The sequence below is a fragment of the Salvia splendens genome, chromosome 11 (assembly GCF_004379255.2).
Source record: "Salvia splendens isolate huo1 chromosome 11, SspV2, whole genome shotgun sequence".
Lineage (NCBI taxonomy): Eukaryota > Viridiplantae > Streptophyta > Magnoliopsida > Lamiales > Lamiaceae > Salvia > Salvia splendens.
The window spans coordinates 30,975,383-31,092,353 of NC_056042.1; the positions used below are offsets into that span (position 1 = coordinate 30,975,383).

At 40.8% G+C, this 116,971-nt stretch overlaps 17 protein-coding genes, 1 long non-coding RNA gene and 1 pseudogene across 21 annotated transcripts; 13 read left to right on the forward strand and 6 right to left on the reverse strand.

Moving 5' to 3' along the window:
- Window positions 1-11,548: 11,548 nt before the first annotated feature.
- Window positions 11,549-15,081, forward strand: LOC121755501 (serine/threonine-protein kinase AFC2-like). 2 transcript variants are annotated; one of them, XM_042150797.1, is made up of 11 exons: window positions 11,549-11,742; window positions 12,391-12,580; window positions 12,900-12,926; window positions 13,009-13,162; window positions 13,255-13,303; window positions 13,397-13,511; window positions 13,680-13,771; window positions 13,891-14,050; window positions 14,159-14,223; window positions 14,299-14,396; window positions 14,479-15,081. In XM_042150797.1, exons 1-11 carry the CDS (start codon window positions 11,650-11,652, stop codon window positions 14,729-14,731), a joined length of 1,296 nt encoding a protein of 431 aa, XP_042006731.1. In that variant the 5' UTR covers window positions 11,549-11,649; the 3' UTR covers window positions 14,732-15,081. The 2 variants fall into 2 exon arrangements, with proteins under 2 accessions (XP_042006731.1, XP_042006732.1); XM_042150798.1 differs by having other exon boundaries at window positions 14,159-14,208.
- Window positions 15,082-17,101: 2,020 nt separating this feature from the next.
- Window positions 17,102-19,226, forward strand: LOC121754155 (manganese-dependent ADP-ribose/CDP-alcohol diphosphatase-like). Its single transcript, XM_042149504.1, has 2 exons — window positions 17,102-17,311; window positions 18,065-19,226. The coding sequence occupies exon 2, from the start codon at window positions 18,085-18,087 to the stop codon at window positions 19,045-19,047; it is 963 nt and encodes a 320-aa protein (XP_042005438.1). The 5' UTR covers window positions 17,102-17,311; window positions 18,065-18,084; the 3' UTR covers window positions 19,048-19,226.
- A 1,278-nt stretch (window positions 19,227-20,504) lies between these two features.
- Window positions 20,505-21,590, reverse strand: LOC121753777 (high-affinity nitrate transporter 3.1-like). Its single transcript, XM_042149028.1, has 2 exons — window positions 21,265-21,590; window positions 20,505-21,139 (listed from the first exon to the last, which is right to left on the reverse strand). The coding sequence occupies exons 1-2, from the start codon at window positions 21,389-21,391 to the stop codon at window positions 20,661-20,663; spliced, it is 606 nt and encodes a 201-aa protein (XP_042004962.1). The 5' UTR covers window positions 21,392-21,590; the 3' UTR covers window positions 20,505-20,660.
- A 6,226-nt stretch (window positions 21,591-27,816) lies between these two features.
- On the forward strand, window positions 27,817-28,387 carry LOC121755108. Its single transcript, XR_006040625.1, has 2 exons — window positions 27,817-27,953; window positions 28,147-28,387. It is a non-coding gene; the product is annotated as an uncharacterized LOC121755108 (long non-coding RNA).
- Window positions 28,388-32,485: 4,098 nt separating this feature from the next.
- On the reverse strand, window positions 32,486-35,599 carry LOC121755613 (putative late blight resistance protein homolog R1A-3). The gene is made up of 2 exons (XM_042150930.1): window positions 32,780-35,599; window positions 32,486-32,684 (listed from the first exon to the last, which is right to left on the reverse strand). Exon 1 carries the CDS (start codon window positions 35,427-35,429, stop codon window positions 32,790-32,792), a length of 2,640 nt encoding a protein of 879 aa, XP_042006864.1. The 5' UTR covers window positions 35,430-35,599; the 3' UTR covers window positions 32,486-32,684; window positions 32,780-32,789.
- A 4,610-nt stretch (window positions 35,600-40,209) lies between these two features.
- Window positions 40,210-41,244, reverse strand: LOC121754797. Its single transcript, XM_042150101.1, has 3 exons — window positions 40,902-41,244; window positions 40,486-40,631; window positions 40,210-40,398 (listed from the first exon to the last, which is right to left on the reverse strand). The coding sequence occupies exons 1-3, from the start codon at window positions 41,242-41,244 to the stop codon at window positions 40,210-40,212; spliced, it is 678 nt and encodes a 225-aa protein (XP_042006035.1).
- A 9,412-nt stretch (window positions 41,245-50,656) lies between these two features.
- Window positions 50,657-54,365, forward strand: LOC121755799 (putative late blight resistance protein homolog R1A-10). The gene is made up of 3 exons (XM_042151196.1): window positions 50,657-51,254; window positions 51,785-54,013; window positions 54,180-54,365. Exons 1-2 carry the CDS (start codon window positions 50,793-50,795, stop codon window positions 53,990-53,992), a joined length of 2,670 nt encoding a protein of 889 aa, XP_042007130.1. The 5' UTR covers window positions 50,657-50,792; the 3' UTR covers window positions 53,993-54,013; window positions 54,180-54,365.
- Window positions 54,366-68,500: 14,135 nt separating this feature from the next.
- On the forward strand, window positions 68,501-73,854 carry LOC121754907 (late blight resistance protein R1-A-like). 2 transcript variants are annotated; one of them, XM_042150196.1, is made up of 4 exons: window positions 68,501-68,750; window positions 69,478-69,751; window positions 69,901-73,502; window positions 73,579-73,854. In XM_042150196.1, the coding sequence occupies exons 3-4, from the start codon at window positions 72,548-72,550 to the stop codon at window positions 73,587-73,589; spliced, it is 966 nt and encodes a 321-aa protein (XP_042006130.1). In that variant the 5' UTR covers window positions 68,501-68,750; window positions 69,478-69,751; window positions 69,901-72,547; the 3' UTR covers window positions 73,590-73,854. The 2 variants fall into 2 exon arrangements, with proteins under 2 accessions (XP_042006130.1, XP_042006129.1); XM_042150195.1 differs by having other exon boundaries at window positions 69,901-73,854.
- Window positions 73,855-76,249: 2,395 nt separating this feature from the next.
- On the reverse strand, window positions 76,250-80,571 carry LOC121755452 (DEAD-box ATP-dependent RNA helicase 51-like). The gene is made up of 12 exons (XM_042150742.1): window positions 80,179-80,571; window positions 79,904-80,089; window positions 79,609-79,794; window positions 79,179-79,262; window positions 78,831-78,872; window positions 78,593-78,664; window positions 78,211-78,510; window positions 78,082-78,120; window positions 77,872-77,976; window positions 77,367-77,435; window positions 77,137-77,262; window positions 76,250-76,770 (listed from the first exon to the last, which is right to left on the reverse strand). Exons 1-12 carry the CDS (start codon window positions 80,569-80,571, stop codon window positions 76,591-76,593), a joined length of 1,782 nt encoding a protein of 593 aa, XP_042006676.1. The 3' UTR covers window positions 76,250-76,590.
- Window positions 80,572-81,337: 766 nt separating this feature from the next.
- Window positions 81,338-83,641, forward strand: LOC121755454 (FHA domain-containing protein At4g14490). Its single transcript, XM_042150745.1, has one exon. The coding sequence runs from the start codon at window positions 82,544-82,546 to the stop codon at window positions 83,639-83,641; it is 1,098 nt and encodes a 365-aa protein (XP_042006679.1). The 5' UTR covers window positions 81,338-82,543.
- On the forward strand, window positions 83,521-85,825 carry LOC121755453 (serine/threonine-protein kinase BLUS1-like). Of its 2 annotated transcripts, XM_042150744.1 has the most exons (3): window positions 83,521-83,654; window positions 83,899-85,491; window positions 85,741-85,825. In XM_042150744.1, the coding sequence occupies exons 1-2, from the start codon at window positions 83,599-83,601 to the stop codon at window positions 85,466-85,468; spliced, it is 1,626 nt and encodes a 541-aa protein (XP_042006678.1). In that variant the 5' UTR covers window positions 83,521-83,598; the 3' UTR covers window positions 85,469-85,491; window positions 85,741-85,825. The 2 variants fall into 2 exon arrangements, with proteins under 2 accessions (XP_042006678.1, XP_042006677.1); XM_042150743.1 differs by lacking the exon at window positions 85,741-85,825 and having other exon boundaries at window positions 83,899-85,590.
- A 703-nt stretch (window positions 85,826-86,528) lies between these two features.
- Window positions 86,529-88,784, reverse strand: LOC121754798 (putative late blight resistance protein homolog R1B-17). The gene has a single exon (XM_042150102.1). The coding sequence runs from the start codon at window positions 88,782-88,784 to the stop codon at window positions 86,529-86,531; it is 2,256 nt and encodes a 751-aa protein (XP_042006036.1).
- Window positions 88,785-91,078: 2,294 nt separating this feature from the next.
- On the forward strand, window positions 91,079-95,212 carry LOC121755186 (late blight resistance protein R1-A-like). The gene is made up of 2 exons (XM_042150475.1): window positions 91,079-92,526; window positions 92,758-95,212. The coding sequence occupies exons 1-2, from the start codon at window positions 91,345-91,347 to the stop codon at window positions 95,053-95,055; spliced, it is 3,480 nt and encodes a 1,159-aa protein (XP_042006409.1). The 5' UTR covers window positions 91,079-91,344; the 3' UTR covers window positions 95,056-95,212.
- A 219-nt stretch (window positions 95,213-95,431) lies between these two features.
- On the forward strand, window positions 95,432-97,037 carry LOC121754274 (CCG-binding protein 1-like). Its single transcript, XM_042149649.1, has 3 exons — window positions 95,432-95,854; window positions 96,195-96,268; window positions 96,583-97,037. The coding sequence occupies exons 1-3, from the start codon at window positions 95,623-95,625 to the stop codon at window positions 96,895-96,897; spliced, it is 621 nt and encodes a 206-aa protein (XP_042005583.1). The 5' UTR covers window positions 95,432-95,622; the 3' UTR covers window positions 96,898-97,037.
- Window positions 97,038-97,131: 94 nt separating this feature from the next.
- LOC121754273 (pollen-specific leucine-rich repeat extensin-like protein 3) lies at window positions 97,132-99,196 on the forward strand. The gene has a single exon (XM_042149648.1). The coding sequence runs from the start codon at window positions 97,252-97,254 to the stop codon at window positions 99,115-99,117; it is 1,866 nt and encodes a 621-aa protein (XP_042005582.1). The 5' UTR covers window positions 97,132-97,251; the 3' UTR covers window positions 99,118-99,196.
- A 4,326-nt stretch (window positions 99,197-103,522) lies between these two features.
- On the forward strand, window positions 103,523-107,995 carry LOC121755926. The gene is made up of 9 exons (XM_042151370.1): window positions 103,523-103,919; window positions 104,711-104,899; window positions 105,102-105,178; window positions 106,002-106,092; window positions 106,175-106,369; window positions 106,455-106,711; window positions 106,983-107,073; window positions 107,194-107,410; window positions 107,517-107,995. The coding sequence occupies exons 1-9, from the start codon at window positions 103,719-103,721 to the stop codon at window positions 107,723-107,725; spliced, it is 1,527 nt and encodes a 508-aa protein (XP_042007304.1). The 5' UTR covers window positions 103,523-103,718; the 3' UTR covers window positions 107,726-107,995.
- Window positions 107,996-108,554: 559 nt separating this feature from the next.
- On the reverse strand, window positions 108,555-112,701 carry LOC121756144. Its single transcript, XM_042151611.1, has 6 exons — window positions 112,565-112,701; window positions 111,445-111,716; window positions 110,674-111,325; window positions 110,368-110,567; window positions 109,672-109,916; window positions 108,555-109,595 (listed from the first exon to the last, which is right to left on the reverse strand). Exons 2-6 carry the CDS (start codon window positions 111,714-111,716, stop codon window positions 108,787-108,789), a joined length of 2,178 nt encoding a protein of 725 aa, XP_042007545.1. The 5' UTR covers window positions 112,565-112,701; the 3' UTR covers window positions 108,555-108,786.
- A 200-nt stretch (window positions 112,702-112,901) lies between these two features.
- On the forward strand, window positions 112,902-114,728 carry LOC121756145 (annotated as a pseudogene).
- Window positions 114,729-114,959: 231 nt separating this feature from the next.
- LOC121754156 (protein DMR6-LIKE OXYGENASE 1-like) lies at window positions 114,960-116,603 on the forward strand. Its single transcript, XM_042149505.1, has 3 exons — window positions 114,960-115,667; window positions 115,756-116,083; window positions 116,155-116,603. Exons 1-3 carry the CDS (start codon window positions 115,201-115,203, stop codon window positions 116,407-116,409), a joined length of 1,050 nt encoding a protein of 349 aa, XP_042005439.1. The 5' UTR covers window positions 114,960-115,200; the 3' UTR covers window positions 116,410-116,603.
- The last annotated feature ends 368 nt before the right edge of the window (window positions 116,604-116,971 follow it).

Genomic DNA, 116,971 nt, shown 5'->3' on the forward strand with positions numbered 1-116,971 from the left:
CAGGAAAATACAGATCACGACACAGAGAATTTTACGTGGTTCGATTTACTGAGGTAAATCTACGTCCACGGGGAGAAATGGGGGCAGGTTTGTATTGCTTGATCTGGAATTACAGCTTACAACACAGACTTGCTATATGGTATTTTTCTCTAGAGAGCTTCTCCCCTTTCTATCAGATCTAAGTTCTATTTATACATTGAACTAAGATCGTGGCTTACATCATCACTCTAGGTCGTGGAGGTCGTGTAGGTCATGGCCTAAGATCGTGGCCTGAGTTGACGCCACGTGGTAGTGGGTATGTTGGAAGTCGTGGAAATCCTGCATGGGTCCACTAACTCCTTGTTCGGTCGAAAACTGAGACCGAACTGCTTTGGTTGCCGATCTGAGAGTAGAGCTTGATGCCGACCTAAGAGCAGAGCTTGATTGGTTGGCTTTTGCCGAGCTGTAGGCTGAGGCCGAACTCTTACTGAGACCGAACTGCTTTGGTTGCCGATCTGAGAGCTTGGTGCCGACTTGAGAGCAGAGCTTGATTGGTTGGCTTTTACCGAGCTGTAGGCTGAGGCCGAACTCTTTGGTAATGCCGATCTGAGAGCTTGGTGCCGACTTGAGAGCAGAGCTTGATTGGTTGGCTTTTACCGAGCTGTAGGCTGAGGCCGAACTCTTTGGTAATGCCGAACTCATACTCTTCCTTGGGCTTTGGGCTGATGGGCCGTCACTGCTGTTGGGCTTGTTTAGTCCGTACCCCATCACTACCCCCCCCCGAAAGACGAAGTGAATCACTTCGGCGAAGCGAGTCACTTCGGCATTCTGGATAAAGGTACGGGGGAGGCTGACGTCAGGGGACGTGCCGTGCACGTGACTGCATTAAATGCGACAGTAAAATCCGGCCGTTGAATCCTGAAAAGGTGGGATTCGAAACGGTGTGACGATTTTGAAATCTTCGCCGAATCTGATAAATACCTCCCTTCTTCATCGTTTGAACACCTTTGCTATTGGCTTCTTCTGCACTCTCTATCTTTTGCGTGAAAGATTTTCTTCCGCTTTCAAAAATTTCCTCAGATTTTGCAAAGAGTAAGGACCATGTCTGCTTCTTCTTCGTCTGAGTCTGGTAGCGGTGGTGAAGGGGGTAAGGGGTCTTCTAGCCGGAAAGAATCCGGGGAGAAGACCGTAGAGTATTTTCACAGTATCTTGAGTAAGGATACTGTGATATCCCTTCACGAAAAATACTCTTTTCCTGGGGGGAAGGTTGCGATTCCTGACGACCTTTATAGGGCGGACTCGCCGCCGGAAGGTTACGCCACCGTCTACGAAGCCAGCTTAGAATGCGGGCTTCGTTTCCCCCTTCCCCTTGCCTTTGTAGAGTTGCTAGATTTTTTTCAACTCCCTTTAGGTCAGGTGACTCCGAACTCTTGGAGGCACTTATCGGCTTTTGCTGCCGAACTGCGTAGGCTAGATAAGGATCTGTCTCTGAGGGCAATCCTTAATTTTTTCCAGTTTAAAAGGAAGGGATCTTGGTTTTACTTGGTCCCTTTACAGCCTTTTAGGGCCTTTTGTAAAACCAAATGGCCGAAATGGCAAAATCGCTTCTTTTTTTATAATAGGACTGCGGCTCCTAGTTTTCCCTGGAGAGGGCCGAAGTCCGTTATCCGTCATCCTCGGCCTGAACCGTTGGACGAGCTCGATGGCGAGCTCAACAAGATTCCCATAGTTAGGAAACAATACACGGAGTCTGAGCTCGTCAAGGGCGACGTCGTGTTCGACATCTCGTCTTCGGACGAAGAGGCCGAGGGTGAGGATTTCTCTTTATCTTTATGCTCTACTGCTTTAACGAAGAAAACTAACCTTGCTTTCTTGCTTTTTGGCAGTGTACATGCTGAACAAGGCTACCCGAAAATCTTCGGAGTCCAAGGAGCCGGAGAGAGAGAAGGCTACCAGCTCGGCGCCTGATGCCGAGAAGAATCCGAAGAGGCAAAAGACTTCTTCGGGTCCAAAGAAGCCGGAGTCGACTTCGGCAAGTAGGAAGGGGAAGACCCAGAAACCCCCGAGAGCGCCAGAGAAAGACATGGTCTTGGCGCCTCCTTCGGAGCATATCTGTGAGCCATTTTTATGGCCCACGGACTTTGCCGAGGTGAATTGTCTTCTTGATTCTTTGGCTTTGCTTCTGTCCTGTATTTTTGGTGCCCTCTGTTGACTTTTTTCTTTATCCATTTTCAGAGGAACGACATGCTCTCCAAGCTCGTCGCCGTCGAACTCTCCAAAGCGTCCAACGACTATGCTGAGATGCAGAGGAAATTGGCGGCTGCTTGTCACCGGGCCGAGCAGGCTGAGGCAAACTTTGAGAAAGCCAGAGCTGCTAGGATTTCGGCCCAGGATGAAGCTCAGTTTGCCAAAAACCAGCTCGTCATCCAGCGAGAGCAGACGAAACGGAGTGGTGCTGCCGCCGTGGTTGCCCAGGGGGAGGCTCTCCGTGTTTACACGGAGAAACTCTTTTTGAGCAGCCAGTTCTCGGCTTTTGTCGGTAGTCTGGTAAGGCTAATTGCCGATAAGGGCGAGCAGGGGGCCGACGTCGTGCTGCCTCTGTACAGCCGAGAGATAGCAGCTCGGCTTCAGAATCTGCCGCTCCTTGAGGAGCTCGCTTCATCCTCGGTCCTGCTTTCTGCAGACCGAGTCCGGAGTTGTCGAGCTGATCGGGACGAGAACCTGGAGGCTATCTTTGCCTCCGTGGGACCCGTTTCACCCGCTTCGACTTACAACGGAGAGGGTGAGGCCGAGCCGCTGGAGCTGGAGGCCGGCGATGAGCAGGCCGATCAGGAGGCGCAGCAGATCGGCTACGGTGGCGCCGAACAGGCTGGGGAGAGCAAGGAGGCAGAGGCTGAAGCTGAAGCAGATAAGGAGAAGGAAGCTGAACCTCACCGAGAAGGCGGAGACGAGGCTAGCGAAGTATGATTTCGTCTCCCTTCTCTTAGTTTAGTTTCTTCCTTTATGTAAAATGGCCTTGAAGCCCTCCTTGTATAGAAAAATTTTTTTCTTATGAATGAAAAAATTCTTCTTTCTGCTCTTGTGTCTTCGTTTAGCCTTTCGTACTCTCTTACTCCTGTTGTGGTTTACTACCTGCTCGGTAAGCTGAAATGCCGAACTGACGTAGCTGCTTTGTACTCAAGGAGATGGAGATACTTCACTGGAAACGGCTGTACTCTTCGGCTTTAGACGAAGCTGAGAAAAGAGCTATAGCCGATCAGACGAAGAATGACGAGCTTCTGGCTCGTTTAGTGAAGCTGGAGGCCGATAATAAGGACTTAGAGTCCGATAAGAATGATCTGGAGGCCGAGCTGAACACGACCATTGCTGAGAGGACTGCGTACGAGGATTACATCCGTGTGCGCGGGGGAATGACCATATCAGATGTTCAGAGTCGAGTTGACGAACTGTGGGAGGAATATAATGTACTCCGGAGGAACAATGCGCTGGAGAGCTCGGCTTGCCAACAAGTCGTGACATCATTGCGGCGCTGGGCCTCTCGGTACGACATAGTTCTTGCCCGGCGTCCCTCAATTGAGAGATTCCTCCGGCATTTCCCGCCAACAGATGCTAGTACTCCAGCTCAAACCTCTGATTCACTTGCTCAAAACCCTACTCCAAGTCAGCAACGAACTCAGGGACAACCGGAGACGTCAAGTCAAGGACGGGCTGAAGTTCGCAGAAGAGCTGTGGTTATGAGTGAGCAAGATCGGCAAATGCTTCGTGAAGAGACTCTTCGCCGCCGAGGTGCTAGGGCTTCCCGGGCTCAGAGAAGAGGTGGCAGGTCGATTAGAGCATCTCGTCGACCTGCTTATTCTGCGGCTGCCTGGAACGCCCGAACTCAGCTTCACGAGGATTTTGTGAATAGATGGCTCAACTTTAGCAACCCTGGGCAGTAGAATAGTCCTTTGTAATAGCGTAACGCCATCTCGTAGGGTAGCGGAGTTGTGTGCCGAACAAGATTTGAAAAATGAAATTTTGTTTTCGCTTCTAACACTGTACGGACTTGGTCCTTGATCTGATGAAATAAACATCTTTGACCGGACTCGTCTTTGGTCTGATGAAATAAACATCTTTGACCGGACTCGTCTTGGGTCTGATGAAATAAACATCTTTGACCGGACTCGTCTTTGGTCTGATGAAATAAACATCTTTGACCGGACTCGTCTTTGGTCTGATGAAATAAACATCTTTGACCGGACTCGTCTTTGGTCTGATGAAATAAACATCTTTGACCGGACTCGTCTTTGGTCTGATGAAATAAACATCTTTGACCGGACTCGTCTTGGGTCTGATGAAATAAACATCTTTGACCGGACTCGTCTTTGGTCTGATGAAATAAACATCTTTGACCGGACTCGTCTTTGGTCTGATGAAATAAACATCTTTGACCGGACTCGTCTTTGGTCTGATGAAATAAACATCTTTGACCGGACTCGTCTTTGGTCTGATGACACAGACATCTTTGACCGGACTCGTCTTTGGTCTGATGAAATAAACATCTTTGACCGGACTCGTCTTTGGTCTGATGACATAAACATCTTTGACCGGACTTGGTTTGTGTTCTAATTTGGCGATTTTTGTCGCCGGGATCGAACTTTCCCTTGTCCTAATTCGGCGAGTTTTATCGCGTGGATCGGACTTTCCCAGTTAACCGAAGTGGTCTTATGCAGTAAACCTCTTTGACTAGACATGGTCGTCCTTGGTCTTATGAGGTAAACTTCTTTGACCGAACTTGGTCGTCCTAATTCGGCGAGGTTTATCGCGTGGATCGGACTTTCCCTTGTCCTAATTCAGGCAAGTTTTATCGCGAGAATCGGACTTTCGTTGCAGTTCGTTTCAGACGAAGTGCTTGATTTTTAAGCCGAATTGTGGTCTTGTATCCTCTTTAGAAGCTTGGACTTCACAATCGTTGGCTTATTGCAGCTCGTTTCAGACGAACTGCTTGTTTAAGCTGAATTGTGGTCTTGTATCTTCTTTAGAAGCTTTGACTCACAATCGTTGGCTTATATATGTTCTAAGAAGGGGATCAGCCTTCGAAGAACAAGATACCTCAGTAACATTTGTAAGAGACGACACGCACCGAAACAGACAAAACACACAGACAAAACGCACAGAGACAAATAAAGACCAAGCAAACCAAAGAAAGCACATTGACCGGACTGTCTCTTACAAATGGAACTTTTTGAGGTTGGAAACGTACCATGTTCGGGGTACTTGTGCTCTTGACACGTGAGTCAATTTGTAAGACCCTTTGCCGAGGACTTCTGACACCCGATATGGACCTTCCCATGTGGGTTCGAGTTCGCCCAGCTTTTCTGCTCGGCTTACTTCGTTGTTTCTCAAGACGAGATCTCCCACTTGAAATTGCAGCTTCTTCACCCTTTGGTTGTAATACCGGGCTACTTGCTCCTTGTACTTGGCTGCTTTTATGCAGGCCAATTCTCTTCTTTCTTCGGCAAGATCTAGTTCGGCTCTCAGTCCGTCACCATTCATTTCTGAGGAGAAATTGAGTTCGGGGACTGGGTATGCCAATCTAAACCGGAATCACAGCTTCAGTGCCGTACACCATTGAGTTCGGCTCCGGTGTGACTTCGGTCATTTCGCCTGCCTCTGACTCCGGCTGCTGTGATTGCTATGCTTGATGGTGCCGAACTGATTGCTCGGCACTTTTAAGCGCAATCTGCGAACACTTGCTCTTTTTCGATCACCTCGGATGACCGCTATCCCTCCTTTGGTGGGGAAGGTGTTCGGCGAGGAAGCCTCTGATCGCTATGATCGGGCGTCTTTTCGTCTCCTCTAGATGAGCTGTCTAAAGACCGTTTTCGACGGTCTGCCTCATCGGCTCGGGAGAACTGGTCCGCAATGTCCCACATCTCTTGAGCTGTTTGCGGACTGCATTCCACGAGCTTTCTGTAGAGAGCTCCGGGCAGGATTCCATTTTGGAATGCCGAAATGACAAGTAGATCATTGAGATTATCTACCTGTAGGCATTCCTTATGGAATCTCGTCAGGAAGTCGCTGATCTTTTCGTCGCGACCTTGACGTATAGAAAGCAGCTGAGCCGAAGTATTTCGGGCTTCCGCTTTCTGAAAGAACCTCCTGTGGAAAGCATCCATCAGATCTCGGTAGGATCTAATGCTGCCTTGAGGAAGGCTGTCGAACCACCTTCTGGCGTTCCCGATGAGCAGCTCGGGGAACAGCTTGCACATATGGACCTCATTGAGACCTTGGTTCGCCATATTATACTGATAGCGTCCCAGGAAGTCATGAGGATCCACGAGTCCGTCATAGGTTATCGACGGAGTTCGGTAGTTCTGTGGAAGGGGAGTTCGGGTGATATCATCCGAGAACGGAGTCTTCAATGCTCCGTACATGGCGAACCCGACATCTCTTCGGTATGGAGGAGATGGAGATCTCCTGTGATTCCGGTACCGAGGAGGAACAGGAATGTGTCGGGGTTGAGGATTCTTCTTCCTGGAAGACACGGCACTACTGCGGTAGTGACTTTCATGTCTGGATGAGGAAGGAGAATCCACCGTTTTCGTCTTCGGCTCTTGGCTCTTTTGCAGGAAGGCTAAGAACTCATCCTGCTTCTCAGCCAAGAACAGCTTGACAGCCTCATTCAAATCAGGCTGCTGGGAAGACTCAGTGGGACGATTTTTGGAGCGACTTGTTCCTTCGCCATGAGAACTGGTGGTGGATTTATCCCTAGGCTGTTTTCCAGACCTATGGGATGGATTGGCTTCCTCCTGGTTCTCACGGGCAGGAATACGGGTACTCTGCGATCTGGTATGCATTTTTTGGGTGGAAAAAATGGATCAAAAATTCGCTTTATCACAAATTTGGTTCTCTGCTTCCCACAGACGGCGCCAGTGATGAGTCCGCGAATTGTTGATGTTAGTAAATGCAGGAAAATACAGATCACGACACAGAGAATTTTACGTGGTTCGATTTACTGAGGTAAATCTACGTCCACGGGGAGAAATGGGGGCAGGTTTGTATTGCTTGATCTGGAATTACAGCTTACAACACAGACTTGCTATATGGTATTTTTCTCTAGAGAGCTTCTCCCCTTTCTATCAGATCTAAGTTCTATTTATACATTGAACTAAGATCGTGGCTTACATCATCACTCTAGGTCGTGGAGGTCGTGTAGGTCATGGCCTAAGATCGTGGCCTGAGTTGACGCCACGTGGTAGTGGGTATGTTGGAAGTCGTGGAAATCCTGCATGGGTCCACTAACTCCTTGTTCGGTCGAAAACTGAGACCGAACTGCTTTGGTTGCCGATCTGAGAGTAGAGCTTGATGCCGACCTAAGAGCAGAGCTTGATTGGTTGGCTTTTGCCGAGCTGTAGGCTGAGGCCGAACTCTTACTGAGACCGAACTGCTTTGGTTGCCGATCTGAGAGCTTGGTGCCGACTTGAGAGCAGAGCTTGATTGGTTGGCTTTTACCGAGCTGTAGGCTGAGGCCGAACTCTTTGGTAATGCCGATCTGAGAGCTTGGTGCCGACTTGAGAGCAGAGCTTGATTGGTTGGCTTTTACCGAGCTGTAGGCTGAGGCCGAACTCTTTGGTAATGCCGAACTCATACTCTTCCTTGGGCTTTGGGCTGATGGGCCGTCACTGCTGTTGGGCTTGTTTAGTCCGTACCCCATCACTAACGTTAGACATAATCTCCATACTTGACCGGCTTCCTTCGAATGCAAAGTAATAAAGAGAAGAAGGTTGTCAAATGTGTTAGCCGTTGAAATTAGGTAGCTGTCACTTACATTTTATTCCTGAAAATTTTAATATTTTTTATGAACCATATCTCTGTATATATAAATCATGTCATTAATTTCACTGCATACAAATATCAAACATATGTATTTTATAACAAGAAGCAATAAATTAATACTCCTTCCACCATTTATAGTGTCATTTTGACTCGTTTAACTTTGTGAAAAGAAATGGAGAAATGGATTAGTGAAAAGTGAACCCCACTTTTATATATTGATTTATAATATAATGTGAGTGTAATGAGTTAGGTGAATGGTGGATCCCCTTACCAGAAATGGAAAAGAGTAAATGAGACTTTAAATCACTGAATGAAAAGTAAAATGGGATATTATAATATCTATATCGGAGGAAATACTATTAAGTATTAAAAAAAGTTATTCCATATGCTACACCTCTGTGCTTTTTTTAGTATTCTATAACAAATCAAAAACTGGTATTTACCTAAGATTTTCATCTTTGGTCTAATCTGAATATCCCTATTTGCTTTTTATTATTTAACTCGCAAGTCTTTGTTTGTATACTCCGTATTTTTTTTTCTTTGGCGTGAAGGTCTCTCTTTACATTTTCTTTTGACTCAAAAGTTCTTTCTTTCAAATATAAACTCTCATCTCTCAATATTATACGAAACCTAGCTAGATTTATCCAGTAGATGTCCATTAAATTAAATACAAAGGATCAAGAATCATTAAATCAGCCAAATAAGCCAAGTATAAGAAAACATAAGAGATAAAACCATTAAAATATAGTAGTATGTATTTACACCATAAAATTCTATAAATAAGTTTAGCTACTTAATTATGGTCAAATGTAAAAGTATAAAAACAATGTAATTAAACCAATATCTTATAATTTTATCACGTATTTTATGTCTCTTGTGTAGTTCACACATAGTTAAAATAAAAGAGTGTTTATAATTCGACCTAGCTACCAAATTATTGACCTTACTGTGTATCCAAAACGCAATGAAAGAAATAATTGCATATCTCCTAAATCATAGTAATTCATAAGTGTGTTCATGAATAAAGAAAATACTAGTTAAATGAAAATTGAAAAGACAAAAATGGCCATGGATATTCCATATGAATATCCAAAAGCCTTTGTGTAGTAATGACGATGACCGAGTAAGTGGCCTTTATCAATGAACGCAAAATATTTTTATTTCTCGGGGACTGTTTGAGTTATTACTTATTTTATTTTAGAAATTTATAAATTTAAATAAATTATACTAGTAGTATTTTAAAAGTTTATAAGACGCCATGTTATATGAATTTATTAGTTGTTAAAAGTTTGGAATGACTAGAGTATTTAAAATAATAAAATATAGTAGTAGAAGTGTATTTACAAAATGATCATTGCGAAAAATAAGTCGAATATGATGAACTATTTCTTTTGGGAACTATGAATTGTTATATATAGTTTCCTCTTTGCATTTTATAAGCTACATGCTTCCTACTCCCTCTCTTCGTCCCAATTAAGTTGATATAAAACTTTTGGGTACAGAGATTAAGAAATTATGTTAAAAAATAAGAAAGATGAATAAAATAAGAAAAATATATAGGGAGTAAAATAGGTGATGGAAAAATAAGAGTGATTGAATGTTTTATTTTAGTTAAAAAAAGGAAATAACTTAACTTAATTGGGATATCCAAAAAAATAATACGACTCAACTTAGTTGGAACGAATGAATACTTATCGGCTTATAAGAGCTTCGTTAACTCGGATGGCCGGGCCGCAAATCGCGAGGCCCGGCGCGTCACAAGCGATGGAGGGCGTGAAGTTCCGGCCCAGGCCGGTCCCGGGGCCGCATTTGCGGCCCGGTGACGCTACCGGGGTCCGGCCTTGCGGGCGATGGAGCTTCGGTTTGAACAGGCCGGGCCGCTACTGTTCACGGATTTCTAAATTTTTGGAAGAGGAAGAAGAGGGAGGGGGGAGAGGAAGATGAAGGAGAAAGAGGAAGAAGATGGAGAGGGAGAGGGGCGAGATCCAATGTGCACTTTTTTTAATTTTTTTTATTTTTTTTTGCACTTTTTTTAATCTTTATATTTTTTTAATAATTTTTAGTTTATAATTTATTATTTTTGTATTAAAAATGAATTTCTCATGTTATAATTGCTCAACGTATTCTATTTTACGAGTAAAATAAGTTGGAGTTGTGAATAGTGTCATTTATTAGTTGCTGCCCGGGTTCGAGCCTGCAGGGTTAGAGCAGTTGTGGGTCGGGACTCAAATTTAGGGGAATGATGACGTGGAGGGGACTTGGGGCCCGAATCCGGGACGAGGTTAATGATGCCATAAGCCTAACCAAATAACTTTTCCATTCTACAATAAATATTGCTTACAATATCATTTTACCCATGTAAAAATGGTTTATGCTAATAGACTAATGCTATATCATCCCCCATTTAGTTGTGCAATCGGTCACCGTTTTTCCTTTTTTTTCAATTTCTTAAAATACAAATAAATACTTCTTCGTCCTCAAATATCATGCACTTTGGATTTAACACGAGTTTTAATGCAAAATTAGGAAGATAAGAGAGAGGTGGAAAGAAAAAGTAATTAAAGTATTATTAATGGAGAATGAGTCTCACCTCATTAGAAGAAAAGAGTTTCTAAAATTAGAAAAAACATATTCTTGTGGGACAGAGTAAAAAAGGAAAGAGTGCATATTCTTTTGAGATGGGGGGAGTATAATCTATACTTTTTTTATCTCTTATTACTTCATTATTTCTCTACTTAACTTACAAAACAACGGTACATAATATCATGTGCCAAAAATCAAATATTTCATATTTAATGAGACAAAAAGAGTATGTTTTATGACAAACACGACACGCTTCCCATTCCCCTCCATCACTCTCGCCATCTTCCTCTTACTCCGCCTCCACTTTTGCCTATCTGATTCCTCTAGTATTCTCACCATCCTCCTTCACACTTACCTCATTTTCTCCATGTCATGGATACTGCCACCATATAGAAGAGGTGCTTCCCGCCTCCACTGTTTTCTTCTCCCTACTCTTCCGATAGACCATGTCATTCCTTTTCTCTCTAGTCGGGTCAAACTCGCACCTGAATCTGGTTTGACACACATTATATGCGTGTACAGAAGCGCTTCTTGTCTATTGGTTAGTAATTTTATTTGTTTTTTAATTTCTCAAGGTATCCTTCCGGCCGACAGTTAAAGGACTAACTCTCGTCCCAAACCCGCATCGGGATCGGGTTTGACACACACCGTATGCGTGTGCACGGGCGTTCCTTTGGTACTTACTCCATTCCATAGTAGCATAATCATTTTTTCATTTCGGGACGTTCCATTTTAGTAGAGTTATTTCCCTATTTAGCAAAAGATAACACTTTTCCCTCACTTTATTCCCTCTCTTACTCTATTATCTCTACTTTTATCTATTTCCTATTTTATTATCTCCTCACTCAATATATTTAATATCTCTTTATTAATCTCCGTGTCGAAAAGAAGTAACTTTATTAATATGGAACGAAGGTAATATTATATTTTTATTAATGCAAGGTATTTTCCACATTAAATAATATAGCCTCAATGGGCCGTAAAAGCGAACTTAATTTTTCAATACAGCCCATAAGATGTGGCCCAGATTTTATTTTTTCTTTAAAGATAAGAGAGGAATCATCCGCAATAAAGCAGAAGCCGAGTGAGCGCCACGTGTACGGTTCGATTTCAATGAAATTGGCTCGGCACGCATTGTTAGGTCAATATTAGGTGGCATCTTCACGCATCTTTTTATTATCTGTCCAGTTTTCTCTCTCTTCAAACCCTAGACTTTTTTTCTCTCAAAAATTATTCTCTTTCTAGAATTTCGTCTTCTATTTTTTTGTGATGGAAACGGAACGCGTGACTGAACTGACCATGGATCGCCGACCGAGAAAGAGGCCACGTTTGGGCTGGGATGTTCTTCCTCAAGGTCCTCAGGTAATTATTTCGATCAGATCTTTGAATTCCTTTCCCTTTGGTCTCGTTATCTTGTTTATTTTTTTGTAGATCTGATGGAAAATTATGATTTGTATGGGATCGGGTATGAATTGATTGTTTTATCTATAATTCGTGGTTCCTGGATGCATATTATTGTATGTCTGTTAATTGGTTCATGAGTTTTGTGGTTTTTATGGGATCAGCTATGAATTGATTGTTTTATCTATAATTCGTCGTTCCTGGATGCATATTTTTGTATGTCTGTTAATTTTTTCATGAGTTTTGTGGTTTTTGTTATTTTTTAATTTCTATGATTTCGAGTGGTTTAATTGTGTAATTAGATTTTTTAATCCAGATGAATTGGTTTTCTTTGTCTGTTTTATGAGTTAGAGTTATAAATCGAACTGCTGTCGATTTTAATGGCTATGTATAAAAGTCTGCTGATTTCATTTTTCATTAAGTTTTTCATAGTCTTATTGAACTTTTAATTTTAAGATGAATAACTCTTACGAAATATATTTCCTTCTTTTAGTTCTTGGTTTTGTTGTGTGGGAGATTGTGTTGGTATGGTACTTGTGGTACGGAGGAGGTAAACAAAATAAGTTATTTTTTACGATGAGGAAAATGTGAATGGATGGCTGTGTGTAGGCTCAGCTAGGATTATTTCCTGAACAAGAGATTGGAAACGTGACGAGCTATGCACCTTCAAGAGCCATCTGGGACCAATCTAGTTCTCTGTTTGTTAAGGGCTTGGCTCAAAATGGTTCTCCCCCGTTGCGAGAAGATGACAAAGATGGGCATTATATGTTTGCTATTGGAGATAATCTAACTTCTCGCTGTAACTACCTTCACTACCATAAGAACATATTCCTCATGTCATTGCTTTTGTTGTTTTCTTGTGCCTGTGTGGATTAGTGATGTTTTCCTTAACTTCAGAGTTTGGATTGGGATTTTATTTTGAATAGATGTAATTCCATTTTAGATTACTGTTCCAATATAAGCATAATTTAGTCTCAAAAGATGGAAATGATTTCTTTGTATTGATGAAGTAAAAGATATTGTGGTTTTTTTCAATTTTTATATAGCTGATGCATCATGCACTTGTGTACATAATGTTATATCTTTGTGCTGATGTTTTTTCATATCAATTTTTGCAGATAAGATTCACAGTAAGATGGGTGAAGGTAAGTTACTACAATTCATATATTGATTTTCTACTCATGTTTTGTGTTACTTGCCTTTTCTAATTAAGAATGTTCAATTCAGGTACCTTTGGCCAGGTTTTGGAATGCTGGGATAGGGAGAAAAAGGAAATGGTAGCCGTTAAAATTGTTCGTGGAATCAAGAAGTACCGTGAAGCAGCAATGATTGAGATTGATGTGCTCCAACAACTTGGTAGACAGGACAAAGGTGGCAACCGGTGAGTTCTTATTTTGCACTTTATGATGACTTTGGCACTCTTTTGGCCTTTTGTGAATGATTGCAGAGGTTGAACAAGTTTATTCCTTGCAGTTGTGTTCAAATACGGAACTGGTTTGACTATCGTAACCATATCTGTATTGTAAGTATATAATTGATTTGGTGGATTCATTTCCCCAACCTAACAAATATTATGGGAGTTAAAGTTGTCCATGGGCTTAAATGGTTTCAACAGGTCTTTGAGAAGCTTGGACCAAGCTTATACGATTTCCTACGCAAAAACAATTATCGCTCATTTCCCATTGATCTTGTCCGTGAGATTGGAAGACAACTGTTGGATTGTGTAGCATGTGTGTAAATAGTTTCTCCCATTAGCAAAACTTTAGTCTTACATATTTTCTGCATGGATGAATCACCCTTCTGCATTAGTTATGATTTCTTTCACTTTACCTTGATAGGTATAAGCATTCTTATTTGGTGTTGTCCTTTTTTTGTTGAATCTTTTTCTATCACCTCAGTTATGCATGATTTGCACCTCATCCACACGGATCTGAAGCCTGAAAATATTCTTCTAGTCTCACCAGATTACATAAAGGTTCCTGATTACAAGGTAGCGTGTGTGATCTTTTATTGAGTATGCTTTGGGAAGTGGATATTTATTTGCACTATTTGCTTAGATTTTATTTCTTCAATGGTGTTTGTTTATTGTGTTCTTACTTCTGTAATCAGGGTCTTTCGAGGTCATCACCCAAGGATAGTTCATATTACAAGAGAATTCCAAAGTCTAGTGCTATCAAGGTAATAGATTTTGGTAGCACGACATATGACAGGCAGGACCAGTCATACATTGTTTCTACTCGACATTACCGAGCTCCTGAGGTTATCCTAGGTATTGTATTTAGTAAATAATCCCTGTATTTGGATTTCCTCATTTACTATAATATTTTTTCTTTTGCATGATTTTCTGAACTCTTTTATTTGATTTTTGTCTGTGTAGGTTTGGGATGGTCTTACCCTTGTGATGTATGGAGTGTAGGCTGCATCCTGGTGGAGCTCTGCTCAGTATGCTGTCATACCAGCTTATGTTCCTATTAATTTTATGCGACTTCTTAACCGTTACCCTGTAACTGCTTGTAGGGTGAAGCATTGTTCCAAACGCATGAAAATTTGGAGCACCTTGCAATGATGGAAAGGGTTCTTGGACCACTGCCCCAACATATGCTAAAGAAAGCAGAGTAAGCCCATGCATATCCTTCATGGTGGTGTAATTAATATGAAAGCAATTGCTAATATTTTGTTTGGTACGTTGTATTCCAGCCGACATGCTGAGAAGTATGTTAGGAGGGGTAGGTTAGATTGGCCAGAGGGAGCAGCATCCAGAGATAGTATCAAATCTGTATTGAAGTTGCCTAGGCTTCAAAATTTGATCATGCAACATGTAGATCACTCAGCTGGAGATCTAATTAGTCTATTACAAGGACTACTGAAGTACGAACCCTCTGAAAGATTGTCAGCTGAGGATGCCCTACGGCACCCTTTCTTTACAAGGGACCATCTGAGGAGATACTGAAATTGTTGCATGATATGGAGCTGGAGTGGTGGGGAGCTGATTGATGTGTGTCGGGCCAAGCCGTCAAGGTGCATGAATGGGATGCAGACGAGATATGGTGCTCTAATGATGACAGCACCCTTGTATATAGATCCACATTGGGGGAGTGGTTGAAGCCTTGAATCTCCCCTTCATCTCCCTTGGTCTTGTAATGGCCTTTTGGCTAGTTGTGATTTTTTATTAATCTGATTCGCATGAGGTGTTGAATTCTTATAACTATAGAGAGAGATTTTACTAACCGTCTGTGGCTTTGGTCTATCTGTATGATCTGTATCCAATAAAAGAAGTTTACAAATCACGGTTTCAGTTTATACAAGTGTTGTCTTGTATGTTTTTGTGTCATGAACATGAATTCCGCTACCCCAGGCGAATGATCGTTACCAATTGTGAGCCAGTGCAACAATGGTAATATAGAGGCTTATCTTTTGAGCAAGGAACAAATCCAGCGTAAACGAGTTGAATTTCGCTATCGTTTCATAGTATGTATTGATTTGTACTCACGTTATCCTCATTAGGGAATGAGTTTTAGTGAATCATAAATCTAACTTCTTCTACCAGTTCACAGAAGAATAAGGATTAGATTCTAATACATAATGACTAATTTGGTGGAGTATTAAAGACTTCGTAATTACTTTTATCATTCTGAGGTGGAATTCACTCATATGCACCTAAAGGTTTAACAACGTTGGATTTGGCTAGTGGTGAACATTCGGATTTTGGATTGAATTTTATGTAAAATGTATGCGATCCAATACGAATTGTCCAAAATACAAATCCAAAAATTTGAAATATGAAATCCAATCTGATCCGAAAAAATAAAAATCCAATATCAGAATTTGAAAATCTAATGTACCAAACACAAACTGTTCAACATTAAGATTTTATATTTATTAGGTTTATAATTATAATATATGGAAAAGATACTGTGATTTTGGATTTCAGATTATTCTTATATATGTAATAATATTATAAATACATTTCGGATTTCAGATTACTTCTCATTTTAAACTATCTATCTAGATCCGATCCGAACATCCAAAATTAATAGTAGTTAATTAGATTCCAATCCAAACTAAAATCTACAAAAACCGAATCGAATAGTCCCTTTGTTCCAAAAAAAACATTTGGGACGACACGTGAATAATTAGTAAAGTAGGAAAAATGAAGAAAAGTGTAGTTAAAATAGTGTTAGTAGATAGTGTGACCCGCATTAATATTGGTGTTAATGATAGACCCTATTGGTATATGTTATAAATAAACTATTGTACATGAGTAATGAGTTTGGAAGAACTTTCGATTAATGGAAATGATATATTTTTATGAGACGAACGAAAAAGGAAAATGTCGGATGGAGGAGGTAGTATTAAATTATGGTTTGGTTTGAATCAAATTTTCAGATTCGAATAATTTCCTCACCCCTAGATTTAACTATATTAAATAGGGTGGCAAATTGTGCTGATTTGGTCGTTATTGGGTTAATCTGATAACGACCCAACCCAATAAGGTCTAACCCGAACCCGACCTGTTAAGGAAACTGCAAATTAGAACACGAACCCGACCTGCTACCCTCAAATCTGAACACGACCTGAACCCGACACGAACCCGTTAACGATACGATATAATATGGGTAGACACGACACGATAACGACCTGAACCCAATATTACAAGATTAAAACATGGTATTACACGATTAAATCTAATTTTAAACATGACTTATATGATAAAAATCAATTTTTCAAGATTTAAACCCGATTTACAACAAATTAAATAACTAAACTAAAGCATTATTTTTTAAAAATAATATCATAAATAATAAAAATAATAATATTATTTCTTAATGGGTTATCCGTATCCAACCCAAACCCAACCTGAAATTTTCAGGTTCATAACGGGTCAACTCAATAAGGACACGAACCCATTAAGGTGTAACCAAAACCCATTATTTTTGTGTGTATTCGTGTTGGATAAAAAATTGTCAGTCATAATATTAAACCATTGTATGAAATGAATGGAAAAACGAAATAATCAATTAATGTTTTTTTCTAGATTTTCAATTTTATCTAGTAAACCCCTCAACATAAAGCAGTCTACCTTTATTCGGCTCATTAGCGTATAATTTAATTAAACTAGATTGGATATAGCTCAAGTGATGTTATTATATCCAGTAGACAATAGCACTTTAAAAAATAATAAATGCTGAAAGTAATACGCAAACAGAATAACTTTATATTTGCATAAACTCGTGATAGGCAATTTATTTTGTTGCTTAATAAATGAAACCATATTCACATTTAATTCAGCTACATTAGATCTAATAGGAGCTGGGCTCAACTCAAATTCATAAATATTGTTTACTAATAAATCTGTATATCATTCCATTGGAATCAAATTTAGGTAACCAACCACAGCACGCGGCATATATTGAGGGATCAACGTCGTTCGACGCCTTCACATATACATACATATATATTCCGACGCTGCCACCTTGTCTTCCCCCCTCTCTTCAATCTCAGCAGTTCCAGCTTTGATTTCTGGAGAAGGGTGCGTTTTTTCCCCTCCGATTTGATTTTCATGCATTCTTTTTCTCTCACCATATTCTTGCCTGTTTTGTGTTTGGGACAATGCTGCTTCTGAATTTTTTTCATGACGATTTCAAGCTTATTGGTGAAGAATTTGATGAATTGTACATTGAATTTTTATGTTGTTGAGGGGAGGAATTAATTATGTGATTTATTTGTTGGTTTATTAACAATTGTTTCTTTGTGTGTTTGTTTGTTTGTTTATATTATTCCCCCCTTTTGTGCCCTCATTTTCTAATCTCTGTTGAATTGAAAACTGCTGCAATCAACATTATGAACTCTAGAATCATATATTGAGGAAAATAATGATAATCAAATCAATATTAGCCAATTTTCTCTTCAAGCCTTACATTTTTGTTACATTGTTTCCATTTTTCTTTTCTATTTTAGAATGTGGATCCAATCATAGGCGGTTCTGTTCTGATGCAAAATAATCTGTAGTTATAGCAGTGGCCCCCTTTTGGTTGGAAATTCTTATTGAATTAATATCATAATTGACTACTTCAAATGCAGTCTATTTTCTAGTGTATCTGATGAAATCAAGAATAGTTTGTGCCGAAGGTGCAGGGATTCTGTAGAAATACACTCTGTAAAAATGTTCAAAATTTTGAGCATGTAATCTTTCTTCCATCTCTATATGTATTAGTTGTGAAGTTGAGTTTGTTGCAAATTTTCAAGATAACATCAACAATCACTATATGTTTCATTTTTCAAGGCACTCTTTTTTGCTGCTCAATGGGTTATGCAGAAGAGCTTATCACGTTAGAAGGAGAAGAGCCTCTGGCTTCCTTTGGGGTAATAACTGATGTTCAGTATGCTGACATCCCAGATGGCGTCTCGTTTCTTGGTGTCCCCCGCTACTACAGGCACAGCATCAACGTGCTGCAGAGAGCAGTCAAGAAATGGAACAAAGAGAAGGTGGACTTTGTGATCAATTTTGGGGACATGGTTGATGGATACTGCCCCAAAGATCAATCTCTAGCTGCTGTCAAGGATATTGTCAATGAATTCAGCCTCTTCAATGGCCCAGTATATCACTTGATAGGCAACCACTGTCTGTACAATCTCCCACGCGACACATTGCTACCTATGCTTAACATCCCTCCAAGTGATCTTCATGCCTATTACGACTTCTCCCCTGTTCCAGAGTACAGATTTGTGGTTCTTGATGGCTATGACATAAGTGCCATTGGTTGGCCTGAGGATCATCCAAATGCAGTGAAGGCAGTCAATTTTCTTTGGGAGAGAAATCCAAATTCAGACAAGAATAGCCCTAATGGACTTCTTGGAAGGGACAGGAGGTTCCTCATGTTCAACGGGGCAGTAGGGAAAGATCAGCTTGAGTGGCTGGATGGAGTCCTTCAAGATGCAACGAGCTTGAACCAGAAGGTGGTCATCTGCTCCCATCTGCCTTTGGATCCCAACGCTTCGTCTAATGAGGCGTTGCTGTGGAACTACAACGAGGTGATGGACTTGATACACCGGTATGATTGTGTGAAGGTTTGCCTTTCAGGGCATGATCACAAGGGGGGTTACTCGGTGGACTCCCATGGGGTCCACCACCGGATCCTTGAGGCCGCGTTGGAGTGCCCCCCGGGGACCAATGCTTTCGGGCACATTGATCTGTACCCCAATGGTTTGCTGCTGTCCGGTACTGATAGAATGGAGACTCAAGAGATAATTTACAGTCGCTGCTAGTCGATCACACCCTGATGTTTTTTATGTCTTATGTTGTGTTGTTTGAGGACTGATGATCTGTGATTGATCCATGTGAATATACATGATTCTTGATTTCTTCTTGAATAGTGCTGTTGATAATCTAGTCTTTACATAGGACCATTTCTAAATGCTCTCGTTGTGCACAGTTTGAAGCTTAACCTTTTCTCTGTTTTTGTGATACTATATTCTAATGGAAAGGGTAGAAGCTATTGATTTCATGTATTCGAGTGTTGATGAACTTGAATTTCATTGCTATTTTTGCCAATATTTGAGTTATTAAGAATACACTTGTTTCTGATGATTTGTGTATAGCTTTGTAAATGAAGGAAAGATTTCCAAGTAAAGTAAAAAACCATTCACAACATATTTTTATCTTATTGCGTGTAGTAGTACTGCATCTCCATCATCCTTAGTGCTATGCACTTGACTTTGCATATTCTATTTGACTTGTTTTATCATAATTATATCAACAACTGAATATTCTAATTCTCGATTCACATGATTCGTGATCACAAAGCTAGTTTGTTTAAAAAAACTAAATAAATTCATAAAGAAGAAATACTTTCTCGCAAATAACGCATGAGATTCACTTGAATGGTTGAATCCTCTTTGGCAATTTTACCTTTTCACAACTTTTTTCTTTAGTGGTTAAAATTAATGGTTGTAATCACTTTAGAAATATATTTTCAAATAAAATTTAGAAAAAATATTCTCAGGCTATCACTATTCCTTTTTTGTCAAATGTACCTGTCATAATAAATATTGCATCAAAAGTTATAGTAATCGAATTGGCATTCTCATCGTCATTGACTTACGGAAATAGCCACGTTCCTTCCTATATTCAATGGGTGTACGAAGAATATGTACATTAGTATATATATATGGCCCACTTAAAAAAGTACTATGTGCAATGAAATACTTTTAACAATTTCGTTGACAATTTTAGATAATCAAGATTGAATATTAGCTAAAATATCATGTTGTGTATACTACAATCCATCTCCACTCCTTTATACTCCCTCCGTCCCGCACTACTCGCACTTATTTCCTTTTTAGGCGTCCCAAGTTACTTGCACTCTTTCCATTTCTAGTAAAAAATTTCACCTACAGCCGTCATTTTTGACTTTCCTATACACTCATTCCTTAATCTCCGAGCCGAAAAGGAAATGAGCGAGTAGCCCGGGACGGAGGGAGTATTTGATATGAGATTTTATTCAAGAAAAGAATAAAACCTAAAACCTCAGAAACCATCGCCCAAATTTTTGGACCAAGCCTCGTTATAATCTTCACAACAAAGATGAAGCCAAAATAAAAACAACACTAATTAATTAAAAGAAAAATCAATCCCATCAAGTATCCACCACTCCCCATCAATAATCGAAGATAGTCCAAGACAAAATGCCATAGCATGGGATTGGAAAAGGCGTAAAAATAAATTAAAATTCAACATCACAAACCTCTTAAAATTCAACTTTTATGCATCACACAATGATTCTATCTCCCAAGAATCACTCTTACACTACACAAATCACTAAGCCACACCTCATTCTTCCCCCCACATTACACAAATTAAAAATAAAAGTTAAATAAAATCAGTTGGAGGCCTTAGCCTTCCTCTTCTCCATGAAGAAGAATCCAAAGAGCGACACAACCGAGAAGGCGGAGAAGCAAACCGAGGCGATGTCGAGCGACACGTGGCGGCCCGTGACAGCCTCGACGGAGAAGAGGTTGGCGGACTTCTCGGCGTTGGTGGTCTGGCCGTAGCCGACCTGCTCGCCGGCAGCGTTGTAGACGTAAGCCCTGATGAAGTAGGTGGCGGTGGGCACGTCCCTCTTGACGGTGTAGGTGACGGAGTTGTCGGAGGCGGAGTAGGGCCTCTCCACGATGGTGTGCTGGCACGTCTTGTCCTTCTTCAAGAGGTCCACCGTCTTCCTCCACCCACGGTCCTTCTGGCTCACCGGAGCGTAGCACAGCTGCACCTTCACCGTCTTGTAGCTCGACTCTGTCCCCGCGGGATAGGTCGTGTTCACTTTCCACGACACCGTTATCTTGCCTTCTCCCGCCTTCAGTACTGCATAATCATGGTAACATAATTGTTAAGATCATCGACTGGATATTAGTTTGATACTGTCCTCTTTAAGCCAAGTCTGCACGGATTTGTTTAGAAAAAGGACTCAGACTAATTAGGAGAGTTACCTTCGCCGGCTTTGACTGAAGCGTCGAGGTCAAGGGTTCTCTGGAGAGAAGAGAAGGTGATGGCGTAGCAAGAGGCGGCCAAGCACGAAAGCAAGACGGTTGCAACGATAGCTCTGTTGATCGCCATTTGAAGAAAGTGATGTTGCAGAGGAGGTTGGAGGCTGATTGTGAGGAGTTGAAGATGGGATGGAAGATAAAGAATGGATTGGTTTATATAGATGGGAACATATAAATATCTTTTCACATTCAAATCAAACTTAACCCTCAAAAAAGTCAAACACTATAATCCAACTTGAATATATGTGTTAGTGGTAGTGATTAACAAGAACTGATGAAGAAATATGGGTGATGATCGAAGTTTTTCATTTATTTTATTGTGAGGGTGGCCCGAAGGTATATTCAAGAGCTATATGCGTGTGACTGTTTTCCTATGTGTAGTTAACTTGGCTTATTAATACATTCTTGTTTTGGTTGTTTTATGAACTGGAGGTGTGTGGGATACTTGCTGTAAATAATCATGATACTCATTTTGTACTTTTTTTGTAGTTGATACTATCCAAATATTTTCCCCCCACATATGGAATTTGTATCCATGAGTCGGCCCATCATAATTAAATTACAAGAGGTTAGATGAACAAATTAGTTTATTTGAATAACTCAGATAAGCTTGCAAATGTTGAAGTTGGTTTATGTGTTGTTATTTGATGAATACTATATGAACATTTGCAAATAAAGAAAATTATTGTGCGAGATGTATTCACTGTCCAACTCTCTCGTATGTATCTCTAAAGCAAATAAATACTACTCCACTATTAATAATAAAAGAAAGAAGACACCCTCCTTAATTAGTTATAAATGAAATGAATAAATTTTAATTAATAATTACCTAAACCTGAAAATATAACCGTATACATCACACGTTCCTTTTCATGAAAAATAAAAGTCGTCTAATTAGACCATATAAAGCAAAAAACTGTAGGAAGTAATTCAACCGTAGGTTTAATTGATTAATGCCATGTGATAATATAGCTAGATTAATTGTTAGAGCATTTGCAATGGTGGCCGATCGCTTCTCATTTGCGCCCGTCGGCCTCCACTTCGGAGGGAGGGCCGATCTCCCTTCTCCAATGCATCCCCCCATGCCCGATCAATCGGCCCAGCCAATATCCCATTTTTCTTTTTCTTTTTTAATTTAATTCATTTTTAATCTAGTATATATACCTAGGGCAGGCAAAATATATCGTAATACCGAAATACCGCACTTATCGTACCGAAAAAATACCGAATTTGCGGTATACCGCAAGTTGCGGTACGGTATGATACCGTACCGATATCTATCGGTACGGTAAATGTATAGATTTTCCTATACCGCAATATACCGCATTTACGCTATTTGCCAAAAATTTGATTTATACGTTGTATTTAAAATTTATATAAAAAATAGTTAATATGTTAAAATCTCTAACCATACTTTCATATTTTAGTTCAACCGCCCCCAAGCCCAAACATACATATGCAAAGATGCAAATCAAGTCCACTGTATAGATTTGATTATGGTGTAGTTTTAATCTTTTGGAAATTATTTAAATAAGTGAAATTTTATTTTAAATATTTGGCTATAATAGAATTTTTTTGGAATGAAACACAAGTATTACGGTAGGTCATACCTTATTCTGGTATACCGTACTCGATATGCCATACCTTATTTCGGTATAATATAAAAGTACGGTATACAGCAATACGGTATGGTATACCGCATAGACGGTATGGTAACGGTATAAAAAATAATCATACCGAATTTTGCGGTATACCGCAATGAGGTATACCGAAAAATTCGGTAAGGTATAGGTATGATATTTTCTCATGCTGCAATTTGCGGTAGGTATGTGGTATGACATTTTGAGTGCGGTATACCGTACCGTGCCACCCCTATATATACCTTATTCCCCATCAATTCACATTCATCCCTTTCCAATCTCAATTTCAATTTTACTTCTCTCCACGGTGATATGAACTTCAGCAATTTTACATCAATTCACATTTTATCTATCTTAATGTTTTTTTTTTGTTTTTTTAATATAGGATGTTTTATTTTGTTTTTAATAAATTTTTTTTTGTATATTACGTTGTCTTTAATTTACACCAACAATTGAAAGTGAAATATATAAAAATAATGATGATTTGGAAATAAAATGGGCCCTGAGATAGACTCTGGGATGAGCTCTCATTGCATGGAGATAGGCTCTGAGATTAGTGACGAAGCCAAGATTTTTTACCTGGGGGGCCCAAAAAATGTTTATAATTGTGAGCTATTTTTTACATCGACATTAATATCCCCGTAAACAACTGCACCATAAGTGGAAGGAATAGTGAGGGATGGAGATGGTAATGAAATAAATACTAGTGATAGAAACTAGAGATATATACAACAACTTTAGTAAAAATCAATCCCGACATCAAAATTGCACAATGTCTTGAAAATGACCGTATTTGCATCTTATATACTATTAATAACATTTCTTATTAACGATTATAAATCGTAACATCAAATAAAGCATATAATATCATTTTTCACACATATTCATTATTCAAAAGCTTATAGTATCCTTTCGGTAGAGCTCTTCATGTTTTTCGATTAATTTATATTTCAAATTAACCAAATATTTGTGATTTAAAAAGTAGACTAACAATGTACTTATGTTTTAAAATAATTACTACATTTATTATTCATAAAATTTTTTAAAAATAGACTAGAATAATAACTAATTACTATAGTGAAAAAGTATTAAAAAAGTAGTCAGAATAAATAATAACTACTATAAATAAAGTGCTAAATTAAAAAATAGACTATAAACAAAGTCTAATATTTAATAAGTGATAAAGCTTTCAAAAGTCTATACAAATGGTATATATTAAGATTCAAGAGTAATTGAAATGAGCTGTTTTGAGGAAATAAAATACTACTACTAAAATAAAAAGGAACAAAAACTCTGTTGTTTCCAAGATTCAAACAACTAATTTCAGGAAAGAAAGGGGGAATATCAAACCAACTCGGCTACCAACATGTTTGTATATCTTAGGAATGTATACTCCATATATAGTAATAATTTCAATAGCTGGGGGCCCAGGCCCCAATGTGGCTTCGTCCCTGTCTGAGATGGGCTGCTGACGTGGCAGGAAAAATGGAGATATGTCACCATTGCTAATGCTCTTATATACTGTAAGAAAACTTTGAAAAGTAAGATGAAATATTAATAGCTACATAATATAGCTAGATTAATTGATTTTGTTTTGATATCACTATTTGAATTTAATTCTTGATAATTTGAAACTAAAGAAAACAAAGCCTAAGCTGTATTGTCAAAGCAAAAGGCAAGTGGGAAGTTGCAGCTCGGTGGCAGTTCAATACCCTTGTCCGTTCATATTTGTCAAAGCTCTAACCTTCTCTCTCATCAATGACGAGATTGAATGGGTCTAATTTAGCTAGATTAATTGTTATAGTATAGTGTTAAATGTTAATAATAATCAAATCACAGGTTGCTGGATTTCAAAGGCAGAAAGTGGAAAGTAATAAATGTCAAATTAATAAACAAACATCACCAGTAAACGAGGTCCGTCGATAATGTTCAGGGCATTTCCATCAGTAATTCAACAATTTTTTTCCGTCAATTTTTTCCGACAACATGATATCCGCGATAAGTTCATCTATGTTCTTCATATTTAATTGTCATAGACAACTACATAATCATATTTACACTTGATAATCATACTATCTCCTTGTAAAATATACCTTGAGCAATTATTTTTCCATTGTCAAGAGCTAATTTAGCACGCCAAAAGTCCATGCTAATAATGACGTGAATTATTCATATTCAACATGTAAAGGTTAAATACGACATTTTACCCTAGGTGATAAATTTGTAAGGCAATAAGAGAGTAGAAAATCAAGACATTTATGGAAGAAAAAATCTTTTGAGTAAACCGACAACAAAAATATCTCGCAAATGAAAAAAGAGTATGCAAAACTTTAAATTTGGTTCCGAACTTAGTCAACAAATTACTACAAAAGAAAAAGCAGCCCTAACTATGATAGTGAGTTAGTGACAAATGTAGACCTGCAATTGGATGTACGTGAAAACTGAAAAGGTTGAAATCGGAAATTACTGGTGTTCTATTATTAATTTTTGATATACCAGCTATTGACCGTATTTTTTCCTTTAATAAAGCAGTAAACGGTTGCTAGTTGGTCATCAATAATACTAATACTATATCCGTCCAAAAAAATAAATTTAATTTTACCATTTTAGACCATTAATCAAAATTAGACCAATTTCTAAATATGAAAAGTTTAACATAATTTAATACTCCTAATTAATGTGAATCTCACAATCAATTCCATTACTTCTTTTTACTCTCTCTGTCTTACTTTACAAATTACTAGTATGTATTAAAAATTAAAACTAATATTATTTACAACTTATTCTATTTAGTAGTCGGAATTTGTTAGTTCAAAAAAAAGGGTCCTCATTGTGAAAATTAGGATTATCGCTGGGCCATATTGATAGCCCATTGGGCCTTATCTAGTGTAGTCCGACTAAAATGGTGCCCAAGCTCCCTCTATAAAATGGTGCTTTTAACCTAAATCATCACGGCATCTACGTTTCCAATTCTTCCAGATCTCATACCTCTGCAAATAAATGTGGTGCATATTATCTCACTCAGTGGATTGGATGCGTCGGCAAGATTAATTTTTGCTACTTTTTGCAAATTGAAATCTCGCGATTTCAGTTTAAGTTAGTCTTACCGATGCCTCCCATACCCATGGTTGAGTTCATGTCTTCGATGATTCTGTTTTTCGGTACCGAATCTTGGATTTTAGCTCAATTTTGTTTCGTTGTTTTATAATTGGATTATTGGTTTAAGATCTCAGATTTGACCCACACTATCGTAATTGATTTATGTCACTGGATCTAAATTTGTATCACATCTAAAATTTAGTCTCTCATCTTTTTCTGGTATTCTGAAATTGGATTTTCTATTCCAATTCTAAGCTGTACGTCCAGAGTTGGAGACGAAATTCAGTGGACGTTTAATCAATACTGTACAATTATATATCTATCTACTTTTTGTTTATTTCTTAAACCTTCACTAATTAATTTCTAAGAAACTGTTTCTTAACTACTAATTCAATAATTCACCCATTACTTCACAAAATTTTGCAACCGGGGAATTCGTGGGGATCTTGGATGTTTATGTTTTTTTCTTATTTAAAAAAGTGTATTGTGAATTAATTATGTTAATAATTTCATATTGAAAATTAAATTTTTAATAAAATAGAATAAGAAAGTTAAAATACTAATTTTACGTCTAAAATGTTTAAATTCCAGTTAATTTAATGTCACTACTCTATAAATTTTAACACATTTCATTTTATACTTCCTTCGTCCCTCATTTATTGTCCACTTTTGCCATTTTCATTCATCTATCAATAATATTTCACTTTTTATCATAAATGGTAAATAAATCACATATTTCACTAATTCATTCCACTAACATTTTATTATAAAACTAATAAATACAAGTGGAATCTTTATTTCATTAACTTTTTTCAACGTACCTTTCTTTAAATTTCTTAAATTCCCATTCAGAAACGTAAGGCTGATAATTTTCAACACGACACAATAATCTGCCACGAATTTGCACGAAATTATTGGGTTGGGGTCAAGTTTTATTGGATCCGTGTCCTTATCGGGTTGACCCATTAAGAACCCGATAATTTCGGGTTGGGTTCGGGTCGGATACGAGTAACCCATTAAGAAATAATATTATTATTTTTATTATTATTTAAAAATATATATATTATTTTAATTTTTTAATTTCTTATAAATTAGGTTTAAATAGTATAAAATGAATTTTAATTGTGTTAATTAGGTTAAAAATTAAGGTTTAATCGTGTAATATTAGGTTTTAATCGTGTAATATTAGGTTCGGGTTGTTATCTTGTCGTGTCAACCCATATTATATCGTGTCGATAACGAGTTCGTGTCGGGTGCAGGTCGTGTTCGGATTTGAAGGTAGCAGGTCGGGTTCGTGTTCGTGTTCGGATTTACAGTTTCCTTAACAGGTCGGGTTCAGGTTAGGCCTTATTGGGTTTGGTCATTATCAGGTTGACCCGATAACGACCCAATCCGCACGATTTGCCAGTCCTACAGAAACGTGGACAATTATTGAGGGACGGGTTGGAGTAGTTTTTAATTTAGATTTGTACCATTGATAGTGTTGAGTACTTTTATAAAAGATATTTCGAATAACTATTTATACAAGATATTTTTGTGAATACAAGTTAATATAATTTTTTGAATTTCACATTTATTTTCAAAAACAAAACTTTGTTAATCTACATATCTAAATGTAACATACCACTTTCATAAAATTTGTAAGGTAAATAAGCATGGTGTCGACTCTCTCTTAAGTTGAATGTCGTTATGGAGTAGTAATATAAATTGGATAAAATAGATGCAAAGCCATAACACAAGAAGCCCGTTTCTTATCTTGGACTCATAATATCAAATTTAGCCCATTAACATCTCAAACCCTACTGCCTATATTATATTATATATAGTAATTATGCACCGCTGATTAGCAAAATCGTGCTTATGTTTTCCCAATTGTTGTGATGGGTGTTCTTGGTAAGACAGCTCTACTCCAAATAATTTAGTTTATCAAGATCTGAACCGTCTTACTCATTCCACCCATTTCTACCATCGGGAATGTTTGCCATTTAATTAGCTTGGTTGATGTTGGAGTTCTGAATTCTGTTAGATCTATGCACTGAGCTAGCTGTATTGTTGTAAATTTTTATTAACCTCTTCTTTTTTGCAGATCGAGTATTCAATGATTTGATGTTGCTGCTCTTTACAAATTTTAATTTGAAGTGAGCTGTTGTTAGTATTTCTCAAGCTGTTGGATGGAGTTTATGTCTATTGCTTTTGTTTGTGTTGGTTTGGATCGCTGTTGGAGAGGCTGCTTTGGTGTTAATAATTTATCTTGATTTAAATTAATTATATGTACAATAATTTAATATCGTCAAATTTTTAATTAATAATTCACTATCTTATTTTAACCATATCAATAATTAATCAAGCAACATAAATTCAAAATAATTAATAGCACTAATTTTATTTCTTTATAAATGTCTTTTCAATTGTTTACAAGTAATGTTTCATTTCCTTTATATTTTTTGACATTCTCGAGAGTGACGGATGGAGTTCCAGACGATAACGCCGAAAACATTCATTTTGTCGGAACAAATTGAAATTCGCTATATTTTCTTTTGTTCTCCCTTTCATAGAAATAGTCCATATCTATTGATCGTCCTTATTTACTTTATCATTTATGGGTTATATCATCCCTACATAATTTCAACTACTCTCGCATCTTTTCTCTTACTTATCAATTATATATTAAAACTCTTGTCTAACAGTAAATGACATATTTGTATGAGCATGGTGCTGAGTAGCAATAGTTTTAATGGAAGGTCAAGAAAAAATGATAAGTGGTTATCTGGATAGTGAGTGGTGTGCTTTGATTCATACACCGGAGAGAGAGAGTAGTGTGCTTTGATTTGACGTATCAAACTTTTCATTTATATTAAGGACATTAATGCAATACTACTATTGTATTTTTATTGTTATAGTCTGATGAATATACAGGAATCCAACTCCAATCAAAATTCCAATTTCTAGATTAATGTAATCATGTATAATGCAAATCCAGATGAATTATTAATACCCAATATAGGAGAACACAATTCTAAATGTAACTCATGAAGTAAAAAACAAAAGCCTGAATGTTAAATTGGGCCACTATGACAAAGAAGGGAAACTTTTTATTTAGCTGAAAACTACTCCTTAGAATCGTTTATAGAAACAAACATAATTGGTTTTGGGCTTTAATCTTTCGCCCATTTCACATGTCCAATTCAATTGGGCCTTCATTGATGCCTGATTTTGGAGTTTAATATTTCGCCCATTTCACATGTACAATTCAATTGGGCCTGATGCCTCTTGCTTAATTATTTAGATGTCAGAAGTTGACTGGGGAGACAAGTTGGTTGTTGGCTAAGTAATTAATTAGTACTATCATATGTATCCTGACCATATATCAATAAAAACTTAGTAGATGCCCGCCGGGTCGTAGCGCAGTTGACAACGAAGGGGCGTAGTTGCTTCCATCTCTCAGGCACAAGTGTGAGGCCTTGGGAGATGGGCTTCTGGCAGCCAGTGGGTTAAGGTCTCCCCCTTAACGGGCTACTGCATACCCTGATTAAACCCCCTCACATGATGTCGGGCTGAAGTGTGGGGCCCGCTTAGACGACAGAATCGCAATAAAAACTTAGTAGGTGGGCGCAATTTTCGCATAATTTTCCAAGTCACATGGTTGGAATATGTTTCTATAATAAATAAGGATGGGAGGCCCTTATTATAAGATCTATAATATCTCATCTCTCTTGTTGTTTTATACAAGTGGTAGAAGGAGACAGGCAGACAGCAAATGTGTGGAACCAATCAACCAGTGACTTTTGAGTCGTTGAAAAATACATTACATTGCCTTGATATTAACAAACTTATCGGGTGGCTCGGCCTCGGACATTATTGTCGCATACGCATGCGGCATGCATCTACTTGTTCCTAGTATTATTTAAGTATATTAAATAATTAGGCTTTGGTTTGTAATGAAAAATACAAAACTGATATAGTTGCACAAATAATAAATCCATTCTAAATTGACTTCTCAAAATTTAACAATTATTATTACGTTATTTGATAAGTTTCTGCTGGAGCACAGTACAAGGGGCCCGAGTCCCGATGATAAAATCTACTCCCTCCGTTTCTCCATAATTGAATCATTTTTCTATTTTCAGAAGTTTCCTCATAGTTGAATCATTTCCATATATAGTAACTTTTTTCTCTTTCTTACTTTAATTTCTTTTACTTTATTCACTTTCTACTTTATTCTCTCTTATTTTTTCCTTCTCTTACTTTTTTATCTATTTATTTAACACATTTAACATCCATTTCTTAAACTTCGTGCCGAAAAGTTTTACCTCAACTATAAAGAAACGGAGGAAGTAATATGTTTAAGAGAATTCACAGCGATGGGAGGATTCCCCAAAATATCTTGAGTTCATTTTTCTTATTTGGAGTACTTTTGTATGTATTTGTTCGTCAAAAAATTAAACATGCTTACTTTACTTTTTTATATAGGAAAAATGCCTGAATTAATAATCATGAATCAGACAAGATGGAGTAATATATAACATTTAAATAATTGTTTTTTAAAATATATTACAATTTAAATGATTCTGTTATGTACTTCTATAGTTGGCTTTTAGTGGGTACTTATATTATGAAAACAATTCAAAATTATTTTATTAAAAATAATTAAAACACTTCCCTTTTATTGCATAAAACTATTAGCAACAACCAAAATGTACAATAAATACAAATTTAAGAAATTGATGAAAGTTATGGGAAAAAAATCAAAAATGCTGAAAGTTCATGTATATATAAACAAATAAGTTTTCTAAAAAATAGTAATTTTTTTATAAAAAAAATAGTGAAATATGAATTTTATTTTTATGTTTAAGTTTTATAATACTATATGAGTGATACGATTTAGTAGAATCTATAATCTATTTATAAAAAAATAGTAAAAAAAATAGTGAAATATGAATTTTATTTTTCTGTTTAAGTTTTATAATACTATATGAGTGATACGATTTAGTAGAATCTATAATCTATTTATAAAAAAATAGTAAAAAATTAAACATTTAATAACGGACATAAAACAAAGTTATTATTGTTGATGAATCAATGTTAGTAAATTTTTAGATATTTATTGATTGTATAGATTGCAATAGATTTTCACATGTCAAACTTTTGGAAAAAGGCATATTACAGCAGCAAACTATCTATGTTTTCACTTCATAAATTTGTATAATGTGTTAGTGAAACACAACATAGTTGATAAGATGTCCGGCTTCAATCAATAGACTAAGGTTATATGAACTATAACATGCCTTTTTCTTTTATCAAAAGACATGTTACAATTCAGGAAACTACATATGAGAGCATCCCCATTCATGCTCAAGAGTATGGATGTGGGCTCGGATCCACATTTATTCATTTTTAATGGTAAGAGCATGGATGTGGACCCGAACCCACATTTATTTAGTTTTAATTTTCTGTTATTCCGCAAGAGCACAACACCCACATTCATGCTCTTCCGCTAGGTGAGTTTGTATGAAAAAATATGAGAGAAGTATGAGTGAGAGATATTTGATGTAAAAAATAGATGATGAATATGTGTATTTATAGATGATTTTGGCATAAAAACTTGAAAAAAAACTGTAGAAAAACGACTATATTTTTGGAGATTCGAAAATATACCTTTTTAATTTTCTAGATTATTTTTTATTTAATAAAAAATAGAAATTGCCAACGGCAATGGGGATGCGCCACGTCAGTGTGCTCTTCGGCCTGCCGGTGCTCGTTGGCAAGAGCACAACGGCGAGCACAGCGACTGCTTGTTGCAACTAGCACCGATGGGGTTACTATGAGGTTCGAATAACATGAAATATGTGTAAATTAGAACGCATGAGAGAACGAAAATAGTGATTTGAACTTTGAAGTAGTATTAGTTAACACTTGAAAATGAATACATAAAAGAGAGAGAAAAAGAAGAATAAAATTAGGAATGAGTGTGAAAGGATGGTGGACCTCCATATTACCAAAATGAACATTAATTTTATGTACGAATCAAATATTAAAAAACTATTGATTGTGCTACATATATCTACCCTTCAATTGTCGTAAAATATGTGTATAAGTTTGCTAGTAGTAGTAATTTTTTATTGGGTTGTTTAGATGGTATGGAAGTACGAAGCAAACAATGAGTTTATAAAATTTTCAAATAGTTTGAGTTTCGACTTTGTATAACCTCGCTTTTTGATAATAGAAGGGGCAAACTTAGAGCAACCTGAAAACCCGGGACACGATTGAAATTCTTTGAATATTGGATCTAATTTACAACCAAACATTGAAATTTAATCTGCAATTATACTCCAAAAAACCAATGGTATAACGTAGTACTATCATCTAAAAAAAGGACCGAGAAATTAAATTATTTCAATATAGAATAACATGAAAGAAGAGCAAGATATAGAAGTTGTTGGTAGTCCCAACATTTTATTCAATACTCAAAAGAAATAGGACAATAACACAATTATTCTCATACAAAAGGGAAACAGATCATTATCATCATCCACTTAATCTCACATCACCAACACCAAAGACAACAAAACACAAAGAAATGCAACACTGAATTTCCCAATCACCAAGTCTCTTCCTCTTAAGCATCTGCCATAACAAAAATAAAACAGAGAAGAATAAGTTAATTGCAATCCTGTAAATCAAAGATAGGTAATTATTAATTAGGTGGAGATGGTACGCACCTCTTAACTATTATTCCCATGAAGAAAAGACGCGACCTTCAAAGTTCATCTTGCAGTTTCCTTCCTCCTGCTGATCTATAATCTTATATGCACACTCCACAGCTTGAGGGCTGCAGTCCACAACCTCCATCGTGTCCAGGGGTCCAATGTATCCAATATCATCAGGAATATCCTCCAACTCATAGCAATGTCTCATAATCAGCTTTTGCAGGCTCGGGAAGTTGGAGTTTGTTGCATCCCATTTTTGGAAATTCAGGTATTCAATCAGCAGGTACTTGAGGTTCTCCATGTCATAGTTGGACCTGAGGAGCCACTCCGGCCCGTTGAATGCCAGCTCCTTGAGCTTCAGCACTTCAAGTCCTTTCAATTCCTTTCCCAAGAATTCCATGTGTGCCCATGGAAGTCCAGTGCCACTCAGAGTGATTCTCCTCAGCTTCTTCGGGAAGAAGCTCTCCGCCTCAACTTCGATCCCTTTCCCGGGGATCGGATTCAGCACTATGAACCTGAACTGCTCGAGCTTCTTTAGCTTCGAAACAGTGAAGTTGAGCTTCTCCGGAGACTCAATCCACATTGCCAATTTCCTCAAGTTAGGCATGTTGTCAATGACTTCTTCAGTAAAGTAGGCAGCATCCACACTCGCAAGCGTTTGGAGGTTGTAAAGCAGGATTTTGTTGGTTGGATTAACCGATGGAAGATTAGGGAAGTCCGTCTCCGTGAACCACAGATGCCTCAGCTTCGGCATGTTCCACACATCATCCGGCAGGAAAGATGCACCCACGAAGATGATCTTAGGCTCCCTGCGAACCATCAGAGTCTCGAGCTTCTTAAGTTCTGTCACCTTCGTTGGAAGCTTACCGTTGTAAGTGAATGAAAGGTAAGTCAAATGAACAAGCTCGAGAAACTCATCAGGGAACTGGATAAAATAGCAAGTAAAAGCATCCAACACTTTGAGAAGATCAAAGGTTAGAAAGAAGGGCATGGGATGGTGATGGTGTGAGCCGAGGTAGAGGAGACTGCGCGCATAAGTGATCGTTCGTGTTTTGTCGTAAACCTCTTCAAGGCACATCAGAATGTTTCTATGAACAGACACACGCCTCTTCAGCTTTGCTTCCTCTGGTAGATCCTGATTGTATTTCTTCCTAGCATGGAAGAAATTCTCAAATCCACATTGTTTCTCAGCCAGCTCCCGTAGGCTATCGTGCATACCGCAAGCCTTCATCCCACCATTAGTACTCTTCTTCCGAATAGACAACAGATTCCTCCCTATAAGATCCTCCACCGACCTCTGCGCGACTCTCTCCAATCCCGAGACGTCTTGCTCTGGCGCTGGCGCTGGCAAGAAGCCCTCAGCAACCCATAACTTGATGAGCTTTTGAATACGAATCTCGCAATCTTCAGGGAATCCGCCCATGTACAGAAAACACCCCTTGAGTTTACCAGGCAGGTAAAGGTAGCTGAGGGCTAAAATCTCCAAGTATGAATTCTCCCCCATTGCAGCAGCATCACCAGTATCTTCTTCAATACGTTTCCAGTAATCAATCTTATCCGTCTCCTGAATGAGAAGACCACCAACCACGACAAGTGACAGAGGAAGACCTTTACATTTCTCGGCGATGGACTTTCCAATTACGTTCAAGTGAGAAGGACAGAGCAATGTAACATCATCATTATCATTTTTCAGTTTATCACCGAAGGTACGATAACAGAGCAACTGCCAGCTGTGCTCCGGCCCGAGCGGCTGCATCTCATGAAGCAAATTAGCTTTTTCGGAGATTTTATCAGCGACCTCCCGAACCCTGGTGGTGAGGAGGATCCGGCTGCCGTTCTCCTTATCGGGCAAGGCGAGGGCGATCCGATCCCAAGCAGCTAAGTCCCAGACATCATCCACCACGATTAGGAACTTGAGATTGTAGAGCTCCTGATGGAGGCGCTGGAGCAAGGTCTGCTCGTCGCCCTGGGTGGCGTAGTGGCCTGCTTGGTAGTTCTTGCTCTCCATCGTGTTGAGGATCTTGGTGAACACCTCTTGGTAGTTGACATCTTGCGACACGGTGACCCAAGCGCGGATGTTGAACTGCTTCCTGACTTCTTTGTTGTCGTAGATGCTTCTCGCGAGGGTGGTTTTGCCGATCCCGGGAAGGCCGGTGATGGGAATCACGAGGCGCGATTTGTCGTCGGAGTCCAGCCACTCGGTGATCAGTTTGAAGTCTTTCTCCTGGCCGACGATCTTGTCCTTGCCGCTGAAATTGAAGGAGACCTGCTCAGGGTTGTCGGAGAAGAGATTCTGGGCTGTGGGGTCGTTGCGGATCTCCTCCTCCAGCACCAGCGCGTCTGCTTCGACGAGCTTGATGCCTTCTTCGAGCTTCTTCATGGTCTTTTCGTCGGATTTGTGGGGGGAGTCGTCTTTGATCCAGTATTCGACCTCGTCTTGGGCGGCGTAGATGGCTTCTCGGATGCTGTTTTGGAGATCCTTCATTTTGTCTCTTTTTAGTTTGGGGACGAAGGGGATTTTGTCGAGGGAGGATTGAAGGGAGGAGACTTTTTCGCGGAGGGATTCGATCTGAGGCTTGGGGACGTGAGGAGGGAACTGGGCGGAATCCAGCAGCTCCTCCAGAGTCTGCCGGAAAGAAGCGATGGCGGAATAGGCCGCCATCTGGTCGGAAAAGGAAAAGGAAAAGAAAAATTTCTGGTTTGAGTGACTAAGTCATACTGTGTCTGAGAAGGTGATTGAGGAATGATTTTTTAGGAAATGAGAGGGTTGACGACCGGTTGAGTTTTGGATAACTGATTAGCTGAAGGAGACGGTGTGCGTCTCTCACAGTGGATGAGATTATTTAAATTTTAAATCGTGCAACTTGCTTTAGTTAAATTAATTTAAACTGACATTATTGCTAAGTCATCTGTCATCCTATTGAGGCTCAGTCACCAACGATTTTGAGAAGCTTAGGGGCTTGGATCCCCTGCTGTGCTGCCCTCCACAGCAGGGGCTGCTGTTCCATACAGCATAATATTATATAATAAATAAAAATAATATTTTAATTTTATAATTCTTGAATTAAATATTATGCTGTATGGAACAGCAGCCCCTGCTGTGGAGGGCAGCACAGCAGGGGATCCAAGCCCGAAGCTTAGAGCATGAATAACGCTTGGGGCCGGGCCGCAAATCGCGAGTCCTGGCCCGGCCCGCGCGTTGGAGGAGGAGGCGGCACGGCCTGGGCCGGTCCCCGTACCGCGATCCCGGCCTGGTGCCCGCGCGTTGGAGGAGAAGGCGGCACGGCCTGGGCCGGTCCCCGTACCGCGGGGTACGGGCAGCCTCCGCGAGTCCCGGCCCAGCGTTACACGCTCTCGGGCCGGGCCGCAAGTCCAATTTATTTATTTAAATTTTTTTTTATTTTGTGTCTATAAATACGAGCATTCCATTTGTGCATCAATCTTACGTGCATTCCATTTCAATCTATATTATACCATTTATTTCGACGTAAATGGATTGGTTCAACAGCGATGAACGTGAGATGGAGGAGTTCGTTAACTCGGACAATTGGTACATACCGGGGTCGCAACGATCGCAGCCACAGCCTAGTCCGGGAGTCGGTAGCAACGTTGATGTAACATCGCCGGTCAACACCGATGAATTCGAGATCAGCGAGATAAAGCCCGCTCAAGAGCGTGGCAAGGAGAAGGTCGGCGAGGAGGATGGGCCGAAGAAGTACGGTCCGCAAGAGACAATGTGGTTTGCGAGGAACTACATCGACGTCGCCGAGGATCCTATCATCGGCAACCAGCAGACCAGCAAGGCTTTCTGGGAGCGGATTGCTCAGAAGTATAACGCTGGCCGTCCTAAAGGGTCGATCGAGCGTAGCTACGTGAAGCTGCGCAAGCATTGGGGCCGAGTCCAGGCGGATATGAGTAAGTGGAACGGAAAGTGGGCCAACGTAGTCCGGATGTGGCCTAGCGGGCACAGCGAGGCGGACCTCGTCGAGAAGGCGAAGGAGGCGTTCTTCGCTGATGGGAGGAAGGCCTTCAAGTACTTCGACGTTTGGAAGCTCGTCGAGAAGAGCCCGAAGTACACGAGCGGTGCCGAGCCGACGGCAACTGGGGCGGCGAAGAGAACCAAAGTTTCCACCTCCGGAAACTACTCTTCGAGAGATGGAGGTCCGACGATCGACCTCAACGTGACGGACGACGATGTCTTCGGCTTCTCTCCTAGCATTCAGAGCCGCCCGATGGGAACAAAGGCGGCAAAGATGAAAGCAAAGGGGAAGGCAACTGCGAGCAACTCCGCCATGGTGCCACCGCCAATCAATCCGTCTCTGGATAAGATGTCCGACACTTTGTCGGAGATGAATATTACATGGCGGATGAGCCAGCTGACGGAGTTGACAGCAAGGGATACGTCGAAGATGTCGGGCGACGAGCTCGAGTTGCACCGTGAGATGATCGCATACCTTCGCGCCCAAATGAAGAAGTAGTAGTCGTGGCCCGGGTTTGTAGTATTTTAAATTTGCTTCGTCTAGTAATGTAATGTTAATTTTCTAATGAACAATGCATTTTCCCAGTTTCAATTATTGAACGAATTGCGTTTACGAGTTAAATATGTTGGAGTTGTGAATAGTGTCATTTATTAGTTGCGGCCCAAGTTGCGGCCTGCAGGGTTAGAGGAGTTGGGGCCTGGGCCGCAACTGTAGAGGAATGATGACGTGGAGGGGACTTGAGGCCGAAAATGGGGACGGGGTTATTCATGCCCTTAGAGCATCCACAATACCCCAGAATAGCTCAGTCATAGCCTAGCCACAAACTCCTCCTGCCACATCATCAGCCCTAAAAATCCTCCTGCCACATCATCAAGACAATCAAATAGCACAGCCATAGCCTAGCGACATCACTCAAAATTATATAAAATAAATAATTAACATTCACACAACATACAGAATTAAATTTACGACACAGATACGGGAAAATGACGTGCAAAATGCGTATATATAGTGTTTCGAAAATTAAAAAAAAATGAAATCCGCTGGGCAATGCGCTCGGCGATCCAGACCCTGCAATGGAGCCGAGCGGATCACCGAGCGCCCGTATATCGCCTAGCGCTAGGCGATTTTTTTTTCGGAAAACCGCTAGGCGGTTGCAATGGTTCGCCGAGCGCACCGCCTAGCGCCGGGGCTCGGCTAGGCAGTGCGCTAGGTGCCATTGTGGATGCTCTCAGGTACAATCATGGCCCGGATTCAGGCCTCAAGTTTCTTCCACGTCATTATTCCCTTAGGGCACCCGCAATGGGGCGCCTGATGGCGTCCATCGTCCTCGGGCGCGGACGATGCCCACATTGTGGGTGCCCGCCATTGTCTGCGCTTCTACATCCGCGCATGATGCATCGTCCGCGTCCTAGGTCGCGGACGATGGCCTATCGTCCACGCCATCGTCCGCGCCATTGTGGGCTCGGCGGACGATGGCGCGGACGATAGGCCATCGTCCGCGACGTAGGGCGCCCCATTGCGGGATCGGCGGACGATGGTCGCGGACGATGACACACGTTTTTTATGGCTATTTAAACCTCGTTTCTCATTCACTTGTTCGTACGAACATCTCACCTCTCTCATTTTGCTCATCTCTTACATTTATACCTCTCTCAAATACCAAAATGAACCACGACGATGACGCCACTAGTTCTAGCTCCTCGGAGTCGGGTAGTTCGACCTCGGCCACCTCAGAAGCCTTAGATGCAGCCGTTGAAGAGGCCATGGCGGAATGCTTAGCCCAAATGCAGCGCGAGGAGGCTGTGGCGGCGGCGGAGCAGATCCACAGGCCTATTCGACGTCGGAGGTCTGTCCGACGCGACCACGCGGCAGCTCACGAACGTCTGGTTGCAGACTATTTTGCCGATCAACCACGGTGGGGACAGACTGTTTTCCGCCGACGGTTTAGAATGCCGCGTTACCTTTTTCTCAGCATTGTCCGGACGTTGTCATCACGTGATGAATACTTCATGTATCGGGAAGACGGCGTCGGCAGACCCGGCCTTACACCGTTGCAAAAGTGCACGGCTGCACTCCGTCAGTTAGCCTACGGCACCACGACAGATATTTTCGACGAGTACCTCCACGTCGGGGAGACAACAGGCCGCGAGTGCCTGAAGAGATTTTGTAGGGGAGTTGTGGAGGCCTACATCGACACATATTTGCGCAAGCCGACTGCCGCTGATTGCCAGGGCCTGATGAAGATGCACGAGACGGCGCACGGCTTTCCTGGGATGCTAGGGACCATCGACTGTATGCATTGGCGGTGGAAGAATTGTTCGACGGCGTGGAGAGGCTAATTCACTAGTGGATACAAGGGCAGCAACCCGACGATGATCCTCGAAGCCGTCGCTGACCATCGGCTCTGGATCTGGCATTCTTACTTCGGCGTAGCCGGGTCGAACAATGACATTAACGTCCTCAACTCATCCACCCTCTTCACCGAGCAATGCAATGGCAACGGCCCGGCCATCGAGTTCACTGCCAACAGGCGCCAATACCACATGGGGTACTACTTGGCCGATGACATATACCCACGGTGGCCTGTTTTTGTGAAGACGATCAGCTGCCCAATTGGTGAGAAGAGGGCTTTATTTGCGCAAAAGCAGGAGTCGGCGTGGAAGGATGTCGAGCGGGCATTTGGTGTGCTCTAAGCACGGTGGGCAATTGTGAAAGGGCCGGCTCGTCACTGGTTCAAGGAAGTCATCGCCGATGTCATGTATGCGTGCATAATCATGCACAACATGATAGTCGAGCATGAGGGTGGGAGCATCACCGACTGGAACGATGATGACGGTGCATCTAGCTCGTCCAGCACGGCGACCGAGCCCCCCGCTAGAGGATTACCGCCGGGCTTCAATGAGGTTCTAGCTAGACATGCCTCAATGCGCAACCAACATGACCATGTTCAGCTCATGAAAGACATGATTGAAGAAGTGTGGGCTCGTAACCGCCGTCGCTGAGTTCGCGTATTTTTTTTAATTCGTATTGTAATGTATTAATTTCTATAAATGAAATGAAGTTTTTCCCCAATTTTTGTAGTTATTTAAATATTCAAATAAAATGAAAATGCATAGGGCGCGCCTTAGGGCGCCACATTGCAGGTGGGGGTAGGAGGATAAAACTGATGACGAGGCGCGCCATAGGGCGCGCCTTAGGGCGTCCCATTGCTTATGGCCTTAAATTTGAGTCTCAGGCCATAACTCGTCTAACCCTGCATGCCTCATCACAGGCCAAAACTATTAAATTGCACTATTCACAATTCACAACTTATTTTACGCATGAAATAAAAAACGCCGAACAATATCAAACACGGAAAGTTGTTCTTCATTCAAAAATTGAAAAATACAAAATAGAAATTTAAAAATACAAAAAATACATTAAAACATAACGTCAATGATGGAAAACGTTGGTGTGTGTTTAAATTTCTTCAATTAGATCCGCTTGGAGGCGAGTGTGTGCTTCATCTTGGCGCATCGCAGCTGAACGAGCCATGACATTGCGCATGTCGGGAGGAACACCCTGCACGGGCGGGGCGGTGACCGTGTAGTTACTGGTGGTGCTGGCGAGCGGATCGTCGCTCCACAAAGTGACATTTTCTCGCTCGTCCTCAACGATCATGTTATGCATTATGATACATGCATACATGATGTCGGCAATTAGTGGACGGTGCCAACCATGAGCCGCACCCTTCACCATAGCCCACCGTGCTTGGAGGACTCCGAATGCAAGCTCCACATCTTTCTGAGTCGCCTCTTGCTTTTGGGCGAACAATGACCTCTTTGGCTTTGTCGGACATGTGATAGTCTTCACGAACACGGGCCATCGAGGGTAGATCTCATCTGCAAGATAGTACCTCATATTGTACCAACGGTGGTTGGCCGTGAACTCTACGTTCGGTGCTCGCCCGGCACACAAGTTGTTGAATAATGGAGACTCGTTCAACACATTGAGGTCGTTGTTCGACCCAGCGACACCAAAGTAGGCATGCCAGATCCACAATCGTTGGTCCGCAACAGCCTCCCAAATTATCGTTGGATGTGAGCTCTTGTGCCCGCTAGTGTATTGTCCTCTCCAAGCCGTTGGACAATTCTTCCACTACCAGTGCATACAGTCGATACTGCCCGGCATCCCCGGGAAGCCGTGGGCCTGCTCGTGAATGTGGACCAACATGCGAACGTCATCGGTCGTTGGCTTTCTCAAGTATGTATCCTTGAATTCTTCGATCACTGCCCGACAGAATCTTGCTAGGCACTCGCGTCCAGTTTGCTCGCTCACATGGAGATACTCATCAAACATATCTGCAGTAGTTCCGTAAGCAAGTTGGCGTAGAGCGGATGTGCATTTCTGCAAAGTCGATATACTTTGCTGCCCAACAACATCGGTGGTTTGCATGAAATACGAGTCACGAGCTACAACTGCGTTGACGATGCGCAAGAACAAAGGCCTCCGCATCCGGAACCGACGACGGAACATCTGATCACTCCATCGAGGATCTCTAGAGAAATAATCTGTGAAAAGCCGCAAACCAGCTTCTTCACGCTCTCGGTGGATATATATCCGAGCACGTGGTACCTGGATGTATTGTTCATTCCACGCTTGAACAACAACTTAGTAGCGTTCCACCTCGTTGTTGATTTCTTCTTGGATTGCGGGCATTGCCGCCTCTAACATTCGGGCCATTTGAGCTTCGATTGCTCTTCGACCTTCATGGCGAGGAGACATTTTTTCGAATTGTATAGTATGAGAGGGTGAGAAATGAAGTTGAATAGATATGAAAATGGATGGAGTGGTATTGTGCTTCCATTTAATTACGCAAGTGCTACTCTTATTACACATTGTTATACACTTATACAGTTATACTTGTTCCCGTAGTTCTATAAGTTGTCTTTCTTTCTCAATTACTAAAACAAAAAAAAATATATTATTCCATATTTCTACATTTCTACATACCATTCCAATATGTCTTCATCCCGAGAAGGTCGTGTTGATAAGGGAAAGGGAAAGGCCAAGAGGCCATCTCGGAGATCCGTTATTGATGAAATTTCTCAAATGAACATGGATGAGTGGCAGGTTAATATCTATTATCTACTAATTTCATTAATTTTGAATTACATTTCATTATTGTTCATAATTTTATTTTGTATTTACAATACAAATATTATTTTGTAGGCTCGAGAAGAGCAAGATGTGGCACATGCTATTGCTCTCTCTCGCTCTCAATACCAAGGCGATGCTTATGTTGGTACCGGTAGTGGTGCTCCCGGTCGCGGTGCCTATTCCCAACAAAGTCCAACCCCTGTGAATGTTGATGAAGACGATGATGATGATGACGACGAGGAGGAGGGGGAGGAGGTAGAAGAGGTTCAAGAAATGCCACCCCCACCACCACCAAGGAGTCGGCGTGGTCGTGGTCGTGGACGTGGACAACCTCCTCAACCTCCTAGACCAGCTGAAAGGTCTTTAACCTCAAACATCTTCGTGAAACATTTCAAGAGGGTACAAGATAGTAACGATCCAAACACTTATAATGTGTATTGCAACTATTGCGAAAACGTATACACATTCCGAAAGGGTGGAGGGTACGGTACATTTACCCGTCACCTGGAGAAAGCGCATCCGGTCGAGTTTGGTATCGCTCCAACCCAAACTCAACTCAACTTTCAACATGGAGTCGGAAGTGGGACGACGGGTTCATCCCAAACATCAGGTATGTGTAGCAATACTCTTTTGAAATATGATCACAAAAATGCTCTTAATGTGATGTCTAGATTTGCCGTTATGAAACATTTTCCATTCAATGCTTTTGATAACGATGCTTTTGAGTCGAGTATGCGGCAAGTATATAATGCCGCTGCAAGAAAATTGAGTCGAACTTCAATGACGCGAGCCGTTGTTCGACAATGCATGGAAAAGAAGGCGCAATTAGGTACGTTTATTATTAACTTAGGGCATAAAGTTTCTATTTGTTCTGATGTGTGGACTGATTGTTTTTGTAAAAATTCGTATATGGGCATCACGGTGCATTTCGTTGATCACAGTTGGACTTTAAACAAACGTTTGATTGCATTTCGGGAATTTCCCGCACCACACACTGCACAAGCAATTGCTCAAATAATTGATCAATAAAATTTTTTCTATTGGTTTTGACAATGCTAGCGCTAACACTGCTAGCATAGATGATTTAATCAGTGCATGTTCTCCTGTTATTGATGGTAAATATTTCCATGTGCGATGTATTGCCCATATTTTGAATTTGTGTGTTCAAGATGCCATCGATTTGTGGCAAAAGTATGTTGATCCTATTAGAACTGCTGTGAAGTTGATTCATAACAAAGCTCCTATTGGTAGAGCTTGGAAGAGATATTGTCATGGTAAGCAATGCAGGTACACCAACTTTCGTTTGGATGTTTCAACTCGGTGGAACTCGACATATGATATGTTGGAGTCGACTTTGAACCACATTGAGTATTTATGTGATTTTTTTAGAAGTTGTCCTCATGTTCCTTCTGATTTGATTTTGATACCCGCTTGTTGGGACCACAGCATGGATTTATTTCGATTATTCCGCGCTTTCAAAAATGCCACTGTTGAGTTATCCGGTGTTTATTATCCTACTTCTGTGCGCGTTTTGGAGCATTGCATGTATGTGGCAATTGGTTTTAAAACTTGTGTGAAAAATACTCAATTCGTTGAGTTGAAGGCTATTTTGTTTTACATGGTTGAAAAATGGTTAAAATATTTTTCACGTATTCCAAATGTGTTTTTGATTGCAAAATGCTTGGATCCAAAGTGGAAGTTGCATGGTGTTTATAAAATTTTAGACATGTACTATGGTTGTTTGCACGCTTTGGATTTTTCTCAACTCCGCGAAATGGGCTTGACAAGAGGAGAATGCTTCGAACTAAGTATTCCGGATGTTGATGAAATCAAAAATAGGTTAGATAGTGCACTTCGTTCTCTCTACGCGGAATATGAAATGCGGTATAACACCGCTCACCAGGTACGTGCTCCTCCTAGTCCTTCTACATTTGATTTTGGTGGAGGGGATTTTTCCAATGTCATGATCGATCCCGACGTAGTATCACAATTGCAAGATCTATACGGTACTACAACCAATAGGACTAGAGCGACTAGTGAATTAGATATATATTTGGAATCGCGCTCTATTTTTCAAGATGCAGGTCCTCCTACTCAACAAATTGACGTCCTTAATTGGTGGGGAACACATGACAAAGAGTTTCCGATACTCTCCATCATGGCTAAGGAGATATTCGCCGTTCCCGCTTCCACCGTCGCCGTTGAACAAGCTTTTAGTGTCGGCGGTTGTGTCCTAGACGACAAAAGGAGCAATCTCTCCGCCAAGAACATGGAAGCCACTATGTTACTTGACGATTGGGCAAAGGCGAACATGAGAGCACAAGAGCCGGATTTCAACTTCCGTGTAGAGAGTGATGGGGAAGAATTTTCTTCCGATGGCGATGACGAGGTCAGAAGCGATAGCACTCAACATTAGCAATGAGTCGACGGGGGCGGTGAACGGCGAGCACTGCCGACCAAAAAGGTAAGCAAGGTAAGAGAACTACGTGGGCTTTGATTCCTCAATAAAATTGTGGATACGTAGGCACCTCAACTTAAATTTGAAAAGTTTAACTTCGAAAGTTTAAGTTGAGCTCATGCCCTTTTCAAATTTTTTTTCCCCCCTATTTCATAGATCATTCAGGATGCGGCTAAGTTGTACTTGAAGATCATTAAAATATATTCCGCATTTGATAAATATCAAATGGGGAATCTATTTTATTGATCTTCAAGTACAACTTAGCCGCATCCTGAATGATCTATGAAATTTTTTCTCGGAATCAACCTTTTTTTCTTGCAAAATGTTGCCCATTTTCTAAGCAAACACATATCAGCACGCTATATACACTGATACACATTGCTGCATTTCTAATAGGGGCAATTTGATCTTCCAAAGCAATCAATGCATCTCGAACACACATAGTCAGAACATTATTCAAGCATCTAGCATGGAAAAAATCAGAACAAACTATCTATTAGTACTAATTTTTTCCATGCTAGATGCTTGAATAATATTCTGACTATGTGTGTTCGAGATGCATTGATTGCTTTGGAAGATCAAATTGCCCCTATTAGAAATGCAGCAATGTGTATCAGTGTATATAGCGTGCTGATATGTGTTTGCTTAGAAAATGGGCAACATTTTGCAAGAAAAAACGGTTGATCCCAAGGTAAGAGAACTACGTGGGCTTTGATTCCTCAATAAAATTGTGGATACGTAGGCAACTCAATTTAAATTTGAAAAGTTTAACTTTGAAAGTTTAAGTTGATCTCAAGCCCTTTTCAATTTTTCCTTTTTCCCCCCCATTTCATTTTTTTTTAATTTACCTTCCGAGTCCGACGAGGCGACGAGCCGACGACACTTGTAAATTATATTACATTGTTGTATGTTGTTGTATTGTATACTTATGTATTGTAAATTGTAATGTATCGTTGTCCGTTACAACTCAAAATCAATAAAATTTATTTCATTTTCTCCTTATTCGTCTTATTTGTGCTTGAATTATGCATTGTCTTGTTCCGATTTGTTGTATAAAGCCAAATTTCAAATTAAAAAAAATAATAATAATAATTGAACCGGCGAAACCGCCGGTTCAAAAACCGGAACCGCCAAAACCGCCGGAAAATCGGCGGTTCCGAACCGGAACCGGAACCGCCCGGTTTTCGAACCGGATTCGGAACCGTGAAATAGCCTCACGGTCCGGTTCCGGTTCCGCTTCCGCCAAAACCGGAACCGGCGGTTCCGAACCGGAACCGCCGGTTTTCGAACCGTGGGCAAGTCTATGTTAGGCAGCATAGATTGTATGCATTGGGAGTGGAAGGACTGTCCCGCTGCCTGGAAGGGATTCTACACGACCGGCTACAAGGGAAAGAATCCCACGATGATCCTCGAGGCCGTAGCTGATTACCGGCTGTGGATTTGGCTTGCGTATTTTGGGATAGCCGGTTCGAACAACGACCTAAACGTCCTCAACTCGTCGCCCCTTTTCAACGAGCAGAGTGCCAGGGCGTCGGTTCGGCCATCAGTTTTGTCGCCGACGACAACCAGCATGATATGGGCTACTACTTGGCGGATGGGATATACCCTAGGTGGCCCGTCTTTGTGAAGACGATCCGGTGCGCATCAGATGCGAAGAAGGCCTACTTTGCGATGCGGCAGGAGTCGGCGCGAAAGGACGTGGAGTGCGCATTTGGTGTGCTTCAGGCGCGATGGGCTGCAGTTAAGGGACCAACGCGTTTGGGGCATGTCGACTGCATTGCTGATATAATGTACGCCTGTATTATCATGCACAACATGATTGTCGAAGATGAAGGTGTACAACTGACTGATTGGGCCAATGACGATGATGAAGCCGGTCCAAGCCACGGCGTCGCCGCCGCCAACGTACGAGGTGGGGTACCTCACGATGAAGAAGCCCTCCTCCAAGCACATGCCGACATGCATCAGACGGAGGCTCATATTCGACTCCAAAAGGATTTAATTGAAGAGTTGTGGGCGCGGAGGATTGGAAGGCATTAGTTTTTATTTAAATTTATGTAATTTTTTAAATGTGTTTTTTTTAAATTATTGTACTTTTTGAAATTTTAATAGTATTATTCAATTTTCCTGTATTTATCTAGTAAATTAAATTCCGTATGTTGCTACAATTGTAAATTAAATTTATATAATTATTATTAGTGATGTGGATAGGCTATGTGAGGGCTATTTGATGTCCAGTTGCATGTCCAGATGATGTGGCAGGATGATTTTAGTGCTGGATGATGTGGCAGTGAGAATGCTATGTAAGGGCTATGAGAGGTCATAGACCATTGTGGATGCTCTTACCTTCATTTCTTTGTCCCATCTTGATAAATTCACCGATTTTGTTCTTTGGTCTTGAAAACGGGGTATGATTTACAATTAAACTCAGTATGTTTTCATATACTAGTATTTCTTACCTTTTTGAGTTAAAACTTAACACACGTATCCAATGTAACTTGATATTTTGACTAAGAGCATCTCCAGTGGGCGCATGTTCCACTCGGACATCCACTAGGACATCCCAAAAACACCTCCTGCCACGTCACTAGGACTTCCCATCCCACTGCCACGTCACTAGGACATCCCCTGCACAATCCGCCCTTCCCATCGCCCTTCCCACTAGGACTTCCCGCAATAAAAAAAATCACAATAATGTAATTACGTAAAAACGGAATTATAATTTTGACACGGAATACGAGAAAGTAAAATACGGGCAAAAATACATAGTCATAAAACATAAAAAAAACATAGTTAGAAAAAAACAAAATACATAGTCATTCAAAAAAAGAAAAATACATAGTCCATTAAGTAGAAATGAAATTTGTAGTAAAAGAAGAGAGAAACTTGTTAACACAAGTGGTGCGAATGAAATGAAGTTCAACGAGCCGTATATATAGAGTTAAAAAAATTAATTACCGGACGTCCGACCCACTCCACAATGACGGACGTCCGCCCGCCCGTCGCCCGCACGTCCGAGGACACCCGACGTCCTCACAGGACGTCCGTATCCGACCTTCGACGCCACAATGGCGGATGTCCCGGTCGCCCGTCGTGGACGTCCGACCGGACGTCCGCCATTGGAGATGCTCTAATGAGAAAATATGTTATGAACTAAATTGCTAATCAAAATAAATTTTACAAACTCGGAAGTAGGCAGTAGTAAAGTTGATTATTTTCGATGTGCGTGTATGAGAATGTGATTGTTGGTCAAGTTTATTAATCTTTAAGAGCATCCACAATGGCGGCGAGCAGACCGGCTAGCCGATCTCCGGCGCTCGCCGGTTCGCTCGCCGAACCATTGTAACCGGCGAGCGTCATTTCGGCGAAAAAATCGGGGAGCGCACGCCGATTCGCGAGCGCTGGGCGATGCGCTCACCGGTCCATTCGCCGCCATTGCAGGCTCCGGACCGGCGAGCGAATTTTTTTTTTTTAAATTTCGAAACACTATATATACGCGCTTTGCACGTCATTTTCATTCGCACCACTTGTTTTAACGATGTAATTTTTTTTAAATAATGTAATTTTTTTTAAATTAATGTATTTTTTTAATGTATTTTTTTAATATATTTTTTTAATATATTTTTTTAATTTAAATAATATTATTGAATTTTCGCATATCTGTGTCGTAAATTTAATTCCGTATTTTGTGTGATTGTCAATTATTTGTTTTATATAATTAGGAGTGATATGGCTAGGCTATTGCTGGGCTATTTGCTTGTCCTGATGATGTGGCAGGAGGATTTTTAGTGCTGATGATGTAGCATGAGGAGAGTTTATGGCTAGGCTATGGCTGAGCTATTGCTGGGCGAAAGCCATTGTGGATGTTCTAATAGTGGTGAGATAGGAAGAGAAAGGAGCGAAGAAGGGGAGGGAGATATAGGGGTAGGTTTGTGGTGGGGACTGGAGACAAGGCCAACGCAAAATGACAAGCCCAAAGTTGAGGACTATACTAATATTACAGTACGATATTGATATTATTAAATATTGCAGATTACTTAAATATCATACCTAACAAGTTTTGCCTCTTCAATGTGCGAAACAAGGTACATCAAGCTTACACTACATACACATTTTCTCCCTATGTTATGTATATAATTCCGTTGTCATATGCAACTCAAGTCAACTGGTCTGAAGATTAAAGAATCCGATTTGATTTGATTTGATTTGATTTGATTTGATTTTCATTAATGTTATTGCTACTAATTATAAGAATTTAAGCTTATTTATCAACATGAGATGGTTAGTTTGGTAAGTTTATAATTCCCCCTAAATAAACAAACTTCAATCGGTTTTTTCGTATATGAATGTTTATTTATTTATATTCAAGTAATGAAGAAATTTTGCTGCAATGAGCTTTAGGGTTTAGATTTGGATTTGTTTTCGATTTTTTGTTTCATCAGTTCTGGGTTTTGATTCTTCATTCATGGACGCCGGAGGAAGAGGTGTGGATTCATGGGGTTGTTTTCGAAGTCAAAAACACATTCTTAATTAATTAACGATTGAGGCCGGAGATTCGTTCTTAATTAATTAATTAATGAAATAGCTAAGTATTGAATCTCGAACCTCTTAATTACAAATTACAAATTAGTAATACATAATGGAGTAATTAATTAGAATATCAAGTTTCAAATTAATTAATCCGACAATTTTATGATAATTTACTTAAATTGGAGTAATTAATTTGGCTAGTTGTTTCCGTAACTATATTAACTATCAATTAAGTTATTACTCAATAGTTAAATGGATTATTCATTATCGGATAAGACAAATGCAAGTGAAATGGTAATACGGGCACAAAAGTCATTTTGTATCTTATCTACTATTGTACAGCAGGCCAACCAATAGTATGTAATTGTATAATTAATTTTTATACTACAATTTAACTATATATGACCAATGCTATTAAACATGACCTTATAATTATGAAACAGCAAAGAAAGTGGTACTTCTTATTTACCCTAAGTTAAATCAAATTCATAGAATAAAATTAGCATTGTGAAATTCAACCAAGATATGCATAAGAAAATGGCTCAAACCACAGAAATTGTCTCCAAATATAAAAATTTACCATACTCGAAAAAAAAATGACTCCAAAAAAAAAAGGCCCAATTATATACAACGACTTTTCAAGTTAATGATCCGGTTTTCAAGTCAATGATCCGGTTTCCAAGTCAATTCATAAATATTGCATTTTTCTGCTTTTCCAGCAAACATGTTATATTCCACTAATTTTTTCAACTCACTATTCTTTAAATTTCTTAAAATCCGAATCCATAATAAGAGTGACTCCTATTATAGGACGAAGGGAGTATTACTTTTGGTAATGAAGCTCATATTCCACTAACTCAATCCACTCCGTCCCCTAATAATTGTCCACTTTAGTTCTAACACGGGTTTTAAGAAATATAAAAGAAAGTGAATTGAAAAGTTAGTGGAATATGAGTCTCACTTTTATATATTAGTTTTATAATAAAGTATGAGTGAAATGAATTAGTGGAATATATGGCTTACATACCATTTATGATAAAAGTGAAAGTTGAAAATTAATGGGGGACATACGAAAATAACAAAAGTGGACAATTAATGGGGGACAGATAGAGTATATAAAAGTATGCCTCACCTTACACTAACTTTTTTATATTCACTTTTCCTTATATTTCTTAAAACACGTATCGAGTCAATCAATGTCAATTAATTGGAACGAAAAGAGTAATCTTTTTAATTTTAATACAAAATTTTCCACTAAATATTATGTGGTCCAAAGTTTTAATTCTCTCACATTTTACGTATGCAGTAACAAACTTATGACAAATAATCTCAAGCTTATGAAATGCCTTCTGGCCTGTTCAGTTTCCCTTTTAGCCAATATTCAGATTTGTACCAACACTAGAAATGAGGCATCATGGCCAACCATATGAAGAATATTATATGGGGTTCACTTACCAGGAAATAACTCCAGATTTAGTGAATTGAATAATTTATTTAACACATACATATTACAAACTGATCAAATTAACCTCGCCTAAAAAATACAGAAGCAAATTAAAAAGAGGGGGAATTTGAAAAATTCGGGAGCAAAACTGTAATCTTCATTACATTTCTGGATTGGTGGGTGGGCCCAGACAGATTCAAAAACCACCTCTTCACCAAGATTTTTTTTTCGCTGTTTCTGTACTGAATAGTGCGGGCCCAAGCCATCTCTAGGGCAACACACAATTGAGTGAATGGAAGTGAACATTGGATTAACCTCATAAATGAGCCTATTTCTTGGCATATCTAATAAACTGAACAGGCCCTTTTACAACTACAGGATTTCCGATCCGAGATTATTTCCCTTCCAATAACACACATCTCTCTCTTACACATCCAAGGCAAAAAAGTCTCTCTCTCTCTCTCTGTTTCCATGGCGGAGGCTGCGGTGTCTTTCTTGCTGGAGCACGCGTTGGAAGTGGTGAAGGAGTACAAGGATGTGATATCCGGAGCAGAAAATGAGTTCAAGCAGCTCAACAACGAACTAAAACAACTCAAGGGCTTCCTCAACGAAGAAGCCAAGAAGTACTCCAAGGAGGATGGCCTCTTCAAGGAATTGGAGAGGCAGATACGAAACGTGGTGTACGAGATCGAAGACACAATCGATACTTGCTTGACTAAAGCCACCGAAGCCAAAGCCAGAACCAGGTCCAAAAAAATGTTGGCCAGGTTAAAGCCTACGAGCTCAACTAGTTTCAACCTCGCCCAAGAGGTCATTTCGCTTAGACTTAATAAAGTCAAGCCCTTGCTTGACGATGCCAAGCTCCAGTTTGCTAAGATGCAGACTGCCGATCGATCCTCACCCCTCCAAGATCAACGCACTAAATTGAAGAGGGTAACATCTTCTCAACCCATTTCACCCTCGATCTCTACTAATTTTCATCATTATTATGTTTATGGATTGTTTGTGTGATTACCTTTATTTTTTAGTGATTTTGAATATTTTGCAAGACACGTATAAAGTATACTCTATAGGTTTTAGTTTCTTGAGAAATGTACTACTCCATCATTTAATTGTTTTGGATATGAATACTACTAGTATTATTTACCTATTTTGAAAAAATCGTATGAATTTACTCCAACAGTAGACTTTGGTTGGTGTAATAAGTTAGTTCAAAATCATTCATTTTTCTTCTAGGAAACTTGTTCAAAGTTCAATGCTTATAGAGATATAGTGCATATTTTCTTGCAGGGTTGGATCTAGCACAAAAACTTTGTGTTTACTGATTAAACACTATTAAGAAAGATGCATAAAATGCCTTTATAGATATAAATTCCTTACTCTGCCCCTGCTTTCAAGTAATGATAATTTTCCATGTAAAGGTATTGAAGAAGTGAAAATATTGTTACATTTTGGCAAAACAGGATAAGCCGATCAGGGAACACGAAGTAGTAGGTTTTGATGGGGAGGAGGCAACCATAATTGAGTATCTGATGGAGGAAAAGATAAGCCTTGAAGTGATCCCAATCATCGGCATACCTGGTCAGGGAAAGACAACGTTGGCGTGGAAGGTTTATCAGAACGAAAAAGTATTCTTCAATTTCCCAATTCGCATTTGGGTTTACATCTCTCAGAAGTTCAACAGCAGGGATGTGTTCCTCCACATCCTCAAATCATTCGCCCCCAGTACAGACACATCTAAAATGGAGTACGATGATCTAGTTCAAACAGTTCGATCTTGTCTGGAGAAAGAAAAGTTCCTCCTAGTCCTTGATGATGTCTGGAACGTCGAAGCGTGGGAAGAGATCAATGGAATTTTGCCGCCTAAAAACGGGAAGGGCAAAGTCATCATCACCAGTCGAGAAGAGAAAGTGGGCTTTCGTTCTGCTACTGTTAAACCGCACAAGCTCAAGTTTCTTGATGAGGATGAAAGCTGGAAGCTGCTTCAGTTGGAGGTATATCAAAATGAGGAAGACTGCCCCAGCGATTTGAGGGGCTTCGGCCGGCATTTAGCCAACAAGTGTGATGGAGTGCCACTGACAATAATTGTCATCGGAGGTGTTATGGTCGACCAACTCGCGTCCTCCAAATCAACAGCAGTGACGAGAGAGAGATGGAAAACAATGGCGGATAACTTGAGCAACTTTTTGGAGAATGAGCAGCGGATAACAGGTGTTGTGGCTTTGAGTTACGAGAGGTTGTCGAATGACCTGAGAGACTGTTTTGTTTATATAGGTGTGTTTCCTGAAGATTATGAGATTCCGGTTAGATTGTTGTCGGGGCTATGGATCGCAGAAGGATTCATACTTCCCAAGGATGGAAAAAGCTTGGAGCAAATCGCGGAAGAGAATGTGGATGATCTAATATGCAGGAATTTATTGAAGGTTGACAAAACAAATCACGTGGGCAAAGTTAAAACATGCCGTGTTCATGATATGATACGTGCATTCTGCATAAGCAAATCCAAAGACCAGAACTTATTTCAGCAGATCAAACTCAACAAGCAAACAGGTCAACTTGAACGGCCGGTTTCTGATGTAGAACAATTACATCGTCTTTGTTTCCAGTCTGATCTCTCCAAGTTCCTGTCTGAAAACCCGAAAGGTCCACACATCCGTTCGCTTCTGTGTTTCTACGATCAATCTGTGGAGTTAGAAAGAAGACATCTAACAGTTATACCTGACAGCTTCCCTAAGCTAAGAATTCTAGAGTCGAAGTCAGTCAAATTTCCTGAGTTTCCTGGGAAAGTACAGAAACTCATTCATCTGAGGTACCTCACTTTGCATGTTGATAACCTCGAAAAACTTCCGAAGACAATCTCACAGCTATGGAACCTGCAAGTTCTTGTAGTTGAGACCAAGTCGCGTGTCATCACAATGGAAGCAAATATGTGGAAGATGATTTGGCTGAGGCACGTCAAGACAAAGGCATCTATCAAACTCGAGAGTAATTGGGATGGTGAAACAGGGCAAAACCTTCAAACTCTGGAGAGATTGTCGCCTGAATCTTGCACAGAAGCCGTCTACAAAAGGGCCAAAAATCTCAAAACCTTGGGGATTTCTGGGAATCTAGCCAACTTGTTTGGGAAAAACTTCCTAAAAGAACTTAGTCATCTTGAAAAGTTGAAGCTGGTGAACAATGTAACTTTCGAGGCAACATCTGATGATGCTTTGCATCTTCCTCAGTTGAATTGTTTCCCGCCAAATCTCAAGAGACTGACGTTAATGAAAACCTCCCTAGATTGGCAACACATGGCCACCTTGGCAATGATAAGAAAACTGGAGGTCCTCAAGTTGAAAGACAATGCATTTGTTGGATTGTCTTGGAATGCATCTGATTATAAATTCCCGAATCTCCAACTCTTGGTCATTGCAAACACAGATTTGGTTCTCTGGGACGCCTCGCCTGATTCTTTCCCTGACCTTAGAGTTGTTGTGCTTGAGAGCTGTGAAAGCCTCATTGAAATCCCACACTGCGTGGGAACACACCTAGAGAAGCTTGCTATTAAGCGTCTTCGCAAATCTGCAGTCGTGTCTGCCAGGGAAATTCGCAATGAAAAAGAAGGGAAACTGCAAGGCAAGTTTGCGGTTCCGTTCGTTTTCGAGCAGTGTCCAGTGTGTGAGAATATGTGATCTACAGCAACAACTTGTTTGGTAAGTAGCAAAATTTTCAAATGATTTGTAGGATAGATAATTTTTCTCAGGCAGGATTATTTTCAGTCTAATTCGTCTTTTATTTTTATTATTTTTCATGATAAGTTTACAATAAAAAAGAACATACTTTAGTCCGTTTTAATATGGATTCTCTTGATCTTTGCAGGCCGGAATAGGTTTGTCTCGCACTTTTTTTCATTATTTGAAGAATTATAAACTTTGGAGTGTTTGTGACATTGATTTGCCTATTTGGATCTTGTCCTATGGTGATTGAACAATATGGTTTCACCACTAATAATGATCGTTTGTGTGATCGTTTCTCATTTAATTAAATATGATCTGCTTATTTGCACTTGTTTCGTGAAAGAATATGCAAAGCTATGTATTTAAGAATCTCATCGTCCAACTCTGATGACTATGGGTGGAAATTTGAAACTAAATTTTTAATGAGCAAGTGCCCGCGCTTCTAAACTTGCAACTTGTTTTGACACAAGTTTTAGTGATTTTCAATTGATACATTTTGATTAAATTTCAATTATAACTAATGTAACATGTGTCATCTACCTTTTTCTCTTTACAATTCTTAAAATAAGTGTATGATAAAAGGGGCATATTTAATGACGGGACAAAAAATTATTTAGCATCGATATTTGATTATAAAAAATGTAATATAAATATAAGAGTTAATTATATGCAAATCCACTTCTTATTGCAAAGATATAGAACTAAAGACCAAATTAGGATTTTTAGAAGTTTTTTATGGATGAGATGAACTGATGTGTAAATAATTTCCACCTTCATCACAAACCTATTTTACTCCAACACAGGGCAAATATGTTATAACATATTTCGCGTACATTGTTACTTCATTCTAATAGGGTTATTACTTAATTCCAGTACATTGTTTCGCGGACAGAGACGTCAAGTCCATCTCGTCGACGTTGTGGCAGTCTCGAAATTCCAGCTATGACAACAAAATGAAGTGATAGCCTAACTGATTGGTGTAATAAGGGCATCAGCAGTGGGGCGCCCTAAGGCGCGCCCTATGGCGCGCCACGTCATCAGTTTTATCCTCCTTCCCCCCACCTGCATTGGGGTGCCCTATGGCGCGCCACATCATCATTTTATTGTTTGTTTAATTAATTTAAATGTTTTCAAATAACAAGTAACGAGAAAATAAAAAACGTCAAAATAACAAATGGCGACGCATTAATAAAAAAAAGTTACACCATTCAACTTACAAAAAAAACAACTAAGTCGGTGCAATTCCCAACTTTCGACGCAGCTCATCAACTAACGCTCAGAGATATTCAACTTCGTCGGGGTCGGTACACTTCTTGAGGGCCTTGTGCGTCTGCAATAACGTCCTCGCCATCGACGTTGTTGCCAACGACTCAAACGCGGTGGCCGTCTGGGTCGGGAGCGTTTCCGGGAACGGAGATGGGTTTGCAGCAGTCGAGGATGAGGTCGCGGCCGCCTTCCCCTTGGCCTTCGCAGCCTTGACGCCGGGAGGACGCCGGGAGGACACCGGTGTGCCGGAACTCCCTTCATCCACATACGTCCGGTTGAGGTCAACCGGGTGATTGCCGCTGCCGCTGCCACTGCTCGTGTAATCACCAGCTTCGGTGGTCTTCGTCCTCTTCGGCGCACCAGTGTGCAGAATTCCACCTTGGAACTTCTGCTTGTCCCTCAAGAGCGCCCAGATGGCCTCGTGCTTGAAGTCGCCGTACATCGACCAGTACGACAACAGCGCTTTAGCGCGCACGTCGCTCAAGCTCTCGCCGCTCCCCTGTGCCCGCGTGGACTTCTCGAACTCCGCCGCGTACAAGTTCACTTGCTTCTTCACTTGATCCCAGTGCTTGCGGAGTTGCTCACGTTTGCGCTTGTACGCGGGCGGTTTGGCCTCATTGTAGAGGCCGGCGATGCGCTCCCAGTGCGCGCCCTGCCTCTGGTTGTTCGCGAAAATCGGGTCTTCCGATATATCTACCCAACACCGGGCCAAAATGAGGGTTTCATCGTCGGTGTAGTTCGTACGGCCAGGGGCGTACTCATCGCAATTTTCGGGAGGCGGCAACTTCTGCGCCCGCTGCCGGTTCCGCTTCTTTTTGGCTGGGGCGGAAGCGGTCTCGGCGGGTTCGGGATCGGGATCGGAAGACGGCTCCATGTCAGACAACCCGTACGATTCCGTACTGAAATCGGGATCGTACTGGGTGTCGGCGTCGAACGAACGATATTGGCCGGGTTCTGTACCCGGCCAACGCGCCTCTCCGCTAAACATAGGACTATTGGGACTTGAATCCATTTCGCAGTAATTATGTAAATGTAATAAGTTTCGAAACTGAAATCGTGAAATGAAATTACAAATGAACTCTATTTATAAAAAAACGAAACCGCGTGCCATCGTCCGCGTCGATCGTTCGCGTAGCCCACAGTGGGCCGGACGATGGTGCGGACGATGGCCTATCGTCCGCGTAGGCCACAATGGGGCGGACGATGGCGCGGACGATGGGCATCGTCTGCCCTATACTCCGAGCCCTTAGTGTAGGGCGCGACGATCGTCCGCGGCCTATGTCACGCACCCGCAATGGGGCGGACGATGCGTGCCATCGTCCGCCCCATTGCGGATGGCCTAAGCACATGAAATTATGCAATAAACTATTTGAATGAAGCATGTGTAGAATGCGTTATAAACATCACTTTCAGGGCATGTGGTGCAAAGGTATAACCGCACCTCTCTGTTTCAAATAAGAATTCCGAGGACGAAATTTCTTAAGGTGGGAAGAATTGTAACACCCTAAAAGTGGGCTTGAATGAAAAACAATATTCAGAAAAGAATACCACTAGTCCCTAGTCATCTGATGTCTCTTTGAGATCGTAAGTAATACCGATTGGTATTTGTTGATTTTAGAATAGCTAAGGTTTAAGTTTTAAATTTTATGAAATTAATTTATGGTTATGCTTTATGGAGTAACTTAATTGTCAACGTGTGTTAATTGTTAATTAGTGAATGGTTAAAAACCATGAGGTAGAGTTTTGAGTTATTGGTAATTATTTGTGTTTGATTTGGTTAACAATATATTCTTATGTTGGGCTTTAGTTTCAATAAAGAATTATATAGATGTCCACCTTAAGTTTATATAGCCAAATGATGAATGAAAATAGCCAATTTACTTTCCTTTTGTCCAATTTCCTCGGCTAACATACACATAAGGGTTTTGGAACGGGTAGCGGGTATTAGGAAACTCTCAAATATGGGGTTACTTCAAAAATTTATAAGATATTGCAAATCAGTTAATTATTATTTAATTTTGTGAATTAAAATACGAAAAATAAATTACAATAACAAATGAAGTATTTGACTTGATATGATGCAAAAAGAAATAAATGTGCCTCTGGATTTGCGCTAGTTGATTAGTTGTGCGACCAAACACAAATTTCGAGTTTTAGATTTTTAAATATGTTTTGATTTATTTTTGAGAATAATAGTATTTTGGTCTTAAACATATCGCCGATTTACAATTTTGGTCTAAAACATTCCTTTTTTTTGAAAATCGACTCATAAACATATGAAAACGTTGTTGATTTAGTCATTTTTTACGGTTCCGTCAATACTGACGGTCAACCGTTAATTAGTGAAATTTTGACCAGATTGATAAATTAAAATAAAATAAAAAATTTTAAAATAAATTCTAAAATTGAATTTCAGTCACATCTCTCTTCCTCTCCCCCTCTCTCGCTGGCGGGCACCCAATTCATCACTCTCCCTCATCTCTCACATTTCTTCTTGAACGACATCTCAATCCCCGTACCCAATTCATCACTCTGCTCCATCAGCTTCCGGTGGATATCTTGGTAGATGCAGCCCAACGATTCCATGGATGATGTGAGGCTGCTGTGAAACCCCAGTTCTTGATTCGGGTGAGGATTGAATCCGGTTAATAGAGGAGTAGAAAGATCCAAGCTGTAGCAAGGGTTTAAGGAGATCAGGTACTCTCTATCTCCTCAATCTCGATGAATTCACTCTCTTTTCTGTCTCAATTCCAGCGGCCGCCTGCCCACTCTTTTCATCCGTCGTAGACGGCGTGTGGCGGCATCTCGCTGTCGTCCTCACGCTGTTCCAGCTCCGCCTCCTCTCTTTCTCTCTTTCAGTCTCGGCTCTCACTTGTCTTTCTCGTTTGTTTCCCTGCTCGCTCTCTCTCTGTGACGATTCGCCGGTGTGTGACCCGCTGCTTCCATGACCGATTAGCAGCTCTCCATCGAGGGGCTCCTCCAGACGGGGCTACTTCCAGCGTCGTCAACGAACGAGGAACACCGTTGTGGTCAGAGCCACCGTTGAGTCCTCCCTGTGCAATGAAACCATCTCCGTCCCCAAATTTCCTTCGGCTCGTATTGCGCCAACCACTCCTTACTCTGCTCTCTTCGTTCAATTTTAGACGTTGGGACAACGTCGGACTCAGCCGCCACCTGCTGCTCTCGCCTCCTCCAAATGAATGAGAGGTTAGAGAAGCTGCGGATGTGAGACTTGACGCTACAGTGCATTTCCAAACGGCGTTGTTGCACTTGTTGGTTTCTAGGATTACAAGAGATACAGCTAAGAGTAATACAACCCAAAAGAATGAATACAAGAGGGGAAATTGAACTGAAATGAAATTACAATTGAGAAATCGAAACAGTAACCGTGAACAGTTGTTTAGCCGAGTCGAGGAGGCTTCTTTCCGCAAGACGAGATACGTCCCGGTAGTGCTCTCGGTTTGACGTGTCGTCCCCAAAGATAAAATGGCTACGTCTCTGATGAAGCAGCACCGCAATCAACAGAGCTCCGGCGAACTGGATGGAAGAGAGGGCAAAGCTTTCGACAGAAAACAATGCAGAGAGAGGGAGAGAGCCTATGATGCAAATGCTTGTGAATGTTGTATCTAATGCAGTGGAATGACTAGCCTATTTATAGGCCAAGCCACCTTGCAGGGTCAACCAAGCCTTGAAGGCTCATTTGTAACTGTCGGCGGTTACAAGCTTGTGGCAGGAGTGTGCCTTTCGCGTGTGGAGCTTGTGGATTTCTCACGTGGCAGCCGCGTAGGCTTTGACTGTGCCACGCTTGACGTTGTGTCAAACCACTGGGATTGCTGACTCAGCGGTGGTCTAAAAAGATTACTACGGGTCCAGACCCGAGCCCAAAGACCACCCAAAGACCAATTGCCAACATCCAAGTCCAAGATCAAGATCGAGCCAGAGCCCGGGCACGAGGCCCGCTACCGCGACCACGGGCTCGGGCTCGGGCTCGAGGCGGCGGCGCGCGCGTGTGGGCTCTTTTACCCATCTTGGTCCACTATAATTATTAAGTAACATAAAGTCACTTAATTTAAGCATATTAAAAGATGTGACACTTCTCCAATGTAATATAATTAACACTAGTTAATTATTCCCTAAGCTCAAACTCAAAGTTTTAATTAAAAGCTAATCATGCCCAACTTTAATCCACTATTTCTCACTCACCGGAAATCGGATTTGAGAAAGTGGATATACTACATTTATCAGCGTAAAATGTAGATCGACGCTATATCATTTAATTTTATAAAATTAGATGTCTCGTCACATTTATTATTTGGTCAAAATTCATTGACCGGACATATTTTATTCCATGATTTCTACAATCCCCACATGAGTGGAAATAGCCAAATGCATATGCATGCAGACACAAGCTCAACCCTCGAGAGGTGATTCCTAATCGAGTATCTTGCCCTACTCGGTCTCCTTGAGAACTCAATCTCCTCGAGATCCTTTAGGAATCATTAAAAGTCATAGACTTAGCCTCACCACTAGGCAAGCTTTCCAACACTCTATTGCTCTATAGGGAATAGATATAGTTGAGTGTTTCTCATGAACTCTCATAGCTTAGTTGTCCCTTTGAACCAAGTTCTTGGGATCTCCAGTCATCATGGCTGGGTTACCACTTTGATAATTCTTTAGTTTGTGGATTTCAAACTCATTCCCTCTAGCAACTTATTCATTTGATCACGGTTTAACTCTTTGGTTAGCGGATCCGCTAGATTATCAATTGACTTTACATAGTCAATTGTAATTACCCATGTTGTGATCAAATGTCTCACGGTGTTATGTCGTCGACGTATATGTTGAGACTTACCATTATAGAAGTCATTGTTTGCCCTTCCAATAGCCGCTTGGCTATCGCAGTGGATCAGCACTGGTGGACAGGTTTAGACCAACATGGAATATCTTCAAGGAAGTTCTTAAGCCACTCGGATTCCTCACCAGCCTTATCTAAGGCAATGAACTCCGATTCCATTGTTGATCGAGCTATACATGTCTGTTTTGTGGATTTCCACGATACAACACCACCTCCAATAGTAAAGACGTATCCACTTGTTGAAAGTGAGTCTCTATTGTCGGATATCCAATTTGCATCACAGTACCCTTCAAGTACCGGGGGTATCTCGAGAAGTGTAGCCCATGATTTTGAGTATGTTTTAAATATCTCAAAACCCTCACAAGAGCTCTTCAATGCTCCTTGCTTGGATTGCTCGTGTAACGACTTAACTTGTTCACGGCACAAGCAATGTCAGGTCGAGTGCAATTAGTCAAGTACATAATGCATTCGATGACTCGTGCGTACTCTTCTTGTGCAACGGGCTCGCCTTTGTTTTTGCTCAAGTGAACGTCGAGTTCAATTGGAGTCTTAATCGGTGCGCCATCATAGGCTTTGAATTTATTCAATATCGTTTCAACATAATGTGATTGTGTTAAGATGATTCGATCAGACGTTCTTAGAATCTTCATTCCAAAAATTACATCGGCTAGACACATGTCTTTCATGTCGAAGTTTCTCTTTAACATGGTCTTTGTATCGTTAATTACTTGAGTGTTACCACCCAAGATTAACATATCATCAACGTATAAACACACTATAACATGAGCGTTATTAGTGCTCTTGATGTAGACACATTTGTCGCACTCGTTGATTTTAAATCCATTTGATAACATCACATTATCAAACTTCAAGTGTCATTGCAATGACGCTTGTTTCAATCCATATAGAGACTTTACGAGTTTGCATACCTTTTTCTCTTATCCAGGTACTACAAACCCTTCGGGTTGCTCCATATAAATTTCATCTTCTAGTTCACCATTTAGAAACGCGGTCTTTACATTCATTTGATGAATCTCAAGATTGTGCAATGCAGCAATAACGAGAAGCACTCGGATAGATGTAATCCTTGTTACAGGTGAATAGGTATCGAAGAAGTCATGTCCTTCCTTTTGTTTAAAACCATTTACTACTAGTCGGGCTTTATACTTATCCACTGTTCCATCGGCCTTAAATTTCCTTTTAAGTACCCATTTGCAACCTAGAGGTTTCGCACCTTCAGGTAGATCTACCAACACCCAAGTGTGGTTTAGCAAAATTGAATCAATTTCGCTTTAAACAGCTTCTCTCCAATGTAGCCCATCTGGGCCATCGAAGGCTACTTTTATAGATGTTGGTTCTTCATCTAACATAAAAGCAATGTAGTCAGGACCAAATGTTTTTGGTGTTCTGACACTACTACCACGTCTTAGTCCTGTATCATTTGGATCAGGCCTTGCACGCTTGCGCGATTCAGGTTCCTCGTCCGCTGATTTAGAACTAGCGGCTTCTACTTCAATTTTTGTCTCAGAATTGGTTAAGACTTTTTCCTTGTATTTTCGAGAAATACAGCATTCCTTGACTCAATTGTTGTTCCTACTGTAATAGTCGATAATTCAGACTTGTGAACAACAAATCGATATGCACTACTATTAAGTGCATATCCAATAAAGATGCAATCAACCGTTTTAGGTCCGATTGTAACTTCTTTGGGAGAAGGAACCATCACCTTTGCCAAACACCCCCACACTTTGAGGTATTTGTAGGATGACTTCCTTCCTTTCCACAACTCATAAGGAGTAACATCTTTTCCTTTGAGAGAGATTTTATCCAAGATATAGTCGGCTGTCAAAACAGCTTCCCCCACATGTTATGTGGTAATCCTGAAGTCAGAAGCAGTGCATGCATCATCTCTTTTAGAGTTTGATTTTGCGTTCTGCAACACCATTAGATTGTGGTGAATATGGAGCAGTTGTTTGATGAATTATACCACTTGCGTTGCATAACTCTTCAAACGGGGCTTACATATTCGTCTCCTCTATCGCTTCGAATTGTTTTGATTTTACAACCAAGTTGATTCTCAACTTCGTTCTTATAATTTTTGGACGCTTCTATTGTTTCATCTTTACTAAAAGATAAATGTTGCAATACCTTGTGCAATCATCTATGAAAGTGATTAAGTACTTTTTACCACCTCTAGTTTGCACCATCTTTAAATCACATACGCCCGTGTGAATTAATTCAAGGGTTTGTGCTTCGTTCAACCGAGTGAAACGGTAACTTAGTCATTTTTACTTCAAGACAAATTTCACATTTATCTTGGGTATCCACTTCATTAGCCTTTAGCAAATCTAAATTCACTAATCTTTTAATGGCTTTTGAATTTACATGTCCCAATCTACAATGCCACAAATTTAAACACTCAGTCAAGTAAGAGGAAGTAGATGCTTTATTATTATTAGCCAACGGCTTTGCAACACTGCGAGTTGCCACACTAAGCTTGAAAAGTCCATCGGTTACATAACCTTTTCCGGGTGACTTTCCAAACTTATACAATGCAAACCTATCAGACTCAAATACAAGTTTAAACCCCTTATTAACTAGTATTGATCCTGACACTAGGTTCTTGCGGATGTCCGGGACATGCAGTACATCCTTCAAAGTGATAGTGACGCCAGACGTCATCATGAGAATCACGTTGCCAATGCCGAGAACTTCGGACAATGCTTGATTCCCCATGTTGATCTTCCTTCCTTCAACCGCAGTGTAGGAGGCAAACTTGCTCCTATCTGAGCAGACATGAGCAGTAGCGCCGGTGTCGATGTACCAGCCACCCTTGTTATCAACAAGGTTAACTTCTTCAATGACCACAGCAATGAGGTCGTTTTCATCCCAGTCTTTGAACTCCTTCTCAACGACGTGGGCCGCCGGCTTCTTCTTCTTGCTGCGGCAGTCCTTGGCAAAGTGGCCAGTTTTGCCACACTTGAAGCATTCGCCTTCAAATTTCTTTGCAGGATGCTTTCCCTTCCCTTTATCCTTTTGACTTGGGCGGGGGCGTTTGTTGGAGGGACCGCCCCGTTCCAACAGATTGGCTTTGGCTTCAAGTGGGCTAAAGCCCTTGACCTTTTGGTCACTTTTGCGTACATCAGCCTCAATGCGCAATTTCACGATCAAGTCTTCAAGGGTCATCTATTTCGCTTGTGTTTGAGATAGCTCTTGAAGTCCTTCCAACTAGGAGGAAGCTTGTCGATGATCGTGCACCTTAAGAATTTGTCGGGCAAGGTCATCCCTTCAGCCACTAGTGCGTGGATGATCATTTGGAGCTCTTGAACTTGCTCCATGATGGGTCGAGAGTCGACCATCTTGTAGTCCATAAATTTGGATGCTACAACTTGTTCAGTACCTGCAACATTATCTATGCTATACTTTCTTTCTAGGCTTTCCCACATCTCTTTTGATGTGGTTACAACGGAGTATACATTGTACAAACTATCATCTAAAGCACTTAGAATTAAATTTTTACAAAGATAATCTCTTTTTCTCCAAGCTTCATAGTCCGCCATGACTTCGAGCCTGGTCTATTGATCGCTTGGCGCGGGCGGCTCGTTTTCTGCGAGGAAGTTGGCGACGCCCAATGTTGTCAAGTAGAACAACATCTTTTGGTACCACCTTTTGAAGTCAGATCCTCCAAACTTTGGTGGCTTTTCGGCAGGTGGCATCATTCTTGGTGCCAAAGGTGCCGAACTTGGTCCATGGAAGGAACCAATTCCGTTGCCCCCAAAGGAGCCAACAACGTGGTTGGGCATAGAGCTCCCACCATTCATGTTGGGCATAGAGCCCGCCATGGTCGTACCGGCCCCGAAGGAACTAGCACCCGCGTGAGACCCGAAGGCCCCAGCACTCGATCCATTAAAGGATCCGAATGAACCCCTAAAAGTGGAACCAACCGATCCACTCGAGGTGGATCCACCAGTGGGTCCAAGGGGGTTAACAAACTCTCAAGGGGTTGTTGATGAAGATGGATAGAACCCGGGGGTTGGCATCATCGATGGAATCGATGACGCGTTGAAAGGTCCAGTGGTCGCCATGGTGGAGGAAATGGCAGTGGCGGTGGCGGCAGCAGCGATGTTGGATTCAGTCGACATCTCCAGCAAAGGTGTTAAAAGTTTCGAAAGTGTTAAGTTCAGTTTATAGTCCAAAATTCCTTCAAAGGCAAGTTATCTCTTCGTGCGATTGTTGGTTTCTGGGATTACAAGAGATACAGCCGGGCGTAATACAACCCAAAAGAAGGAATACAAGAGGGGAAACTGAACAGAAATGAAGTTACAATTGAGAAATCGAAACAGTAACCGTGAACAGTTGTTTAGCCGAGTCGAGGAGGCCTCTTTCCGCAAGACGAGATACGCCCCGGTAGTGCTCTCGGTTTGGCGTGTCGTCCCCAAAGATAAAACGACTACGTCTCTGGTGAAGCAGCACCGCAATCAACAGAGCTCCAGCGAACTGGATGGAGGGGAGGACAAAACTTTCGAGATAAAATAGTGCAAAGAGAGGGAGAGAGCTTATGATGCAAATACTTGTGAATGTTGTATCTAATGCAGTGGAATGACTAGCCTATTTATAGGCTAAGCCACCATGCAGGGTCAACCAAGCCTTGAAGGCTCATCATGGCTCATTTGTAACCGTCAGCGGTTACAAGCTTGTGGCAGGAGTGTGCCTTTCGCGTGTGGATTTCTCACGTGGCAGCCGTGTAGGCTTTGACTGTGCCACGCTTGACGATGTGTCAAGCCACTTGGATTGCTGACTCAGTGGTGGTCTAAAAAGATTACTACGGGTCCAGACCCGAGCCCAAAGACCACCCAAAGACCAATTGCCAAGATCCAAGTCTAAGATTGAGATCGAGACCGAGACCGAGGCCCGCGACCACGGGCACGGGCTCGGGCCGGCGGCGGCGCGAGCGTGTGGGCTCTTTCACCTATCTTGGTTCACTATAATTATTAAGTAACATAAATTCACTTAATTTAAGCACATTAAAAGATATGTCACTTCTCCAATGTGAGATAATTAACACTAGTTAATTATTTCCTAAGCTCAAACTCCAAGCTTTAATTAAGAGCTAATCATGCCCAACTTTAATCCACTATTTCTCATTCACCGGAAATCGGATTTGAGAAAGTGAATATACTACATTTATCTGCGTAAAATGTAGATCGACGCTATATCATTTAATTTCACAAAATTAGATGTCTCATCACATTTATTATTTGGTCAAAATCCATTGACTGGACATATTTTATTCCATGATTTCTACAGCACTTGAATCCGCGCTGCCAAAGGCGATGTACCACACTCTGTCTCCCTTCTTTATCCTCCCCTTCGCTTATTATATGTATACCAATTCGTACCACAACGACGGAGTGATGAATTGGGTGCTCACCGACGAGAGAGGAAGGAGATGAAGAGTGATATGAGAGAAATTTTATTTTAGATTTTTTATTTTATTTTAATTAAATACTAATTTGGTCAAAATTTTGCTCATTAACGGTTAACCGTTAGAATTGACGGAACCGTCAAAAAAAGGACCGAATTGATAACGTTTTCATATGTTTAAGAGTCAATTTTCAAAAAGTGAATGTTTTAGACCAAAATCGTAAATCAGTCATATGTTTAGAATCAAAATAGTACTATACCCTTTATTTTTTAATTTTATCATAGCATGTGAAGTGTAAATTAATTTTCAAGTTAATGTATTTTTTTAATATAAAGTATATTTAATACTATAATGTTGTGGGATTAATGTGTTATTTAAATAAATATGTAGGTGTAATTGAAAAAGTATAAAATGTAGGTGAATATGAAATATCCTTTTGAGTTTAAATATGATGTAAATGATTGAACTAAAATTACTTTTAGTGTTAACATATATTCAAAAATAGGTTTGAGTTTGGTACAGGGAGATGCATAAGAAGTGGAGGAGGACTTGAGCCCTCACTATATTTTTACGTAAAAACCAATTTTAAATATATACATGTACCACCAAAATCATTTGAATGATAGGTCTGGAAAGTAAAAATGGTCTGAAAAGTAAAAATGGTGTAATAATGAAAATGCTTAGCTCTAAAAATAGACATAAATATTTTTAAAATAAGATATAAGGACCAATTTTAAAATAAATTCTTAATTCAGAAATTAATATAAATATTTTTAAAACCCAAAAACTAGTAATAATGAAATAAACTCTTAGTTCGGGTACTTATTTTATACCGTAGTTCAGTTTTACTCAAAAAGGATTTAAGATCTGGAGTCAGACCATCCGCAATAGCGCCTAGCGCACCGCCTAGCCGAGCGCCGGCGCTAGGCGGTCCATTGCAACCGCCCAGCCATTTTCGGAATTAAAAACCGCCAAGCGCTCGGCGATTTCGTGGCGCTAGGCGATAGCGCTGGGCGATCCGCTCAGCGCTATTGCAGCGTCCGGATCGCCTAGCGCATTGCCTAGACGCTTTTTTTTTCGAAACACTATATATACGCGTTTTGCACGTCATTTTCATTCGCACCACTTGTTTTAACGAGTACTCTCTCTATCTTAATTTTTGTACAAGATCAACATCGAGAAATGGAGAACACCAACTAAGGTACTCCAGTGACGAGCGAGTCTCAAACTCCCCCGGTACCCGTAGGAGGTGGATGGGGTCCGATGCCAGGGTACTATAACATGTACCCGTGGCAGGGGATGATGCCCGGGATGGCACCTGGGGGGAGTACGCCGGCGTGGCAGGGGGTACCGGGGATGCAGCCCGGTGTGCAGATGATGCCGGGGTGGGCACCTGGGATGCAGATGATGCCTAGGGGGGACGCCGATGCAGCCCCCGACAGGGGGGTGCCTGCGACATAGGGGACGCCGGGGGAGGAAAACGTCTATCGCCCCAGTTTTGATTTTTCGACTGCTTCTTCGCACACATCGACCACAGCGGATTCGCAGTTCACGCAGTTTGAGTCTTTCTCCTTAGAGGAGTTGGGGTTCGATATGCTCAGGGTTCCGGAAACTCCGATCAAATGGGGGGGAGCAGTGCGGGGTCGGGGCGACCCAAAGAAGAAGGGCAAGGCGAAGAAGAAGGGCAAGTCGTCGCAGCCGGGTGTGGATAGCTGGTCCGGAGGAGGTGGACGGACGCGGAGAACGTCGCACTGTCCAAGGCGTGGGTGAGTGTTTGCGACGATCCTCTCTTTTCGAACAACCAGAGGATCGTCAACTTGTGGGGCAAGATAGCAGCAGCCTACCAGACATTTTGCCTGGAGGGGAGGCCACGCAATGGGAAGGATTGCCGGAAGGGGTGGGACCGAATCAGGGCTGCCGTCTCCCAATTTTCGGGTTTGTACGCCAACTCCCTCCGCATACAGAGCAGTGGCCAAACGGAGGAAGACTGCAGGAGGATAGCGGAGAAAGCCTTCCCCCAGCCCGGGTTGTATAAGGAGTTCACCCTACTGGAACTGCTATCTTGTGCTGAACGACTACGAGAAGTTTCGAGTAGGTGTCGACGCTGGCTGGCCGAAGAAGCAACGACTGAACTATACCGGTGATTTCAGCGGCAGCAGCGGTGGTTCCCACGACCTCCCCGAGACGGCCCAGGAGGTCCCGACCCCTCGTTCGTTCGCTCGCCGAACTCGCCCGGTTGGGCACAAGCGGGCTCAACGGGAGGCGAGGGGGGTCACCGGGGGTTCCCAGGAGGTCCAGTCGGCATCCCCCCTTGGCCAATCCACAACGGATCTCAAATTCTTCGCGCGTCAACAAACGCGCCTCAGATGGTCAAGACGCTGGCCGAATGGGGGGCGGCGGTGGACCCCGTGGAGAAGAGTTTGCTTCAAACATTGCTCATGAGCATGCAGGACGAGTTGGAGGCGGCACGGAGGGAGACCGGCCGGAGTAGCGGCGGCGGCGACGGTGGCGGCGGCGATGGTGGCGACGGAGGAGGAGGCGAGGGTGGCGACAGCGACGGACGAGACGACGACGGAGACGATGAGTGAATTATTGTATTTTTTTTAATTATTGTAATTTTTTTAAATTATTGTACTTTTTTAAATTATTGTACTTTTTAAAATTTTAATAGTATTATTAATGTTTTCCATATATGTCTCGTAAATTAAATTCCGTATATTGTGTGATTGTTAATTATTTCATTTTTATATAATTGTTATTAGTGATGTGGCTTGGCTATGGCTGGACTATGACTGAGCTATTTGCTTGTTTTGATGATATGGCAAAAAGAGTTTGTGGCTAGGCTATGACTGAGCTATTGTTGGGCTATTCCTCGTCACGGACTCACGGGATTTGTCACGTACAAAATTTTTTCACTTTTAACTTACACATATACACACACTACCCATACCGCGTGACACACGCACACGCACAACCCTCCGCCGGCGACAACCGCCCTCCGTCGAACGTGGCAATCCCTCCTTGTCTCCCTCTTTTTCTCAACACCTCTTTCTCTCTACACAGCCACACATACTTTTCATCTCTCTCTTTACAGCGGCTGTCCAGCCGATTCTGCCGCTCCGTCGACGGACTCCGGCAACTCTTGAATAGTCTTGTCTATCCTCTATGTAAGTAACCTTCCTACACCTCTGATTCATCCAATTTCAGATTCAAATTGAAGTTAGGGTTTGTATTCAAGTTCTTCCCCCAATTCGAATTTAAGCAAAATTAGGTGGAAATCCCACATTTCTTTAGATGGTTTAGCTATTAAGCCTAGTTTGTGAAGCGATTAGAATGGAAATTGTTGAGCTTGGTGGGTGAAGGTAGAGACAACCTAGAGTTTTTCAATAAAGCTTAAGAAATTGGTGTTGCTACTTTGTCAGCTTTAGAATCTTCATTAACAATGTAATTTATACATTAATAGATATGAAATGTGTATTCTTGGCATGAGAGAAATTGGCACAGCCTATAAATTGGGGGCAAGACTTTATGATTTTTGTATATTTGTTGATCAAAGAAGTTCATAAAGAGTTTAGTTAGTCATTTTTGGGAATGTTTACTACAAGCTTAAGTCGAAGTTGGCGAAAATTAATGTTAATATTTATGCTATAATAGGAGTATGATTTAAATTGGTTTAAGACTCAAGTTTATAATATTTTAGTAATAATGTGGTTTCAAGTTGCTGGTTTGGAATTTGGAGCGAGGATATGATTTTCTTTAATAAGCTAAATATATTAGTAGATGAAAGTAACTAAAAAGAGAACTTAGTTTATAATTCTTCCCAAGAGATACACCTTGACTGTGTTTTTGTTGCATTAGTACTATTAAAATGTTACATTGTTGGACTTGCAACAGAATTTCATATCTAGACTGATGGCAAAGGAAGAAAGTGATCCATCAAAATTGGAGTGGAAATATTTGCAAGAGCCAGTTGCCAGGGATCTTGCCAGTGATCCTAAAGGAGTTTCAGCACAGAAAAGGGTCCCAAAAAAGATGAGGGAGATTCCCGAGTTTTATTTCCTTCCCCGCAGATCTTTTTTATTTAACCTGACATTCTATGGAGTGTGTATCGCTGGTGGGATTGGTGCCGGAATGCTCGTAGAAAAATGGATTAATAAGAAAGTCGCAGGTAATGGCTCTCCCTCCTCTGTTTATCACATGAATGCCCTTATTGGTTGTTCGGATTGCAAAACATATATGCATAGATACATGTAGAATCTCATCTTTTGCCAAGTTGATTGCAACTTTGATGTTTGTGTTGCTTTAATGTTGTTACAGAAGATGGAGGTGTGATCTACGAATTTGACAAGTGAAAAGGGCAATTGTTTGGCAAAAATAATACAGAAGCAGACAATGGGATTTTTTATGAGGTAATAATACAGAAGCAAATGGTTGATTTGCCAAATAGGGCATGGAATATGCAAAGAAGCCATCCTATCATTGTGCAGTTTTACAGTAAGCCAAGGAATGCAAGTTTTGAACTCTATTGTTCTGTGTATTACTAGAGAGTTTAAAATAATTGTCTGTCTCGACTAATCAACGGCATATTTGCTATATTTTCTTAATTTGCATCCCAATATTCTAAGGTTGCTGCAGGTTGACTAGTATTATACTCTAGAATTACTTGCTGCAGATTTTCCAAATAACTGTTGTTTGCTATATATCAGAAATTATCTTTGTGAACATGGAGATGTTCAGGTTAGTGTTGAACTATACTTTGGGCGGGACCTTTGTTTACTTCGTGCACTTCCGGATAAATATGGGTGTAGCGTGTAAAATCTATACTAGTATTTGGCAAGGGGTATGTGTATGGTTTAATTAAGACTATATCAGTGTGATAAATGTAAGACATAGATTGAGAGAAAATGTGATTAGCGTATTGGTAGTGGGGAATGAGTTTGAGAATTTTTTTTCCATAAACAGAATGTCAGTTTTTATAGGATATAATCCAAAATGACAAAAGTAGTCAATTCTTTTGAGACGTTTTATTTTGAGGAAAGGGAAGTTCTTATAAGTTTCATGACTTTAATCACTATATATGTTTTCATATGGATAATCAGAATCGTCTTAGCTTTATGAAGCAAGTCTTACCGTTGATCAGAATAGGTTCATTTTTTTTTCTCTTTATAATTTCTTGAAAAAAAGTTTAACATCTTTGAATAACTTTACTTATTTTTAAAAAAATGATTTATCATTCTCCTCTCACACCAATCATACTTGGTTTTTTTGTATGAGCCTCGTTAATTGTGTTGCATTTCTTTCAATTTTCTATGTCCACTTATCTCTTTTAACTGAAAATGTAGCAAGAAAATGCTAGTGGTGAATACGGGAGAATGATAAACCTAATAAGCAGTTCAAACATGAGGCAACCATGAAGAAAAGATTGCAAATGGATTGAGTTTGCTTCAGCCTAATTTGACATGGAAGACCAAAAGTTTTAGTTGGGGCCAAATAATTCATAGTGTAGTTTGATTTTAAATTTATTTATGTGAGGAGTTGGGATTAGAGGAGACTAAACGAGGGTCATAACTTGGAGATAGAACTGCTTTCAGTATGGATGATATACTTGGAGATTGATATTTCAGCCTCACAATCTAAACTTGCTAGTGGAGTATTTTATTTCATAAACATTATTCACTTTTTTTAAAAAAATCGGAATCAATTACCGATGTTTTCAGTGAGTGTTGGATACATTTTTTTTTCTATACATAGACAGAATTATAAATATGTCACACAATGTTGTTTGCATTTTTCGGTGTCTCATAAAAATAAATATTACTCCTAGCTTTTGGGAAAAAAGACTTTCATAGAAATGTTTTTGCACTTTTTTCTCTCTCCTATGAAAATATTTATAAAAATTTAATAGATTGCTGCAAATTATTTATGTGCTTTGAAAACGTAGTAGGAGTAATAAATAATTATACTTAATATATATACCTAACATAATTATCAAATCATTAATTAGGCTATATAAAACAAATTAATACTAGTATAAGACATCATTCAATTCATTATTCAGCCTAAAGAAACCTTGTGATTGACAAAAATAATATTTTATTCTCTGTTTACGTGATGATAAAATAAATTGGAGAAGTGAGAGGAAAAAGAGTATAATAAATGAAGAAGGATTAATAATTTAGATGGAAAATGGCAAAATAGTTTAAAGAAAAACAAAAGGACCTTAATGTGATTATGTTTTTATATGAGATGAAAAAGTTGGAACACCATTGTCCAAGAACTTTTTGAGCAGTTCACTTTATAACATAAATTACATTTGGAAAATTGTAAAAAAGTCATATATAATTCCGATTAAAAAAAGTCAAAATTGTAAAATCTAAGTTAATTCAATTCTACTCCCCACCGGCCGAACCGGACCTGACCTGACCTGACCTCTCGAGCGATCCAGTCCCAGAATATCAACAAATACTCATGTTGAAGAATTGTTTGTTGAAATGCTTGAGAGAGAAAAGAGAGAGACATGGCTTATGCTGCATTGATTTCTCTAAAGCATACGATTCAGCGCCATACAAATCTACCAATCACAAAACCAGCATATGAGGAGCTGATACTGTTAGAGTCCACCCTCAGAAAACTGGATGATAACTGCACAGCAACAGCAACATTAATAGGAGTGCGATTTATGAATTGGGTGATCAGATAAGAGATGCAGCTTGTAAACTAGAAGTCGCGCTTGAATCTTATCACAGCGACGGCGTCGAGGCTCGCCTTCAAATACCCCTGGTTGATTTGAAGGACGTGGAGCAAGAGATCCATTTGTTTGTGAAGAACGCTAAGAATTTGGGAGATAATTACAACAGAGTACTAGATATCCCGTTGCCTAAAACTCGTTCTCTCTTGTGTACCGGTGAAGATCATCAATATCAAGTTCCGGTGTGTTTGGATTTGGTGTTGCTCAAGGTGTTGGATGCTCCCAACTGAGGTGCTGAAACTGATCGAGTTACGGTACCTTGCCTTGACTGTGCATGGGGAACTCCCTCCTTTTTTATCCAATCTTCACAACATTCAGAACTTGATTGTCCGTCGCTATCATAATATCAAGGTGCTAACAAATTCCAGTCGATTTCCCGAGGAGAAAGACACTGTGCAAGAACAGAAGAGCATCCAACCCCCGAGAAATTTCACGGGTTTGCCAATGGAGATCTGGGATATGCAAGAACTGAGGCATCTTTGGATCATGGGAAGGAACCTACCAGATCCAAGTGACGGGGCAAAGCTACAAAACCTCTTGACATTCCATGCTGATGCTCATTGTTGTACCAAGGATGTTTTCAAAGGCATCTCTAAACTGAAGAAACTTAGAATGAAAATCGAGTTAGAGCCTGATGCTGATGATGTTGCACTTAAATGTGTTGTTGCGAATCCTCGACTAAGATCTCAAGTTGAGCTCTCATATTTGCCTCAATGTCTAAAAAAGTTGTCCTTGAATGGCTTAGGATATTGTTGGGAGTCCATGAGTGTAATTGGTTCGTTGCCAAAACTTGAAGTGCTCAAGGTGCAATGCTCTGCCTTTCCAGGTCCAGAATGGAAAACAAAGGTTGAAGAATTCCCAAGACTCGAATTTCTGCTACTTGAAGATATTGATCCGGTGCACTGGAGGACTGATGATGATGATGAGTGGCTCCCGTGTCTGCAGCGCTTAATCATTCGGAACTGCTACAAATTACCCTCTCAAGTTGGGTATATTGACGTTTTGAAAACGATAGAGGTAGTTGACTGCAGCCCTTCACTGGTGGCTTCTGCCCTGCAAATAAAAGAAAAAGAAGAGGAATATGGGAATTTTTATCTAAGTTATGATCAGTTCATCATGGAAACTTTGATGACTGCCGAGACCCTCAAAATGGCAGCCAAATCCTTGAAAGGTATGTTTTCCTTCAGTTTGATTAACAATTGCAAAAGCAAGTGAAATCAGATAGCCTTCTTTGTTTTAAATTGCAGCCAGTCTCTGAGTTCTTGAGCAGAGACGGAATATAAATTGTTGTTGCAGAGATTGTGAAGTGAACAAGACAAAGTAATGTGAACCATTCTTCAACAACCGCCAATGCCCAAGAGTCAATTTCAGTCTCATGGTGATGATTTTCTGAAAGAAGAGAAGTTTGTATTATTTGCACTCTCTATGGTGGAATGGCTCCCCCCTTGTATCAATTTATTGTTTCTTATTTGTATGTGTTTCCTTGGACTGGATTTGTTTTCTACTTAAGGGTTTTTTAGTTAGCTTGGTTGGTTATGATTATAAATATAGCTAGGCATGATCACTCTTTACATAACAAGTTGTATTGTATTTTCATTTATTTTTTGTATGAGGGAATATGGAGAGAGACAACGGAAAGGGAGACTAAGAGTGTAGTGAAAGTTCATATTCATCCACAACAAATAAGATACATACGATATCTAACTGCTTGAAATGATTCTTAGTTTTTACAATGAAAATAGTTTTATATAGAACAGATGGTTACAGTATAAGTATTACAACTCTGGAGTTTTAACACTAAACAGACGAATCAAGCAATCTTCATACATAGGCATTCAAGCATGCTCTCTTAGCAAGAAATGCCTCTAGAGAACTGGAAATTAGGTTGAGAAATTTCCAGACCTTTTTAGCAAGAACAGAGGTGATATTATTCTTCATGCGGTAAAATGGAAAGCTTGAATCGACCCACAACATTGCCAAGCTGCTCCATCTTTTCCTGTATTTCCATGGCCGACTCAGCTGCTTGTTTGCAATGAAATAACTCCAACTTCAGAAAACTCGGCAAATCAGCGAGCTCAGATGGAATTTGTTCAAGACTTTGACAGTGCATAAGTTGAAGGTGTCCGAGTATGGGGAAATGGTGGCCAGAAGCTAACCAAGTCTTCAAATTTGTGCGTCCAATATGCAACACTTTAAGGCGGCGAAATCCTCCGTCAGTAACCTCCCATATCTCTCCCATGAATGCTTTATCTTTCAGCTTTAACTAACACCTCCAGCCTTTCGGTATATGGGAATTTTCCCTCAGAATTGTGAGATTCCTCTCACAAAGCTCATTAACTTGTGAGGATTTTCTTGAACCAAGCCAGATTTGTGAAGATTTTTGCTTTGAAATGCCTCTAGGATCTTGTATATAGAAGTCTTGTTATCGTCTGCAAGCGCAGCTCCACCAACGGAATCAAATCTTGCAAGCTCCACTCAGCCTATTGGTCCTTGTGCAATAAAGAAGCTAGCAAGAACCAGTTTTTGCATGTCTTCGATAATTTTGAGTGATTTTCATGAAGACTGTATGCGAAGCCAACGCAGAATTTCAGTGCAAAACAACATTTTATTTGGCATAAAGGAGGTGTATGACTCAATAGCAGCTGCATCAACAATGTGTTCTCTCCTTTGTACTGGTGAATACGTTCAATATCCAGTACCATTATGTTTTGATGTGATGTTCGTCAAGGTGTTGGATGCTCTTTCAGTCCGCTTCTATGAGTTCCCGAGCGAGATTCGCAAACTGTTGCACTTACAGTACCTTGCCCTGACTCATGATGGGGACCTCCCTTCTTTTATATCCAAGCTCCAAAACCTGCAGAGTTTGATCATCAATGAACATCAAAGCATCACATCGGTGAGGGATCCGACTTGTTTGCCTAAGGATATATGGGATATGCAAGAACTGAGGCATCTTTGGATCATGGGGAGCAATTTGCCAGACCTAAGTGACGGAGAAGAGCTACCAAAGCTATTGACGCTCCATGTGAAAGGCCATAGTTGTACCGAGGATACATTCAGAAGCACCCCTAAATTGAAGAAACTCGCCATCAATATTGAGTTACAGCCTCGTTCTAGAGAAATCCTAAACTGCTTGGAGCATATTTCGATTCTTGATAAGCTGGAGTCACTCAAATGTGTGGTTGTGAATCCTCGGCCTCGGTTTAGAGTTGTTATTCCCACTTTAAGTTTCCCTAGGGGTCTCAAACAGTTGAGCTTGGCTGGCTTAGGACATTCTTGGGAGTACATTCTTTGCCAAATCTTCTAGTGCTCAAGCTACGATGTTTAGCCTTTCGCAGACCGAAATGGAACACAGAAGTTGGAGAGTTCAGGAGTCTCAAATTTCTACAACTTGAAGATATTGATCTTGTGCACTGGACAAGTGATGATAAAAACTGTTTCCCGTGTCTCCAGCGCCTAGTCATGCGGCACTGCTACAAAATGATGGAGATGCCGTTGCAGATTGAAAACATTCCAACTCTGGAAACCATCGAGATAGCTGACTGCAACCCTCTAGTCATGGTTCTTGCAAAGAATATGAAAATGAGAAAAGAGAGCTCTGGAAATGATTATTTTCCAGTATCAGTCACTTCATCTTTGAACCTTCTCTAATATGCAGTTATAATTCTCTTCCCACATTCTGATAATTATGTTTTCTGTTTAGTTTTTTCCAAGTTGCTAGGCTTCCAATTTGGTTGGTTTTCTGTAAGTTGCTTAGCTTCTGAATGCCAATAAATCTGTTTGGTTGGTTGTTTCCACTGTTCTTATAGTATAATTTTGTTTACTGTAAAAATTTATGGGTTAGAAACAAACTTAAGCGTCAATTGTATTGAAAAGAAAAATGACAATGCTAATACAATTTATACTAGTACACACTGATTACTGCAGTCAAAATATTTCCATTGATCCAACTAAAACATACATCTTCTAACCTTCCGAATTCCAACTCTAGGTTACACTATTCATTCACTTTGACGAAAGGCGTCGAGAACAAGACGATAATAATTCAATGAAAGATCAAGAAATTGTTGCTCATACATCAGTTGTAGAATCTACTGATGAAACATGAACTGGAGCTTCAAAATTGTGATACAGAAGTACTTTGTGAGGGAATTGATTCAACAAAACTCGTTGTAAAACTGATTGATATCTATATGAGCTCCGGTGATTTCTTTCGCTGATGAGACAAGTATATTTTGGTATGGATAATGCTCCTTGGACTAATATCTGACAAACTGCCGTGTGTCATCTTCACCTTTCCTTCCATACGGGTTGCTCTTGCTGAACCCATGTCGGCTTCCATCACTTTTGTGTGATTTCTTCCTGAACTTAGAGGCATTGCTATCAATGTTTAAGTTCACTTTAGGAGGTGAACTGAAACAAAATGAAGCAGCCACAGCCTGCCAAGAACCAGAGTCAACAACTTGAGAAAATAAAATGATAGATTCGAGTATGATCGTGGTGTTTTTTATGGCATTTGTGCAAAACCGTCCAGCAGTCAAAATGGCGCATAAATATTGTAAACAAAAGAGGGACTTAACATAACTTTATATGCCTATGCACAAAAAATTGATATAAGGTTTAGTAGACCAAATCAATTAGATGTTAAATATACAAGGAACTAGTAATAACTAAGACTACGCACCCATAATTGTTTTCTGCCAAATCCTGTTGGGGATATCACAGTAAAATTGTCTGAGAAATCATTCCTACATTTATTTGGGTATATGCATGACAAATGTTTCAGTTAGAAGGATATAAAATACCTCTAGATCAAGCCTGTGAACATTAAAGATGTCCTTCATAGAGTGTGAATTGTACGCAAGAATGTAAGATCTGTAGGCGTCTTTGGCTGACTTGTTCAAATGATAGTTTTCAGAGATTATGTTTATCTGTATCACAAGCATATTGGTAATTGTGTTCAGCAAAACAGGATAGAGAGGGAGTGCACTTTCTAAGAAACAATGAAACTAAAGCCTTGTGAACAAGAACATACCAACTTAGATTGCGCATTCACTATTTTCTTCTCATCATACTCATACTCTTTGAGTGGCACTTTTGCAGCCTGAAATTCCAGTAATCACATTTTCAGAGAATAATTAAAAAAACAAGACAATGGTAAGCAAATGAAAGACCATCATAGCCATCCTTCTGATACCTATAATAGAAATACAGCAATAACAGCTGGATTAATGTATTAGATGAAACACACAAAATGGTCTCAATGTTTATAGACCTAAAAGAGATCTTCAGTCATCAGTGTCCTTAAGAACGTCCAAGATTGATTGAGGAACAGGAAGCTTTAGTTCCATATGTTAATCAACTGAAAGGACTTTAACTAACTAAGGAAACAACTCCCTGTTTAGCATTTGGTTGAGGCTACTCATTTAAAAATGGTAATGCCCAGGACTCCAGCAACAAAGCTATATTAAGGTCACAGTTCACCGATGAGTGTATCTGATTATTTCTACTGTGCACATGGAATCACATAGGACACCTACCTTGAGGTATTTTAGAAAACTAAGCTCTTCTGGAATCAAGAAAAGCAAAGCATTCCCTTTTGCACCTGCACCACGAGCTGTTCGACCAACTCTATGGATATATTCCTGAAGGCATTGACACCACAAGTTAGGAAGGGGCAGGTATGAGCATGAGACTAAAAACACTATGGATATACAGCAGTCAATTTGACAGGAGCTGTCTTTCATTACCTTGGGCTCATCAGGAGGGTCATACTGCACAATCCAGTCCTAGAGAAACAAGGGTAAACAGATTACTACAAACAACGTATAAATTCTCTCTGAAATAAGGAACGGTTTGCCTTAAAGAAAAAAGCATACCACTGCAGGAATATCAAGCCCACGTGCAGCAACATCCGTACACAATAATATACCCTTCTCAGCTTTGCAGAAATCAAAAAAGGTAGACGTTCTTTTCTGCTGTTTTTGCTTGCCATGGATATCTTGGCAATCAATCTGAATGTATCTGAGAAGTTCTGAATGGAACTTGACAGAATTGCAAGATGAGAAGAAAACCATGACTTTCTTTGTCAGATTTTTCTTCAAGAAGGAATAGAGAAGATTAAATCTCTTGGCACAAGGGACAACACAATAACCTTGCTGCAGTCCTTCATTGGTGACCTACACCATTCAATATTAAGTTAGTTTAGAAGATGAATATATTACCTTATAAACAAAAATAGAAAGTGAACAACATCCGCACCCTCTTCCTTCCATCATCCACATCAATATAAACCGGCTTTGTCTGAAATGATATCCGTGCAAGGTCCTCAACCTGAAATGAGTTTATGCAGTTTCCTTTTGAGTTTATTGTCAAAGAGCAAATAAATATATCACAATCTCATAAGCTGAAAACTACACTCTTGTTTTTACTTCCAGCAAAATTATAACATATGATAATTTAATTTTGGGGACAAGCTATTGCAGAAAAATAGATGTACCTTCTTTGTTTGTGTAGCTGAGAAAAGAGCTGTTTGCCTCTCCTACACAAGGGAGCATATAAGAAAAGTCAGATATGAGTTACCACGAAGCATATAACCAATTATTCACCAAGGAAATTTTGTAATGAAGACCTTCCGATGGCATTAAAACAGAATATGATCCAAATAAGTCAACCAAGGACATGCAGATTCTTTGTTGTAAGAAACGCCAGAAGTATATCCAATATTATCATCTTAGAAAACTTGGGTTGGAAAGAAATGCTTAACTAGTAGAAAGTTGAAAGAACTATTGAGATGAAAGCAATTGTAATGACATTCAATAGTCGACTTAGCTCTGATGATATGTACCTTGGGCAAAATTTTAATAATTTGCTTCATTTCTTCTTCGAAATTAGCTTCCAAAATCCTATCAGCTTCATCAATCACAAGGCACTGCACATCCCAAAAAATTAGCATAAAGTAATCCAAGAGTCGTCCGACAACAAAGATAGACTGCACACAGAAGGATGTAATGTCTTGGGAAGCTCTATATTTAAAAATTTGCAATAAGGATCTATTCAGCAAGTAAAAAATTAGTGAAGTGCATAAATTTGTCATCTGCAATAAATAGGATGCAGCATAGAAAAGGCTCATCAGGAGCATCCTTCTTTAGGTATGTAAAAAGAAGCTTCCTCAATGCAGAACAATAATATGATGGAAATGCTTATTGCAGCAAGTAATCATTTAAATAAAAGCAAATAAGAATCTAGCTGAGACATGGGAGCTGAAGCAGTCATACCTTGAGATTTTTATATATAAAGCCCTTTGTATTTTGGAGATGGTCAAGAAGTCGACCAGGGGTTGCTACCAAAAGGTTAACTCCCTTGACAATACGCTCTGCTTCTCCTCTTCGCGCTGCACCCCCAATCACCAATCCCAGTGTCTGTGAATGATACTTCAGAAGGTCCTTAGCTACAGCATGTGTCTGCATCATATAGCTAAAGTTATGTCTTGAAACAAGAACAATCAAATTAAAGTATCTATCTGCAACCAAATGATGTCAATAAATGAAAAAGGGAAAGAAAAGCATGTACCTGTATTGCCAACTCCCTGGTTGGACAAATGACAATAACACCAGTCCCATTTCGAGGTGTAAAACGTATGTTAAACAACAATTCAATAGCTGGAACCAAAAAGGCAAGCGTTTTTCCAGAACCTGTCCTTGCAGCTCCTAGAACATCTTTCCCTTCCAATAGTGGTGGAATTGATCTAGCTTGAATCTTTATCATAAACACAAATAATCAGCCATTCAAGATAAAACAATACTCTTCATCTGGAACACATTAAGAATTATTCACTTTTAATTTACCTGAGTCATGTACTCGAATTTCATATCTTTGATGGCATCCATGGAGGGCTTTGATATCGGCAGCGCTTCAAAAGCTTCGCTGCTCATAATCCCCGACGAATTGACCTTCATCTCACTCTTCAAAGTACTCTCCTCCTTTTCTACATTTCGCTCTTCTTCTTCTTCTTCCTCTCCGGTTTCGCCAGCTGTCTTAGTTTCCTTCTTCCTTTTCTTATCTTTCTTCTTCTCCTCCTCCTTCACGACCACTTCTTCCTCCTCAACCTTTTCATTTTCTTCGTCTTGTTCCACTTCTTCTACTTCTACCTCTTCGTTTATGGGAATTTTTTTGTCTCTGTTTCTCTTACGCTTCTTCTTCGAAGAGTCCATAGCTCCATTCCCTCCGGCGGCGGCCATCGACGGAAAAAAAAAGCTTATGACGGCGTCGACTCAAAGAAAATATAATTTTTGGTGGAGTGAGCGGCATCAGTAAGCATTTTATATACTAACTTGGTTACAAATTAAATGGGCCGGGCCCTTCAGACAAATATAGTAAGCCCAATTAAGAAACTCGGGTTTAAACTGATACGGGCCTGCCTAACGGCCCACACGGACCACAGTCCATATCTCAGGATCTCAGCGGCTCTGCCTTGTCGTTGTCATGATGGCTCATTTGAGCAAGGATTTTCATGCTCACTGCTCAGAACAAAGTTGTTAAATGCTGCTTCGACAACTCACAAGAAGAATTATTGATCATTGTTAAATACTGCTTCAATCCAAATTATTACAAAGATTCTGTACAACTAGGCGGATTTCGAAGCAATCATGCATAAGGAGATTGATATTGCAACTAACAATAATAATGATGAAACAAAAATATGAGTGTAATTAATTGATGAAATACGATCTTTTAAGTAATGACAAATATACCAAAACGACAAGATGATACATGCAATCACGAATGTGACTGTTGTTTAATTGAACACCAAACATTATTAAGATTTTGTATTCCTAGAGAAAATTGAAATAATTTCGAAATTCTCGAACTTTCAACATTAGGGTTTTAACCCCAAAAACTCTAATCATTCAGTTGTACAGTGATAAACACAAAATTTACACGTTTTAAGGTGTTGAACTTAAACTATTTTAAATGCAAATCATGTGAATTATGTGCACTTTAGACATTGAAATTATATTCAATTGAGGATTGTATAGATGAGAGAGAATTTATTAAAACCAAATTCGATTGTGTCGAAGGGATGTTATAAGTTTTGTTGCATTTGGTTCCGAAACAATTCTAGTTTCGAACTGATGATTACAATTACCCCGATGGTGGAACCGTAACCAGCCCGCAGAGTTCTTCGATGAATCCAATTTCAAAATCATAGGCGACTATTTTGGTCTCGGTTTTGAACTGTCGATTTCAATATTCATTTTTGACAAACAAAAAGAGTTCTTTAAAGTGTCCACTATAAGGCGGACGTCCTCAATAGCCTCGCTCCCTTTTTTTGTCCACAGCTCAATTTTTTTTGTCCACGCCTAAAAAAAGGTTTCCGCCACTATAGGCGGACACTTCCAATAGTCCCAAAATTTTATAACCAATTTTCATTTTAATTTTTTCCTTTAGTTTTAAAATCATCGGAATTTAAATAATTATAAAATGAGGTAATTGAGATCGAATATTTATTGTATTGAAAACGGTTGAGATAGAGGAGGAGTTGGACTCAATGCCCACGGCGGGGGAGATTGACTCCAACTCCACGGCTGGGACGGAGAGCCGTCATATCCCGACGGCTGAGAAGGATAGCCGCCATATCCTGACGGTTGTGAAGGATTGCCGCCATATCCCGATTCGTGTGAGCCGGGTGATTCGTCGTCTCCACCGTGCATTTTTAGAGAGTGAAAGTGTAGATAGTGAATGAATGAAGAGTGTGTGAAAAAGATGTCAAATGGATAGTGGATGAGTGGTATTTATAGGGTTAATTTTTGGAAAAAAATAAAAATAAAAATAAAAATCGAAAGGGGGCGCCCGGCGCGCCTATCGCCGCGCACTATAGGCCGGAGCGCCTATAGGCGCCGCGATGGCCGACCGGCGCGACCTCGCATATTTCTCGCCGAATGCCCATCCGGCCCGTTTTTTTCGTCCGCCGCAGGGTGGACGTCCCACGCACTATAGGCCGTCCTGCCGTCGCCCCCGCCTGGGCTATAGCCGCGCCGGTATTATAGTGGACAATCTTAGAAGTGTCACTTCTCCCTATCTAGCATCGAACATCGGCATCGCGCTCAAATCTAATTCAAACTTTTCCGCAAACAAAGATAACAAAAACCCCTTCCCTCTATTCTCCCCCAAATCGCTAACCTTATCAAATTTTCAACGAAACCCAAAAGAATGCCTCCGAGAAGATCCGCCGCAGCCTCCATCGCCGGCGAAGGAGACCAGGGACCGACGCTGAAGCTAATCATTGAAAAGGGACCTTTATCGGGCAACACAAGAGAGTTCAGGGCGGGAACCGCGGTGAAGATCGGCCGCCTTGTCCGCGGCAACACGCTAGCTATCAAGGACTCCGGAATCTCCTCCAACCACCTGCTCATCCAAGCTGAAGAAACACCGGAGCCGGCCGACCGGCGCTGGACCGTCTCCGACCTCGATTCCTCCAACGGCAGCATTCTGAATGACGCACAGCTAGAGCCGTTCGAAACGGCTGCTCTGTCCCACGGCGACGTTATCAAAATCGGCGAGAAAACGTCGATTAGGGTGGAGATCGTTAGCAGGGCGGATACTGAAGTCGGTTCTGGGGTGAGGAGGAACACGCGGCGGCGCGTGAGAGGGCAGGTAGTCGATTTGGGGGTAATTGACGAGTTTTCCGAGCTAGGTTTACATAATAATGCTGATGTTGAGAAAACCGAAGTTGAGGCGAATCACGGGAGGAACGTGAGCACTAGGAGGACTAGAAATTCGGCGAGAAATGAGAATTTGGCCAAGGATTTGAATGTTGAAGAGAATAAAGATTTGGGGACAAGTGGAATCAAAGAAACGAGAGGCGTAAGCACTAGGAGGACGAGGAGCTCAAAAAAGGAAGACAATGTCGAAGAAATTGTAGTCGATTTGAGTCTTGTCGATGGCAAAAGGTCGACGAGAGGTGGAGGAAGGGGCAAGAAGAAGCTAGTTGTAGAGACTATTTGTGAAAAAGCAGAGAAGGAAGAACCAAATCCGGAGCGGGAAGAAGAGAGAGAAAGATCAGAAATTGGAGCTGGTGAGCTGAAAAACACTGGAATAGAAGAAAATGTTACTAGTTCAGTTGAGGCTGGTAAGGGGAAGATGATGGCGGATTTGGAGAAGATGACGTTGGGCGAATGGCTTGATTTCTTGGCGGTATACGAGCCTCAACAAATCATTGCCGAGACAGAAGAGATGCTCGCTGATATGAGGCAAAAAGCGGAGAGATGTCACGAGTTCATGTTGCAGCAAAAGAAAGCCCAAGGTTAAATGGTTTGAGCAGGTGAAGCCTTTTTGCTAGTGTATATATTCATGTCTAGCTAGATGAATAGTTATGCTAGATTAGCTTTTCTGGTAATGTATATAGATATGAATATATCTGCCTGCCAGTTAAAAGTATGTTTTAGATATTCTGATCAAATCTAATCAAGTAGTTGAACTCACATGAATCCTTTCACTTTTCTCCACTGCATGAATCTCCATTTCACATGAAACCTGCTTTTCAATTTCCACCTCTCATGTTACAGTATAGAAACCTCTTGCACACGCAGCTGTCACCTTCAAAATTTCTTACTTTCTGTCTCTACAAGAAACCATTTGAGAAGCCGGTCTTTCATGGCTTGCAAAGGTAGAGAAGAAGATTCTCTCAGAAAGGCGATGAGCGATCACTATCCTCTCGACTCAAACTGCTACCAGATTCTTGATGAAATCGGCAGAGGAATGAGTGCCGTCGTGTATAAGGCCGTCTGCATTCCGATGGAATCCTCTGTGGTAGCGATCAAAGCGATCGATCTTGAGAAGTCGAAGATGGATTTTGAAAATGTGAGACGTGAGGCCAAGATCATGACGCTTCTGTGCCACCCTAACATCCTCCGAGCCCACTGCTCCTTCACCGTGAAAAGCTCTCTTTGGGTGGTCATGCCTTTCATGTCTGGTGGCTCTCTGCAGTCCATCATTGCTTCATCATATCCAGACGGCCTACCAGAGCCATGCATTGCTGCAGTTCTCAGGGAAATCTTGAGTGCTCTATCCTATCTTCACGACCAGGGTCATCTCCATAGGGATATCAAGGCCGGCAATATTCTCTTAGACTCCAACGGTGTGGTGAAGCTTGCTGATTTTGGTGTCTCAGCTTCAGTTTACGAGTCAAGTCTGTCTTGTGGTTGGGCTGGATCCTCATCTTCAATGTCTAGGATGCTGCTTACCGATGTCACCGGAACACCGTATTGGATGGCACCGGAGGTGATTCATTCTCACACAGGGTACGGTATCAAGGCTGACATATGGTCCTTTGGTATTACTGCGTTGGAATTAGCCCATGGGAGGCCTCCTCTGTCTCATCTCCCTCCTTCCAAATCGATGATGATGAAAATCACGAAGAAATTCCGTTTCTCTGATCACTATGACAAGACCAAGGCCAGCATGAGTAAGAGATTTTCAAAGTCTTTCAAGGATATGGTAGGTTTGTGCCTCGATCACGACCCCTCAAAGAGGCCAACCGCAGAGAAATTGTTGAAGCATTCGTTTTTCAAGAATTGCAAGGGACCTGATTTCTTGGTCAAGAATGTTCTGCATGGAGTTCCTGCAGTTGAGCAGAGGTTCAAGGGGGCGGAGATTCATCGTCTCGGATCGTTGAGCAGAAGTAGTGAAGATGACGAGGATGATGAGGCTGATGGGCAAATTGTGAAGCATAGGAGGATTAGTGGGTGGAACTTCAACGAGGAAGGGTTCGAATTGGATCCTGTTTTTCCAGCTGATGATGCGGCTGCCAAACAAGATGTAATTGAAGAGGAGGGTGATGGGGAGAATGAGAGCGGTGATGCAAGAGGCGTTGAAGGTGGTGGTGGCAGTGGTGCAGCGGTGACTGTCTTGCAGACAATGTTGGCTTTGAGGGATAGTTTGGATGATCAGAGGCAGAGGGTGGGGCAGATTATTGCATTCCTCAGAGGCGAACAACAACCGGTTGGGGCAACGAGGGAGGAACAGCTGATGCAGGAGATTGCGAATCTGAGGATGGAGGTGGAGAATCAGAGGAAGAAGAGGTGTGATTTGGAGATGGAGATAGAGTTCATGAAGATGCAGTTTTCCAATGAATAGAACCTTGCTATGCTAAATTCAATGTACGAGTTTCATGGTCTCAAATCTTCATCATTCTACTTGTGCGATACAATGAGATGCAATATCCGTTTGTAGCAATATCCAGATTCATGATTTATCTATTTGTAGCAATTTTCCCAACACCACTTGGGCACTAAGTTGTACTACTAATAAATGATAAATCTATATCAAAATCAACTTTAATATCTGTGGCCCAAAGGTTACCCAAACACTTAACAGTTCCTAACTCAAATTTCAAACTTCTTATTCAGCTTCGGAGACGATGCATTTGGGGCAAGAAAAAAGGAGTGGATATCTGATTGCCCGAGATAAAATCCAAAAACCATTGGATCAAGGTGGATTGAGGATCGGTGATATCTTCATAAATGATTGAGCATCCAAAAACCAGTGCATCTTTTTTCACTTTCTTGTTTTAGTTTGTGGCATTGCAGATGATCGGTGTAATTGTTACAAGGAAGAACCACAAATGATCAACCATCTCTTGTTCAGCTGCATGATCTCGTCAAACTTATGATACTATTGCTATGATCGATGATTTATATCTTGTTCTGCATTAGTACATGGGTGCGTGGTTGGTGCCCGGATTTTCCATTTCCACCAAGACAGATGATTGAACTATTTTTTATACTATTTGATACAGCTTACCTAGACTAGAATATGTTGCTCAAAGTGGGGAAGTATAATCTACACATAAGAACAATATATGCGAACTTGAAAGTCCTTTCTCTCATAGTAGACCTCCTGTTCTTGCTTGATTACCTCTGCCGATTCCACAGCTTGAGGACTGCAGTCAACCAGTTCGATCAGCCTAAGGGGTCCTATGAATTCAATATCCGAACTCATAGCAATGCCTTAGATATAGTTGTTCAAGACCCGGAAAGCATGTATAATCAGCAATCCACCTCTTGAAATTGAGGTATTCAATCAACAAGTACTTGAGCTTATCAAACGCATAGTGGTCTTTCAGGCACCATTCTTCGCCATGGAAAGCAAGCTCTCGCGGTTTCAAGACTTCAAGATTCGGCAGTGCAGCAATAATTTACATTGTGTCCCAAGGAAGTCTACAACCACTTAAACTCAGCTTCCTCAATGTTTGAGGGAACGAAATTTCAGGCTCAAATTCAACTTGTTTTTTAGGGCTGAGATGCAAGACAATGAACTTGAATGCTTCCAGCTGCTTCAATTTGTCTAAATAGAGGCCTATAACACCCGGGGCTTCGGCCCACATACTCAACTTTTTCAAACTAGGCATGCTTCTAAGAACATCCCTGGTGCAAGAAGCAGCACTGATGTGTGAAAGAGTTTGAAGATTTAAAAGCAAGGCTTTGTGTTGAGGAATGTTTTGTGGAAGAGCAGGAAAATCAGTTTCTGTAAACCAGAGATGCTGCAACACAGGCATCTCCCAGATTTCATCGGGCAAGAAAGATACACCGATGAATATGAGCTTGGGTATTCGACGAACCATGAGGACCTGGAGTTTCTGGAGAGATATCTCTGGGGGAATTTCGTCATTGTAGGTAAGAGAAAGGTATGTCAAATGAACAAGTTGAAGAAATTCATCAGGAAACTCAACAAAGTAGACTATGAAGGCATCTAACACTCTGAGAAGATCGAAAGTTAAACAGAAAGGCAAAGGGTGGTGGTGATGGGGTCCTAGGTAGAGAAGACTGCGTGCAGATGTGATTGTTTTTGTGGTCTTGTAAACATTTTCGAGGCTCATGAGAGGGTTTATGTGAACGGACACGCGCCTCTGGAACTTGGTACCTTCTTCTAGTTGCTGTTTATACTTCTTCCTGCAGTGGAAGAACTTCTCTTTTCCGGATTCTATCTCAGCCAGTTTCCGTAAACTAGATTGGATTGAACAAACTTTGATTCCGCCACTGGAACTTATCTCGCTAACTGAAATGAGATTTCTGCCTATTAGATTCACCAAGGCATCCTCCGCCACAAGTTCCATGGTTTGTGTGGGCAGTGATGGTTTTGGGAAGAAACCTTCAGCAACCCAAAGTTTGTTGTGTTTAGAGGCACGTATTCCAGCATCTTCAGGGAATGCTACCATGTAAAGGAAACAGGGTTTGATATAAGCAGGCAAGCTATTGTAACTGAGCGACAAGATCTCCATGTAAAAGTCGTCACCAGTTGCAGCAAAACCAGCAGTATCTTCTTCAATCGTTTTCCAGTACTCACGGTCCAATCTCTCGACAGAGAGTAGGCCACTGATCACCGTAATTGACAGAGGAAGACCCTTACAGTTCTCAGCGATTCTCTTTCCAGTATCCTTTAAATGAGCAGGGCAAGCTTTTGTAATATCATCCTTGTAGTCTTCAACTTTATCACCGAACACCCTATAACACAACAACCGCCAACTATGTTCGAGACCTAGTGGCTGCATCTCAAGAAGAAAACTAGAGCTTTTAACTGTTTCAGCCAAAGTGGAAATCCTGGTGGTGAGAAGAATTCGACTGCCATTCTTGTTATCCGGAAACGAGATTTTCACCTGATCCCAAACCTTGATATCCCAGACATCATCCAGCACGATCAAGTACTTCATATGGTACAATGCCTGATGCACGTAAACGCGCAATTGGTCCTTGTCAGCCTGGGTGGCGTGGTCCCCTGCTTGAGAGCCTCTGCTCTCCATGCTACTTAATATCTTTGAGAATAAATCTTGGTAGTTGACGTCTTGTGATACAGTAACCCAAGCACGAATCCTGAAACTGTTCCTTACTCGTTTGTCATTGTAGATACTTCTAGCAAGAGTTGTTTTACCGATGCCAGGTAGCCCAGTGATGGGAATCACCTGAAGCTTAAGTTCACCATCTACCAATTCCTCCAACACATTTTTGAAATCTTCCTCCTGCCCCACGATCTTATCATTGCCATTGAAATTGAACAAGGGCTGAGCATCACTCTCCAAGAACAGATTCTGGGCTTCTGTGTCGTTTCTAATCTCCCGCTCCATCTCGACCGCATCATTTTCCACCAGTTTTATGTCTTCTTCGAGCTTCTGTATGGTTTTCTCATCGGATTTTGTTGGTGAATGGCCTCTGATCCAATATTCAACCTCGTCTTGAGCTGCATAGATGGCTTCTCTGATTCTAGTTTGCAAATCCTTCATTTTGTCTCTTTTTAGTTTGGGAACGAATGATATTTTGTCAAGAGACGATTGCAAGGAGCAGATGTTTTCACGGAGAGATATGATTTGAGTTTTAGAAACATGAGGAGGAAACTGGTCGGAATCCAGCAGCTGCTCAAGTGTCTGCCAGAAAACAGTAACGGCAGAGTAGGCAGCCATTGTTTCATATACTATGATTAAAAAAAAAAGCTAAGTCATTTTTTGAAGGTTTTATGTTCAATCCTGGAATCGGCAAATGAATTCTTTAAGACCATCCACAATGCCGCCCAGCCGAGCGCCGGCGCTGGGCGGTCTATTGCAGTCGCCCAGCGGGCGAATGGAGAGAGAAACCGCGCAGCGCTGGGCGGTCCGCTCGGCGCTATTGCAGCGCCCGGATCGCCCAGCGCACCGCCTAGCGCGAAATTTAATTTTTTTTTTCCGAAACACTATATATACGCGCTTTGCTCGTCATTTTCATTCACACCACTTGTTTTAACGAGTACTCTCTCTATCTTAATTTCTGTACAAGATCAACAAGGGAAATTGATCTCAACAACGAGCCTAGTTCCGGGAGTAGCGGGTCACAAACTCCGTCGATCCCCGTGGGAAGTGGATGGGGTCAGATGCCCGAATACTACAACATGTACCCGTGGCAGCAGATGTAATCCGGGATGCCAACGGGGGGAGTCCGCCGGGGGGGTTTCCGGCGGTACCGGGATGGGCACCACCGGGATGGGCACCCGGGATACAGATGATGCCCGGGGGGGTACCGCCGACACAGGGGACTCCGGGGGTAGTACCGGCTACACAGTGGACTTATGGGGGGTCCCCGGCGACGGCGGGGGATGTCTATCGCCCCGGTTTAGATTTTTCGACTGGTTCATCGCACACATCGACCCAAACGCCCTTGGGGTTTGATAGTTTCTCCTTAGATGACTTGGTGTTTGATACTCCCGGAGCTCCGGAAACTCTCGTTGAAGGGGGGGGCAGAGCGGGTGCGTGGCGCCCCCGCGAAGAAGGGCAAGAAGAAGGTCGGCGAGTCGTCGCAGCCGGGTGAGGAGGAGGTACGGAGGAGGTGGACGGACGAGGAGAACGTCGCGCTCTGCAAGGCGTGGGTGAGTGTTTGCGACGATCCTCTCGTTTCAAACGAGCAGAGGATCGTCAACATGTGGGACAAGATAGCAGCAGCCTACATGAGATTTTGCCCGGAGGGGAGGCCACGCAACGGGGAGGATTGCCGGAAGGCCTGGAACCGAATCAGGAGTGCGGTCTCCCGATTTTCGGGTTTGTACACCAACGCACTCCGCATGATGAGCAGTGGCCAAACGGAGGAGGACTGCAGGAGAATAGCTGAGAAAGCCTTCCCACTGAAGGGGTATACAAGGACTTCACCTACTGGAACTGCTATCTTGTGCTGAACGAGTCCGAGAAGTTCCGAGTAGGTGTCGACTCTGGCTGGCCGAAGAAGCAACGACTGAACTACACCGGCGATTTCAGCGGCAGCAGCGGTGGTTCCCACGACCTCCCCGAGACGACGCAGGAGTTCCCCACGCCGCGTTCGGTCGGTGGCAGCGGGCGGCGAGGGGGAACGCCGGGGCTTCCCAGGAGGTCCAGTCGGCATCCCCCCTTGGCCAATCCACCGAGGATCTCAAATTCTTCGCTCGCGCCCAAACGCGCGCTCAGTTGATCAAGACGATGGCCGAATGGCGGGTGGCGACGGATCCCGTGGAGAAGAGCGTGCTTCAAACCTTGCTCATGAGCCTGCAGGACGAGTTGGAGGCGGCACGGAGGGAGACCGGCGGCGGCGGCGGCGGTGGTGGCGGCGGCGATGGTGGTGGCGGCGGTGATGGTGGCGACAGCGACGGAAGCGGCGATGACGGAGACGAGGAGTGAATTGGCACTCCTTTTTATTATTGTATTTTTTTAAAATTAATGTATTTTTTTAAATTATTGTACTTTTTTAAATTTTAATATTATTATTAAACTTTTCTCGTATTTGTCTCGTAAATTAAATTTCGTATATTGTGTGATTGTTAATTATTTCATTTTGTATATATTTGTTAATAGTGATGTGGATATTATGTGGCTAGGCTATGGCTGGGCTATTTGCTTGTTTTGATGATGTGGCAGGAGGATTTTTAGTGCTGATGATGTGGCAGTGGCTAGGCTATGGCTGGGCTATTTCTATTGTGGATGGTCTAAGTATACTCTTTGAATTTTGGATATACAGTATGTCTCAAGGTTTTCGGAAAGGTGTGGATATTACATTAAAAACATGCAAGTTGTATTAATTAAATTAATTTAGCATTGTTTAAGGCTAATATTATATGCAAGGTTCGTTAAGTCAATGAACAAGTTGAGCTCCCGACGTTTTAGAAAATGTAGAGTCGAGATGAATGGGTTTCTTTTACAAATTAGGTAGTGATATGCCACCAACCTTATCATATTTATATATCAAAAGTCCAATATCCAATTTATGCATTACCCTTTCTTTGTAACTTCTGAGAAATCCACCATTCTTTCAAAATATTTTTAATTGCTTCCTTTCTTCAGCTGATTGTCTGAGTAAATACAATACCAAGTTTTTTTCTTAATCAAATAGTACTACCTCTGACATCCTGGATTCATTCATGGAGACATTTCAGATTGCAACTCTGTTTTCTTAGTTTTTGTTCGTCGTCTCTCTCTATACAGATTGCATGCTATTGCTCCTGAGAATTGAGAAGAATATCTCTCAAAGATGGCTCATGCTGCTGTAGTTTCTCTTAAGCAAACAATAAACCGCCTCCCAAAGTTCTCTCATATTATCTCTCGCTCCTCAAATCTAGAACTCATTCACAAGAGCCTCACATCGTTGCAACAAGTCCTGGAAAAATCGGACGATAGCTGCACCACCACCACCAGCAGGAAGAGGCTAAACGCTTTGGATGCAGAAATCAAAGAAACAGTTCAAAAATTAGAAGATCTACTCGAATTCGAAATTTCAAACCATTTCCTCTCCGAACCAGAAACCCATGGAATCGAAGAATTGAGTCACTCCATTGACTCGTTAATGGAAACGATGAATAAGAAGAAGGAAGAGTTCGTCAACGAATTAGAAAATTCAGTCCCGGATGAAGAAGAAGAAGAAGAAGACGCCAATGCTGCTACATCACATAGGGATTTTGGGGTGAAGATGGTTGGATTGTCGAAAGAATTCAACCATATAAAAAGCAAACTCGTGAAAGGCGTTCGGCCGGATGAATTCGGCGTTTTCTCGTTCGTCGGAATGGCCGGCTCCGGCCGCAGCATGATTGCTAAGACCATCTTCGAGCACATATACAATGGCAGAGAGCAATCCCTAGACTGTGGGGCGAGGGTCACAATAGGCCCAAGGTATCAACGCAGGGAAACCCTTCTAGCCATTCTTGATCAAGTGATGGGTCCTTCTAGCTCTGAAGGATATGTGTTGGAAGGAGATGATGAATTGTTAATTGAGAAGGTGAACTCATCTTTGAAGGGTCGGAAGTACATGATTGTGATTGATGATATATGGGAAACTCGGGTTTGGGACGACTTGAGAAGGTCGTTTCCGGAGCAGAGCAATGGTAGCCTAATCTTGATCACTACCAGCTTTGAAGAAGTTGCTTTGTATGCTGACTGTTGCAGGATTTTCCAAATTCCGGTCTTGGATGAAGATCGCACTTGGGATGTGCTTCAAATAGCTATTTTTGGTGTGGGGTCGTCTTGCTCTCGACAAACTGAGGAAAGTGGGAGGATGATTGCTAGAAATTGTCGAGGTCGTATGTTTTCGTTTGCCAAGGTTGTTCTCTTCATGTTGAAAGCCGAGAAGAATCAGAAGATGCAACTGCAAGCATGCTGGAATGCAATAGCTCAAGATAAAGAGCATCCTGTTTTCCTGATTCCTGATGAATTGTTGGAGGTACTGTTCTTTCCTTCTGATTTTTCTGTATCTCATTCTCATAGTGATATTTAGTAGCTGTATTTCAATTATGAAGATATGCATAGCTGATACAAATCAAAACATGTTGTTGTGATGAGTAGATGTATGACTGCCGCCTTTGTAACAATGGCATATCGTGTGATTCTTTAGTCTTAGTTATCTGGTTAATCTCAGAGGGATCATTCAGTTGTAATCACTTTTTTTTGCCAGGTGGATAAAATCGGGGAAGACATCCAGCTTCTAAGTGATTTTTGTTTGGGTAATAATAAAAGAACTTCAGCTATGAAAATGGTGGTGGCAGGGTTGAATAGTAATCTATCTTACAATAGTCTTGAACAATTCAAGATGCATATGTTCCCAGATTATACGATGCCTGAGATTGAATTCATGTCAGTATTGGGGATGGCGGGCATTGGCAAGACAACTCTTGCTAAGGAAATCTTCGAAGACAAATCAGTTTTGGATCATTTTGAGCATCGTGTCTGGATCACTTTAGGCCCCAAATATCAATCAAAAGAAATCTTGGTAGATATCCTGGCTCAAATATATCCCAGCATGGATAAAGTAAGTATGAGAGGAGATGAGGCATTGACTAAGGAATTGTGTGCTGAGTTATCCAACAAGAGATGCCTAATTGTGTTGGATGATGTGTGGAACACTGAGACGTTGCGATTTTTGGACGATTTGTTCAAGAAATCAAAGGCTAAAGTTTTGGTGACAACTAGGCTTGCATATGTAGCAAGAATCAGGCCAATTTATAAAATTGTTGTAAGAATGCAATTGCTGAACAAAGAAGAAAGCTGGAGTCTTCTTTGTCAGAAAGTATTTGCTGAAGGGTCATGTCCTCATGCACTAGAGAGAGCCGGGAAGCGGATTTCAGAGAATTGTGACGGGCTTCCTCTTTTAATACTCATACTTGCTGACCACCTATCCAAAGCTGAGAAGAATGTAGAGTATTGGAACGAGGTAGCATATCAGAAACTACACCATGTTTTCAAGAATGCACATGACGAAATATCAAAGTCACTAGTTCCAAGCTATGAGAGTTTATCTCAGCATTTGAGAGCCTGCTTTCTCTACATGGGTGTGTTTCGTCAAAATCATGAGATCTCCACCTCCAGAATCATCAAGTTGTGGGATGCTGAAGGATTTCTTGAACCAAAACAGTCCGAGAATGTGGAAGATTTTGCAGAAAATTGTTTGAACGAGCTTGTTGATAATAGTGTTGTCATGACCTGCGAAAGGAGCTACTATTCTGAATCTGAGACTTTTCGCCTCCATTCTGTTTTCTGGCATTTATCCAACACAGAAGCTGCGAAGAGCAACTTTTTCCATTCCTTGGATACCTTTGGTGATACCTCAATTGAAGGTATGGAGAAGCAACGCAGATTATGCATCCACAATAGCACTTTACTAGGCATCAAAGAAGTGCATGACGCGATCACAGCCATCTCAGCTACGCGTTCTCTGCTATGTACTGCTCCGCCTCATCAATATCCAGTCACGGTGGATTTTGGTTTGAGGTTGCTGAGGGTGATGGATGCTCTTACAATCCGTCTCTACGAGTTCCCAGATGAGCTCGTAGGACTCATTCATCTAAGGTACCTCGCCCTCACATGCAGTGGGCCGCTCCCTGCTTCAATATCAAATCTTCGCATCCTTCAGTATTTGATCGTTGGTGAATATTTGAGCATTAAATCCACCGATGATTCGTTGCGTCTGCCAGCTGAGATCTGGGATATGAAGGAACTGAAGCATCTTCATGTCACAGGAAGAAGCCTAACCAGCCCTCAATGTGGTGTCATTTTACCAAACCTCTCAACACTCTTAGATGTGAGCGCTCAAAGTTGCACATATGAGTTATTCAAAGGGATTCCTAACTTGAAAACGCTGGGAATTCGAATTGAACTAGACCCTGATGACGATGGTAGCATTCCCTTTGCTTTCTTGGACAACGTCTCGGGTCTTAGTAACCTAGAATCACTTGAATGTGCCGTTGTGAATCCTGAGTTTCGGGCCGGGATTGGACAACCGCGGCCCACTCCTATTCAGATATTCCCATCAGGTCTTAGAAAGTTGAGTTTGAGTGGGCTCGGATATCCCTGGGAGCACATGAGGGTAATAGGTGAGCTGAAAAAACTCCAAGTGCTGGAGTTGCGATGTTTCGCCTTCCAAGGAGCAAGGTGGGCAGCCGACGCCTATAGTTTCGGGGAAGTGCAATATCTTCTACTTGAAGATATTGATCTAGTGAGATGGGAACTTGGAAGATTTTCCTTCAAGAACATTGAGTTTATAAGTATCAAGCACTGCTACGGATTGGAAGGGCTGCCTAGGAATTTCTCAAGCACTCTTGGCAAGATTGAAGTAGTTGATTGTAATGTGTTTGTGATGAAATGGGCAGAGGAAGTGAAAGAGGTGGACTTGAATAATATGCATATTTCAAGAGCTTTTTTGGATGTTGAAGCTCAAGCTTCATGGGTTGACGCCACCAAATTGAATTCAAAATAATGTTTAGTTGCTTTAAACCATACTAACATTTGGAAGTTTTATATGGTAGCAATATGTATGAATCATGATCAATGGTGTTTAATGATTAAAGTGTAATCTTAAATTTTATTTTATTTTTCGAATAATACTTAATTTACAATGTAATACTATTACTCTATTAATATTGTCTTATTTAACATTAGAAGATTTTTAATAGAGAAATGCATTGAAAATTGCCTATACTTTTCAATTAGGCGGACCGGGCCCCACACTACTCATTCTAATTTATCTACTTGCGTAGAAAGGCGCCCATTGTTTCAAATCCAAATCTACGGCAGCCGGAGTTGCAGACTCCATCACCCGCACCCGATGGCATCCCATCGACGGTCCATAATTACCGTCACTTCCACACCATAACCGCCATGTCTCCCCAACAATCCCCTGAAACGAAAATCGATTAAAAAATATCTCATCCTTATCCGACTCCAAAAAAAAGTATCTATCCATTAAACCTCTCCTTAAAAAGCACGCACCATACTCACACACACAACCATCTCACGAAACTCTGATCGTTTGAAGGAAAACAAGATGAATATGCAGACTGCGCCTTTGAATTACGCGGTAAACGCTTTCGGTGCCCAATCTAATGGTTCATGGCAGTGTTCGAAATCCAGAAGCGGCTCTTTGACCCCTGTCGTTTGCTCTTCCAATTCGAGAACCGGTGCTTACATACCAAAGCTGGAGCCGTTCACCAGAAACAAGATCGATAGAGCCGTTAGGGAGCCTCCTTTGATTGAGAAAGCTGAGAATCAAATCGCAGGCAGGTTTTCTTCTCTGTTTCATAGTTGATCGGTTTTATTGCAGATTTGCGCCTTTTTTCAGCGATCGCTACAACTTTAAACCCATTTTAGATGCTAAATTAGGTATTGAATCTAGTTTGGATCGCCAATGTGTTGGTGCTTGTGTGTTTCACTGTCTATGTTTATATTGTAGATTCATTCATTAGATTTTTATTTTCTTTTGCTTGAATTAAAAAAAAAAAGAAGAATTCAATCTATGCTTCTAGTTTTTTAGCTTTGTCTGTAGATATATGGTTTAGCTCTTTATTCGGTACAAAATGGAGTGATAAGTTAAAGATTTGTTATCTTGATTATATTCAGATTACTGCGTGACGCTAGAAGGAGATGAGTCCTATAGCTGCTGGCAGGCCTATTTTGAACTCAAAGATCTTGAAGTAAGTAGTTGAAATGGTGAATTGTATTTATTTTTCTTGGAAATAAATTGAAACCTATTTTGAACTCAAAGATCTTGAAGTAAGTTGTTGAATTGTATTTTTTTATTTATTCTTGGAAATAAATTGAAATTCTGTAATCTGCTCAAGAAATCCTTGGGACATATGTATGACTGGATACGTTTTTTGGGTTTGGATATCATGATATAGGTCTCTAAATCTCACCTGATTCATTTTCTAAGTAGCTGATTTAAGTTGATTCATTTTCATTCAAAAAGTGGTCTAATATCCTTCCTTTTTTTGGTGACATGGTCCAGAAAGAGTCACCCAAGGAAGAGGTGGAGAGGCTGATAGTGGAAGCAGGTGGAGTGAAATCACTCATCAGCTGTGTGCACGGAGTTGCAGGTATTCACAAAGCTAAGAAGGAATGTGGTGAGCTGCGGAAGTCAACAAGCGCTGTGAAAGCAGAAGCCTATCCCTGTCCGATCCCGGATGGATTGCCCAAGACCTCAGAGGAGCTCGAGGAAGAAGAGAAAGCTCGAATGCCTGACTCGCCTTTCACCAGACTGCTCCGAGCCAGAGGAAGATGTGCTGCTTGGTACTCCCAACCACCCGAGCACGAGACACATTGACCATATATTTTGTGTTTCTTTTGTATAAAGGTTATAGCTTAATATAGTAATGAAATTATAAATGGTTAGTTCATGGTTTGATTGTTTATAGTGAGATGGTGAGATTATTATCTTTTCTAATATATGGTTTATAATAGTAATTTGAGTTTGTTTGTCATGCACAAATATGTGATTGGTAATACGATAATAAGGGTAAAAAAATAGAGTGGAATGGAGAAAGACCTCTCAAATCTTGTGGTGATGAGAGGAAAATGGTGGTTCAGTAGACTAGATTTCTAAGGAGGCATAAAAAGGTTTTTGTTTTTGTTATTGTAACACACAATAAACGGCCTTAGGCTTGCCTAGGGGGTAAGAATGGAGAACCCTCGAAGAATGAATGCTTTCCTCATCGTCTGCATCTTCTTCTTCTTCTCCTTATCATGCTCTCGAGCATCCGCACATGGTGTACAAACCAAAAATAAAGAGTTCGTACCAAATAACAGGCTGAAGCAAGCGCGCCACGCCTTTGAGGCGTGGAAGCAGGCCATCTATTCCGATCCGATGAATTTCACTGCTAACTGGGTCGGCCCTGACGTCTGCTCCTACAACGGCATTGTTTGCGCCCAGGCCCTTGACGACCCCTCCCTAACTGTTGTGGCAGGAGTTGACCTCAACCACGCCGACATCGCTGGTCACCTCCCTGACGAGATCGGCGACTTAGCCGACCTCAGCCTCCTCCACTTGAATTCTAACAGGTTCTGCGGGATCATCCCCAAGAGCATCAAGAAGCTCAAGCTCCTTTTCGAGTTGGATGTGAGCAACAACCGCTTCGTCGGACCTTTCCCTAAGGTTGTCCTTGAGCTGCCAGAGCTCAAGTACCTCGATCTCAGGTTTAATGACTTCGAAGGAGAGCTCCCAAAGGAACTGTTTGATAAGGAGCTTGATGCCATTTTTATGAACAACAACAGATTCAGGTCCAGCATCCCTGAGAATTTGGGGAACTCTCCTGCGTCTGTGATAGTGTTGTCTAACAACCACCTCATGGGGTGCATTCCCCAGAGCATTGGCAAGATGGCCGGCTATTTAGACGAACTGGTCCTGTCGAATAATAAATTATCGGGATGCATGCCGGAGGAGGTGACCTTGTTGAACTCGACGGTGGTGTTCGATGTGAGCATGAACAAGTTCGTCGGGGACTTGCCGGAGGGGATGGAATACATGCAAAGCTTGGAGGTTGTCAACATTGCTAGGAACGAGTTCAGGAGCAACATGCCCGATACCGTCTGCAGCTTGCCAAACTTGAAGAACTTAACCTACGCCCACAATTATTTCGATGCCAAGGACGCAAGCTGCGACCATGGCGCCATTCCAGAGGTGACATTCGTCGGCGAGGAGAACTGCATCGCCGGGGAGAAGGAGCAGAGGACGGAGAAGGTGTGCCACGAGGCGTTGAACGAGAAGGTGGATTGTAAAGCTCAAGGGTGCCGTGGGTCGGGATATGGAGAGTCTCCAAAGGATATGGTGGAATCACCGCCACAATCGGAGAGACGTTCATCGCCGTCCATGCCTAAGCAGAAGACGCCCTCTTCACCAAAATCTAAGACGCTCTCTCCGCCATCCAAGCCACAATATAAGGCTCCCTCTCCATCTCAAAAGCCGGCGCCATTGAAACCGGAGCTAACTCCATCGGTACAACTATCACCTCCGCCTCACGATGAGTCAAAACCACCTTCTTTCAAACCAATTCAGTCGCCATCTCCTTCCCCGCCAGTGCACTTTCCATCACCGCCAGTTGTCAACTCCCCACCACCACCTGTCCATTCTCCACCACCACCCGTCCACTCCCCACCACCGCCAGTCCATTCTCCACCACCACCAGTACCCTCCCCACCACCGCCAGTGCACTCTCCACCACCACCAGTCCAATCCCCACCGCCGCCGCCACCCATCTTCTCCCCACCTCCACCAGTGCAATCTCCTCCACCACCACCCGTCCATTCTCCTCCACCACCAGTGCACTCTCCACCACCACCAGTGCACTCGCCACCGCCACCACCCGTCCAGTCTCCACCACCGCCAGTGGTGTTCCAGTCTCCGCCACCACCCATCCAGTCGCCACCACCACCAGCATCGCCTACTTTCACTCCAATCAAATGGCCTACTTTCACTCCAATCGAATTGCCGAAGAACTTGGGCGCCCATTACCAATCTCCTCCTCCACCAGTATTCATGGGCTACTAGGAGCTTTGTAATTTCATCAAATCTATGTAATTCATGCCTGTTGTAACATTAATATATAAAACGAACTCACTTTCTTAAATTCTGCCATCTTTCTTTTTTCCCTTTTCTTTCATTTTTAGATTGTTGCATTCATGCATAGACGCAACACAAACAATATAACCTTACATATACGAAATGGTAACAAATAGTATTATACTCCATTCTTCCCCAAAAGAGTATGAACTATTTTCTTTTCCTTAAGTCCGTATGAACTTTCTAATTTGAAAAAATTCAAACAACATACTACATCTACACGTCATTTTATTTACAACTTATATCATTATCATTATAATAATATGAACCACACTCTCCACTAACATTATTTGCACTGCCTTTTCTCTCTCTCTTACTTTTCCTCTTATTTATTAAAACTTGTGCTGAACCCAAAGTTCATACTTTTTGAAGATGGAGTGAGTATGATAATTACTTATACTTCCCCCGTCTCATATAAATAGGCTAATTGAGGATGACACGGGTTATAATTCTTAATTGGTGAATTAAGTAATAAAGAGAAAAAATAGTTGAAGTAATATAGTGGATAGTAGGATCCATTAATGATAAAGTAAAAATAAAGGAGAAAAAATTATCATAAATAGATATGGATTATTTGCATGGGACGGATAAAAAAGGAAATTCGGCCTATGTCTACGAGACAAAGGGAATATAGTACAATTTATATATACACCATATACCTAGAGTCTATAATGCAAATTAAGATATGACATAATCATGTAACAAAGAATATGTTGATCGACCAATATTTAACTATTTTATTTAATACTCCCTCTATTCCATAGAATGTGTATCACTTTTTTTTTAATTTGTTGTATTAAAAATGTCACATTTTTATTTTTAAAAAATATTCTCTCTGACATTAAAATAAAAATTATTTTCTTTCTTCACTACCTGCAAAACAAAACTTTCTAAAATTTCGTGTCATTCCATAAGTGTTACTCCCTCCATCCCACAAGAATATGCACTCTTTCCTTTTTAATCTGTCCCATAAGAATATGTACTTTCTAATTTTGGAAACCTCCTTCTCTCTAATGAGCTGAGACTCATTCTCAACTAACATCATTATATTTACTTTTTCTCTCTACTTCTCTCTTACTTTACCGAGCTTAGACTCATTCTCAACTAACATCATTATATTTACTTTTTCTCTCTACTTCTCTCTTACTTTACCAATTATGCATTAAAATTCGTACCGAACTCAAATTGTATATTCTTTGGGGACGGAGGGAGGAGGGAGTATAACTTTTGCGGGATTAAAGGAGTAAGTTGTTTTAACTTTGAATGAAGATAATTGTTAATCAATAAACAATCCCATTGTCAATTTGTACCTTATATCACAATGTCAAAGAAAATGCAACTTCACATCATATCCCAATAAATTTTATTATCTTCCCTGTTATAATTATAATTATAATATACTAACATCGATATTCCCTCTCATAAATTCTTGCGTTTATAAAATTTGTTATTAGAATTACTAACTTCGATATTCTCTATTATGTATAAACAATATCTTTCGTAAGAGTTGCATGGATTACCCCAAATCCATTAATATGTGGCCTATTCCAAAAGCAAAACTATGAGGGCTTTGTCCAAAGCGGAAAATATCATACTAATGTGGAGTTCGGATGTGCACCGTCAAACCTTAAACAGTGGTATCAAAGTCCTGGTTCGAGGCAGGCCTGTGTGGGTCGGGGTTCTGTGACATGTGTGGTCTTGATCTTGGTCCTATGACATGTGTGGTCACATGTGATCTCGGTTTGGGGAAGGTTTGTTGGGGTGCAAACTATATTCCACATTGAAGAAGACTTAGCAATATCATCATACTAATATGGAGTTCGAGTGTGCATCCCTAACAATAGGTATTTTAAAACAAAATTTGTAGCAGCTAATTTTATGGAGTACTAATGTGAAGTTTCGTATGTGCACCCCTAACAGTATTTCAAACAAAATTTGTACTACCCCATCCTTAAAAATAGAAACTTTAAAACGACACGAATTTTAATGTATAATTGGTAAAGTAAAATAAAGGAAAAGAGAAATAGGTAAAATAAGATAGGGGAAGAGAAATTTTAATGTAGTATTTATGTGGTCCACATTCTAAAATACTCCATCTATCTCATGCTACTTGCACATTTCATTTCCGGACTGTCCCAACCTAATTGTGCTATTTATATTTTAAATAAAAAATTATGGTATTTAATTTAGATATTAGAGTTAGTTAGTGTGTCCATATTAAGTGTTGTCTTATTACACTTAAAATTCTAATTTAATTATACTAATTAGTCATATTCAAATTTACGTTGTTAAAATAAAAAGTGCGAGTAGTATATGGAGGAAGTAGCAAAATAAAAAAAAAAAATTTAAAGGGCAACGCATAATGGAAATAGTTAATATTCTTAAGAATGGAGGTAGTAAGAGCATCTCCAATGGCGGACGTCCGGTCGGACATCCGGTCGGACGTCGCGACGGGCGACCGGGACGTCCGCCATTGTGGCGTTTAGGGTCAGATACGGACGTCCCGTGAGGACGTCGGGTGTCCTCGGACGTCGGCGCGACGGGCGGGCGGACGTCCGCCATTGTGGCGTCCGGTCGGACGTCCCGTTTTTAAATTTTTTTTTTTAAACTCTATATATACGGCTCGTTGAATTTTATTTCATTCGCACCACTTGTGTTAACAAGTTTCTCTCTCTACATCTCTAATTTCAAGTATATCTAGAATGTCTAGTGAAAGTGATAGCGAGAATGAGTTGGAGGTCGCTGTTGAAGGTGCGATAGAGAGGCTGCTACAACAGAGGTCGCAGCGGCGGCAGCAGGCGGCGGTACCTCGGCCGATCCATCGTCGAACTCAAGTACCACGTGACCACATTGCTGCACATATTCGGTTGTATGCGGACTACTTCGCTCCGCAACCGCGTTTTGGGGAAACCTTATTCCGGCGACGCTTTAGGATGCATCGTCCGCTGTTTCTGCACATCGTGGGTGCTTTAGAGAGAAGATACCTGTATTTTAGGATCAGAGAGGATGCAGCTGGCAAACCCGGACTCACGCCCTTGCAGAAGTGCACTGTCGCAATCAGACAACTGGCGTATGGAGGCGCGGCCGACATGTTTGACGAGTACCTCCACATTGGCGAGTCGACAGCCGTCGAGTGTCTGCAGAATTTTTGCGCGGGCGTGAGAGCGATATTCGGGGAGCGGTATCTTCGGAGTCTGAGCCCCGAAGACTGCCAGATGCTGATAGATATGCATGGGTCGGTGCACGGGTTCCCTGGGATGTTGGGCAGCATAGATTGTATGCATTGGGAGTGGAAGAACTGCCCCGCCGCCTGGAAAGGGATGTACACTACCGGCTTCAAAGCCAAGCATCCCACGATGATCCTTGAAGCTGTAGCTGACTACCGGCTATGGATATGGCATGCTTATTTTGGAGTCGTCGGGTCCAACAACGACATCAACGTTCTCCAGTCGTCGCCCCTGTTCAACGCTCAGTGCAATGGCGTTGGTCCCGCCATCAGTTTCGTCGCCAACGGCAACCAGCATAATATGGGGTACTATTTGGCGGATGGGATATACCCAAACTGGCCCGTCTTTGTGAAGTCAATCAAGCATCCGCTCGGACAAAAGAAGACATACTTTGCGAGCCGTCAGGAAGCAGCGCGCAAGGATGTGGAGCGGGCATTTGGTGTGCTCCAGAGTCGGTGGGCGGTTGTGAAGGGTCCTGCACGGCAGTGGTATATTCCCAACATCGGCGATATCATGTACGCATGTATCATAATGCACAACATGATTGTCGAAAATGAAGCTGCGGAACTGACTCAGTGGACCAACGAAGATGATACGGGTGCAGGTCCAAGTCACGGCGTGGCCACCGCGAATGTGAATATAGGGGTACCTCATGGAGAGGTCGCGCGGCTGCGTGCATTTGCCGACATGCGGCAAACAGATGTCCATGTTCGACTTCAGCAGGATATCATCGAAGAGGTTTGGACTCGGAGGGGTTGACGTGATAATGTATGAAGTTTTTTTTTATTAGTATGTAATTTTTTTTTTCGAATCATGTATGTTTTTTCCGATGAAGTTGTTAATTTTTCCCGTTCGTATTCTCGGTCAAATTTTATTTCCGTAAATGTAAATTGTTTTATTTGTAAATGTATGATTTTTTTTATTGCGGGATGTCCTAGTGGGAAGGGCGATGGGAAGGGCGGATTGTGCAGGGGATGTCCTAGTGACGTGGCAAGAGGTATTTTTGGGATGTCCTAGTGGGATGTCCGCACACTGGAGATGCTCTAAGAGCAAATTTCATAGAGTGACTTGAATGTAAACGACGACGTATAGTAGGTAGACTCAAACCGGCGCAGTTTCAATCTTCGTTGTCTTCAAGAACACGTTGAAGTAGTTTCCTGATAGCGGACAACTTTTCAATTCAAATCAGAACCATAAAAATAAGCGATTCCCCCAAGTTAATTCGAGTTCTCAATTCAGTTTCTCGAAAACTTATTGCTCGAATAAATCAAATTAATAGTCAGTTTTATATATCTAGTCTTCATGGCTGACGACTCGAAGAAATGCGAATCTGAAGTGAAGCCCGAAACCGAAGAAAGTACCGCCGCCGAGGCACAGAAGTTATCTCCGGTGAAAGAGGCTGCCGGTGGCGGCGGCGGATGGGGCGGATGGGGATTTTCTCTTTCGTATCTCTCGGATCTTCAGAAAGCTGCCGCTGAGGCCGCTGAAGAGATCTCTCGCAATGTATCTGTTTTTGCGTTCGTAACCAATAGTTTCTTTCAGATTTTTCTCTTCTAATAGTTATACTGGCACTTGTTCTGGTTAGGTTTGTGCTTTGCTTGCTGAAATCTGAAATATAGATTATGGATAATGGTTCTGATTTAGTTGAAAGTGTAGTTTGTGTGAGATAGGTTTGCTTGAAACGGTGAAGGTGTCTATTTTTATTTGTTTTTCATTCGATTGGGAAATTTGTTGTTCCAAATGAGAAGTTACTGGATCTAAAAGCTAGTACTTATATTTAGGGGCTTATTATGTGAGCTATTAATGTTCATTGAATACTGTGTTTAATTTGGCCTCAAATGATCTCTTTTTATATAGTAGTAGTACTACGTTTGTTGAGCTTGTGTATTAATAGTATATTTTTTCTGGAGTGGACTGCTTCTTTATGGTTTTAGTTTGTGAAAATATGGATATGTCCAAAATTTATTCCAAGTTCATAAAACTTCTCTGTTCGCTTGACCTAGAGAATGATATAGGAGATGACCCGTTGGGACAGCTTTAAGGAATGATGGTAGACTCTGGCAGTATGAAGGAGAACCCACTAAACTATGAGGCTTGTGGTCTAGAAAAGTACTTTTCAAAAACTAGATGCACCAAAATTTTATTGGAGCTACTTTTTTCTTTGCTTATATACTTGTATAACAGTGATCTGACGAACAATGCATGGCCCACTTTTAAGTTTCGGTATTGACACTCTAGCCAGTTCATACGACTTCTCATTGACTTTTGTTCGGTTGTATGCCGTTGTAATGTAGGCTGTTGAAGCTGCTAGGACAGCAGCAAAGACCATTTCAGAGACAGTGGATGAAGATTCAGAATCTTCCAAGGAGGATAACACGGAAGTGTCTGCTGCAGAAGAGGAAACTGACGATGAGCATGATAAGCAGCGGAAAGAAGCTCTGGCTAAATTAGAGAAAGCCAGCGAAGATTCCTTCCTTAGCCAAGTAGGGCATGTGAAAAATATGTATACATATTGATATATGAATATTTTTATTTGACCTTTTTTCTGTTTCTCGTCATTTTCTTTCTCTTAACATGACATGACCGTCTGCTCAATCTTATATGACTTTCAGGAAGTAGTGATAGAGTATATCCATTTGTTTTTTGCAAATGCTAGCTCTGATATTTCATATGCAATTGTGTCAGGGTTTGAAGGTTATTGATACATCTGTGGAAACCTTTGCCTCGGGAGCTTGGCAAGCTCTTGGAATTGCATGGAAAGGGTGAGCGACTCTAGCTTATGAGCACTTCAGGATAGTGGGAAATTATTTTGACATGGTTTGCCATTTTTTATGTGAAATACTTTGAATCAGTGGTAAAAGCTTGCTTTATCCAAGGTCATTCAGTAAATATGATCTTAAGACTTGAATCCTAACATATCACTTTACTTTGTAATTTGTGAATATATTTCATACGCTCATGTTTCTAGAATCGTATGTTAAATTAACTTCAAATAATAACATTTCATGAGGCTTGTATTTAACATTATTTTACACTACTGAGTCTGCAGAAGATTTTAATATAAAAAATGTACTACAAAGATGCTTTTGGTAGGAGATTAATTTACACTACTGAGTCAAGGATAATTATGGAAACCATGTTTTATTTCTTGATTGGTGTAAAATAACAAGTTTGTTGTTTGACTTATGTCTGGCTGGTATAAATTAAACATAATTAATAGGTTTTCTTATTACACTTCTTTTTTCAAAAAAAATAAACAGCAATTTTAAAGACCACGCTATGGTGTACTCGAACCCGAGATCTTTGGCCTCAAGCATTAACCACTCTACCACTAGGCCAACACACCACACTTGTCTTAATACACTTCTTGATCCTTAGAGGACTTTCTTTAGTTTTATCTTATCTTTACACTTATGGTAAATATTTAATGATCTTCATGGTAGTCTTTGGTTATTTGAGGTTCTTTTTTCTACTTGATTTATTATTTGCTTGATACTCAGTACATCATAAAAGTGGTTCTGGAGATGATGAAATAATAAAGTTCTACCAGTTGCTGACTCCTTGATTATTTTTTATATCTACTAGGCTTGAGAATTCAGCTACAAATTTAGCTGATTCAATTCAACATGGCAGTTTACCTGGCTCAACTGGTCCAGTTGCACCATCCTTATTAGAGGTTTGTTTAGCAACTTGTTTCCTTCTAAAATTCCAGAGTTTTTTTTTTTCCTGTTTTCTCAGTTTTGCTTATGTTAATCCAGACTGGAAAAGCTTTTACAGCTAAGGGTATGCATGTGCTAGAGCAAGTTGGGAAAGATACTATGGATCTTATAATTTCAGAAACTGGGATCCTAGTTGACAATAAATCTGATGGTAATGGAGATGAAGACCAATTATTTGAAGAAATTTCATTTGATAGGTGCTTCTATATTTATGGAGGTCCAGAACAGTTGGAGGTATCATCTGGCTCTTACATATCCATTTGCTATAAATTTTGTGCAATTTGATTGTCATAAAATATTTATGTTATCTTTCCTATAGGAATTGGAGGCACTATCCAACCACTATGCATTGTTATACAACCGAAGAAAGGCTAAACTATCTTCGGAAGAAAATTCACTTTATGATGGGAAGTTGAAAGAAATTCAAAGCATATTTGACTTAGGCTCTGAACTTGATGGCAGTGTTACATATTCAGAGAAAGAGAAGGAAAAAGAGGCTGGAAATGATGAAAGCATGAATGAGTTGAAAAAATTGCATGATTCAAGTGTTCGCAAGGCTGCTGAATTGGCTGCTGGGTAAATATCCTTTGGCCATTATCTGTTATATTAGAATCGTTATTATTTTCTATTTAGATTTAGAACATGTTGTATTATGGTTTAAAACTTAGATGACGTTGAGGGAGTGCTGATATTTTTGTTTGGAATATGTTTGTTTCTATTATTGTGATGATACCCTGTCATACAGAGTATCAAACATGTTCTTGTTCTTTTTCCTTATTCAGCAGCATCCCGCATACAGTTTTTTTGTAATTCTAGGGGTTTGAAAACATTCTATAATATTTTGCAGTTTCGCAAGTGCTTTGGCTGGACTGGCTCCAAATGACATCATTCAAAAAACTTCCGGAAGGCTCGATACTATTCACTCAGAGGGTGTTCATGTATGTAGACGAGTTGTTTTATTACCGATTTAGGTTCTCGAGTGGTAGTCCACTGAATGATTAAAAAGTTGATTTTGTATTTGTTGATACCTAATTAAACCCTTGTGCTCATCTTTACAGAGGCTTTCTGAAATTTGCTGTTTTGCGGTAACCCAACTTCTGATGCTCGGGAAGTCCATCATATCCAATGCAAACAAACTCCAACATCAAGAGATTGAGGAGGAAACTGTGAATATCGATTGGCCTGAGGATTCTGTTGAAAGAGCCAAGATTATCAGAACAAAGGCACAATCAGTGACAGAAAATATGGAAGCTGTCTTCAATGGTTTCATTACTGGTAAAATATTTACTCTGATTTCCTTGCCTTGGTTTGCCACTTCATCAATATCAAAGAAAATATAATTCCATGAAACAATCTGAAGTAATAATACCGTTCTGCTCAGGCATATCAGACATAAGAGAATCGTACTCAGCAGCCATGAAAAGTGCTGCTGAGTCACAAGGTCTTCCTGAGAAGTCGATTGAGGAAAAGGCGAGTTTGTTCACGGAGAATCTTCGAACTGATCATAGCACAGCTGTGGGTAAATTACAGGATGGACTTCAGTATTTGACTTACCTGGTTATCTCTACCTCAATGCCTGCTGCTGCATGAAAGTCTGGAAAAGCTGTTACTTGCGAAATGCATTCCACTTCTATTTGTAAATAGTCTCTAAATCTTAGTTCGATTTGCCCTGCTCCATTATGTAGTAACTTCATCTCACAAGTATGTTCTTTAGCTATATCTCAACTCCCGCTGTTTTATTCAAGGGAAGAAAATAAAATACTACCATGTTCGATGATGCAAGTACAATTTGTTATTGTAAATGAAATGTTTTGAATACTCGACTTTTTAGTTGTCAAAGGTTGTGACAAATGCTTAAAAGTAGTGTAGAGCTCAAGGGTCGTGGAAGTTCTCTCTTTAGTATGTTATGTTTTCCGTTGTACATTTAACCTTTGCTTACTTTTCTTGTCACTAGACCAAAAGTGGTCATGCCTTATCACATGATTCATCATCAAAGCCGCTCATCATCATCATCATCCACGCTCTCAAAGTGGGATCGTAACTACTCAGCTCATAGTAATGCAGACGGCCCAATCACTCCGAGGATGCCCCCTCTCCATCTCTGATCATTAGGAAAGCCCTGACCATTTGGTTTGGCAGAGCACTAAACTTGGAAAACTAGGAGTCTAGACGGGGGGAAGCCGGATGACAGAATCTGGATTATCCAGAATGTTCCGTCGTCTTCAGAATTGAATCTGACCACTGGATATCCTGTACGGATTCAAGGTTTTCACCTTTTGATCACATCATTGTTTCTTGAAAGTGTAGTATTGGCTCTTAATGGTAAAAATTCAGACAAATTCCCGCAACATTACAACAAATACTGGTGAAAACGAGAATGTGTCACAAAGAAGATGGAGAGAGATAAACAAAACACTTATAATGAAGTTTAAGAAAATAAATCATTAAAAGTAAAACTAACTACTAGTACATTACAGTTATAAATATTGAACTATAAATAAGATACAAAATTAATACTCTGTATTTACCACTTAGAACAAGGACAAAACAGTTCAACTTAATTTTTCAATTTACATCAAAAAAATAACGCAGGGTTACTTACAACTCTAGTTAGAAGAAAAGAATGGAGATGGTGAAGTGGTGATGGATGATTAATCGACTTCAATGTCAGCACCAGGACTCTCAATGTGACTTCCATTATGGTTGAGGTTTTCACTAAAATCCCCAGCTTCACAGCCTGTTCGCCTGCGCTTCACCGCAGCCTGATCGGGGCAATGATCGACATTATGTGGAGATTTATCCCCCGAGGGCTCCAGAGTTTGCTGCTCTGTATCGTTTCCTTTGTCTTGCGCGCTTTCCCGGCCAATCTGTGCATCCAACTGCATCCCTACCCAGATGGACAACAAAGCAGCACGATCGCGAACTAAAGAATCAAAAGGTTGACAGCGTAGTATCCTAATCAAGGCCTGACTGTACTGGAACATACTCGTGGATGGGGCAACAGACCCCTTATTGCAACAGAATTTGATCATTTTGAAAACATGCTCACACAAGTTCCCCGCCATTGCCCAACTACAGTCACAAATTGCATACTCCGAACCAGGGTTCAATACTAATTGAGCTGTATTCTGATCGTTCAGCCCGATAACTTTAGCACATTTACCATCAACGACAACATTGGCGTCCGGAATCCTTAAAGAATTCCTCCATGCTGTCGGGCCACTCATCCACTCATCCTTCCAATATCGTGCAAAATCATCTTTACTTGAGAACTCATCCAGCCAGAAAAAAGAATGCACTTTTGTCCCTAGCTTATTTATCAGCCAATCAACACGTTGATATACACTTTGGTCCTTTTCATTCAATAACCTAAGCTTCAACTGCATGTGATAAAACTCCATAGCTGCACACGTCTCTTGGCTGGCAAGAGGAAGAGTTTTCAGAGCATGCGTCCATGTACCTAGTCAAAACAGTTCTATGAGAATGAAGTAGAATCTTGCATTTCCAAATCTTTAGATGGGTCAAGAGAAAATTACCTATCCTCGGATACCAAGTTGCCATGAAGTAGTCCAAGAACTCTTCAGCATCCACAAAGCCTTCCATGAAATCTATAAATGCATTAGCAGTATCAGTTCCTTTGCATATTTTATCAACAGCTTGGCTAAGCATTTTTGATATTTCAGCACATGTTTGCATATCTGAGCATCTCTTTATCAAATTTTTATGCCATGCATGGCGAACACGCCAGAAGCATATCAGTACTGAGCACTGAAAAATTTCCCTACAAGCAAAATTTCCAAAGTATCAAACACATGAAGAAGAAAGGTAGGTAAATTAAACAAACAAGAAAAAAAGGAAGGCAGATAACCCCTGTCCATCCGTTAGTAGAATGATATTATCCCAAAAAAATCATTAAACTAATTAAATCAAAGTTTTCCAAGATAAATTTTGAACTGAGCATGAAACATATAATAAGATGGTGAAGAAACATCAACAGAATGATACACGCAATGATTTCCCCACCACCAAAAAGCTGATTTTGTAACCCCTTATAAGTAAATCTACTGCTAGATGTCATAAGAAGCAACTAAATAAAGACACTGACAACAAGCAACAAAGTTCATAGCCACAAGCTTCCGGAATACAGAAAAGATCGAGATAATCGGATTTGAGACTTGAAAATAGGCTATTATGAGGACAGTGACTTGAGAGATAAAGACTTCCAGGCATACCTGATTGCTACGATGTCAGCAGCAGGCTCATCAACAATAAACCCAGCTAACTTCCACATAGGATCTTTTGCAAGAACTCTATTGTGGAGGGCTCGCATCCATCTGTATGCATCACTGCTTGCAAATCTGGGACTAATAATCCAAGCCACAGGGATAGCCTTGTTTTCTGAATTGAAAACAACAAGGCTATGTATAGGATACTAAATTGTACACAATAGGAAAATTATGTTAGACTTAAATTATTTGAGCTACTGCGCAGTAATTAGACTGCTAAGAAAAAGGATGGTAAAAGAAGAAAGACCAGACCTTCAACTTGTTTGAACCAAATCTGGAATCATAAACTAAAAGGCGGCAATTTCCAAATTGGATCATTTGTTGCAACTGCCACTCTGTTTGAATGCCAAGGGTATATGGAGCAGAATCAGAGAAGTCTTCGTAAAAGAAAACGTCACTCCGGTGGCTTTCAACCCACATGCTAGTGCTGACTGCATCATCTTCATCAAGCTCATATGTAGATCGCCGAATATTCCTCTCTTGCCTTCGAACATATCTATGGGTCAACAGGTCATCCCTATTACATGGACCTCCTTGTTTCTCTACCGACTGATTGTGTCTCTGCATGATGGCTTCCACAGAGACCCCAACATGGAGGAGAGACAAGACCCGGAGGCGGAGTTCTTCAGAAATATATGGGGCATACATTGCACGAGTACCTGCAGCTTTCTTGTCTTGTGGACCATGGCACGGCAATCCATTCTTATCAACATGCTTATCTTTATTATATAAAATAAGTGCCACAGAAGGCTCTGCAATTAACCGTTTAACGATAAAATGGCAGGTACATCCCCTTTTAGTATTTGGTCTGCCAACAGATTTATTTTTTGCAACATAAGTACTCCTACTAGGACGTACAATACCACCTATTCTACCGTCATCCGGACCAAAGGAGCACCAGAACCTATTGAAAGCAAAAACATCATATTAAGGATATCAATCATACAGTGACCATGGATAGCATTTAAATATACACAGGGTAACATGTATTAATAGTTAGGAAAGGGATAGAATGAAACATACAATATATACTCAAGTACTCCATCAACTTTAGGTTTATAAGTCGTCTTTGCAGTTCTTCTCCTCCTTGCCTCAACATGGAATCTAGTTGGACACTCTTTATTATTAGACTCTCCCCTAACAAAATCATCAACTCGGCCAAATGGTATCAGAGAAACTCTATCTATGGCATCACGCCAACCTTCCACCTTGGACCACACAAGATCAGTGGCAGAGAACTCCAACATTGGAGGATTCTGCACGGGCAGGGAGAGAATCTCATCCCATCTAGCCATCTGCAAAGCAAGAATCAAGATTATACTTTCAAGTTAATCTCAACTAAATTTTCAAAGTTACGTTGTATGAGGTCAGAACCCAAATAAGTAAATTCACCAAGCTCAAAGAAGTGCAAAGCCCCAGCCTTTGGCCAGAAAATATCTTTCATAACAAGCAACCTTAATAAAGATCAAATTTGTAAAACCCAAAATGCAAAACTAAAAACTAGATACCTAACACACAACTGAAATGCTAATACTCGAGCATCTATGTTGATAAACATGCCCCTGCTGCAACAATAACAATATCTTATCCCATTATACTGTTCTTCTACCATGAATATGCGACTAGATAAATAATATTGACAAAATCTTACCACCGAGAAGAGATCCACTGCCCAGCCACTAACTCACGGTACCAAAATTTCTACCCTTTGTCAGAAACGAACCCATTTCTTTATCAAGAAACCATACCAATACAAATTCTTTCATAAATTAAAACTGCCAATTTTCAAATTCCCTTTAATTTCACATCTGACTTTCTGATTATTTGTTATAACTAGGCCGCAAGACACTTTCAGACAAAGCCCTACACCAAATTGAACAAACAACAAACTCACTGTAATAACTATATGGAATTTATCTCGGAATAATATTCAGTTCCCAGCTATAAAACAAAACAAATTATCCGGAGGAAAATTGTAAAATGGCGCGCAAAATCAGCAAAACGTTTCAACCAATAACAGAGGAGCAGAAGTGAAAATTCTAGAAAGTATAAATAGAAGGGGGAGGAAATCAATAGACGATAATCATCAATTTGAAAGCTTACACAAAAGTTGAAGAACAAAAGAGTAATAATTTAACCCCACCTTTAGAACTCTGATTGAGCGGCAAATTGCAGGTGTGATGTTTAGGTCTTTGTTGTGCTTGATTTGGTTTGGTTTATACAATGGAGTGGAGTAGATACTTTACTGTAAAAAAATAGTTAGAAATTATATTAGCGAAAAGCATATATAGAGAGTCCAAATAAAAGATGAATAACGCAAATTAAATTCCACCGCATAGTAACTATACGTATTCATATGCTTGCATGCATTATTATAATCTAGAATGGTGAAACCATAAAATATCATATGGACATGGTACTAGACATGATTTAAACACCTAGTCTTATTCAATCATCGATGCCTAGCTAGCTATATTTAAACAAATACATATTCAGAATATACTGATATACTACTACCAAAAACACCCTGTATTTCAAAACTCCATTCCACCACATTTTTCTCTCATTGGAGAAGATTCAAGCAGTCAATTCTGCAGCAAAAGAATCCAACTTGAAAACAAAATACTATGTGGCCACAATGCCTCATCTTGTTCAATGTATCTCATCTAATCTTCCGTTTCTCTTGTCATCAACTCGCTACCCTTTTAACCACTCCTACCAATTAAGCTGATCGTCATCGTAGTTAACCATGGGAGAACTAGAAGTGATAGATCCTGCCTCCATCCAGGCCCCGGAGCACAGGCCTAAACCCGAATCCATGCAGGCCAACAACGTCCCGTTGATCGACCTCTCCCCGCTGGATGCCCGGGCGCTCTCGAGAGTTTAGTGGCACAAATCGGCCAGGCCTGCAAGGACTGGGGTTTTTTCCAAGTGATCAACCATGGCGTGGAGTTGCATCTCAGGGAAAAGATGGAGCTCGTTTCAAAGCAATTCTTTGCTATGCATAAAGAGGGGAAGAAGAAGGTAGCGAGAGACGAGGTGAAGCCTCTGGGATACTATGACACTGAGCACACGAAGAAAGTGAGAGATTGGAAGGAAGTCTTTGATTTCACGCTGCAAGAGCCGATGATCATACCGCATGATCACGAGCACAGAGAGATGTGGAATCAGTGGCCTCCTCATAATCCTCCTCAGATGAAGTATGCACTCTTCTTATATATATATATATATATATATATATATATATATATGCTGCATAGATATATTGGTACTTGGGGACGATTCTAGGGAGGATTTTTTTAAAATTAGAGCTGAAATTCATATCAGTTCTGATATTGTGATGTCAACTAATATTAATATATTTATGAATTGATATAGTTATGTGTTCTGACTTTAAGAAAAGTTCTGATATGAACATCTTTATTGATATTTTGATGAATGATGTGATGTGATGCAGGGAGGTGTGCCAGCAGTATGGCGCTGAGATGGAAAAATTGGGACACAAGTTGTTAGAGCTCATAGCACTGAGCTTAGGTTTGGAGAGAGACCGGTTTAGGGGCTTCTTCGAGGGTGGGGCAACCAGCTTCATCCGGCTTAACCACTACCCGCCCTGCCCGGTTCCTGATCTGGCTCTGGGAGTGGGCCGGCACAAGGATGCCGGAGCACTCACGGTTCTTGCTCAGGATGAGGTTGGAGGGTTACAGGTTAAGAGGAAAAGTGATGGGGAGTGGATTCTTGTCCATCCTACGCCTAATGCTTATATTGTGAATGTTGGTGACATAATACAGGTAAATAGTCTCCCACTATATGGAAAAAATGGAGAATGAACTAGAAGTCTAGGATTATGATTGTAGTTTGTGGATTTTAGTGCAGGTTTGGAGCAATGATAAGTATGAGAGTGTGGAACATAGGGTGAAGGTGAACGCGGAGAGGGAGAGGTTTTCGATTCCATATTTCATGAATCCTACTCATGATACCAAGGTGGAGCCACTGGACGAGCTGCTGAGCTTGCGGAATGCTGCAAAGTACAGAGCCTATCGTTGGGGGGAGTTTTTTGCCACAAGGAGGCTCAGTAATTTCAAGAAGCTTGAAGTTGAGAATGTTCAGATATACCATTTCAAGAACTAATAAAGTTTCTCTTTCCATTTGGTGGTTATTTTGCTTGGAAAGAGTGGTTTCTTCCACTCAATTAGTCATACCATAATAAAAATCAGTAGTTTCCTTTGTGTTTCTTAAGTTGTGTGGAATGATGTTGAAAATGTGTTTCTTAAGATCAAATCTTATGGTGAATATGAGTCTTGATTAAATCATTAACTGGACACGATTCATGAATATCCCTTGTGAAGAAATTATGGTCCATGATGGAGAATAGACTTATCAGATTGTGACATTTTGCAATTGAATCACCTAACCATAAGCATTAAGTGACAAATGAAGAAAAATACCATCAATGGCCAAGATTGTTTATTAGTTATGCTCTTGCAGTCAACAAAAGGGTTAGTTTTTTCTGTTCTTTCTCATCTTTTCTATTATTGATCACAATTCTTGAACTTTGTTAGGTGATGAAAATGAAATGGACAAAAACAAATTACAAGAAAGTGAGAAAATTCATCAATTTCACAGAAGTAGATGCTAGGTGTTGAATTTGTGTACAAAAACTTGCACTAATTAGTTACTTGAACCATACTTTACTTGCAAAAAAGAAGACACTCTGCAGCCAAGACTTCCTTAAATGAGTTAGCAAAACAGAAACATTCATCAAACCAGAAAATCTCAGCCATGGGAGAAGTAGATCCTGACTTCATCCAACCCCTCGAACACCAGCCTAAGCTGGGGACTCTTGAAGCCGAAGGCATCCCATTCATCGACCTCTCCCCATTGAACTCTATAGAACCCGATGCATCTGCCCTCGATCATCTAGTGTCTGAGATAGGTGATGCCTGCAAAACATGGGGATTCTTTCAGGTCATTAACCACGGGGTACCTTCACAAGTCCGTCCAAGAATCGAGACAGCATCAAAAGAGTTCTTTGCTCTCCCCAAGGAGGAGAAGAAGAAGGCCAGCAGAGATGGGGCCAACATTTTTGGCTATTCAGACATGGAGATCACCAAGAGCGTCCGGGACTGGAAGGAGATCTTCGACTGCACAATAGAGAATCCTACGGTCATATACGCCTCAGACGAGCCGGATGACAAGGAGCTCAGAGAGCTGACCAGTCAATGGCCTCAGTCTCCTCCAGATTTAAGGCAACTTCAAAACTCAGCTTCTTTCTTTCTTGTGTCGAACGATAAAAAAAAGATGAAAGATTACCTCAACATGTATTTCCTGATGCAGGGAGATATGCCAAGAATATGCTGCAGAAATGCAGAAGCTAACTCACAAGCTACTAGAGCTAATAGCTCTGAGCTTAGGTTTGGAAAAATATCGATTCCATGGCTTCTTTAAAGAGCAGACAAGCTTCATGAGGCTGAACTACTACCCCTCCTGCCCTGCTCCTCAACTAGCACTGGGGCTCGGGAGGCACAAGGATGCCGGTGCCATGACAGTCCTGGCTCAAGACGACGTTGGAGGGCTTGAGGTGAAGAGGAAGACAGATGGAGAGTGGATCTTTGTCAAACCTATCCCTGATGCTTATATTGTAAACGTGGGAGACCTAATCCAGGTACCCTATCTCTGCACATCAATGAAGTTGGATTATAGTATGTGTATATATGTTTGTTTGTGATATGGCAGGTTTGGAGCAATGATAAGTATGAGAGTGTGGAGCATAGAGTGACTGTGAACTCTGAGAAGGAGAGGTTTTCGGTTCCATTCTTCTTGAATCCTTCACATTATGTATGGGTGGAGCCACTGCATGAGTTGGTAGATGAGGAAAATCCTTCCAAGTACAAGGGCTACAGCTGGGGGAAGTTTTACGCTACGCGGAAGCTTAGCAACTTCAAGAAGCTTACCTCTGAGAACATTCAAGTGCACCATTTCAAGGTTTAGGAGAGGCATATCTCAACCTTATCAGTTTGTGTGTTTTTCTCATTGAAGAAGTTGTGCTTTGTGTAGAATCTTTCAGAGTGATTTTGCAAATCTATGTGTGTGCGGTTAGAAAATATTTGAATACTTGTTGCGCTTCCTCCTATCAGAAAATGGATTGATGTTCACCATCAAGATCAATGAATCAATTTTAACTATTTCCAGATTAAAGTATTAATTAATGTTTTGGCATACACAGCAGCCTATATGTTCCTCAATGATTCTGAGAATATGCAAAAGTATATACCACTTTCAACATGAATTTCTTGAAACCAGATCATCATACGCTGAATCATTCAAAAACTTCCATAATTCATCAAATTGTTATCTTGTGAGATTATTGATTCCAATCCAATTATTCGTTTGGGAAAGAGTAGATTTCTTCAAAGTCCGCCTATAATTACTATGTCATTTAAGCATCAATATATTCAAAACCAGGTCTTTTAGCAATGACCCAAAAACGCATTAGTGTTACTTGGTGTGTACAATATCAAATTAATGTGCAATCAGCGATCATAACCTATTA

Bases quoted from the DNA above. Each gene is read 5' to 3' on its own strand.
- LOC121755501 (XM_042150797.1), top strand. From the start codon at position 11,650: ATGGAAACGGAACGCGTGACTGAACTGACCATGGATCGCCGACCGAGA. The intron at 13,163-13,254 runs GTGAGTTCTTAT...TATTCCTTGCAG, and splicing joins CAGGACAAAGGTGGCAACCG to TTGTGTTCAAATACGGAACT. The intron at 13,512-13,679 runs GTGTGTAAATAG...CTATCACCTCAG, and splicing joins ACTGTTGGATTGTGTAGCAT to TTATGCATGATTTGCACCTC.
- LOC121754155 (XM_042149504.1), top strand. From the start codon at position 18,085: ATGGGTTATGCAGAAGAGCTTATCACGTTAGAAGGAGAAGAGCCTCTG.
- LOC121753777 (XM_042149028.1), bottom strand. From the start codon at position 21,391: ATGGCGATCAACAGAGCTATCGTTGCAACCGTCTTGCTTTCGTGCTTG. The intron at 21,140-21,264 runs GTAACTCTCCTA...ATGATTATGCAG, and splicing joins TTCAGTCAAAGCCGGCGAAG to TACTGAAGGCGGGAGAAGGC.
- LOC121755613 (XM_042150930.1), bottom strand. From the start codon at position 35,429: ATGGCGGCCTATTCCGCCATCGCTTCTTTCCGGCAGACTCTGGAGGAG.
- LOC121754797 (XM_042150101.1), bottom strand. From the start codon at position 41,244: ATGCGGAGGCCTTTGTTCTTGCGCATCGTCAACGCAGTTGTAGCTCGT. The intron at 40,632-40,901 runs GTATGCACTGGT...ACTATCTTGCAG, and splicing joins GATGCCGGGCAGTATCGACT to ATGAGATCTACCCTCGATGG. The intron at 40,399-40,485 runs GTGAAGGGTGCG...ATGATCGTTGAG, and splicing joins TCCAAGCACGGTGGGCTATG to GACGAGCGAGAAAATGTCAC.
- LOC121755799 (XM_042151196.1), top strand. From the start codon at position 50,793: ATGGCGGAGGCTGCGGTGTCTTTCTTGCTGGAGCACGCGTTGGAAGTG. The intron at 51,255-51,784 runs GTAACATCTTCT...TTGGCAAAACAG, and splicing joins AACGCACTAAATTGAAGAGG to GATAAGCCGATCAGGGAACA.
- LOC121754907 (XM_042150195.1), top strand. From the start codon at position 72,548: ATGCTCCCAACTGAGGTGCTGAAACTGATCGAGTTACGGTACCTTGCC.
- LOC121755452 (XM_042150742.1), bottom strand. From the start codon at position 80,571: ATGGCCGCCGCCGGAGGGAATGGAGCTATGGACTCTTCGAAGAAGAAG. The intron at 78,511-78,592 runs GTGCGGATGTTG...TGAATGGTGTAG, and splicing joins TGGATGATGGAAGGAAGAGG to GTCACCAATGAAGGACTGCA. The intron at 77,977-78,081 runs GTAATGAAAGAC...CAATGCCTTCAG, and splicing joins ACCCTCCTGATGAGCCCAAG to GAATATATCCATAGAGTTGG.
- LOC121755454 (XM_042150745.1), top strand. From the start codon at position 82,544: ATGCCTCCGAGAAGATCCGCCGCAGCCTCCATCGCCGGCGAAGGAGAC.
- LOC121755453 (XM_042150744.1), top strand. From the start codon at position 83,599: ATGTCACGAGTTCATGTTGCAGCAAAAGAAAGCCCAAGGTTAAATGGT. The intron at 83,655-83,898 runs GTGAAGCCTTTT...CTCATGTTACAG, and splicing joins AGGTTAAATGGTTTGAGCAG to TATAGAAACCTCTTGCACAC.
- LOC121754798 (XM_042150102.1), bottom strand. From the start codon at position 88,784: ATGGCTGCCTACTCTGCCGTTACTGTTTTCTGGCAGACACTTGAGCAG.
- LOC121755186 (XM_042150475.1), top strand. From the start codon at position 91,345: ATGGCTCATGCTGCTGTAGTTTCTCTTAAGCAAACAATAAACCGCCTC. The intron at 92,527-92,757 runs GTACTGTTCTTT...TTTTTTTGCCAG, and splicing joins TTCCTGATGAATTGTTGGAG to GTGGATAAAATCGGGGAAGA.
- LOC121754274 (XM_042149649.1), top strand. From the start codon at position 95,623: ATGAATATGCAGACTGCGCCTTTGAATTACGCGGTAAACGCTTTCGGT. The intron at 95,855-96,194 runs GCAGGTTTTCTT...GATTATATTCAG, and splicing joins AGCTGAGAATCAAATCGCAG to ATTACTGCGTGACGCTAGAA. The intron at 96,269-96,582 runs GTAAGTAGTTGA...GACATGGTCCAG, and splicing joins TTGAACTCAAAGATCTTGAA to AAAGAGTCACCCAAGGAAGA.
- LOC121754273 (XM_042149648.1), top strand. From the start codon at position 97,252: ATGGAGAACCCTCGAAGAATGAATGCTTTCCTCATCGTCTGCATCTTC.
- LOC121755926 (XM_042151370.1), top strand. From the start codon at position 103,719: ATGGCTGACGACTCGAAGAAATGCGAATCTGAAGTGAAGCCCGAAACC. The intron at 105,179-106,001 runs GTGAGCGACTCT...TATATCTACTAG, and splicing joins CTTGGAATTGCATGGAAAGG to GCTTGAGAATTCAGCTACAA. The intron at 106,370-106,454 runs GTATCATCTGGC...TCTTTCCTATAG, and splicing joins GAGGTCCAGAACAGTTGGAG to GAATTGGAGGCACTATCCAA.
- LOC121756144 (XM_042151611.1), bottom strand. From the start codon at position 111,716: ATGGCTAGATGGGATGAGATTCTCTCCCTGCCCGTGCAGAATCCTCCA. The intron at 110,568-110,673 runs GTCTGGTCTTTC...TGTACAATTTAG, and splicing joins TTGGTTCAAACAAGTTGAAG to TATCCTATACATAGCCTTGT. The intron at 109,917-110,367 runs GTATGCCTGGAA...TTTTGCTTGTAG, and splicing joins GCTGACATCGTAGCAATCAG to GGAAATTTTTCAGTGCTCAG.
- LOC121754156 (XM_042149505.1), top strand. From the start codon at position 115,201: ATGGGAGAAGTAGATCCTGACTTCATCCAACCCCTCGAACACCAGCCT. The intron at 115,668-115,755 runs GCAACTTCAAAA...TTCCTGATGCAG, and splicing joins CAGTCTCCTCCAGATTTAAG to GGAGATATGCCAAGAATATG. The intron at 116,084-116,154 runs GTACCCTATCTC...GTGATATGGCAG, and splicing joins ACGTGGGAGACCTAATCCAG to GTTTGGAGCAATGATAAGTA.